The sequence below is a fragment of the Solanum lycopersicum genome, chromosome 9, assembly GCF_036512215.1.
Source record: "Solanum lycopersicum chromosome 9, SLM_r2.1".
NCBI lineage: Eukaryota > Viridiplantae > Streptophyta > Magnoliopsida > Solanales > Solanaceae > Solanum > Solanum lycopersicum.
Window position 1 is genome coordinate 63,692,878 of NC_090808.1, and position 121,896 is coordinate 63,814,773.

The 121,896-nt window shown below is 30.8% G+C and overlaps 13 protein-coding genes across 21 annotated transcripts; 7 read left to right on the forward strand and 6 right to left on the reverse strand.

Annotated features, from left to right (window-relative positions):
- Positions 1–7,178: 7,178 nt before the first annotated feature.
- Positions 7,179–8,690, forward strand: LOC101260969 (CASP-like protein 1E1). Its single transcript, XM_010328304.4, has 2 exons — positions 7,179–7,555; positions 8,202–8,690. Exons 1-2 carry the CDS (start codon positions 7,305–7,307, stop codon positions 8,542–8,544), a joined length of 594 nt encoding a protein of 197 aa, XP_010326606.2. The 5' UTR covers positions 7,179–7,304; the 3' UTR covers positions 8,545–8,690.
- Positions 8,691–9,975: 1,285 nt separating this feature from the next.
- Positions 9,976–12,675, reverse strand: LOC101258781 (zinc finger protein CONSTANS-LIKE 13). Its single transcript, XM_004247410.4, has 4 exons — positions 11,608–12,675; positions 11,203–11,415; positions 10,555–10,829; positions 9,976–10,453 (listed from the first exon to the last, which is right to left on the reverse strand). The coding sequence occupies exons 1-4, from the start codon at positions 12,127–12,129 to the stop codon at positions 10,342–10,344; spliced, it is 1,122 nt and encodes a 373-aa protein (XP_004247458.2). The 5' UTR covers positions 12,130–12,675; the 3' UTR covers positions 9,976–10,341.
- Positions 12,676–24,110: 11,435 nt separating this feature from the next.
- LOC101258486 (glutaredoxin-C13) lies at positions 24,111–24,860 on the reverse strand. The gene has a single exon (XM_004247409.4). The coding sequence runs from the start codon at positions 24,742–24,744 to the stop codon at positions 24,424–24,426; it is 321 nt and encodes a 106-aa protein (XP_004247457.2). The 5' UTR covers positions 24,745–24,860; the 3' UTR covers positions 24,111–24,423.
- Positions 24,861–41,552: 16,692 nt separating this feature from the next.
- Positions 41,553–42,236, reverse strand: LOC101258188 (glutaredoxin-C11). Its single transcript, XM_004247408.4, has one exon. The coding sequence runs from the start codon at positions 42,127–42,129 to the stop codon at positions 41,821–41,823; it is 309 nt and encodes a 102-aa protein (XP_004247456.1). The 5' UTR covers positions 42,130–42,236; the 3' UTR covers positions 41,553–41,820.
- Positions 42,237–46,791: 4,555 nt separating this feature from the next.
- Positions 46,792–47,618, reverse strand: LOC101257895 (monothiol glutaredoxin-S2-like). Its single transcript, XM_004247407.5, has one exon. It carries the CDS (start codon positions 47,384–47,386, stop codon positions 47,078–47,080), a length of 309 nt encoding a protein of 102 aa, XP_004247455.2. The 5' UTR covers positions 47,387–47,618; the 3' UTR covers positions 46,792–47,077.
- A 9,542-nt stretch (positions 47,619–57,160) lies between these two features.
- Positions 57,161–57,639, forward strand: LOC101257598 (monothiol glutaredoxin-S2-like). The gene has a single exon (XM_069288922.1). It carries the CDS (start codon positions 57,208–57,210, stop codon positions 57,514–57,516), a length of 309 nt encoding a protein of 102 aa, XP_069145023.1. The 5' UTR covers positions 57,161–57,207; the 3' UTR covers positions 57,517–57,639.
- A 524-nt stretch (positions 57,640–58,163) lies between these two features.
- Positions 58,164–59,686, forward strand: LOC101257008 (NAD(P)H-quinone oxidoreductase subunit T, chloroplastic). The gene is made up of 2 exons (XM_004247405.5): positions 58,164–58,932; positions 59,019–59,686. The coding sequence occupies exons 1-2, from the start codon at positions 58,541–58,543 to the stop codon at positions 59,437–59,439; spliced, it is 813 nt and encodes a 270-aa protein (XP_004247453.1). The 5' UTR covers positions 58,164–58,540; the 3' UTR covers positions 59,440–59,686.
- On the reverse strand, positions 59,436–61,851 carry LOC104649344 (uncharacterized). Its single transcript, XM_010328303.4, has 2 exons — positions 61,592–61,851; positions 59,436–59,835 (listed from the first exon to the last, which is right to left on the reverse strand). The coding sequence occupies exons 1-2, from the start codon at positions 61,645–61,647 to the stop codon at positions 59,643–59,645; spliced, it is 249 nt and encodes an 82-aa protein (XP_010326605.2). The 5' UTR covers positions 61,648–61,851; the 3' UTR covers positions 59,436–59,642.
- A 6,904-nt stretch (positions 61,852–68,755) lies between these two features.
- LOC101256708 (BTB/POZ domain-containing protein At1g03010) lies at positions 68,756–73,225 on the forward strand. 2 transcript variants are annotated; one of them, XM_004247404.4, is made up of 4 exons: positions 68,756–69,126; positions 70,680–70,746; positions 71,022–72,218; positions 72,519–73,225. In XM_004247404.4, exons 1-4 carry the CDS (start codon positions 69,035–69,037, stop codon positions 73,050–73,052), a joined length of 1,890 nt encoding a protein of 629 aa, XP_004247452.2. In that variant the 5' UTR covers positions 68,756–69,034; the 3' UTR covers positions 73,053–73,225. The 2 variants fall into 2 exon arrangements, with proteins under 2 accessions (XP_004247452.2, XP_010326604.2); XM_010328302.4 differs by lacking the exon at positions 68,756–69,126 and adding an exon at positions 70,214–70,562.
- A 512-nt stretch (positions 73,226–73,737) lies between these two features.
- On the reverse strand, positions 73,738–78,703 carry LOC101256414 (zinc finger CCCH domain-containing protein 32). The gene is given in 8 exon segments (XM_069288704.1): positions 73,738–74,011; positions 74,014–74,275; positions 76,037–76,354; positions 76,439–76,726; positions 76,807–76,926; positions 77,074–77,136; positions 78,242–78,390; positions 78,487–78,703. Coding segments are annotated over 8 exon segments (1,383 nt in total). The 5' UTR covers positions 78,581–78,703; the 3' UTR covers positions 73,738–73,922.
- A 6,939-nt stretch (positions 78,704–85,642) lies between these two features.
- Positions 85,643–92,482, forward strand: LOC101256123 (peptide chain release factor APG3, chloroplastic). Of its 2 annotated transcripts, XM_004247402.5 has the most exons (15): positions 85,643–85,909; positions 86,092–86,148; positions 86,842–86,922; positions 87,013–87,070; positions 87,223–87,326; positions 87,454–87,505; positions 88,309–88,358; positions 88,696–88,761; positions 88,859–89,023; positions 89,290–89,362; positions 89,456–89,588; positions 90,949–91,006; positions 91,591–91,638; positions 91,926–92,009; positions 92,105–92,482. In XM_004247402.5, the coding sequence occupies exons 1-15, from the start codon at positions 85,745–85,747 to the stop codon at positions 92,171–92,173; spliced, it is 1,263 nt and encodes a 420-aa protein (XP_004247450.2). In that variant the 5' UTR covers positions 85,643–85,744; the 3' UTR covers positions 92,174–92,482. The 2 variants fall into 2 exon arrangements, with proteins under 2 accessions (XP_004247450.2, XP_069144901.1); XM_069288800.1 differs by lacking the exon at positions 91,591–91,638.
- Positions 92,483–93,391: 909 nt separating this feature from the next.
- LOC101255830 (uncharacterized) lies at positions 93,392–99,874 on the forward strand. 2 transcript variants are annotated; one of them, XM_004247401.5, is made up of 15 exons: positions 93,430–93,805; positions 93,891–93,963; positions 94,058–94,079; positions 94,162–94,240; positions 94,338–94,370; positions 95,148–95,296; positions 95,447–95,603; positions 96,152–96,392; positions 96,485–96,726; positions 97,590–97,853; positions 97,926–98,036; positions 98,418–98,642; positions 98,709–98,912; positions 98,988–99,164; positions 99,255–99,874. In XM_004247401.5, the coding sequence occupies exons 1-15, from the start codon at positions 93,524–93,526 to the stop codon at positions 99,438–99,440; spliced, it is 2,445 nt and encodes an 814-aa protein (XP_004247449.2). In that variant the 5' UTR covers positions 93,430–93,523; the 3' UTR covers positions 99,441–99,874. The 2 variants fall into 2 exon arrangements, with proteins under 2 accessions (XP_069144902.1, XP_004247449.2); XM_069288801.1 differs by lacking the exon at positions 94,058–94,079 and having other exon boundaries at positions 93,392–93,805; positions 93,891–93,977.
- Positions 99,875–110,835: 10,961 nt separating this feature from the next.
- LOC101260375 (cysteine-tryptophan domain-containing zinc finger protein 3) lies at positions 110,836–121,669 on the forward strand. Of its 6 annotated transcripts, none has more exons than XM_069288803.1 (12): positions 110,836–110,889; positions 111,106–111,468; positions 112,990–113,062; positions 113,164–113,294; positions 113,416–113,808; positions 113,909–115,233; positions 115,453–115,919; positions 116,006–117,822; positions 117,944–118,098; positions 119,008–119,168; positions 120,080–120,240; positions 120,689–121,669. In XM_069288803.1, exons 2-12 carry the CDS (start codon positions 111,301–111,303, stop codon positions 120,881–120,883), a joined length of 5,046 nt encoding a protein of 1,681 aa, XP_069144904.1. In that variant the 5' UTR covers positions 110,836–110,889; positions 111,106–111,300; the 3' UTR covers positions 120,884–121,669. The 6 variants fall into 6 exon arrangements, with proteins under 6 accessions (XP_069144904.1, XP_069144903.1, XP_069144905.1 ...); XM_069288802.1 differs by having other exon boundaries at positions 110,845–110,889; positions 112,903–113,062; XM_069288804.1 differs by lacking the exon at positions 112,990–113,062 and having other exon boundaries at positions 110,845–110,889.
- The last annotated feature ends 227 nt before the right edge of the window (positions 121,670–121,896 follow it).

Genomic DNA, 121,896 nt, shown 5'->3' on the forward strand with positions numbered 1-121,896 from the left:
TGATCAGACAACCCACTAAGATAAGCGAGAACCTGATTGATCATCTCTGGGGTAGGTTGGGGTGGCAATTCCTCATTTTGCACTTGTTCATTCTCCCCTTCCTCACCCTATCTGACTACTTCCTTAGTCGGTGGAGGAGTCACCACCCTAGCATCAGATGAGCTAGGTGTTTGTCCTCTTCCTCTAGAGGACGTCCTCCCACGACCTCTACCACGGCCTCTTGCCGTTGCTCTTCCTCGAGCCACAGCCCCAGTGGCTGGCTCAGTTATATCCTGCCTTGCTGGTGTTGGTGTTGGCGTAGTCGTTGCTCTAGTTCTAACCATCTGCGAAAGAGAGTGAAGATGGTCAGATACCAATTTGTATCACCTAGATACCAATTGGATTCAAGTAGTAGCACGAAAGAAAGACAGAAAGAATGAAGTTTTCCTAAAGTCTTATAGCCTCTCAAAGAAAAGTAAAGGCGTCCCCCTACCGTTCCTTAAGACTCTACTAGACTCGTTCTTGTGTGATGAGACCAACGAACCTAATGCTCTGATACAAAGTTTGTCACGACCCAAATCCAAGCCGCGACTGGCACCCACACTTACCCTCCTATGTGAGCGAACCAACCAATTTAGACCTTAACATTTCAATGTAATATTAACATAAAGTAATGCGGAAGACTTAAACTCATTAATAAAAACCAATTCAATAACTATTATTTTCCAAAATCTGGAAGTCATCATCACAAGAACATCTACTTCAAATTACTAAATCTAAGAGTTTCTAAGAAGCTAAAAATACATAAAAGCTAGTCCATGCCGGAACTTCAAGGCATCAAGACATGAAGAGGAAGATCCAGTCCAAGCTAGAAGCATTAGCTCACCCTGATATCCGGAGTAATGAAGACTGGCTAGAGTTACTGTTGAGTCGAAGATGACGGCACGTTTGTTGCACTCCACAAATAAACAAGAAGAAAACATAAAAGTAGGGGTCAGTACAAAACACGGGTACTGAGTAGATATCATCGGCCAACTCAAAATAGAAATCAATGTATACTAAGTAATATCATAAAATCAACTATGATACTCAACATGTAGCAACAGCAAGTACTATATCATTAACCATTACCGTCAAGTTCACCCATGAGGACTCAAGCCTCAATACCATACTCATTTGGGAATTATGTTCATTAGATTGAGTATATTAACATCTTTCAAGATTCATTATCTTTATTTCTCTTGTGTCGGTACGTGACACTCCGCTCCCTCATATTCATTAATCCTCTTGTATCGGTACGTGATACTCCGATCCCCTACTATTATGTGTCGGAACGTGACACTCCGATCCCCTAAATCTAGTGTCGGTTCGTGACACCCGATCCCCTAAATCTACGTGTCGATTCGTGACACCCGATCCCCTAAATCTACGTGTCGGTTCGTGACACCCGATCCCTAAATCTACGTGTCGGTTCGTGACATCCGATCCCCTAAATCTACGTGTCGGTTCGTGACACCCAATCCCCTAAATCTACGTGTCGGTTCGTGACACCCGATCCCCTAAATCTACGTGTCGGTTCGTGACACCCGATCCCCTAAATCTACGTGTCGGTTCGTGACACCCGATCCCCTAATCTCCTTCTATCAATTCATCAAGCCTTCTTTCTTACCAAGGCATCATCAATCTCATTATTTTAGTTCATCACGCCTTCTTTTATACCAAGGCCTCATCATTAACAAAGAGATTAGGGTTTTGCAAGATTTGGGATTCAATAACTTCATCATGCTTATATAATCACAATTATATAATTACATTCATGCAAGCATACAATTAAGCACATAGCAGGGTTTACAATATTATCAATACATATCATTCGCTATTAAGAGTTTACTACGAATATCGTAAGAGAAACCATAACCTACCTCCACCGAAGACTAGTGATCAAGCAAGAATTTCCCAAAGCCTTGTGTTTTCCTCTTCTCGTTCGATTCTCCCCCTTTCTCTTTGTTCTTTCTATTTTCTTCTTCAAGCCCTCTTTCTTTTACCCTAATTAGTATATAATTAAGAATGAAAGATGACAATAATAATCCACTAATTAACTTAAGGTTACCTCTTTTAACCCCAAGTAGTTAGACTTATTAACCTTAACCCTCTAACTTTATAATTAAAGTAGGAATAGTCCAAAACGTCCTTTAAAACGTGTAAAGAAATCCGACCCAGACTGGGATTACGCAACCTGTGACGGCACGTCGTGCCTGCGACGGTCCGTCCTGCAGGTCGTCGCAAGGTTCAGAGACTCAATTTCCACCAAAGAGTCTGTGACGGTCCGTCACGCCTGTGACGGTCCGTCCTGCCATTCCGTTACGAAGTTCAGAGGGTCGATTTCAGTACCCAAATTTCAGAATTCTAAGTGTTTTGTAACGAGACCCCCTCGACGGTCCGTCGTGGGTTCCGTCGTCTCAGCCTGTTTTTCCAGAAATAAAATCTGCTGCTCAAAACGACTAAACAGGTCGTTACAAATCCAGATTTTGAAGATAAAAAAAACATTTCATAGTAGATAATAAAAAAATTGGAGTTTAAGAGAAGAAGGATTTGAAGGTTGAATAGGAATATGAACATGAAAATATGAAGAGAGATTTTATTTTTTTTACTTATGAGGATAAATATGGAAGAGAAAGATATGGGGAAAATTTACAGATTTTATTTTTTTAAAAATTAAAATAATTTGGGAAAAGTGAACTATGGTTATACATAGAAATATAAATAAATTATTTTTTAGGAGATAAAATAAAAATTTAATTAGAATACATATTTTTTTCAAAATAATGATATTTTTGACATTTTAACTAATATTTTTAAAATAATAAAATTTTTACTAATTAAATTATTGATTTTGACTAATTTACTAATTTTTCCTTGTTATTTGATTTTTGTAGGGTGCCAAATCAAACCCAAATCGTTTTGGCTTTACAAATAGTTTTTAAAAGGAATGACATTTGCCATAATATATAGCTTTTAGAATTATCTATGTAGCCATTGGGCTAACAGTTGATATTGGTGTTTGTAGCCCATTTAGCAACATGTAAATCTTACACTTTATTTAGACGATTGTTACGTATTGTTTTATAATGAATCATATTGTATTTGATTGTATCATATTATATTGTTTTAAAGAATGCAATATTTAGATAGATTTTATCATTTTCCATCGTTACATAATACAGCAAATCTATACTTTGAATGATAACCTACAAAAAATGTAGGGTACAAAATAGAGTTTACTGCAAAAAGTTAGGGTAAAGATGAAATATAATTATTAATAAAAAATTTAGACAAAATGAGAGGAAAAATCTTAAGATAACAACATGATCATACAAATCAGTCGATACATAAAATGAGTCTTTTCGTCGTTATCTAACAATAGATTTAAACCATACGATACAATAGAATTTAAGTAACAATTAAAATAAATATTATATTTAAACTAACAATACAATACAATACAATACGACAAGTAACAACCATCCAAACAAGTGAGAAATTTAGGAAAGAGAATGACTTGATTTGGAGTGACTGTATAATTATGAAGAGAATTAAGTTGATATATAATTAAGAGATCTATTTTAAGCTAATTTACAAAATGATATATTTTAATGTATCTAACTTAAAATACGATATAAGTTTTTTAATTGAAGATACATAATTATTTAAAAGTATAAATATAATTAATATATATGATATAAATATATGTCTAATAAGATAATTTTTCCTACTACGACAAAATGTAAGTTAAAATAAATTTCTTTTTCAAAGAAAAAAATCCTCATATTTCAGCATTTATTATTAGAAGATATTATGTGGGATTAATCGTTAGCAATGATTGAGATAGTGGCCAATGATTTATTTCTAGGAATGGTGACTGAAGTTCACATAATGTACAGACTTAAAAGCACCATACAAAAAAAAATCCTCAATTTCCAGAAAATAATTTTGTGGTTCAATATATGATAACAATGGAAATATTTAAATCATTCACACTCGATTGTTTATATCAAATCAGATAATCTTAATAAAATGAGTGTGACTCAATTATGATTAGTTGCGATAAAGTTTATGCAACACATGGAGTTATACTGTAATTATTTTTTACATCATTAGGTTATATTTTCGTATTGTAAAAATCACTTAAAAGTATAATCATGTTTTATTTGCATAAAATAGTAAAAAAATCATAGGAAATATACTGTGATTATAGAATATAACGTTGTCAAAAGTTATAGAAAGTATACAATGATTATATAATAGAAAAAAGACATAAAAACACCATTGAAGTTATTTTGAATTTTTAAAAAGACATCTTAACTTTGCGGACATCCTATTACCTCCTTAAACAATTTTAAAGTGTTGTAAATACCACATTTTTTAACCATCCTCACTTGCAAGAAAAGAAGTTCAATCACCCACCAATTATAATCTGCCACATATTAATTTTTATTTTTATTTTTCTTATTTTATCAACTTCATTTTCTTTTTCTTTTTCTTTTTCTCTTTCTTCTTCTTTCTTTTTCTTTCTTTCTTCTTTCGTTATTTTCTTTACCCTCCTCAATTCTCTTTCTTATTTTTTTTCATAACTAAATTCTCCACGTACTGTCATTTTCGTCAATTCACTTTTAATTAGTCAATGGAGATCTGAATTTGATATTATTAGTTTGAAATTTTTTTGAGATGTGTCAATTTAATGAGTTATTTTCTGTTAAAACATCTATTATAAATAGTTTTTTGTGATTCTATTTGTAAATAATAATTTTTCCCGAACTCTAATTCATATTATTAAAGTATCATTGAGGAAGATGATGAGGTAAATTTGTGTTAATGATATTTGATCTGCCATTAATTAAGTTTAACACATTTGAGGCATTTGTAACCCAATTTGAGGAAGATGATGAGGTAAATAATCAATAAAGAAAATGATTGAAACGCGGCACTTTTCAATTGATTTTTTACAGCAAAAGTGGACCTTCACGCGCGTCATGTGCGTGTTCACAAACATGGCGAGAAAATAAATCAAAATGGTCCTTTTACGAAGATATTCAATACTTTTGTGGGGTAATAGGTAGTCCGCAAAGTTAAGGTGTCTTTTTAAAAATTCGAAACAACTTCAGTGGTGCTTTTATGACTTTTCTCTATATAACATAACATACCTATACATAAGCTATACAATGAGTATACATTATGATACATTCAAGATGTCGACTATAATTTAACTATACATAAAATATACACTTAATATATACCGATTATACAATCTCAATCAACTCAAATTACCTCTAAACAGTCCAATTCTAGATATGAAATCCTTTCATGATGCTTCAAATCTTTTATATGTAGTTTGCTCAAAACAATTTACGTTTGTCGTACATAAATTTTTTTAAAAAATGAAGAAAAAAAGTGGAAGAAGAAACTGCCAAGACGATGACAACAAAGGTGGAAAATTGACAATTTTTTTTGGTAATCAACTTGTCCTAATTGTCATTTAATCTAATTATCCCTATTTCATTTTTAATTGCTCAAATTTCATATTTTTAGGAGGTTTATTTATAAATATTCTTTGAATATTTGCTTTAGTAAAATAATATTTGATCCATGAAGACAGAAACTTTCAATCCACAAAATCGTTCATTTATTAGCTCGGCTCATATTGATTCACCCGATTCAAATCTTCTAAAATCTAAACCAATATGTAGTTGAAACTAGCTAATAAAAACTCACTATTTTTTTAAAAAAATGGTTTTCTTGTTTTGTTTGATATGTATTTTTGGTAGGTACTTAAATCAACTACAAATAAATAAATTAATTAAAATTAAATAAAATTTAAACGAGTTTTAGTTATGATTCATTTTTGTAATCTATTTCAGTCCAAGTTACGTATAATTCTATCTACATATAATGCATCAATTGATTTTAGTGTAAATATGAAATAGTATAATAAGTCATCCATTAATGTGGTAGATAGCTTTGGTCTATGGAGAATTGAATACAATGAACTACCGGCAGAAGATAACGTACATTATTTTCCTTGTTTTATTTTGTCTTTAATATATATATATATATATATATAAACACTTCACTAGGTATACTATTATTATTTATGTTTTTAAGATATCACGTATATTATCACTAATCAAGAGTTTCCTACATCTTACACTTAAATACATGTAATTTTGCTACAAGATACACAAAAATAGGGAGACAGGCGAGTGAGATTCGTATGTATCCCAAATAAATGCGAATTACACTAGATACATGTATATGCATGTTTCTGTAGTGATTCACATACATCTAGGATACCACTTACCAGAGAGAGTGGCGAGCGAGACGAGAGGGGTGAGAGAGGCCGATGCGATTTTCCATGTACTACAAATAGATGTGAATCGAGTTAAATACAGTGTATCTAGAAAATTACATCTAAATTTGACCCCATGTATCCAAGATACGTGTATCCAGACGTATCTGGAAGTATCAAAATCTTGTAAGATATGTAATATTACAAACTAGAGTATATCTTAGTAATTAACTCCTAAATTAGTGAGATCTGTATAAGTTTCCGAAATAAAAATAATACTTTAGCTCCAAAATAAATTATTTCACGATTTTATTCCAAACATAGGATAAACTCATTGTAAAAATTAATTCAAAATTAGTTCATTATCCTTCGTACTAAATACACCTTTAATATACAATAACAACAACATATTTAAAAAAAAATTACTAAATAAAATATAAAAATAATAATATGTACGCATTCTTTATCACTACCTGACCAGGGATAGTAAATGAGCCTTTAGTATATGAAAAAAAAATTACAAAAAAAATGTAAAATTTGGAAATATCTTTTGTAGGAAAGGATGACCAATTTATAGTCTTAGTCAAACACCATATTAATCAATGTCCCATCTTTCATTACCCCCCAAAATATTTTATTTCAAGTTGAACAAGTTAATTATCTCTTTTATATATATTTCGTGTCCTTTCTTCTTTTCTCTTCCCAAATCACTAAACATCAATTAATCATGAATTAAATGCAACATACCCTCCAACCAACGCAATAGGGCAAGTAGACAACTACCACATTAATCCATCATATAATAATAATAATATAATTCATGTTTAAGTTGTACTCTCTATTTATAATAATTCCAAATTCACAAAAAACATTATATTCACACAACAATATATACATATATTTGTTATGTACTTTTAAGTCTTTATAATTTGTCTTTAATATAATTATCCAGTATTCGAAATTTACATTCAACGTAACCATTATGAAGACATTGGAGACAAGCAATGGGGCAAGTGGTTCTAATGAGGGAAAAAATAGATTTGATGAAGAATTGAATAATTGTAGAAAATATGATATGATTTTGAGAATTATGGGGCTAATTTTTACTTTAATAGCTGCAATTGTGGCTGGTTCTAATAAGGATACTGAATCAGTTGCAATATCTCTTGTAGATGGATTGCCTCCTTTGCACCTTACTCTAACTGCCAAATGGAGTTATATGTCTTCAACTGTGTAAGTTAATTCCAACATATACTATATATAAACTCGATCTTCTACTGTCTTATTTTTCACGTCACTAATTCAGTTAGAATTACAAATGGCTACGTACGTTACTTATAATTCAGTTATTATAGACGATTACATATAGTTATTTTTTAAATTAGTTTTAGATAACTAGCTTTACCTTATTATTCAGATTACTAGTTTCACTTCATTATATATAAATGTTTGTTATATAGTGGTTACAACTTACATGTAGTTAATTTTTAAAACTAGTTTTAGGCATCTAGCTTTGCCTTATTTTTCAAATTACTAATTTCACTTATTACATATGTTCGGTTACACGTGGTTATCTTTTAAAACTAGTTTTACACTACTATAACTTGTTATTTTAAAAATTAGTAATTTCATTTGCTATAGATACTTACATATAGTTATTTATTTCACGCGTTTTTTTAAGCATGTTCAGCTTTCAAGAATTCTTGAATTCCCCTTATAAAATTGTTATAATAAAAACATGAATAGTAAATAATTGTTACAAAACAATTAGTTTATGCAACTATATTCAATTAATTGAGTTAGAGAGGCAATTAACATAAACTTATTAACATCCTTGGTGTATATAAGTTAAATCTTTCGTTGTTTAACAAAATGATAGGTATTTTGTGGCTGTAAATGCGATAGCATGTGCTTATGCCGCGATATCTATGGCGTTTATATCTCTAACAGGAGGAAGAAATTGGAAAGGGTCTATCCTTGTTGTTGGTCTAGACTTGGCTATGGTGGCATTGCTTTTTTCAGCCAACGGGGCGTCGGCTTCAATTGGACTCATTGCTTTAAATGGAAACTCACACACTCAATGGCACAAAGTTTGTTATGCTTTTAAGAGATATTGTATTCAAGGGGGAGCCGCTCTTGTTTTATCTATGTTTGGTTCATTCTTCTTTATTTGTATCGTGTTGCTATTCACTTATAATCTTCATAGAACTACTTTAAATTAGTAAAGGGTCTATGTCGATATATAAAAAAGTTATGAAGAAATTAGATGAAATTTGTACTCATATTTATTATTTGTCAGCTATGTTTGTAGCCATTGCATTTCAATAAGCTACACTAATAATACACCTACTACTTATAATGGATTTAACTCCAATTGTATGTCTTTAAATCGTTTCTATCTTAATTGTCTTTTTAGAATTTTTACACATATTTTTAACAAGGACGATATGTAATATCAATATATTAATATCAAGTCTGCGTTTATAGTCACAAAGGGAAGAATAATAAATATAGACTTACTGTTGTTGAATAAGAATAGGCTGCGCTACCCCATCAACCTAAGCCTCAATATGAGAACTGGCACGTTTCAACTCTATATGAGGAGCTTATCTCTACTTCAATAAAAACTCGTCCCTCATTTCTTGCATTTTTAAACTTCTAATCTTTCGTAAGTGTTCTGGTGATTGTTTCACATGTGGCTTTATGTTGTACTAAGGTCAGACTTAGCCCTCCTCTGCTTCTTTTTTGCTAATATAACACGATTCAGAGATAACCTAGATAAGTTAACAATAATATAAAATATACAGAAGTCACTCAACCAAAAAAAATTGTTTTTTATATTAAAGCAAGGATTCAACCCAAGATCACATAACTGAAAAAACCAACACTAAGGGCGTGTTCAGAAGAAAATAAAATGTCTTTCATGAAAAATTGTTTTTTGGAAAATTAAATATGTATTTTAATTTTTTCTTTTGATCGATAAATGAATAAAAAAGATGTTATTCTAAAAGCATTTATCTATAATCTAGACAACAACGGAGGTGGAAGTTAATGTAAGGTGGGTGGGCCTGAGGGCAAAGATGGGGCATGTTAAAGAGTGAGAAATATATAATCAATGTGATACATCACTAATGTAATTAATTTATATTCTATACTTGTACTAGTAGATTATTTATCTAATATTTTAAAAACTTCCTAGAAGGATTTTTTTTAAAAAAAAATTCACCACAAAAAATTGAAATATTTTTCGAAACTCTTCCAAATAAGAACCTTTATTACTTTAAATAGGAGCAAACAAAAGCAAAGGAGAGAAAACCAAAAAGGTACTTAACAATGTGTATTTAAAAGTCAAAATTTATGGGGGAGCAAGGAAACTTGAAACCTATAACGATATGGTCCACATGACATGGTTGCTGATTTATAGAAAGTCACATGGCCATGTGGAAGCAATTCGAGTTCCGAAATATTACAAACGTAATTATTTTTTGAATAGTATAGAGTAAATGTTGATACTCTTTTTAACTTTCTTCATATTCAGAATTCTTTCAGTAAAAGTTCTAACTCAGAATTCGTATAATCGAAATTTTATCACATCTATAAATAAACTTGACAAGAACTAGGAAAAGAGAGAGAGAAAAAAGAAGCATAAGCTATTCGCACAGAACTACAAAAGTTCACTAATTTGATAAACATTTGAATGAATGTATATATAAGCTGAACTGCAAAAGCCTACATACACAACAAGCTACACAAAACACTATACTAAAAATCTCATTGTTTTTTTTTACCCCTTTTCTATGCTACATGTTTTTATCAACTTCTTTTAGCTTTACAGATTATTATAGTCTATAAATACATGCTGAAAAATAAGATAGACACCCTAATTGCCTCTATAGATCCTGCGGTCGAGCTGATAAAAGATTTGCAGTCCACACGACTAAACGTTTTCCAGTACAGTATACCGATGATCTTCAAGCAGAATGTCCTGGATTCGGAGAAAAAACAAACAACGTTTGACATTACTGATGCACGGAGGAGTTCCTGTAATCCGTCTTGGCAAAACGTCCCTTGATTCGTGTTCTAGTTTCTGCACGAGCCTTTCTTGACTCGTACCTGATATGCTTCTCATATCTGATGAAAACATAACAACAGAATAGAATACGAATTCAGCTCTAATACCAAGCAAAACGCGACTAAATAGACTGAATGAAAAGGCAAAGTGTTGTTGTTACCTCCTTGTTTTCTTCTTCTCCTTGTACCGTGAGACAGCAGTTTCTCTTTCTTGGCTGTTTAACTCGCGATGAACGACTTTAGGTACCATTTGAAATGTTTCAGTAGTGGGAGGATGATGAGATTGTTCTTCATTTCCTCCACCAGAAGCATCACAAACATCTGAATCTCTGTCGGGTAGTAAGCACTTCGTCTCAATGAAGCAGTCCGTTAAAGAAGAAGAAAAGCCTTGATCTACGAATTCAACAGTATCACCGTGCCAATGAAAGGCACTCCCCTGCACAGGCAAGGACCATGATCAAGTCAAGTTTCTCAACACTGCAAATGCTATGTGAAAGTTAACTCCTTTTGTGTGAGCTCGTTTACATTGCTGATCTCAAGCTCGGATAAAGGAGGAGGGGTTGCCTAGGGTCAATCAAAAACTACCTCTATATCCCATAAAGGTAGGGGTAAGGGGCCGTACATCTTATACCCTATACTCCACTTATGGGAATACGTTGGACAATTCTCACCTCTTGAGCTGATTTTTCGAATTAATTACATCCCAGGTTCATTCGTCGCTCTAACAACTTAAGTTTTTAGACAAACGTAACACAAATCAAACATTTAACAACTATAAGAGGAGCAACAGAGAATGAAATGATCTTTACCTCAGATGAAGGAACTACATGTTGATCTGACCTCTGCATAAATCCCGAACCTTTATATCTCAACGGACAATTTTGTACAGGTTCCATAGATTGAAATCCTGTAGTTGGTACATTTTCATCTTGATCATCACCAGAATTTGGTTCCAACTTTGATAATTCGCGAAGCTGACCAAGTATTTCTTCCTTGTGTTTTCCACAAGCAGCATTTCGGTTCTAATTACAAAAATATTATTCGGAAATAACAATTATCACATCTGAATGTCTGTTAATATAAACGGTATATATAGTTTTCCGTTTAAAAAGAAATTTCAGTCTCACACACAAAACATCAAAAACTCGATTTGTTTCAATTGTAAAATATATGGGGAGGTCGAAGTAAGATGAAAATGAATAAAAAGAAATAACCTTAGGAAGAGGAGGAACCCCAATAGCTTGATAATTATGTCGAGACTCATTATTATTAGCAATCAAATCATCAAGAGTAACAACAGACGGAGTATCCCAAATAACCCAATCAGAGAAACCATAAGCTCCATCATCCCCGCCACACAAAAGTTCCTTCTTCCCCAAATCTTCAAATCCAAGAATCGACAACAGCTCAGAAACAGAAGGACACCCGGTAAACCCCTCGAGTGGTCTTCTTTCATGTAGAGACAATAGTTTGTTATGAGATTCCCAATCACAATTCTGACACAAAACAGAGGTCTCTGTACAGCAGAGTATAGAAGCTGGAGAAGAATCACAAAGATTACAGAGCAACCAACGAGTGTGTTTAGTGAAAAGCTGATTCGTTGAATGAACTTCACGGTCACAGGTAAAACAGAGCTTAGCTGAATCTGCTCTGCAATACAAAAGTGCTGTGTTGTTTCCACAAAAATCACAAAGATGCTGGTGGTGATTTTCTTCATCTTTTTTTACTTCAGTCATGTTTTTTCTTTGAGAGATTTTTTTTTTGGGTCAGCAAAAGCTGCAAATGCAGAGTGTTTTGTTAGGCACAAGAATCTTATCACTTTTCAAAAGGGGGTCCAGAAAGAGTGGAGACATTAATATCTCTCTTATTTACTTTTTCATTGTTTCGATCTCCCCATACGTGTGAATGATCACGGGGATATTGGGGCTAAACGGTTCATTATTTGTATTTGATGTGGCGTAGACGAGGTAAAGACTTAATTTTGATGTTTTATGAAAAGTTACTGTCGAAATTAGAATGGAATCGAGTGTTGGTCTCTCAAAAGCTCACATGTTTAAAAGATTTATGTTGCATATATGAGGATGGTTAGGTGGATGTGTAGTTGTAGTAGGAGTGATATGATTAGAAACGAGAATATTTAAAATAAGTTTTTAGTGGCCTTCGAAGTGTACAACGTGAAGAGAAGATTTACTAGTAAAGGAGGTGTGACAGATTGGTTACAGAGGATATAATGATAGGTCGAAGAAATATTAGAAAGTGGTGATAAAATAGGATATGACCGCAATTTCATGTTACTGAGTACATGATCTTAAATAAGAGATGGATGACATGTATTAGGGTAGAAGGTTAACTGTGGAGTAATGTTGTCTCGCTTAGGTTAGTTAGTGTCATTATACGAATTATATTATTGTAATTCTTGTTTTTGATATTTTTCATTGTCTATTACTTGTTCATAGTATGTTGTTTATTATGTTTCGATTGTCACACTATTTTGATGTGATTTTTGCTCTCTTGTAGACTTAACTCTATTTTCTTTACTATTTCCTTCTTATTTGTATCTTAATTCACCGCATTTTAGGCGAGGAATAGTCACTCCACCCCTGTGAGGTAATCACAAAATCTACTCATATTCTATTCTCCTAAACCTCACTTATAGAATTTCACTAATACATTATTATTGAGAAATATGCATCAGATAATACAGAAAGTCGCACATCAATTAAAAAAATTAATAACATTAATAAATTAATATGATAATCGAAATATAATAAATAATAAATATCAAGAAACTATATAAATAAACCAGAGGAGAAACCTTTCATGCAAGTCACCGACTCTTCCATCCCTCAAAAACAACAGTTCAACTAAAAATTACAAATTAGTATTACCTAATTATAATATATATTATTTATCACAATTTATAACTAGTACATACACATAAATGAACATAATTTTACATTAAATAAAAACAGGTGTGAGGTAGGTATTTTCCTTGAATGTTTGTTATAAGTACTTTATTTTATTATTATTTTTTTTTTAAAAAAAGGTTTCTTCAAGTGCCTATCCTCGATACTTTCTCTTTTATACACTTTTACTAACGTTCACTACAAGATCTTTTCCCTTTAACAAGTTTGACTTTTCTCAAAGAAAGAAAAAGAAGGATTCCGATAAGTTGACTTAATTATTTACTACTTACGAGGTTTTAAAAAAATAAAATAAATTTGAGATTTAAATTTGGCGCTTATCCTTAAGTTAACTTTTATTATTATGTTCACCAGATTAAAAATCATCGTAAATGCAAAAATAAATTGTATAGTTATATATCAAACTGTTATAAATACATTGAATTAAGTGGATAGTCCATAAGGTTGGTACATGAATAACCATTCATATTCACTAGGTTACATGAACCTTTTTGGATAAGAATGTATCTATTTATTATGATACTTAATATGGTGACCTTTGGAGTGATTTCTCACTCTATAAATAGGGTTGTTCATTCACTATTGTAATAGATACATATGAGATTTGCATATACTTGAATAAGAAGAAAGTCTTATCTTCCATCTTACTCCTCTTGTCTTCATCTCTTTATATTTATATTGCCATGAGCTTGATTTTATAACACGTTATCAGCACGAGTCTCTAGCCAATTGAGATTGAGTTTTAGTTTTACTTTAGCTCATATTTTGGTTGATCTCGTTATGAAGATCAAAGTATTGTATGCATAAAATCAGGTATGTATTTTCTAAAATATTTTATGATTTAGAATAAAATAATATTCAGTCACTAACAATTATCAGGAACCGAAGACATATACTACTATTGGTTGAATATGACATGCTATACAAAATTTCTTAAATAGAAGAAGGTATAAAATTTTAATAGCATGAATTTGAATGTTATTTTGATTGTTTTGAAAGACTCAAAGGATGAGTCATGTTGTACTTCGATTTATTATACCGTTGGTTAAGGGTAAGACGATGAATTCAAGTTTCATCGCACCAAAAGGGTAAGACATCAGGTTAAAGTCCGGATGCACCATAATGAAAAATATTTGAGGATAAGACGATAGATTCAAGTTCTATCGCACCAAAAGGGTAAGACATCAATTTGAGTTTTGATGCACCGTGATTGGGTTCAAGTCCCATAGAATTATGGCGTAAAACGCCTTATATGGATAAGACATTGAGTTTGAGTCAATGCACCATAATGATGATATAATGATGACTAGGCTTTGATGAAAAGTCTTGAAATTCGTTCTATTGAATTTGCTTCATTCCTTGAAAAGAATGTGGTAGCAACATGTAATAACTCTGAAATCCGCCTGTTAACTTGCTCCATTCAATCATATGAATGTGGTAGCAGTGAATGTTAGTCTGAAAGATGACAAATGATTAATGATATGAATAAGGGCGTGGAGGGACATAATTATAATAGTCATCATTGTGGTAATGATAAAAGGAAGAACACTATAAGTTCTTCAAATAGTCCTTCAAAATGTGAAGGCAATTTAAATAAATATGTGAACTTAAAGTTCAAGGGATAATTCAGTTGCATAATGTTGCAAATCAGTTGCCAGAGGAATGCACTGACCCTATGATATAATTCAGCTGCGAATGCTTCAATGTGAAGTCCTTGAAGGACAGAGTCTATGATACGCCGAAAGCGTAATAGACCAATTGATTCCAAATATAAAATTCCTTAAAGAAGGAAGGAGCAAATGATCAATATGGTCATGATAATGAGGCAAGTGCTATAAAAGAGCACATTGACATAACACTTCATAAAATCTTGAAAAAGGTTCAGGTACCTGAAATAATAAAAAATGAAGAGATCTCGATAAGTTATGTCTTGTTGGAATCGATATCAAATAACTGTCGACGGTATCTTTGATATGAGGTAGCGTTCAATGATATAAATTGTGATGAGGATCTTGAATTCAAATCTGTCATATAGTGTGAACAGATAAATGGTTGGCCAAGTAAAATGCACAATTCAAGTATATTTTGTTTCACTTAGAAAAGTGACATTTTGGACTGGTAGTCCATAAATCAAGATATAATGTCAGTGGGGTACAAATAAATTATTATGCGATAGTATAACCGTAAGATATCAAATACGGTTTGTGCCTTGGTGCATAAAGGTTTATCGCAAAAATCCTGACATTAGTGGAGATGTTTTCTCCTTTGGTGGATGAAATGAGGTTTGTTTTGATCTGGCAACATATGAAAACTTGAATGCATGTAAATGAATAATTGTAATGTCTAGCTAGACAATGAAGGATATATGAAAATCCTTGAAACAATCCAGGTGTCTGAAGCATATAAAGGTTTGAAAGAAACTTATCCAATAAAGCTTCAAGAATCCTTATATGGATTGAAATAGTCAAGGAAGAAAAAGGGTACAAAAGAATGACCCTAATTGTCCTTGTATTTTTATGAAAAGGTCTTAGTAAGACAAAATTTTGTCTTGACCTACAGATTGTTAATTTGACAAATAAAATATTTGTCTAACGGTGCACATACACTGAAAAATTTTGATGCAATTTTATGTGGATATATCACATTCATTGAGTACCCCAATGATTATGAGATCACTTGAGATAAATGATGATTCAGTTTGATCTCAAAAGAAGGATAAGAGTTTCTTGGTGATGAAACTCTATCTTGGTGCAATCAGGGCACTAGTGCATCTTACTAACAATATTTGACTAGATATTTGTTTTGCAGTAAATTTACTGGCAAGATTCAGTTTCTCCCCGATAAAGGACATTGAAATGGTGTTGAACACATGATTGAATATCCTCAAAGGACCATAGTTATGGGCTTATTCTATTCCGAGGAATCCAAAACAAAATTGATTGGTTACGCAGATGCAGAATATTTATCTGATCCGCATAAAGTTCTATCTCAATCACGCTATGTGTTTGCATGTGGAGGCACAATAATATCCTGGGAATCAATGAAGCAAATGTTGCTCTGCAGAAATAAAAGTCCTTTATGAAGCAAGTCAAAAGCGCGTCTGGTTGAGATAAATTACACACCATATTCAAGAAATGTGTGGTTTTTCTTTAAAAAAAGAATATACCAACCACAATGTACAAAGATTGGAGACATCATCACAAGAAATCAAGTGATGTTTTAATCAGGGGGAGTACAATACGCGTTGCACTCTTTTTCCCTTGATCGAGGTTTTTTCCCACTGGGTTTTCCTGGCAAGGTTTTTAATGAGGCAACAAATGGTGCGTATCAAAAGATATGTGTACTCTTTTTCCTTCACTAGAATTTTTTCCCACAGGGTTTTTCCTAGTAAGGTTTTAACGAGGCACATTATCTATGGACATCCAAGGGAGAGTGTTATAAATACATTGAATTAAGTGGATAGTCCATAAGGTTGGTACATGAACAACCATTCATATTCACTAGGTTACATGAACCTTTTTGGATAAGAATGTATCTATTTATTATGATACTTAATATGGTGACCTTTGGAGTGATTTCTCACTCTATAAATAGGGTTGTTCATTCACTATTGTAATAGATACATATGAGATTTGCATATACTTGAATAAGAAGAAAGTCTTATCTTCCATCTTACTCCTCTTGTCTTCATCTCTTTATATTTATATTGCCATGAGCTTGATTTTATAACACAAACAAAATTTTAATATCTGAATTTTCCAACGGGGTGTCACTCAACATCGCTCGAGTAAGGGTGGATCCACCCCTCTCTCTCTATATATTAGATAGTTGGTGTCCGTGCAAATACAAATTCAATATATGTTAATTTTAATTACAGACCTAATATATGTTATTTACTTTTTATTTTAATTTATGTGATACAAATAAAGTTTCAAAAATCGATCGGTATTTTATATTTTTTTAAAAAAATAAAATATTTGAAGTTATTAATTTGTTGTGATTTATAATATGTTTTGCATAATTTTTGAATAAAATATGTACTCCTGTTCCAATTCACGTGTACAATTATGAATATGTTAAGTTATTAATTTGTGAATTCTAGAACTTGTAAGGTCATTTTCAAATAATATAGGTTTACCTCTTCTATTCAATTTAGTCAAGAAAAATTATTATATGATTTAAAAATATTTTCAATTACTAATTATTGTGATCTATAATGTCTTCTTCGTAATTTTTAATGGAATACATATTACTCCCTCCGTCGTATTTTACCTTTTTACTTTACACTTGAACTTTTTACCCTTATTCAATATTTCTTAAGTCAACTTTATAATAAATAATGAAACATTTTCAAGATCAATTGATTACTCTATCAAAGATATAATAGGCAAAATATGATAATTTATACATAAATTTTATAAAATGACAAGCATTCTGGTCCAACTATTTATAAAAAGGAATGACATATAAAATGAGACAGAAGGAGTATTACACATTTTCAAATTCATGTGACAATAATAAAATTTCAAGAGTCAATCAAATCTTTCTCAAAGATTTAATTTTTTAAAAGTTGAATCTTTAATATGTTTTGTAGCTACTGTCTCCATTCACAATCCAGTGTGTATTTGACTAATATAATTCTGCTATACCAAGAATATAAAAAATCTACATAAATTTTTAATTGAACTAAATAAAGTAATTATTAAGAATAGAGTTAAAAAAATAACTAATTATATTTTAATTATTTAAATTGATATTTAATTTTAAACATTTATTGTTAATATATCTGTTAAACAATTGTGAACGAAAAAAAGTAAAATATAAGTGAAGTAATTAAATTTCAAAAATTAATTGCCACAAAAGAAACCTAGGGGAAAAAAATTAAAGGAGAAATTGTGAGGAAAAAAGGAAACGGGAATAGTTGAATGGGGGGTCTATATGTTAAAAAAACAGTTGGATAGTAAAAAGAAATTTGGAAAAAATGTGGAATTGGCAAAAATAAAGGGCCCACATTTTTTTGGCTGAAATAAAGCAAAAAGGGAAATATTGGTGGACTTTAATATCCAATAAATAAGAAAGTGCAATTATAAGTACAATATTATTTTTATATTAGTTTAATTAAAAATAAGTTATTTTAGCTAAGAAAATATAAGTGTATATTTATCTTAGAAGACTGATATAATTAAAATATAATTAACTATACAATAAAAAATATAAATTTTTAACATTGTGCTACTAGTTTATGAGATTTAATTCAAATTTAACAATAACACTCTTTTATTATTTTTATTTCTTAAGTTTATGTTAAAATTCATATTTAATCTAGGATAATATTGATGCTCAAATTCTTAAATTCTAATTTTGCACTGCACCTCCCCACACCTTTAAGTTATAACCCCTCGTACCAATCCAAATAGTATCGAAATAAAATATATAATAAAATATTTTTATATAATAAAATATTTTTGAACTAATAAATTTTATCAATTTATCAAATATTAAAAATAAGTAAAAGAAGGAATGAGTTATTTTAAAAAAGATAACTCTCTAAAAAACATTTTTCTACCAAAACACACTTAATTTATTTGTTTTTTTTTTCCACAAACTCATTTATACGGAGATTTGCGAGCCTCTTTCCTTTGCACTATAAGTACAAAGATTTTTTTTTAAAGAATGGACAAATTATATATTTGATGGTTGGTTAGAATAATTATATTTATTAGCTTCGGAGAAAAAGAAAAATACGTACTTAAAAATTAATAGTTTAATTTATTTTTTAATTTCTCACATGGTGTTTGGTATTTTCATTGGAGTCCCCACTAAGTCTGAATTCAAGATGGGAAGTTTTATATTGAGAAATAATGCATTTTCTGACAAAGACGTTTTCACACTCGAAGAGACGTGACCTCAAGATCACTTCCAATTAATAATAAAATATATAATACTTATCACTTTATCATAATTTCTGTTAATGTTAATGGTTCAATTCGTTATACGTCGCCCAAAGTTAAAGTTTCATTTTCAACAAGTTCAAATGTGCAAAGAACAGGTTTGGCAAGTCAAGATGGTTGGTCTCAATAGGAAATTAATTAAATATCTCTAATGAATAAATGTGTGAAGTCATTACTTTTTGAAAGTGAAATATCACCACCTTTTATTCATAGAAAAATATAGTTGTAGAGTATTATTATTTGTGGGACTATGACTTCACCATTTGGCACTATGTACTAATTAGAGGACACTCTACACAAATTACCAATTCACAAATAGACAATACACATGCATAACGTTGGTGTTATGACTAAGACTTCACTTTTGTATACTTGGGGAACACTTCAACATAAAAAAGAGTAAAAGACAAACAACATATATCATCCCATGCGTCATTCATATTGACAAAATGAAAAGTTCTTTTTTAGCTACGATATGATCCAGTTAGTTTATCGAGGATATGATCTTAAATAGGAGGTCATGAAGGATATATATTAGGGTAAATTGTTAGTTAGGTAATTGATACTCTCTCCATTTATTTTTACTTGTCATAGTTTGACTTGACATATTCATTAAGAAAATAATTAATGATGCAAGTATTTTATCAAACTCTCAATTATTAAACGATGTCTTAGAAAATGATTCAAAAAAATAAGTATTTAACGTTAAAAGTAAAACATGAAAAAAATTTATCGTCTTTTCTTGATAAGTCAAAAATAACTGATAAAAATAAAAATCTATTTTAAGAAATAATTAATTTTTTTCACTTTTTCCTTCATATTAGTTAGTTGTCGTTGGATTATACTCTTAGAGTTGCTTGTTATTTTATTTCTATTACTATTGTTTGGATAAGAGGTGTGAATAGGAAATGTAAAAGAATAATTTTAGAATTAAACCATAAAAGGCACCTTCTCATTGTTTATAAATTAAGAGGTTTCGCCTTTAGATTATTTTATATATTGAAATACAAAAAATGTTTGAAAAATTTCTCTTCTTAATTGTACATTGTTTCCAACTAATTAAAATATAAATGTTTGTTTGATTTGCTCCGTTTGTTGAGTTTATTGAAATTCTGTACTTTATACTATCACCTATTACATAAATATTTTTTATTTTATCTTAAGAGAAAATAATCTAAAATATAGACACTAGTAGGGTGGGTGAGTTGGGGAGTTAGTGAGTTATAATTCCTTAATAACATACAAGCAATTTATGGAAATTACCAACTATTTAGTTCTTGCGTTTTTCGATTATTATATTATTTTAATATAGTGATTGTTTTCTTTTTTAATATGCTTTGTCCTACTTCCTTTAGCATTTTATCTTCACTTTTTTTTTCCTTTTTTTTTAAAAAAATAATTTTTTTTTTAAATTAAAGGTCTATTCGAAACAATATTTTTAAATTTATTTATATAGACATAACCAAGATTATCTACATATGTACTATCCTTTCACACTTCTAAAATTATATTAAATAATTTGTTGTTAAAAATTATGAAGAGACACAAACAAGTCTTTATTGATCGGATTAGAGGCTTAATAATTGGAGAAAAATAAAATGCGACACACAGCATTAAACTCCACGGTGGCTCACATATACTTGAGGGGAGTAAACAATAATCTCTTCGTCTAAATTTTACTTCTTTATATTTCAACATTTCCGTCAAATTTAAAAAAAAAATTAATTCACTTCCAAAAATTTAACTATACTTTTATACCTAAGACGACTTCAATTTTCAAATTCTTCTTTAAACTTAAATTAGTAATTTTTAAAAATATATAACAAATAATGAAGAGATATATATTTCTAGACAACTCTCTTAAATGACAATATAAAACTTCTAGACAACTCTCTTAAATGGAAATATTACAATATAAATAATGACAATAAGTGAGGTGCACATAGTTGAAAAATATTACAAAAAGCATTTAGTATTTTAATACTTTAATTGGGTGGATTTTTGGTAATTACATTATTGGATTCATTAAACGGGGAATACTATAATAAGTGGATTACTCGTGACCTAGAAATTTATCATCACAAGATAATTAAAATAGGCTAATGGTCTAAATTATTAAATTTCACTAATAAATATATGTATTTTAATTCCTTTAACAATTATTTGGCCGTGGATAGTTTTATCGTTTCTCATAATATTATTCGGGAAAATTGTTTAAACATAGAATTGTTACAATTCAAATTCCATAAAACTAATTTTCACACTAAACCACTCACAAAAATTAAAAAATAACTCCAATTTATATTAATATCCAATTAAAGAACTCCAATTTTTAAACTCCACTCCCTCCCCTCCAAATTTTTACGATTCTTACGTCCAAACACCTACATAATATCAATCTATAGTCATTATATCTTATTAATTCAAGAATTCGAGGGAAAATTACACTTCATGTGAGCCAACAAAATTGTTGCCATCAATTTTGGCCCAAGTATGTCATATACACACACACACACATTATAGACAAGTGAAAAAAATAGTTAGTTTCTTCTTCACAATTCCACAACCATGTAGTGGTACCACTAAATCAAACCACTATAACACATTAGTGCTTGAGTTAAACTCGTCATTATACATACACATATATATCACATATATTTGTGTATCACATGTATAACATGTATATCTTTGGTACTCTTGAAAATATGTGTGTAATATACAACGATATATTACTTTATTGATAAAATTGATCATAATTCATTGCTGGTTTTTTAGGAGTAAAATTGCACTTGATTGCACATGTGACTATACTGAATTTACTTCTTGATTATTTGTTGAAGAACCTAATTCCTAACATTAAATAACATAACTTTATGTGAAGTCGTTTAAATGGTTTTGGATTACTCTACCATCGCCTTACCTTACTTAAAAAATCACTATTTTTCTATTAAGAAAAATATCCGTGGATTATTCCTATAGATATATTGATTGTATCGATGAAAAAAGAAAAAATATTCGATAGCTATTTTCAGTATATTAGTGAGAATTTGTTTTTCATCGTATGTTTTTTTTTCTTTTCGGTAAACTGATTCAATGGTAATAGAATGGAAATATCATGTTTTATAATACAAATTTTTCATTGATTCACGGTGTATAGGGATGGCAATGTGGCGGGCAGATGTTGGCTGGGGGTGGGTTTAAGGCTATGCGGGCGAGTTTAGGGCTATGCGGATGGATTTAAGGTTGTGGGGGTGGGTGGATTCGGTAAGCGTTGAAGTGGGCTTTTTATAAAACTAATGAGGGGCGAGGCGGCCAGTATATATGATTTTATGTGTGTTTAAACTTAATTTTAATTTTTTACATGTTATAAGAGTGATAGAGTATTATTTCTTACGATAATTTCTTTAAAGTTATTAAAATATTCAAAATAGTAAATGAAAATGGTTTGATAAAAAATAATTCAATTCATGTTTCTCAATTGACCTCTAAATAATAAAATAAAAAAATTAAGCGGGGCAAGATAGGGTGAGATAAGGGATGAATTGAGAATGAAAAAATGTTATGTGAGATAGAGCGAAGCAGATTAAAAATTTTGTGAACTAAGCTCAATCCACTCCACACCGCTTCATTGTCATCCGTGATAAAAACTTTGATTTTTCCATCAACATCTTTAATTGGATGCTTAGATTCTTTTGCACATATGACAATTTCTTTTTATTTTTAATTTTTAAATTCCCCTTGTTTATTTTTGCTACGTTGGTGGAAAAAACAAATTACTTTGACGGTATAGTTATGAGAGCAACTTGTCAAAAAGTGGAGAATTTTATTTTCCTTTCCCAACTTTAAGCAAATGGAGCAAGAATGTAATATATCATGAAGAGTATAGTATTTTTTGACTCCTTTAATTTCTAATATGTGAAGAGTATCTATACTACATGGTAGTGCAAAATTTTGGAATAAGTTCTCAAAATTAATGCCAATTGAAATTTTGATTGGTGGACTATTTTTTTCTTTTTTAGGTTTTGAGTCTTTGAAAATTAAGCTTTAAATATAAATATGTATTGTGAATGGACAATAAAGGGAGGGAAATTTGAAGCTTAAGTTTTTTTAGATTAAATTTGGCCAAAGTTACTCGATTAGATGAACTTGTGACTTACACATCACAAATATTTTAGTACGAGAAAAATATTTTTATTTAAAATATTTTCTAGAAAAATAAGTGGGTATCTTATTAATTTTTTTTTTTTTTGTGTGTGTGTTTGATATGTATGCAAAACAAAATAAAATAGTACCACATTATATGTGTATAATCTAGATAATTACTATGAGAGGTGGGGGTTGGGTGGAGGATGGGGGTGAGTGGGTTTCGAGAGTAGTACTGGAGGTGAACATGAGGTATGTTGGAGGGCCGAGAAGACACAATCAATGTATAATATTCACTTGTAGAACTTTGTTTTCGTACTTCCATTACGAAAATGTTTTTCCTTTTTAAAACAAACTTATTTAATTTTCAAAAAAATATTTTCTAAAACTCTTGATGAAATTAACATTACAAAATCGAAAAAATATTTTTCTCCCCAAGAAACACCCCATATCCTCCTCCTTAGACAAGAGAATACATTAGTGGACTTCTTGGCCAAGTTTGTCCATGGCCATTCATTTTGGTGGACAATGAGATTTGACCTAAGAATATCTCTTACTCTACTTTAATACTATACTGAATAATGTAACCATCACATCTAAACATCAATATTTTGTTTCATGTTTCCACACTATATATATATTAAAGTGAATAATTCTCCACACATGTTGATTCTCCATACAAGGAAAAATAAAACAAACTAAAGTAATAATAGTAACTTCAATTAAATGAGAAACAAATGAGAATACATTCTTTAATTTGAACTAGGGCACACACATCTTCACAACATTTTCATAATACAACTTCTTCAACTCAAACAAATTATTTATTTGTTCCTAGTAGTACTACTAGTACTAATTAATATTAATATCAAACTTCACTTAAAATAGGGGTGAGGTGGGGGTGTTCTTCATAGGAAAAATCTACTGAAATGGACGCATCGGTAGATCAATCAGAACTAGAACCAGTACATGTGTCGCCTGCTATTCAAGTAGCTTCCGCGAGTGGAGGGTCTTAATTACTTTTTAAAATAGATATGTAAGGCTGGATAAGTTGATTAAGTGAGCCTTGGAGATGAAGTGACATGACTTCATTAGTAGAACCAAGCAATGACCCCCCAATAAAAACAGCAGGAAACAAGAATGAACTATTGACACCCATCCTTATTAGGGCCTTTTCCATTTCTTTTCCATCAGGCTCATGATCAATTTGACAAACATATGGAATTACACCAAGATCTTTAAATAATACACTCACTGCATAACTCAAACAACATGTACTCTTGCTAAAAATCACCACTCCATGATCTCTAGCCATTCTTTGTACCTTGTCCATATTTCTTTTTTTCTTTTTGACAAAAATTAGATGAAGCAACTAGCCAAAAAGAGAGATAGAGAAATAAAAGGGTTTTTATTTCACAAGCTCAAAGATAGATATATAGGCTAGGATGCTTGAAAATAGGGGTGGGCATGCTGAGTCTATTTATAGTTATAAATAAATGAATAAAGAAAAGAACCTTTCAAAAGATTTGTGAGCTTTATTTAGATGCTTTGAAAAAAAAAAAGATCCTACTACTACTATTTTGTTCCACATATAAAGGGCAAGTTGGAAGAACATATATTCTATGTGGTCATGCATGCATGTTTTTAATGGAGGAGGTATTGACCAAACCAATTATAAAACCAGTATAAACGTATTTTACAGTAATATTTTAAGGTATATTTTATTTTTTAAAAGCTAACGACGTTAGATTGATATACGTTATTCATAGTAACGTTTTACTCCTAAAACGTTACTCAAAATAACGTTTTAGGAGTGAAACATTACTTACAGTAACGTATATTAACGTAATGCTGTTAGTTTTTAAAAAATGAAATATACATTAAATAGTTATTGTGGAATACGTCTATACTAGTTTTGTAAAAAAAAAATTAAAATGTATTATTTTGATACATTATTTTATATAATGGCTTAATTTGATCAAAAATTCTTAATGGAGAGAATGGAATTTAAGTTATATACATTATCAATAAAAAAATTCTTATACAGTGTATGTTTATTTGTTATAGCAGATGATAACACCATTTTTTTGGACTATAGATTTAGTTTTCGATCCATTCATGAGCCCACTTTGGTTTGTAGAAGTGAAATTCTTTTCTCTTATATAGTGTGTTGATTAGGGACGTATAAAATCGAATCGAAAATCAAATCAAACGGCAAATTGAGTCAAATCGAAAAAAATTCGACTAGTAATTTGGTTTGACTTGGTTTGATGTTGGAAAAAACTCGACTATATTTGGGGTTTTTGGTTTCAACTTAAAAAAACCAACTCGAGACCAAACCAACTCGACATTATATATATAATTTTAAAATTTTATTTTATACGTAAAAATACCTATTTTGATATAATTTTGTATCTCTTATACTTTTTCATAATTTTTATCTTTAAATATAGGGAAAATGCACAAGTACCCCCCTCAACCTATGCCCGAAATCTCAGAGACACACTTATACTATTCTAAGGTCCTATTACCCCCTGAACTTATTTTATTAATAATTTTCTATCTCTTTTCGACCTACATGGCACTAATTTTAAAAAGAAAAGTCAACCAGCGCTGGACCCACAAGATAGTGCCACTTAGGCCGAAAAGGGGTAGAAAATTATTAATAAAATAAGTTAAGGGGTGTAATAGGACCTTGGTATAGTATAAGTGTGTCTCTGAGATTTCGGGCATATGTTGAGGGGGTACTTGTGCATTATCCCTTAAATATATTTATTTCATGTTTGAAAGTTAGAATTCTTAATGATCTAATAAAGATTATAGTTCATACATGTCGGTAATTATAGTAAAGTTTAAATAAAAATTAAATTAATATTAATGGAAAAATAAAATCAATTCAACACTAAGAATGACAATAATAGTAGTGAATATATGTTTTTTAGTTTTACATATATTTAGACAATTAAAATACATGATCTAATTTTACTTTCTTTTAATATTTAGTCATGTAATTAATACTTGCTAAACTTATTTTAGCATGATTTAGTTCTTTAAATTATGATCATTTTAATTATGACTTATTATTTTGCAATATTTTTTACGCGATTTTATTATTAATTTTTTGTTGCATATTTTAGTGTCATTAATCATATCATAATTTTTGTTATTTTCTTGAGAAATAACTTAGATAGTTGCATTTTGGTAGGACTAAAAAAATATTTGATGTACAAGTAAATTATATGTTTGTATAAATACTTTATCGAAAAACTTGAAAATCCGAAAAAACCCGAAGAAACTCGAAGTTGAAAAACCTAAGTTTTATTGGTTTGATTTGGTTTATAAATTCAAAAATCCCACGAAAATAGTTTGATTTAATATTTAAAAAACGCAAACCAACTCGGTCATGTACGCCCCTAGTGTTATTTTTATTCATAAAAGTCTTTCTTGATTTTTGTGCTCCTAATTTAGTATTTAGAAAAACTTATTGAATTTTAAGGGAATATCTCATTAAGGACAATAATGTGATATGTTTTAAGCTTTCAAAATTTTTCTATAATTTTCAAGATCAAATATTTTTCTCTAACATTTCCATTCTCTTTTTTTAGATTAAATTTATACGGTCAGTCAATTATATTATATGTAATATTATCTCAAATTTAATCTTGAATATTCCACCGTACCAAAATGATTCAAGATTTAATTGTCAATTGATTAGGAATTATTCCACTAATCTACAACTAAGTAATAAACAATATATTACTCACTACTTGAATTAGTATAAAAGACTACATAAACAATATCAGGTAAATAGATAGGAGGGTGGAGATGGCGATTATTACTAATTATTTCTCAAAAATAAAGAAATAACTCATGTTAATTCTCATATAACATAAAATAAACAAAACATTGCTAAAAAAAATTTGAAACTAAAAAGTTTGTGATTGACAAAATAAACTAATAAAAATAAGAAAATGTAACATGATGATAATGAAAAAATGATTAGTGTCTCGATCATATATGAATAAATATTAAGTAAGTAATCTTGGAGAGATCAAACTTTCTATGTAAGTGAACTTATTCAAAAAATCACCTAGAGGCAATAATGTAAAGGTCCCCTATGTGTCCTAAATCTATGTGGATTTGCTTTCTTTGAAGGCTCCAAAACTATTTGTCATGCATTTAAAATTAAAAAAGATTAGCTCGATCATGATTATTATTAAAGAAGATTAAAACACACACAACATAAATAATCATATACCTTTAGGAGTTTGATTGGAAAATTTTAATTTCTTTTTTCATTGGCGATTTACCATCTTTAGAGCTTTGATTTGAATATCACAATATTTTTTTAAATTTTCTTATGTATTGATAGGATTTGATTGTTTGGTGGCCTTATTTATAGGCCAATATTATTTGTTTATGGAAAAAAATATAAATATCCTACCAAAAAGAGAAATTTTTATAATCTATCCAAATTAGTAGTATCCAACAAAAAGTACCACTATATTATTTTCCTTTAATATCCATCTTCCATATTTAAAATCATAATATTTAATTTAAAATGTAATGCTTAATATTGAAACTACAATATTTAATAAAGAATACAGTATCCAACTCATATTATAAAAATTATAGAATTTTATTCAAAAGTAAAATATTAAATGAAGTAGATTATATAATTTAACACTACAGTATTCAATTTAAAAATACAATACTCAAATAAAAGTTATCATAGACATCTCCATGGATTAAATAAGATAATGAACATCAATTTTAACTTTGAAATATATGACATATATTATAGGTAGACTAACATATGTATCTCAAATAAACGGGTTATATACATACTAATAGACATTAAAATGTATACATATTATTCCGACTATGCAATAAGTCAGTATTATATTATTCTATCTGTCTATCTCTCTATCTATCTATATATATAAACTAATAATTTGTAATTACATCTCATCATGATATAGAATCAGCGTAAAATTGTATGTCCAAACGTTGATCTCATCTCATGATTTCATATCGTAATATAGTATCACAAGTCCAAATGTTGATCCCATCTCACGATTCCATATCGTAATATGCTATCAGATGGCCAATACCTACTAGTAGTAGTAATATAGAAAATTGGTTCTCTTAAAATGAGAGGAAACCTCTCAATTCCTAAAAAACAAATAGTAGTGAGAAAAAATTCATATTATATTTTAGTGTCTTACCGAAAAGGTTACAACCCTTTGGAAAAAGTCACACTCACAACACCTATCACAACAATAACATAACATTTTCATACTACAACTTCTTCAACTCAACAATTTATTCATTGTTCCTAGTAGTACTACTTGAACTAATTAATATCATTGTCAAACTTTTCTTGAAATATGGGTGAGGTGGGGGTGTCCTCTTAGAATCATGGGAACATGAAAATGGACATGTCGATGGATCAGCTAGAATCAGAACCAAAACATATGTCGTTTGCTATTCAAGTAGCTCTAGCGTGGGAGTCTTAATTATTTTTTAAGTTAGACATGTAAGGCTTGATAAGTTTAATAAGTGAGCCTTGAAGATGCAGTGACACGACTTCATTACTAGAACCAACCAATATGCATGCACGTTTTTGATGAAATTTAAGTTATATATGTTATCAATATAAAAAATACTAATATGTTTTATATTTATTTGTTGTGGCAGGTGATAACACCATTTTTTGGATTTAATAGTGTTGAGTTTTGTCCTAATTTTTTTTTTGATGTGCTCCTAAAATAATATTTAGAAAAACTTATTGAATTTTGAGGAAATATCTGATTAAGGACAATATCATAGATATGTTTAAGCTTTCAGTTTTATTTTTTTTTATTTTCATCAAATATTTTTCTATAACATTTCCAATAAGGATGGCATAAAAAGTGTTTCATTCTCGTTTTCAGAGATTAAATTTATACTGTCAGTCAAATACATTATATATAATAAAATCTCAAATTTAGTCTTAAATATTTCATAATGATTCAAGATTTAACTGTCAATCAACAAGGAATTATCCCACTAATCTACAATTAAGTAATATATTACTCACTACATGAATTAGTATAAAAGACCACACAAACAGTTGCAGGTAAAAAGATAGGAGGGTCACTAATTATTTCTCAGAAACAAAAAAAAAAAATGACTCATGTTATTTCTCAGATAACATAAAATAAACAAAACTTTGATAAACAAAATTTGAAACTAAAAAGTTTGTGATTTATAAATAAACTAATCTAAATAAGAAAATGTTACATGATAATAGAAAAATGAAAAGTTTCTCGATCATACATGAACAAATACTAAGTAAGTAATCTTGGAAAGATCAAGCTTTCTGTGTAAGTGAACCCATTCCGAAGAACAGACTGCACAGGTAACCTGCTGATGATGTCAATAAGTATGCCCTCTTCGGAGTAAACTTTCATGGCCTAAACAGGAAAAAAAAATTATGTTAAGACAATTAGCTTAGTTTTAAAATTTTCAAATATATTAATACCATTTTAATCATGATATAAAAAAGATGAAACTACTTTTTTCCCTATTAACAAACAAATGGAGTAATAAAATTTATACAGATTTCAATAAATGAACTCAATTGATGTATTGTGAAATCACCTGATCTAGCATATCCATTGGATTTGCTTTCTTTGAAGGCTCCAAAACTATTTGTCATGCATTTAAAATTGAAAATAAAAATTAACTCGAACAAGATTATTATTAAAGAAAATTAAAACACACACAACAGAAATAAACATATACCTGTAGGAGTTTGATTGAAAAATTTTAATTTCTTTTTTCGTTGGCGATTCACCATTTTTAGAGCTTTGATTTGAATGTTAATGTGTTAGATAATATTTGTATGTTTGGTGGTCTTATTTATAGGCCAACTCTATCTGTTTATGGAAAAAACATAAATATGCTACCAAAAAGTGAATTTTTTATAATCTATCCAAAATTGTACTGTCCAACAAAGACTAACACTATATTATTTTCCTTTAATATCCATCTTCCATATTTAAAATTATAATATTTAATCTAAAATGTAATGTTTATTTTGAAACTCCTAATATTCAATTAAAGAATACAATATCCGATTCAAAAATACAATAAACAATACTGACGCAAGCAAACTCTTAAGGAAAAAAATTAAAACCATTGTCATTTTTCATTTGATAATAATAATTTTTTATATGGTATGTGATAATAATAAAATATCTGATGAAATTTCAGATAGTAAAATTGTCATATTTAAAATCGGATCATAATGAATCTATCATGGTTGGGATATATACTATTAAATGAATCATGTGTTGAGAAATAATATTTATTAGAGAATAAATATTGCTCAATTTTAATAGATTATATATTCGTTTATGGTATATATTTACTTATATAATAAATGATTCAGTGTGTAGAGTTTTAGTTTATACACAGAGCATTAATTCATCAGTTCTTATAAGTATAAAGTTTTTTGTTCACGATCTAGAATGGAAATTGGACATGTCATCGGGTAGAATTGTAGCACAAGATGATATGTAACTTATCCTGATTATGAAAACGGTATATATAGTTCCAACTTCTTGTGCTAGTTCATTGTATATGTATTGAACGGGACCGAGTAGAGATAGTTATTTAAACTGACCGACAAAAGCATACTCTCTAAACTATTAAATGTACTTATATTCTTATTCCTGATATAACTTTTATGATTTGTTTATATTAATTATCGTTTTGATTTATTTAAAGGTGAGATTCTAAATGGGTCAATATGTCAGGTAAGTTGGATGAAAATAATAAATATTGGTGAAATAATAAGTTAGTTGATGGAATCCATGTCTCATTACAACGATTGATTGATATATCTTTTTGAGAAACTTATAAGTTTTCATCGTGTCAAACCTTGCAAGTGGATTTATGAATCCGACAAATGAAATAAGTTAAATAGTGCTCTAAAGGAAATTAATCATTAAGTTAAATTCATCAGTATTATAATTTATTGATTAGTATCTGAAATCTTAACATGGGAAATTACACAAGTGTTATATGCGAAATTACGAAAGATAAATAGAGGTGTACAATTACGGATTTTTAGGGGAAGGATATGTAATTTTTTATGGTAAGAATAATTTAAATTAATTATTTGTAATTATTTTCATAATAGAAAGTCTCGATATTTAATTTTTTGGTCCTTATAGTGCCCATAATTAACTAGAACTTAGAATTCTAATTTTAAAGGGAAAAGGCAAAAGGCGTTAGTTTTCTTATAAAAAGAAAACCAGTGTGAGTTTTTCGAGAGAAGAAAAACAATGTGAATTTTATTCTCCTCTTTGAACTGGGAAGAAATTTCTATAATTACGGATTCGTCTAACCCTAGAAAGAGGAATAGTTTTGTATTTGATACTCGCCCGATCAATGTAGAAGACCAAAGTTGTAGAAGACCATGTCATTGTCAATCTTGTAGATTCGCTTGAAGGTTTGCCTGTCTTGGAGAAGACCATAGTTATTGTCTATCTTGTAGATTCGTTTGAAGGTTTGTCTGTCTTTGAGAAGACTATAGTTGTTGTTTATCTTGTAGATTCGCTTGAAGGTTTGTCTGTCTTGGAGGTAATTCTTAAATTAAATTTCAGTATATTTATATGTTCTAGCATGATATATATTTTAACATAAACGATATTGATTATCTATTATTTATATAAACAATAAATATCTTAATTTACTTCCAAAATGCATATATATTTTCCAACATTCATATCTCATGATTGATAAGTCTATCCTCTTTCATGATATATCTTATACATAAAAGCTCATAAAATAAATTCAGTCATAAATTGAACAATAATGCAATAGTATCAAATCCTGATATTTCATATACATAGGCAAAATAATAAACATAACCATCTTAATTAAGAGTTGGTGTGTAATGATTCGGATGGATCATTTTTGAAAATTTTAAATATTTATTTAACTAGAGTAAATTAATTAAAAGTTAATTATTAAATAGTTAATTTTAGTTAAAGATTAATGGATCAGATTTTTTATTTATTTAATACCACTTGACAATATAAGAAAATAAATTATTAGGGTTGAGGATTTTTAGGTCATGACTTGAGAAAAGAAGAAGATAATGGAAATCACTGGTGGAAAGGGAGCCGTCGTAGAAATCAAAAGACGAGTTTCATGTGATACAAATTTGCTATATGTTTTCCTTTTAAATTATTATTATAATATGTAGGTAATTAAGGAATTTTGATCTTCAATCCCTGCCAATATTTTTTTTTAACAACTAATGGGCAAATATCATTTATGGGTCACTTGTTTGCAATTTTAGTGGATGAATTATGGAGTAAATATGACCAATGATAATTCAATCATTGGAAGATGGCATAGTGTAGTGTAAATGCACAAATAACGTTCTACTATTAGTTCAAGTTTAAGTATGGTTCTGTAAGTTTAAGTATCATTCCGCAAGTGGTTTCGATTTCATACTTTTTTTATATAATAACCATATAATGCATGTTTTTCTATATTGAAATAGGTAATTAAATATTAGGGGTATAATCTTATATGAATACCATTAGTTTTATGATATTGGAAAAGAATTGGGACATAACTTAAGCTTGAAACTTAGGAACTTGATTATAGATTTGGTGATCTTTTGAGTCTAGGCTTAACCTATAGTAATGTGGGAGTTGTTAGTTTCGAAACCTTATTATGAATATATACTTGAATAGATTGCATCGATTTGGAAGGTCAACAGAAAGGAAAGGCTCAAGTCCCAGAGTGATTATTCGTTTGGCTAAGGCAAGTGGATTTCTAAACTCTTGTTAAGTGTATGAAATGCGTGTATTTCCTTGTGGTATATGTTTAGGAGTAAGGATTGGTGATGGATTGACTTGGCCACAATTGATTAATTCTAATGATGAAAAAAATGGGATAACAAAAGGCTATGTGATTAATTGTTTATCTGTATTGTGTTGAGAAAGGGTTGAAGGCTTGTTGAATCATTGTTGATGTGACTTCATGTTTGTGTGGTTGTGAACTGTGCGATGTTATGAAAATGGTCATCTCCTAATTACTTGTGTGAACTTCTCATCTGCATTATTTTGAGACAATGGTTGTGACAAGTGTTATGTGCATTGAGAAAGAATGGGTACTTAAGAGGATGTACCATTTCGAGGGACGTATCTCGCGCCGTGATGAATACTATATTTCGAGGGACGTATCGCGCGCCGCGATGGTTACTATTATCGAGGGTCGTGTCGTGCACCGCGACAGATGCAAGGACAGATATGTCCCCCATGGGTCCCGGACAGCGGGAGTGTATCACTAGGTCAAACATGCATCATTATACTTAACATTGCATTCCATTGCATTGCACCTACTTATCATTAGTGAACTTGATATCGTGTTTTGCTGATGTTCTGATTGCCTTTCTGCGGAACTTGTGATTGATCAATATTGAGCTTGTTATTGCGGATATCTAATTTGTTAAAGTGTTGTTGTTGAGGATATGTAATTTGTCTAAGTGTTGTTGTTGAGCTACGTGTTATGTTAATTGTGAGCTATTAGGTTGGGTTGATTTTACTGCAGGTTGTAGTTATGGAGGTTCGATTGGGGGTGGTAGGAGTACCCGTATTTCATTCTCTTAGCTTGTGTTTAGAGGTTTACTTGCCGAGTACCATGTGGTTTGGTACTCACCCCTTGCTTTCACAAATTTTTGTAGGTTATGAGCCTGGATTTTTGTTGTACTTGTCATTTCTCTTCTTTTCCGAGGCTTCTTGGAGATTTGTGAGGTAGTTGTTTCCATCTCAGCAGACTTTCTTCTGCATAATTATGATCTTGTTCTATTCTAGAAACAAGTTCATTTGAGACTTGATTTTTTCTTTTGAATCAATTGCAATACTTTAGAGGCTTGTACACGTGACTATCAGGTTTTGATTTTTTTTTATTAAACTACTTATATTTTATTTCCGCACTTTATTGAAATGGTTGAGTTTTAGGTTGACTTGTCTTGGTGGGATAAGACGAGTGCAATCACTTCCATTTATGGGTCGTGACATAGTGTATCACGTGTACAAGAGTTTTACTGTTCCCTCTGTCTCAATTATGTGACATATCTCATTTTTCGAGAGTCATTTGATCAGAATTTTACATGTGAGATTTTCAAATAATTGTAAATTACTTAAAAAGTATTATTAGAATCAACACGTGTTATTAGTATCAGAATCTGCATCAGAAAAGATATAAAAAGTATCTAGTGAGTACAAAATCACTAATACTCAGTAAACATCATAGACTAATCGAGCTTAATTAGTAGTAATTATATCGCTTAAAGTGCTATTAGATACTTAGTTTATGTTTTATAGTATTCAAGTCACTATTAAAAACACATCAGATTTAATAATGTACAAACTTTATAGCTTAGCAGTAAAATTCGTCATTACGAATTTTTGTTAAGTATAAATAAATTAAAGACGGACCATAAACGAAGCTCATAGCTAATTCCAATTTTGTAGTAGTGAATGTTAATACAATTTCAATGTAAATGTTTATAAAGATAAATTCAAAAATTTCTTGATTTCTTTAAAAATAAATATTGTGTTTTATATATATATATATATATATATATATATATATATATATATATATATATATTAGCTCAATTGTTTCATGAAAAGGACTTTGTTTATTTGATATAATAATATAATAGCTGATAAAAAATATATTAAATAATTATAAAGTTAAAAGAAAACAAATTAATTAATTAAAATTTGGTATGAGTTTGGGGCTTTGGGAACTAAATTCATTATTTAGTTTATTTTGATCAATTCAAATATAATCTAATCCATCCCTTTATTTAACACCTTTGATCTACATTACGTTCTATATAATAGTAAATATTGTATTTTGACAATACAAAATAATTAAATTACTTATAAACTCAATTACTATAAGTTTATACACCAAAATGAGTTGGTAACCTAGTAAATAGTTTACTTCAAGTCAGTAACCCCACACTCAAAAGTGTAAGAAAAATAATAATAAAAAAATTGCATTATGAGGGAATTTTGTACATATTTAATTTTTTAAAAAAAAAAAAAAAATACAACATGGACAAACTATGCGTGAAATATCAATTAATTAATTAATGAGATATAAAAGTGGTCTGGTCAAATTTATATGCATAGATCCTATACCCTAATATCTATGATGATTTTATTCTGAAATAGAAAAGGTGTTTTGATTATATTCTTCTATCTTATTGCCCCCACACGACCAATTTTTACTAAAGTTTTTTCAAATATAAATGTTGAATTCTTTTGACGCTAAAAAAATAAATACAAAATAAATTAATAATAGAAAAGGTATGAACAGTCTGAAGATAATTTATGAATACATTTAGGGACATATTTTATCTATTTATCTTATTTATACATTTAAGAATATTTCAGAACTCACTATTTATATATTTCGTTTGTCAATAAACAAAGTAATTTATTGTGATTTTAAAAGAAAAAGTTATACAAATCAAATGTATTGACAAAATCATATACAAATAACTATCAGAAATCGAATTATATAAATTTTGAATTCGTATAATTAGAAAAAAATAAATAATAAAATTTTAGAACACGTAACAACAAATTATAAATATTTGAAATGGTATCTAAATTAAACAATATACTATAAATGTTTGCCATTTTGCGTAATTTTTCTATTTATAAAATATTTCCTTCTTGTAGATCACCATATTGTTGCCTAGGGTAGCTTCTCAAGGCCCACACCATTTCATTTCCTCTTGTAATTGGTCCAGTTAAAGAACTACATGGGCTTCCATCCATTGTCTAAATAAATAATTTTTGGGGTCAAATTTTGATATAACAATTATTTATTATGATAATATTTCATTATAACAATCTAATTTTTCTAAAATGGATTCTTCATTATATATTTTACTCATTTATATTAATATCCTATTTATAACATTAGCGAATTCATTATAGCAACACACTCATTGTAAAACTACCTCTCTATAACAATTATAATCAAATATCATGTAATAATATATTATGTATAAAAATAAATATTCAAATATTCATGGTAATTATCAATATTGCCATGCATAGTAAATTTCAAATATGAGAATTTAAAAGAAAAAATATATATCTAAATGTTGCTTGTCACTTATAGTCTTAAATTCACACTTTCACAGTAGTGATTTAATTTTTTATATTCATATCTTTTTAATTAAATAGGTTAACGAATACATTCCTTCTTCTTCATATATATATATATATATATATATATATATATATATATATATATATATATATATATATATATATATATATCACCTCATTATAACAAGGAAAACATTATTAGAATTTATTATTCCATAAAGGTATATTTTTATTTAATTATTGTGTGTGCCTATAGTTTAATATAATTTTTATTAAATATGGGCAACACCTACTTTGTATATCAAAAAAATAGTCTTCTCGACTTTTGTATACTCAGTTGTATTAACATAATTTTATCGTTCCTCTTTTCATTCCCTAATTCTATCATAAAATCACTCATATACATTCTTTGAATTTCAAAATTTACTCTCTCCCTCCTTATCGTGATTTCACTATTGTGGGTACCCGTCCAAATTTTCGAAGGATTGAACATAAGATTTCGCCTGTACCGTCAACAAGAATGTATTCGTATAATTGAAGGAGAAAACAAGAAGTAGTTCTCTAGATCTCAGCAAATCTAAAGAACCATATGTATTCGTATAAATCCTCAATCTATATAACAATTTGTATATTTATTAGTTATAATTTATACACATACAAAAATTTGAATTAATTCCATAAATACGTAACTATATTGAGGTGTATTTATACATTTGTATATTTAAGTCAATATTCATATACATATACATCTATGATTATATACAAATACAAATAGTTCTATATTTTATACAAATATTTTTATATTTATACATATGCATATGCATATACTAGTATATAGTAATTAATTTGTATAAATATTGGTGTTAGTATTGTGTATAACTCATTTTGGACAAAACATGCTATTAAAAACAATAAGCGTGAATTATGAGATTCTGTAAATTTTTTGTTATCGTATCTAACGTTTATGTATTCATTTATTAAAAATAAATATAGATTTAATAAATAAAAACAAAAACATATAAATTTAAAACTCCATTGTAAACTAAATTATAATCATAAAGGCGTAATTAGATAAACTATAAATACAGCGTTATTTACTTAAATCTATTTGCTATAACGAATGACTAATGATGTGTAAATACACGTAACTGATTTAATAAAGATGATGCAGAATTCTTATGCACTTACATAATGAATGTATTGGAATTATTTTTGTAATAAAAAATCATTCATTCAACTTTACTATGAAATAGTATAATTATGGTAGCTAATATTTTTTTTAATAAAATAGTCAGATTACCTAACTGCCACAAAAATCACTAGGCCAAAAAAAAATAAAAATTAAGTGGATATGGATTGACGACGAACATAATATTTCTCTTTGATACTTAGGCAAAATCAAAAAACTTTTTATAATATTTTTTTTATACTTTTTATATGAATATTAAATTTAGTTAAGTTATAACTTTCTTGTTATGAAGAATAACATTCCAACTTTTTTTCGATGAATTAAAAGTTGAGAGACATATAGGTAAACCCTTTTTCAAAGGATTTATCATAATCTGATTAATAAAAGTTTAATATTCTTAATTATTTGAGGTTAATTTAGTAAATTAGACAAAAAAAAGTGCCTATAAAATTTTAATATTGTTAGGATAAAAATATTATTATATAAACTATCGTACAAGTCAAATGGCCTTAAACTCACAATGATGAAAATCAAGCGTGAATATGGGATAGAAGGAATAATTCAATACAACCATGGAAAAACTATTTTTAGTCTATTCTCACGGACTTAGACTCAAATTAAGTATTGTGAGACTTGAAAACTTACTCATAATTTTTTTACGATCTTATAATTTAAGTCAGCTTTTTTTCATGAGTTTCTAAGAACTTTTATGTTGCTTGTAAGATTACTTATTTTTGCTTGATGCCATTAAAAATAAATAGAAGATTTTGAGGACATTACATGCAAATCCATGAAATTCTTAAAAATTTCAAAAAAATTACCTTATATTTCTAAAATATTTCACCAAGGATTATTGTTATTTCAATGTAAGCACCACATAAATAACTTTATATCACACGCACGGATGACTCGACAGTTTTTTTTAAAAAAAAGGCATGTGTCTTAGGCCCTTAAATTTAAGGGATCTCATTTTGAAAAATAATAGGTTATAAGTTATTATTTTTTAACAAATATTGAATACTATTTGTAGAAAAAGTAAAATTTTCATGAAAAATGAAGGAAAAACTAGAAAAAATTGACATATTTGGAGTACTATATTTCATGAAAAATAATTTAAAATAAGAATAGTTATATTATCAACTGAAAACTAGAAGAAATCAATTATATTAAAGTGATTAACAATTCAAATATAAAACCCCATTTAATTTTTATTTTAAATCACTAATATACTTAAGTCGCTCCTGATCACACGACACTTAAATGGCATAATAACATGACGGATCATCACACTATGCTATGAAACTTGGACAAGGTATGCAACAATAAGAGAAAGGGCAATTTTCACATATAGCAAACAAAAATTCATATTTGTATGCTATAACAAAGTTTGCATAATTGCGCTCCATAGCAAACATAAAACTGTATAATTCGCTATACATATACAATCGTATAATTCGCTGGCCTATTTCGCTGCAATTGTATAATTCGCTATCCTATTTCACTGCAATTGTATAATGCAAATTGTATAATTCACTGCCTATTTCGCTGCAATATTTTTATAAAATTTGCTTTGCATACAATTGAAAAATTAAAATGTATGTATATTGCATAATTATAAGTATATAGCAAGATATGTTTTTCTCTAGCTTTATACAAAAACAGAAACACAATATATACACTTCTGTTGTATAAAGCTAGAGAAAATTGTATTTCACTGCAATTGTATAATTCGTTGACCTTTTTCTCTGCAATATTTGTATAAAATTTGCATTTGTCTACAATTGAATTGAAGTAAAATATTTGTAAATTGTCTAATTAAGTGTATAACACGAAGATATATGTTATTGCATGTGTATATACAATTTTCTCTCGCTTTATACAAAACAGAAACAAAAATTATACACTTCTGTGTATAAAGCAAGAGAGGCGAGAATGGGAGAGTGGCGAACGAGACTTTTGGGAGAGAGACGCCTGGCAAATTTTGGCTAACGTTTGCTATGAAGCACAATTAAATTAAACCCTAGCTACTCTATTTATTTTAGATTATTAGTTTGCTATTATATACAATTTTCCCTAAGAGAAAAGTTGTTGCATTCCGTTTGGAATTAGAATAGTGCATAATCAAAGCCCAAAGGCCGCAAAATAGACCCATGGTATCTTTTTATATATCAACAAACAGTAAATGCAAGTCACACATTCAATCAATGATTCTTAAATTCGAGTTTAAATTCGATTGTGAAAAAATTGAAAATTATTTTATTTGAGAATACTCATAATTACATTGTTTTAATAAACATAAAAAATGAGTATTTTAAAATTTTAAAATAAATTGTGAGTGATAATTTTTTTAATAAAAATATATATCTCATACTAACAAGACTTTTCTCTTGACCAAAATACATATATAAAGTTTACCAAATGGTTTTTTGTTGGTACATAAATATAAAAACTAATGATTTATCAAATGCAATATTCCATTGTACTGACTAGGTTGAAAATTTGAAAACTAAACTATTTCCATTTGCAAACAAGTAGGACAACAAACGTGTGTACTTAGTCATCCAAATATTGGATTAACCCTGAGCACTTTGAAATTTTCATACATATAATATTCTGCTTTATCATAAGCTAGCATTTAATAATTATTTAGAGAAATAAATAGATCTTATATTTATGCTTTTTCATAAGGTAGCATTTAATAACTTTTTAGAGAAATACATAATTATTAATGGGTTTATTGATATGGAATAAAGAAAAATAAATTTATCGGATGAATTCATCAAATTGATTGAGTGTGTTAGTGAAATTCGAAGGTGCAAGAGTCAAAAGTTTTCAAAAATATTATTGTTATTAAATAACTAGTTATTCATAAGTATTTATAGTTTATAGTTTGTATGCAAAAGTTCAGTATCTTAGTATATAATTTGGGAAAGATATTTGAAATTAATAAAATAATAGCCACTTATTGTAATATGATCACTTGATTCTTATTTTCAAAAATCTTATTTGTAACTAATAAGCTATAAGTAGTTTAATTCAATATTCTAAATTACCAAACAAAGTTCTACTAGTATTGTTTATCTAAAACTTAAAATTTGAATAAAAACTTTACTACATAACTAATAATGACTTTACTACATAACTAATAATATCATCACTTTTTTAGGAAATAATGAACTTTTCTAAATTTTGATTGTAATACATATCGTAGTATTTTTTTTTTATAGTGGTTATAAGAAGACTCGTTGCCGAAAATTAACAATTATTTATCATTTGTGAAATTAAAATAAATACTTGATTATATGGAAATAAGATTTAATACATTCATATTTCATGACTACACAAGAAACTTATAAATTTTTATATTAAAAAAACTTGAAAATGATATTTAACTCCCTAAAATATATATTTCTTTCTAATAATCATAAATAAAGGTTTCATTTTAAAAAAAAAGATTTTTAATTAGATTGAGTTGCTCAAATAGGTGAGCAAATTAAGTTAAATTTATCTCTCACTAATTAACATAACCTAATCCTTTGGTTCTTATTTTTTCTTATTCTAGTTTTTCCTTCTTTTTTTTTTATGATTATTTTATATATTATTTTAAATTCTACTTTTTAAAATCAATCATTTTTATTCTTTATGAAATATACTGTTGCTAATACTTAATAGAATATATTATTATATTTTGACATAAGATAACTAATTATATTATGACATACCAATATTGATGAAAATGAATAGAGAGAAAACTATAGTTTCAATTATCAACAATTTTCATTATAATAGTAATAATAATAAAAACATGGTTTTCTTTAGAGTCCAACAAGACAAGAAAGAAAATTAGTTTTCTTCGTTTCCTATCCGGTATCTGGTACTCACATTGAAGCCCGACTAAATTTAGATTCGCACCGAAAAGTCTAAAGCACTCTCTAACCTTTGGTTAAGGATGAATGAGTACTACTTACCACTCCAGCTCAACCCCGCGAAAGAAAACTAGTTTAATTAGCTACAACCATATAGCTTTGGCATTAATAAGCATTTGTTTAAGAGAACCATTAACATGAAGAGAAATAACATCTTTTGTTGATCCAATAAAGTTTCCACCAATAAAAATAGCAGGAACACATGGATTACAACCTAAACTTCTCAATGCCAATGCCATTTCATTGCCTCTTGAATCTTGATCAAGTTCATGTATTGCTGGACTTGCTCCTAGTTCATAAAATAGTGCTTTGATACTATGACACATACAACATGAACTCTTTGTGAATATTACTGCTGCCCTCTTTGATGACAAATCTCTAATCTTATCCATATTGAGTTTATATATATATATATATATATATATATATATATATATATAAGATGAGCTCAACGAGAACAGAAAAAAATCTCGTGTGGAACAAAAGGGAGTAGTATGATGATGTTAGTGTTGTAAGGTTTAGTTATGTTTGAGGTTATTTATAAGGGATTCTTGATACTTACTTCCCTTCGTTCTTTTTTAGTTGTCATGTTTCGCTTTTCGAAAGTTAATTTGACTGATTTTTAAAGTTGAGTTATACTATATTAATTCAATATATTAAATTAAAAATTTAGATATCCAAAAATTAAGCACGAAAGTACTATAATTTTTTTGTAAATGTTACTTAAAGTTTTCACTGTTTGACTCTAAAAAAACGTGACAACTAAAAGGATACGAATGGGAGCATATGGATTGCATTGTGTATATAGTAGTTATTAGAAAAGACAAAAGGCCAAAAATACTAAAGTGTGCTAAAAATGAAAAAGAGGAAATTCCTTAAAAGATATTTATTCTTAAATTTAGAGGAATCAAATAAGTATAAAGAACTTAATTATTAAAAAAAATTATTTTATTTTATTTTAATAAAAAGTGTTAGCACTTAGATTATGTTCTTGATTTTTTGCCCACTTGTGATTACCGACCATAACGATAATACCTGACCCCTTCAATGTCCGTACAAACTAATTAAAACAATGTTTATAAGATTTTATTCCTTCAATTATTTACTTGGATAAATTAATTGAGAAACTTTTGGTAATAAACTATCACTAGTGGGACGATTGGTACGCGGGAAGGGATAAATAAAAATATCTCATGAAATTAGTTATACGCTTTCTATATGGAATAGTGATCGTACCATTTTATTACAAATGATAGAATACAATAATTTTGGAATTAGCTAATACTTCAAACTGGTGCACATATAATCAACTATTAAAAATGTATGCTCTTTTTAATAACTTGAGACTTTTGATGAAATAGTTTCACACTTCAATATGATAACAAAGCAGACAAAGGTTTCGGGATAAACTCTCATTGTCACTCATATGAAAAAAAGAATTTTAATGTACTTAATTGATGAAAAAGAATCAAACTCGTAAGAATCTTAATGCTATACTTAGAGCGGATCTAGAAATCCCCAGGTAGTGGTAGTTGGCTTGGTGAAATCCGATAATCGATTGGCTTTAGAAAGGCGAAAGGCGGCTTGCCCAACCTAGACATTGTAACTGAAAGTAGAAAAATAATGTCGAATAAAATATGCTCTATAATTATTTAATGCATGCATACGAGAATATATAAAAAACTTATTTGTGAAGATTTTTGAGCAGTGTCAGCTGATAACTACTTAACAAGTTCATTCATTAGATTCAAATTAAAATAAAATTAAAAAGTTGTAATATTCCTCTAAACTATAAAATTTTACACGTTTGATTATGAAATTCTATGGAATCAAAGTAGCTAATAATTGAAAATATATATTCCTTACGTCTTCCAAGTTGAGATTTTTCATGTTACAAAGCTACAATAAATTATTTGAAGGATCTTATAAATATGTATATATATAGCTGATGTGTAAAAGATGAGAGCTTATCCAATTTGTTTTCATAAATATTCTTTTATTTATTCACTTTTGGACCCATGCAAGTTGTTTGTGTCACGATGTCACACGTTGTTCGATCTAAAAGTTCATTTCTATCGTAATGAATGATTATGGGCGGGGCTTTATTCAATGAAAAGGTCTATGTAATAATCCCGGTTCGATCGAAAAATCATATTATATAGATATTAACAATCTTTTGTAGATCACAAATTTAAATTGCAGATATAACATTGATATATATTCAATTTCCGTGAAAGTAAAGTTAATTGAAGCTATACTATATTATCATCAGACGCTATTTATGTGATTACACTAAATATATTATTGTGTTATAATACAGAGACAAAAACTTATTATCAACATCTAGTGTATACGCCAGACCACATATATTGACATGGTTATGTAATGAATTATTAATTAAGAAAGAATGTGTAATTATTGAAGAGTCTCGCGTCGAATGAAAAAAATCAGTGGTCAGTCCCTATAGTATGGTTTAAGCAATTCTCCCTGAGCTAGTTTTTGAGGTTGAGATAGACTCTATGTCGTATACTTTCAGTGTATATATTTGAATATATAAATATGTAATCATTAATTTAGTGTAAATATCGGGTATACAAATACTTTTGTGACATTATTAGTTACCTTAGATGTGAAGGAAAGATTGGGAATCAAAGTAAGAAGGCCAAAAAGAAGAAAACATGAAGAATCTAAGCTAGTAGCTAGGTGGATATATATGCATCTTTGCTTCCCCTTTTATTTGTGGAAAAAGAGATGCTACTTTTTTGCATGCCTAAAAAGATCCTTTAGAGAAAAAACTCTTCAAAAGATTATTAAGCCAACAATATTATTGCATGCAGCATGCAGGAAAATTGACCTAGTATTATGTAATGTAAGATGTATATAGAGTAATTATTGATCTTTATTTAAGTTAATTAAGTTCTCTATGACTAATTTGGTATTAAGTAAATTAGGTACGAATTTATGTTTTTAAATGAGCTAGTTGTTAATTTTTGGAAGGCTCTCTATAGTTTGAAATGATTATATTTTATCGCATTATTTCATAATTTCTAATTAAATTTCAAGTCAGATACATGTGAATCACATTATATACATGTATATTGTGTTATTTACATGTATATGTGACACCTAATACGCAAGCGAGATAGAGGGAGGCGAGTGAGATTTGTCTATGTCTCTCAGTTACATGTGAATAACATTGAATACTCAGTATATACATGTATCGGTGTGATTCGCATGTATCTGGATACTATCTAGATATGTGAGTGAGATGTGCCAGATGGGATGGAGAGAGGCGAGTGGGCTTTGTCTATGTATCTCATATACATGTGAATCCACTTACATCTAATTTTGAGCTTATATATCTCGATATACATGTATCTGCATGTATCTAGCCGCACTAAAATCTGATAAAATACGTAAATATTGCAAGTTTTTGTAAGTTACCAATAAACATTCGAGGCCCATGTTGGAGAAATGTCGAGAGCCTGAAACCTGATCCAGTCACAGCCCAATATGCAATAGAGAGGTAACTTTCTCTGTTAGGACACTTCTCTTAATTTTGTTCAATTTTTCTTATGAAAGTTTTAATTTATATTTTATAGATAGCTCAAAGGTAATATATATTTCTTAATTTGTGTTCACTTCATATATATTTAACAGTGTTCACCCTTTCTTTTTTATAAATATAAATAAACTTCGACGCATTTGTTTACCAAACTCGACAATTCATTGTTGGATCTAGGGGTGTTAAACAACAGTTGGGTTGAATTTGAACGGATCAAAATGATTAGATTGAATATTTGGTCTCAAATGGATTGAATCACAGGAACGCTCTATTTCAGCACCTTTTTCATCAATAGACAATGTATATTGTTGTATAGATATACAAAAATATATGAGACAGAGATACATTGATATACAATATATTGGAACTTGACACTTGTTTTTAAGAAGAAGGTGGTGAAATTTTGGAAGGTTTTTCTAGTTAAATGGCGTGTTAAGTGGTGATGTATTCGAAAAGTCCATTAATGTAATTGAAATTCATAAATTTTAAGGAATAGTTATAATATGAAAAAAGAATAAAAAAATAATGTAATTAGCTCTTAACACTATAAGATTTATACAAATTATCGTAAATTTAAAAAGTAGATACCATATGGTCAATACATGTGGGATATATCATGTTCTTTATTATATTAATGCATGCATCAACTCTAAAAATATTGAATCCAATTAATATGTGATTGGTGACATAAAGTGTGTTTTGCATAGAGAATCCAATTTAAACATGAAGCATTCCCTTTTTTCCAATTGAAATTGTCACCAGAGAAAGAGGATGCATCAATACCCCAATAGTAGATGTGTATTCCTGACATACAGGAGTTGACTTTTACCTCTTCTTAATTTATTTATTCTTCACCTAAATATATCAGGTCGGAATCAGGTCTGATCGCTCTTCTCCTTTTCATCTTATGAATAATCTTTTAATCTATATCCTTATAATACTATATTGTTCGGAAATTTATGAAAGTAAGTCCTATCGTAAGCTAATAGTGTCTTTTTTATTAATGTTTTTGTCTTCTGTGTATCATTTAGATAGCGTGGCATGTCAAATTATATAAAGATATTGAAATAAGTTAAAGTGATTATGTTGAAAGAAATTTAAAAACCTAAAACCTTAAATTTAATCTTGATGTGACATAGCTAAGATCAATTAAATCCTATCTAATTTATGGACATATCAAATGCAAATAAAGTTAGAAAGGCTACCATCACCAATCACCATCATGATGAAATTTAAGAATCTAAGTTCAGAATCAAGCTACGTCTCAAGAGAGTAAACCACTTATTTTTTTTCAGAAAAAAGATATTCAAATCACCCAATTAGGAATAATGAGCTTCAAGAAGATTAGTTTGTCATTCCATGAATTCATATTTTAATGAAATTTCTACATGAATTTTGTTGATATTAAAGTTCTTAGTTTGAATTCTGTCCAACGTAGAAGGGATTCATCTGAATTCAAAAATATATATAAACAGAAACTAAATAAGAGTGACTAGAAAAGTCTCGTAACATTATATTATACATATAATTTATTATTACAATGTTTGAAGAAACCTTAAGGACTCTTGTTTGACAAAACAGAGTTTTCATTGAGCATGTTACATAAAAGATGCTCAATTCCACAAACATTGAGAAAACCAAACTTACTAGGTGTTAATATGCACTTTCTACAAGGTGGAGTGTAGTTTGACCACCATATTGAACATGATTCTAAATTAGTCATGCCAGTAAATTTCGTATACCAAAAGTAAGAAAAAAAAGTAAATATATATACACTATAGCCAAAGAGCTTTAGCCTTCATAAGCAGAGGAACAAGATTTCCCTCTAGATGAAGACTCATAATCTCATTGGCACCGCCAATTAATTCTTGTCCAATGAACACTGCTGGCACGCTAGGCCTTAGGCCTAGCATCATCAGTGCTCGCTCCATTTGTAACCCATTGGGAAGCTCATCCAATTCATATACAGTTAAATTAGCACCAAAACTTGATATAAGTGTCTTTATTGTGTGACACATACAACACTTGCTTTTGCTAAACATAACCACTGGCTTTTCAGCTACCATTTTCTTCACTGACTCCATTTTTAATTAGTGAAAAAAAAAGATTAATGTAATATAAGAGGAAAATGATAAGTTGTTGAAGTGATGATGAATTTGAAACCCCCCTTTGAAGCTATTTATATACTAAACTAAAATAGTGACATGGTGAAGATTCAATATGCTTCCTTTATACCCCCACCACCAACACACACCAATAAATTAAAAAGAAAGAATAATTTTAGATAAGGAGTTGAAACTGTTAGGTTCTTGATACTCCCTGTCTTTAAAAAAAAATTAAAAAAAAATCCACCATAAAGTATGGAGGTTAATTTGTGAACTTTGTTACATGTTCTTTTCCAATTAAGAATAAGTTATATGGTAAAGAGAGTTAAATGTTCTATCTACTCTAGGCTAGAGCTTACGCTACGACAAATAAAGAATTTTATTGCAATTATTTGGCGATAATAATATAATCTGAATCTATTATAGTCAATTTTATATAGATGTAGCTAAAGGATATAGTCATTCGGAATGCAATGTCATAAGTGTTAGCCGCTTGCTGCTAGCAATAAATATTATTGATGAAATGAGATATCTATAAACGCGCTAAATGTCTCTTTTGTTATTGTGATAATACATCGAGTAGGAGAGCTATAAGATATGGAAGGGTGTTTAATTGAATATCTTTTAACTCGGAAATGTTGAATTAGGTTTTAGGCTTAACTAAACCTCCAAAAGCTAGCTCAAATAGAAGAGGATTGTCCAAGCCCTTATAAAGAGTCTACACATCTCATTAGCCATCGATGTGAAACTTTTGTCATTCTTTAATACCCCACCTCACACCCAGTGCTTAGCATCTAGTGCGTGGGCAATTTTGATTTTTGAGGGCCCCAACATCGGGTGAGACAGACCTTGATTTGATACCATGTTGAATTAGGTCTTAGGTCTAATTCACATCCCAAAAGCTAGCTCAAATAGAGAAGTAGGAGTTCACCCATCTTATTAACCACCGGTATGAGACTTTATCATTCTTTAATAGAAAACACACTATACAAGTAGGGGAAATAGTTTTTTTTTTTTTCTTTGTATGTATAAGTTATTTAATCTCCATAACATAAAAACACAACGTTTTAATTTATATTTTTGGAATTTCGTTATTAAGATCTTTGGCTTGCTACTAATAAGTAAATAGTCAAAATTGTCATTTTCACATTTATGTTCATTACAAAAAAAATAAAATCACCAGTTAAATAACCTCTCCATAAACTTTTAAATTCTTGGTCTAAAAAAATGGGTTTTGCAATCAATAAACTTTTGCTTTTTTTGTAAAAAGAAAAAAATGTATTATAAGGATATTAATGGAATTGATGGTGTTGTGACAAACCCATGTTGGTATACTTAGCAATGAGGAAAAAGATATTTCATTTTATCCACTAATGATATTCTTGGAAATGATTTAAAAAGGTGATTTATTCTTTTTAAGGAAAATAATGTTTATTATTCGTTTAATAAGGTGATTTATCTTTTTTTTTGTTTTATTTTATTTGATCTCTGTTTAAAAATAGATATTTTATAATATTTATTTAATTTCATAATATTTATTTAATTTAACAAATCAATAAAATAAGATTAATTTTTTTTATAGATATATCAGATTAACAGAATACGATTACATGATAAGTAATATGAAAATGATGGAGCATTTTGCCCAACACATCTTGCACTAAATGATGGTCTATGAGATATTCTCCACTAATTCACAATCATAGGAGAATTAAGATATTAATAATTTACAATGAATAGTATTATATTGTTCCTAATTATCATCATGTGATTCTATTGATCGTTTTATAAGATGCTTAATTACTTTAGGCATTTTATTAGGTCGGTTATTTCATTGACAGAAAAAGATGTCCATTCTTTTCATATTAATTACTCAATTAATTATTATATTTAATTATTGATAGTTGCAAGATCAAGATTCTTTAATTAACACATTTTCAAAGATTATGACTTTATGAGATAGAGACTTGAGATTTATTTTTTGGAGCTCATTGTTTTGCATTTTAGCATATGAAAAAAGGTAATTAAAATTGTAAGATGTTACGTTTGATAATTAAGGATATATTTAATTTTGGAGGAAAGTTAGTTTTAAAATACTCCTTATTGATTTGTATAATTATTATAAATTATAAAATATTGTTATGTTTGATAAATTATTAAAAGTATTTGTAAGAGCGATATTTAATGGTGTGTTCGGCAGTGAATTTCTAACTTATTTTCTTGTGTCGGGTGTAAATGTAAAAACTATAATATATTTTTATTGTATAACACGCATGGATATACACAAATATACATGATATGTAGGTGATACACTAATATACACACAAAAAAAATATGCATGAAAATATACGCAATGGGAAATATGACATGTAACCGAAAAAGATCCATATTAGTCATATTTTTCATCAATACAAAATGTATATATATCATATACACTACTATATGTCATATATTTTTTAATTTAACATATATATATATATATATATATATATATATATATATATATATATATATATATATGTCAGCTATACATTAATATACAAAAATAGGTTTATCAGAAACGACTTCTTGTTTGTTACAAGAAACTGGGAAAAGTTTGAAACGTAAACAATAAAATGGTACGATTATGGTGTAAACACTCCATTTAAATCCAAACCTTATAATTCGATTTCGACCTGGAAATTTTATGAGGCATGAAGGATATTTTTTTATTGTATACTAATTTTGTATAACAATCGATTTGAAGATAGTAAGGCACGAGATAGCCCTTGTTAGAGTTTTTCTAATACAAAATCAATGACATGGAGTTTGACTGTTTCTAATAATGATCATGACTTTTTCAATGCTTAATTATGATATTTAATAAAAATTGTAGATACTAATTGAAAGTGAATAATGCCACAAATCACGATCATATACATCTAGAAATGGAAAAAAGGATAAATATATCTTAAAACTATTGTAATGATAATATACAAATATTTTTTGTTATATTTTTGGGATATTGGTGTCCCTGTCGTTCAAAGACTAGAGCATATATATCTTTTATACTAACAGATATACACGTATCATAATTTTATCCATCGATTCGACATTTATTAATTATTGGATCGATGAATAAGATTGTATCATGTGTCCCTATTTAATCTTCCGTTAGAGAAAAAAGGACATGTATACTCTATTTTTTGAATGACAGTAGCACAATGTCTAAAAGTATGACAAGAATATTTATATATCATTTAAAATAATTCGGGATATATTTATCATTTTCCCCCTCTATAGATAAGCAAATCAATGGGCGCTTTTTTATGAGTGAAGACCACAAATATAAAGAAAATTCACTATTTTGGAAAATAAAACTAGAGCATATATACCTTTTATACTAACAAACATACACGTATCATAATTTTATCCATCGATTCGACATTATTAATTATTGGATCGATGAAAAAGATTTTACCATGTGTCCCTATTTAATCTTCCGTTAGAGAAAAAGGACATATATACTCTATTTTTTTAATAACAGTAACACAATGTCTGAAAATATGACAAAAATATTTATATACCATTTAAAATAATTCGAAATATATTTATCATTTTTCCGATAAGCAAATCAATGGGCGCGTTTTTATGAGTGAAGACCACAAACATAAAGAAACTTCACTATTTTGGAAAATGTGCGGCTTGAAAATGAAGTTTATTCTCTTAACACACACAAATCAAATAACTTATGGAAAAATATTAAGTAATTTGTTTAATTGTTCCAAATGTACCCAAAAAAATAAGGGGTGATGAATTTAAAAGTTCGATATTGTAAGGTTAATATATGTAATTTGGAGCAGATTATTCATTAGATGTATGAACCTTAAAAATATCCTGAAAATTTACAACAATAATAACAACAAATATTAAAATATTCATTGTAATTTGATAAATGAAATTCGGCACATATAATGTACATGCAAATCTTATATATCTCTGCCTTGAAAATAGAAGGTTGATTTCGATAGATTCTCAATTCAAAATATTTTTCATACCTTTGTAAATAAATATTTTAAAAAAGAATAATATCTACTCAACTCTTATCTTTATCTTAAAAGATTAAAAATCATGTCCGATAAATCTTAATTGAAAATACTCTAAAAAGATAATTTAGAGAAAACCTAGATTTTGATTGATGTCATAAAGTGTGTTGAGGATATTTAAACATGAAATTATTCCTCTTTTTCAATTGAAATTATCATCAAAGAATTTATTTTGTTTCATTTTTTAAAAAAAGGGTTGCATCAATACTTGAAGATACGATAACTGACATACAGCTCTACATGCATCTACCTAAAAATAAGTTGACTTTTAGTATGTATTCAATTCCTCTATAAGATGCCAATTCCTGACATATTATGAGCTCTCTAGAAGAATTTAAGAAAAGTTGACTTTTATCATTTACTATAATTTTTATATCGACGAAAATCGTAGTGAAGCGATAAATGTATATTTATTTTTAATAAAATATTTTAGATTTGAGTGCTCCTAAATATAAAGTCATTTTTGTTAGAGAGCGTTTTATCCTTAATATGAAACTTTCGAACTCGATCGATTCAAATTTAGTCAGGCTTCAAAAGTACGAAACACCGTGTAGAAAATTTAAAAACAGTATCACTATTAGGGGTGTACAAAGAAAGTAATAAATCACGTCAACTCTATAATTCTTTATATCTAAGACTCGAATCTAAAATCTCTAATTAAGAGTGAAGCATTTTGATCGATGAAGGTTGAGTTCACCCCATCTAATTGTACAAGGCTAACACTTGTTATTGATGTATGTAAAGTAGTATTGATTGACATGAAAGTGCATGAATAAAAGGTTACAAATTAAAGATGAAACATTCCTAAGTTCCATCTTCTTTTATTCATTGGTGGTCACATAAAATTTGAAAGTTATCATCAAAGACAAAAAGATATGATGCATCAATACCCCATGAGATGCCAATTGTTGACACAGCTCTTTTAAGGCTAACAAAAATAAAAGATTTGATCATTCTCTACTTTTTTATTTTTTGTTTTTATTTTCTTCCTTAATTATCAACACACCAACCATCATTTCACCTCTTAATTATCGTTATCATCGATCACCATAATTAATTGTTGTCACTACTAGTATCGATATTTATATTCATCATTGTCAACTAGCATTTTAACAATAATTATAGCATCAACCCTTGCTACGTGCTATTCCATGCTAATTATTGCTATCACTATTATATATCACTATTTTTTATCGTAATTATTATTCGTAACTAAATGTAACCATCAACCACCACCTTTAATATTTATTCTCAGTCATCATTGCCACTAGTTATGTACTTACAACCACCATTATCGACCAAGGCAGTCTAGTTGACATTCACAATCATCTTGGTATTATCAACTATCATATAATTTTTATTTAAAAAATAGAATTATTGTATTAGTATTAGATAAATTAATATTATAACTTAATGTATTTAAATGTTTAGAAAATAGATAACTTAATGATTTTGTATCAATATCTTAATATAATATTTTAATTTTTAAATATGCATTTAGATTTACAACGTCTAAAATTATGCATAAATCTCACATAGAAAATTATAAAAATGTATAGGTTTTTCGAGAACCCACTTGAATTCATGTTATGATGATCAACTACAAAATCCATTCATCTTGTGAGGAGAGAAAACTTACAAATGGTGTCAATAGTTGTGAAATGAACATATTAATTAGGAGAAATAAGTTTAAGAATTAGGATATACTGAACAAGGTTGGAATAGCATTCATGGTGGACAAGTTTGAGTGATGCGGATTGTGGTGATCTGAACATGTTAAAAGAAGATGTGCAGATGCCCCAGTGAGGAAGTGTAATATGTTGGATATAAGAGGTACAATAAGGTGTAGAGGTAAATCAAGAAAGTATTCGGGAGATTTGATTAGTATGGACATGACGCAGCTTCATCTATCGAGGACACGATCTCAGACATGTAATTATAAATGTCACAAAATATAAAATAAGGTGAGTAGGTAGTTGAGTTTGTCTTGCTTTTCGACTGAATTAAACCTTGATGGTAATATGCAACACTGTATCGCGTATTGTCTTGCTTTTAATATTTCTTATCATTTGGTATTTTTTTGTGCTTCGGTTACTCCACTATTTTAATGTACTGTTGCTATTCCTCTTTTGAATGTTTTGTACTGCTATCCTTATTGGTCGTCATGTTTTCTTTACTATCACTTTTCTTTTTCATAATTACTTTTATTTGGTGCACTTTGATTGAGGTACTCCGAAAACAATCTATCTTCTTTCATAAAAGGTAAAGATATATTTTCTGTATATATATTAGTTGTTGAATTTTCTAGGCCAAGTTTACTGAAATTTATGCCATTTTGATGCCCGTCAATCATCATCATTTATCACTATATATCACTAGTCATTTATCTTCCAATGAGACTAGCAAAGAAATAGAGGGATAGATAAAAAGACCTATATATGGAGTTAGTTGACCTTGAAAAGACTTGCGATATAGTCCCAAGAGAAATCCTATGGAGATGCTTGTGGATTGAAGATGCCTGGAGGCTAGAGATATATATGTAGCTTAATTGCATTAGAGCGGTGAAGGATATGTATAATAAATCTAAGATCAGATAAGAATATTGGGAGAAGACTCGAAATACTTTCCTATCGAGATGGGATTGCACTATGGACCAATATTTAACTTGTTTCTATTTTCCTTAATGATGAATTAATTGGCGTGACATATTTAAAGTGAGGTATCATATAGTATATGTTATTGTAGATGACATAGTACGGATAGATGAGACTCGTAATAAAGTCAAAACTAGGTTGGAGATATGAAGATAACTCTAGTCTAAGACTAAGCAAGACCAAAAGAAAATATTTGAGTGTGAATTCAGTGATGCAATGCATGAGGTAGACGTGGAGGTGAGCATGATCCACGTGTTATCCCCAAGAGAGAAAATTTAAAGTGTCTTGATTTCTTTATCCAAGAAAATGGAGAGATCCATGACGTGTCACGTATCATATTGATATGACGTGGATTATGAAATGGAGGCTAGCCTTTGAAGTCTTGCGTGGTAAATAGCACCAAAACTTAAAGGTAAATTTTATACAATGTGGTGGTTAGACCAAGTTTATTGTATAGGTCAGTGTGTTAGCCAATCAAAAAAAAATTCATTTCAAAAAGTTGTGAAAATGAATATTTCCTCCGTCCACTTTTATTTGTCATGTTGGACTTTTTCCAAAGTCAATTTAACTAACTTTAAAAGTTAAATTAGATTACATTAATTCAATATTTAAAGAAAAATTTAGATATTCAAAAACTATATGAAAAGTACTACAAAATTACAATTTTTTGCATATCAATATGATGAAAAAGATATCTTAAAATATTAGTTAAAGTTTTTTTTAGTTTGACTCTATAAATAGAAACCATAACAACTAAAAGTGGACGGAGAGAGTATGTTACTATGTATATTTGGACACACTATGAAAAAGTAAGTTTAGGAATGAGAATGTCCGAGATAGGGTAGGAGTAACCTCCATGGTGGACTGGACAGGTTGAGTAATACAAAAGCGAGGTTGAGATGATTTGAGAATGTGAAAAAAAGATATGTAGATATCCAAGTGACTAGGTGTGACAGATTGAATATAGTGGGTACGAAAAGTGGTAGAGGTAGGTCAAAAAAGTATAAGAAAAAGGTAATTAAATGGGACATGATACAACTTCAGCTCACAACATAACTTAAACAAGAGGGTATGAAGGTCGTAAATTTTATTTTATATATTTATATATATTAATTTCAATTTTAATTTTCTAGGCCAAACTTGATGAAGTTTATGCCTCCAACAATTTTACTTTTAAGATATACATTAGCAGCTATTCTATATAAAAATTTTCAACTGCACCTAAAGCTGCAAGACTAGAATCTTAATCATCCTCCACATAAACAAGTACAATCTTTTTCTTTTTGGTTGACTTATCCATGATGGGAATTTTAATTAAACTTTATTCATATGCTAAAAGCAAAAAAAAATAAAAATTCAAAGTCTCAATCTCATAATAAGTCATAACCTCTTGATTAGGAAAAGAATCTTCAATCTTTGCAACTATTAATTACTCTTTTTAAAATATTTTTAATTAAGTGGAGTTTTGGTCACCACCACTTAATTATTAGTAATATGAAGTTTTTTATAATCAAAAGTATGGACAACTTTTTCTAGACAAAATAACCGACCTAATGAAATGCCTAAGTTAGCATCTTAAAATGATCAAAAGAATCACATGATGATAAGAACAAATATAATACTGTTAATTAGGGATCGATTTGTCAATAAACATAGGCGTAATCAGAATTATCATTAAGAAAGTTTAAAATCCGAAGTAATAAATATACGAATTATAATTAATTAGTTTACTCGTGTCATAAGTTATAATAAAATTAATTAGTTATATTAGAACTAGTTATTTTGATGTTAGTATTTATTGATTGTTTGATTTGTTATATTTAAAAATATGCAACATAATTTTTAAGAAAAATTATTTCATAACGAAAAATCACTCCCTCAATTTAACTTTTTAAAAAAGGTTTAAAGACCTAATCATGAGTAGTTTTATCATTTTAATTATTTTATTTTGAATTAATTAATCCTTTTTTATTATTCTACCTTTTGGTAGGAAAAAATAACTTATTTTGGTAATAATAATTAGTACTAATTTTGACAAAACTTTCATTGAATTAGTAATAAAAATGAGGTAAAAGACAAACTATATTTTTAATTTTTTATCTCAAGATAGATTCATTGTATTATTTTTTGTGAATTATTGTAATTCTCCTATGATTCTGAAATAGACTTAGTGGAGAATATGTCATAGGCCAACATTTGGTGCAACGTGTTACTATATAATTAATTTTTTGACCCTATTAATTAATTTCCTTTCTTCAAACGAATAACGACCATTATTTGCTTTAAAGGGGTAAACCAATTTTTTTTAATCATTTCCAAAAAACAAAAAAAAAATGAGATGGAATATAAGAATATCATTAGTAGATAAAATTAAACACCTTTTTCCTTGCAACATCGTCAATTCCATTAATATCCTTATCAATACGAGGAAGATATTTAGCGGTAATTAATTAAGATAATTATTTAATTATTATTAAATATGTATTTTTAGTGATAATTTAGTATTTTTTTTATAGCATTTAGTAACATTGGATTTAATAGCACTTAACTAATGTCGATAAAAACTTTAACACTCTTTACTAATATATTTATTTACTTTCGTTAAAAGTTATTTTTGAATTAGTGTATATACATGTTTTTAACCAAAAAAGAGATAATTTATTGATTGTAAAACCCATGTGTTTAATTAGAAGAAGAATTTATATTGGAACTTAATTGGAAAAAAAATATGTAGATATGTAACAAAGTTCACTTACTAGCCTCCATACTTTATGGTGGATTTTTTTTTTATATATATATTTTTGGTACACTTTTAAGACAGTATCAAGAACTTCTAATGCTATCTAACAGTATCAACTCCTTATCTAAAAAATTATTCCTTCCTTTAATTTATTTGGGTGGGGGGGGGGGGGGGGGGGGGGGTTTAGAGGAAGCATATTGAATCTTCACAAGTCACTATTAGTATATAAATAGCTTCAATAAGAGTTTCAAATTCATCATCAATTCAACAAGTTATCAATTCTCTTATATTACATTAATCTTTTTTTTTCATTAATTAAAAATGGAGTCATTGAAAAAAATGGTAGCTGAAAAGCCAGTGGTTATGTTTAGCAAAAGCAAGTGTTGTATGTGTCACACTATAAAGACACTTATATCAAGTTTTGGTGCTAATTTAACTGTATATGAATTGGATGAACTTCCCAATGGGCTACAAGTGGAGCGAGCTCTGCTGATGCTAGGCCGAAGGCCTAGCGTGCCAGCAGTGTTTATTGGACAAGAATTAATTGGCGGTGCCAATGAGATTATGAGTCTTCATCTAGAGGGAAATCTTGTTCCTCTACTCATGAAAGCTAAAGCTCTTTGGCTATAGTGTGTATATATATATATACACTTTTTTTTTTGCTTTACATATCTAGTATGCGAAATTTACTGGCATGATTAGTTCAGACTCACGCTAGTAAAACTACAATATATCATGTAGAAAGTGCATATTAACACCTTGTAAGTTTGGTTTTTCTTAATGTTTGTGGAATTGAGCATCTTTTATTTAGTATGCTCAATGAAAACTCTGTTTTCTCAAACAAGTGTCTTTTAATGTATCTTTAAGCATTGTAATAATAAATTATATACAATGCCATACTTCAACATGACTTGTCATTCTGTTTTAATTATTTTTGTTAGATGCTTGAGTATGAAGTTGTGTTTCCTCGAGATGTGAATCCAGGATTTAAAGTTTGTAAATTCGGAATCTATTCAAAAAAGTAAAATATGTGATATTTGTATAATGATCCTGCCTTGTGAATTGAAAGCAAGATAGATTTAAAAAGGGTTAAAAGAACAACTTGGCTCTCTTTTATTTGCCACAAAAAAGAAAATAAATTACATTGACCTCCACTTCAACAATTCAAAAAACAAGTTACGAGTTAGCTCATCCTATAAAATTAGTTTAAATATATGTCAGCTAACTTGAATATCATGATAATTATATAAAAAGGAAAATATAGAGACAAGGGGTGTGTTGCGTTCCGAACACTAACTCACAAACTCATTCTTTTTGCCACCCAACTCCCAAGGAGTATGATTGTATTTATAGGTGGCAATGAGCGGGTAAGACTGAATTTGTTCGGGTTAAAAATGAGCTGAGTTAATAAATAGACAGGTCATTGATCCGCCCAAAAGTTACTTGGACTGAAATGGACTAAAACGTGGATCATAACTCAACCTGTCCAACTTACTTTTATAATTTTTTTAGTACCTTAAAGAATGTATATAAATTGTCTTGAAGTTAAAGAGTACAAACGTCAAAAATCAAAATTATTGATATTTCACAAATGTAGACAAAAAAGCAAACAAAATGTTTAGTTATTTCCTCAACCACACAGAAAGACAAGGTGATGAGAAAGCCCCTCCCTCTAAGACTACTCAAATCAGACACAAAACAAATTTCCAATTCCATGGCGTCAGCAACAGCTCCACCAGCTCCATTCACCTTTCTTACAAGGAACCAAACCAATAATGAGCACAGAACAGATACCAGATGGTTGACAACAAAACAAAGAAGACGCCGTGTTGGCTTACAAGTTTATGCAAAAGAAGAAGGGGCTACTGGGCGACAACGTGCTCCTCCTGGTGTTGACACAAGAATTCACTGGGAAAACGAAGATGAAGGATGGGTAGGAGAGAGTAAGTCACGGTCCACACAAGAACGAATCAAAACAGACGAAAAGAATCTCTTTGATGAAAAATTCTCAGACCTCCTCAACAGTTCAGCTAATTCTCACTACCAGTTAGTCTTCATTATCTACTTTGCTATCTTCATCTTATCTCTTAATGTGTGGCTCACAGTTCATAATTCTAATGTTTCAAATTCAGGTTCTTGGGAGTATCTGCAACAGCTGATCTAGAGGAAATTAAAGCTGCATATAGGAGGCTATCAAAGGAGTATCATCCAGACACAACTAATCTTCCTATAAGAGCAGCATCAGAGAAATTTATGAAACTAAGAGAAATTTATGATGTCCTGAGTGATGAGGAACAACGGCGATTCTATGATTGGACACTAGCTCAGGAGACAGCAAGTCGAGAAGCAGAGAAAATGAAAATGAGGCTGCAAGATCCACGCATGCTGGAAGTAGAAAACTGGGAATCTGTTCCAGACATGGTGGATCGACTTGGTGGAAGGAACATGGAGCTGAGTAATCAGGCAAAAACTGCCCTCACATTTGATATCTTGATTATCATCTTTTCGTTTTGCTGCATTATATATGCAGTAGTCTTCAAGGAACAATATTAACAGGAACAACTATGTGCATTATACAACAACAATATTCTATACTGTCAATACGCAGTTCATACACTGCAATGACAATGGATTGGGAAACAGAACGACTAGAGCTTTAGTCATAAGTATAACTATAGTTTATTTCTATTGAGATTACAAATTTACACTATTGTCTTTTCATGAGATTATTGACAGCAAATGAAGAAACAATTCTCTCATACATCAATAAAATCTTTCATGATGGGGCTATGTTTCTCAATGTTAGCCTGCCTACGCCAATTACTCACTGCATGCTTAACGGTGTCACTGGCTTTCTGTATTTCCTCAGCAGAAAATTTGTGTTCCACAATGCCTAGTGGACCAGGTTGTAGTACCTTAACTACAGTTTCCATATCCAGCTCCAGTTGCCTGTTAAAACAAACACCAAAATAATGCTGAAAGACATGGAAATTCATATTCACAATTTGATCTTTGTGTCTCATTCTGGTCTAAAAGAGAATATTAGGAAAATCCAATTGAAGAGTGCTTTGAAGCGCACGTTCCTATCAATCTGCATTTAGATACCTACTCTTCAATCAATAAATAATAACAAAGAACAAGAAAACACCAACGGTCATGCTAATTGCTAAATAGAAACAAGAGTTTCTCGTTTCTTGATAACACAACTCCGTAATTCTCAAGAGTTTGATAACAACTCCGTAATTCTCAAGAGTTTGATAAGTTCTAAAATTTCACTTACTCTTCAAATATCAAATGAATTAACTAATGTAATCCTACAACAGAAGTTGGCACCTTCTCTCAACCAAAAAGGAAAAGAATACTTCTATGTTATAATAGTATTAAACTGCCATACACATTGTTTTCTGTAAGATATAGAACTCCCAACACTTGGACCTTTTTCCTCATAAATGTGGTTCTGGTCCAAGCTTGTGCCACACTGACTAATTCCACTGGGTACCAGCTACTTCTCACCAGTGCAGGTACCAGATAACTCTGCCCAAGCTCATGAATACAAGTTATGCTTTGGAATGAAAGACAATTCCAAATCCTCTTGGTCTACGAACAAGAAAGCTATAAGTAATGCAAATATGAATCTTCTCATGGAGAGTTTGATCCTAGACACCTAATGCGTTTGTCTCTCTTGGGGATTGAGCTTGAGACTTCATGGTCCTCAACCCACTTCATTGACCACTAGGTCACGTGCTTGGGTAGTAACAATTTGAACATTTACAAGGCTATGTATTGGAGAATTAGCTCTAAGATGTTCTATCTTCATTGATTAGTTGCTTAAACATTATAATATACGGAATAATGTGTTAGGGAGGCCATGGAAAGGGATCAAAGTCAATATATAAGGATCAAGCTCATAGCAAGCGTAATATCAATCAATCAAATATGCCTCCATTGCACACGAGTTGGAATCGGCATATGAATCCTCTTAATGCATTTGGCTACAGTCGGGCTCATTTTAATTCTCAAGTCTCTATGTTTTTTATTCTTTTCATTCCTGCATCGAAGTCCTACAAATTGTGCACATGAATTGGGCTGAATATACTTGAGAGAATCTCTGAACAATGCCACCAATACAGCTAAAAATGCAGTACAACGATCAAATACAATTACCGGATCAGCAAATAAAGTACAATATGACCAAAATATCACGGAGGGAAAATACTTGCATATAGCTTCAAAATGTGATTATTCTTTTTTTCCAATCTCACCAGAAGACGAACATACCGTTCATATAGAAATAAAGCCAAACTTACAAAATAGAAACTTCGATTGGTTCCAAACTTCGAAGAGAAAATCAAAGACATTCCTTGTAAACAGTGGTCACCGAACTAACAATCGAGAAACAGTCAAGCAAATCTAATTATAGACTCATCAAGAAAAATGATAAAATTACAAAGCCTATATATCGATCTAGTATTAAAATTAGTTTGATTCTACCATCTCTATTCATGTTAATTTCCTGCAAATGCTAAAATATTTCAATATTCAAAGATCCATAGATTTGAAACCGCCCAGAATCAACTATACTTCACTAAACTCATAGATTTCAAAGCATAAATAAATCAATAATGACCAAAATAATTAACATTCCATATCATCTAGGTACAAATTAGCTACCGCCGCCGAATAAGCAATGAGATGTAGAATTTACCTGAAGAGCCTGGAGAAGGGTAACACATTGCGGAGTGTCGACAGTGATACAGTCATCTTCCTTCTGCCTATTCCTATCAATTTCCCCTAAAACTGTGCTAAACTTCAAACAAATTTACTATCTGATTAGGGTTTCAGCTACAGGGAAAAGAGGCCGAGGAGACGGAGGGGGAGTTGTGGGTAATCACTCGGTTTCGGGTCGGAAAGGATCCGACTCTCCTGATTCGTCAACGCCTTATTTTCTTTCTTGTTTATTTTTTCAAAAGAAAAACTAATAAGAATTTTTCATACATTTTAGGGCTAACTACGTTATATCTCGAAAGTTTCATCAATTACAAAAAATTTATATTTTATGTGAGATACATTGCAAATGATAAATGACTTAACGAGAGAATGTATATGATGTATCGAGCGGGGGAAGATGTTTCCGAGATATATTTAGGGGGGAGGATTTTTTTGAGAGATTATATGGGATGTAATCAAAAAATTTAGAGATATAATAGTTGATATCTTAGTTTAGTATTTATGTAATTTTTTTGCTTTTTATTTATTCTCTAGTGTCGCATAATTATTATTTTTAAAAAATAATTTTAATTGCCTTATTTATGAAATATCATGATTAATTTTTTGGTAGGAAAATATTATGATTAATTAGTATTTCTATGTAGTTTCGATTTCAACTAGGGAGGTTCATAATTCGATTTAAATTAGTTTTTGGTTGAACTAAATTTAATATAATTCATATTTTTGGTTTGATAGTAATCGATTTCATTTGATTTTTAAAAAATCTATACGATATTTTCCTACTACAAGAAAGGATTTTCTTTTCATTTTTTGTCTGTTTGTCAACTTATGAGTAATTCTTTACTGCCCTTTTACTATGACTTATGAAAGAAAATTTTGTTTACATGATATTAATCCACATTTTATTTGAGTGATAATCGTATGCAAATATATGAGAGCTTATACTTTATTTGGTTTTATGAAAAAGATATATTTATTTGTAGAAAAAAAGTCTCGCTAAAAAATATTGCATAACAAATTGAGAAAATTACGCGAATTAGCAAATATATACTAGTTAATTAGCTAACATAGCTATAGTTTGAATTAATTATCACTTGCAGTCCCTTTTTAGCTATAATTATGTGCATCTCTCTCCTTTATCTCGCCTCTTTCCTCTCATATACATACACAAATACAACTCATATATATACATATACAATTATATGACAAATACAAAATAATTTGTCTCTCCATTCTCTGCCTCTCTCGCTCGTCTCTCTCCTCGCTCTCTCAGTCTCGCTTGTTAAATAAATACATACAAATACATATGTATACCGGTTACATATATACAATTCATCTCCCACCATTCTTTTTCTCACTCACTCGAGTCTCTCTTCCTTCTAACATGTAGTTATGAATTGTAATTAAAATATTTATTTTTAAAATATATCTATGACAATGTGATTTTTTTTTATTTTTTTTAATAAAAAAAATTTCATGGGACATGTATACTTGAGTTTCAAAATGATGTGGTGATGACATAATTTTTCAGCTTCAAAATTTGACTTTATCGCGATTTGTATTTTTAGGCAACTAACAAATAGCTTTATGACTATATAAATATTGTTAGTTTGTTATGATGTTTTAAATAATTAATTTAGCGATTTTTTCATCATAAAAAAAAAAAAGAAACTTTAGTGTAATTAGCCCATAAAATACCCCTTAAATGATAGTGCATAATTAATTTCATCACCAAAACATTTCATTTAATTTACAAGAAAAGATAATTAGAACTCAATGCTCTAGAAGAGGGCAGTAATGTCAAATAGGGATAATGAACTTGAACATTTCATTTAATTTACAAGAAAAGATAATTAGAACTCAATGCTCTAGAAGAGGGCAGTAATGTCAAATAGGGATAATGAACTTGATTAGAACAAATAAGATGTATTTTGGTGAAGGGCCCAAAGGACCATGACACAACATTAATTTTTTTTCATACTTCGTATCAGATATCAGTATTGAAATCTGAATAATTTCATATTCGCATTAAAGGATCTATTTTTTAGAGTGGCGCTCCGAAAAGATGATAGGATCAAGATATTTCAACCATCTCATGTTGATAATTACTTGATTTTTTTTTCTCACTCGATGTCTGATATTTGCATTAGAGCCTGACTAATTTATGTTCTATTGCAGGACTCATTCTTTAGGGTATCACTCTCAACAACAACAAAAAAAAGTTATATCTAAAGTTCAAACCAGAAACCTCTAATTAAGACTGAAGCTATCTCAATCATCCTTCCAGAACCGATTATTGACTATTATTATTTGGTTAATGTAATTGGTTAGATCTCCATTTATTTTATTTTTTTTGTTTCTTATTTGAATATGTCTTGTGTGGGGTTGTATGTTTTGTGTATGCCATGATTATAGCCACCAACATTTCATCCTAGAAGCTTGTTGTTCCAATTATACAAAAATAAAAATAAAAATTGTGGACCTAATAATTAAACATTATTTGATAACAATATCCCTTTTGGCTGCTCTTGCATGCTCTTCATTCTTCATCCTTCAACAACCCCTCACAAATTAAACAAAGAACAAACTAGTTTGGTTCAATCATTTTTTTTTTCATTTACAAATAGCTACTACATTTGTGAAATATTAATATTCCCTCCAATCGATATTATCTACCTTTTTATTATTTTTGTATATTTTTAAGAAAGATATAACTCGTACTTCCTCATATTTGTTTCATTTATCTTATTTGCGCTTTATATGCTATTTAAGAGAACATTAGCTAAAATGATCATTTGACTGAATTGCTCGTATTTATTTTACTAAAATTAATATCTCTACATTAATTGAAGTAAGATTTATTATACAAATGGGGAAAAAAAAAAATTAATTCCATCTTTATTTTTTAAAATATAATGATGACAACTAATAAATATGGACGGAAGGGAGTATTTCTTTACGCATACTTTCAAAAATCAAGCGATAAACAATTAATAAGAAATAAAAGAAATATTATTTTATTTCTATTGAACTTCTCATTTGATTAATACTCCACAAAATTATAGTTAAAAAAAAAAGATTGGAAGAGATTATTATTCATGTGTATATGGACATTGTTATAATGTAGTGCATACACTTTAATCTCATAATATTACAAAATAAATTAATATGTTTATGTAATGATTCATAAAAGCTGCTACAATATTATTATAATTATTATTTTATTTATTTCCAATGTAACTTGAGGAATAATATAATCTTGATTTGCTTCCTTGTTTGAAGAAAGCCTACAATGTGGTCCTAAACAACCTTAAAATTCATTTTTATTATTATAGTAAAAAAAATTAAAAAAGGATATATACTTTACAATTCCCTAAAACCAAGATTAATAATTTAATTTGCTAATCTGATCATATGATCCCAACCTGTTAATTACAGCCTTTAACAGCACTAACAAATACTCCATTTCTAATCAAGTAGTTATACACTCGTTACATCTTTCTATAAGAACTAAATTTTTATAAAAATATTTTATTACAACGATAGTTTTCGTGGAACAGATTATTTTTCATGTTATATCATATTATATATATTTTTTAAATAGTATTTCAATATAACAATTATATTAAAAAAAAAAAAAATTGTTATAGAAAAAATTGGTATACATAATTAACAGTAATAACAAATATTTTTAATTTTTTAAACTTTGTTACGATAGATAATTACCAAATTCTCTATATTATCGATCTATAATTAAGAATATACGGTTATATATATCTATCTTTTAAGTCATGATCTTATTATACACATGTATTTTTTATTGTTAAGTATAGAATTTTACTGTTTATTTCATGCGATTATAAGGTGGATATTTCAAAATAAAGTTTAAACTTAACATATATTTCATCGGTTCCATTTTATATGTCATTTTTTTATTTTGTACATGTATTAAGAAATAACGTAATTTACCCTTCTATCCTTATTTAATTAATTTTTAAACTCAAGTTTTGAATGAATATGAATTAATTTATTTTGATTAATTAATTTAATCAATAAACATGAATCATTTATTTAGCTTTTTCTAAGTTGGTCAAATGTAGGCTAATAACTCACGAGGGTAAAAAAAAAATACATTAATTTTATGAAATGACAAATATTTTAATACCAACTATTTATAAAAAGCGATGACATATAAAGTTAGACGGAAAAGTATTACTTTATTTGATTTTGAAAGTATGACTAATCCCTATATAAATTTATAATTTAAACTGGTGTTTTTTTGCCTCATACATATGAGATGGGATAAATTAATTCAAAAATAATATTTTCAGAATAATAATCTCGAGATAACTTTTTTTCGAGATAATTTTGGTTTCGATGGGGTCATAATATATCATTGCTCCCATAGCATTTTAATTTTGGAGCAAACACACAAATGGGCCATGCCATGATTGATCCCAACAATGCATTTCCACTAAATATTACCCTTTAATCTCAAATAGAATATAATGATGAATTGTGGAACGTACAAATTAAAATATCTAATTTCCTGTATGAACCTGGACCAGGCTATTTAATATAATAATAATTAAACTAAAATTTACAAATTATAAAATTCACATGAAAAATGTTTAATTCAACAAAAATGATTATTTTTTTTAAAAAAAAAAATCCCTAATGCAATTATTAACTAAGGAGAATAATTTTTTGCTTCACTATTTTTAAGGCGTGCACGGATCCAATGGCCCAGTAACCAGCTAGGAATAAAAAAAACTTTTTTTTGTCCAATTGTTTATTTATTCATATCCCAAAAAGGATGATTATTACAAGTGTTTAAAATTCATTATAATATTTATGTTGTAAACTAGCAAATTCCATTAGGAAGATGATATAACATTAGGAGAATTAGTACCGGAGCGGCGGCTCAAGTATATTAGTGGCCTAAAGTAAAATTAAATGGGATTTTAAATTTAAATTGTTAATAATTTTTTTAATTGATTTGTTTTAATTTTCAATTGATGATAAAACCATTTTTATTTTAAATTATTTTTCATGAGATATAGTACTCCAAATATGTCAAATTTCTTCTAATAATTCCTTCATTTTCATGGAAAGATTACTTTTTTTACAAATAATATTCAATATTTGTTAAAAGATAATAATATGTAACTTATTATTATAGTCAAATATAAACAGATCCCTAAACTTGTTGATTTTTTCCCCTCAAGTACCTCAACTATACTATTTTCCTATTGAACCATCCATAATTTGTTCTATTTAAACGCCGTTGATTGATGTGGAACCAGATTTTGTGAAGGTATTGATAGAGAGCATACATATGTTGTTCCAAAAGTCATTAATTCAATTGATTATGAAAATGTTCAAGAATAATTGTGTTTTACATCAAGTCATTTGAACACATTACAAAATAAATGAGACTAACGCACAATTTGTCTTCATTCCTTCAATCAAAGTCAGCCAACAGTGTTTAAAAGGAATAAATTATGGGTGGTTCAATGATTCAATAGGAAAATGGCATAGTTGAGGTACCTGAGGGGAAAACCCCAACAAGTTTAGGGATTTGTTTATGAGTTCGACCAATTATTATTAAAAATGAGGTCCCTTAAATGTGAGGCCTAAGATACTATGTCTTTTTTTTTTAACACTGTCGAGTCACCCCTAAGAATTACGCCTCAAAAGCTAGTTATAAGGTTATATAAGCCTTATATCAGCTTTTTGATGTGGAGACTCGAATCTCATACTACTTTCGATGATCATGTGTGTATAGGAAATCGTTTTTAGTCTCGTGCCAACAATGCAATATCGATGTTATCATTTAAAGCATGACGACTCAACGAGCATGTATGATAATGGGCACTCTGATATTTTTAATACAATTCAGGAAAAATTATACCCCAAAAGCTAGCTATTGATATAGAAGAAGTCGAGACTATATAAATCTCATATCAGTTCTTATTAAATTGATAGGAAACTCAAATCTCTCATATGTTGTAACAAAATTCTAATAAAGGAATTTAAATAAACTACAATACATGCTTTCAAGGGTGTGACCTAGTGATCAATGAAGTGTCAGGTTCAAAATTCAACACAAACAAAAAACATTAGTTGACTCATTCCATCTGTCTTAACTTCGACGGATAGAGTATGAAAACTGATCCCGATCCGTAATTATAAAAAAAAAACTTCACCTACATAACTACCCCAGCTTACTGTGGTTGTGCACATAAAAAAGGACAAATTAATCCAACTAATAATGTTTGCTTTTTTAATCTACTTTAATGACTTTAGACTTGATTAATTAAATTTGATGTTTAAAAAGACTAATTGGTTTTCACTAGGCATGATTACAAACCCTAAAAGCATTGCAAAAAATTGAGAATCCCGCCATCTCCAAGAAAACAAAAAAACATTACTAGTGAAAAATATAATAATTAATTCCCACCTTTCACCGAAAAGTAGCAACAAATCCTTGACTTTTTACAACAAAAAAAATATCTTTTAAAAAAATTAAATCACTATTTTCAACTCTTTTATGTTTTTAAGAGTGTAAATGTTGTGCACTAATTTTTTATATTTTTAAAAAATTGATCCACAACTATTATAATAAATATTTTTTGAATTTTTTCAGATCAAGACATATATAATAATAATTGAGAAATAAAGTATTATCTACGATTGAAAGCGAATTCAAGATTGAATTTTGATGGTTTCAATCTTTGATTTTTACGATTAAATTTATTCTGGGCCTTTTAGTTATATACGTTATAAATTTAAAACATCTTCTTTTTTTACACACATATATCTATTTTTCGTGTAAAAAATATGGGGTTGAATTTAATTTGTAGATTATATTGCTCCATTCACCATTGCCTAATGTTAGAGTTAGAGATAGAATTTTAATTAATTACACGCTCAATAAAAATCAATAGCTTTGGTTAAAATAATGTATTTGTGTAATTGTGTTAAAGAAAACTATTGATTGATATATAAATATAAACAATTTATTCAGAATATAGTGAATAAAATATGCCTTTTCTAGTATTCATAACGCAATAAACTCATAATTCTGAATCCGCTCTTTACTACTCTAAAAGGTTAAACTCATAGTACAAAAACTTTTATATATTTATATAACTTAAACTCAATGTTTTTTTTTCTTCTTTTTAACTCTTCCCTCTTGCATGGTTTCATGTGACTTTTTTCTTTTTAACACTACCTTTCTACTCTCTTTTCACAGTGACACAACATGCCAGCAAATAAAGTTTTTAGCTTAATTTAGGATTATAATTAGCTTTAATAGGTCCTTTAAATCAATTACAAGTTGCTATTAAAAGCATAGTGATTTTGTTTAGAGAGTAATTAATGGTTTTGTGAAGTTTAATTTTGGTAAATTAAGAAGATGGGAGTTGTCACTGTTGCTGAACTCAAGCCAAGCATATCTGGGAAGAGATCTTTTCGTCCAAGTTCTAGTGCAAGACATATTAATGAATGGTAATTTATATGTATATATATACAAAATTCTATCTTTTATACTCGGATTATATACACTGACAGTGTAAAGAATAAATATTACGATGTTCAATGTAGTTTAATCTAGTGTGTGACATGTTGATTGTTAGTTTTTGGGTATATATCAGTTAATTCTTCATAGAACACTACAAGAAGACTGTGAATTACGTGGGATTTTCCAGGGAATTAGTATGAAAACTTGAGGAAAAATAAGTTTACTGCAAATTCTCATACTAATCAGCAGGAAAATTTCCATGTAATTCACAGTTTTTCTTGTAGTGGAATACCTAACACATTGACACAAGTAGGAAATAGGGGACGTAAAGGGATCCATCTGAATTTTGTTTTTACGTGTTTTATTTTTTTAATGTTTTGAATTTCTTTAGTAAAAATCCTGGTTAGGCGAATTATTGGTGATGATAGCATGAATTGTTGTGAGGAAGAAGTTAAGTAGTACAAGAGAATTACAACCACCAAAATATCTAAAATAATTAAATGTATTTATGACAAGACCATGTTCATGAGCTAACTATATGAAAATGGAAAATAATTTTAATTAGTTTATTTGAAATTGATTGTGATGGAACTTACCTTAAAATCTAAGATTGAAGAGTTTCTATCATATCATTAAGTTGAATATCATATGATCTGGATAATGACTATAGATGAACAATTTCTAAGGCTGCAAATTGCAATCATTGAAAATGACAAAATTATTGTGTTCAATTTTCTTGTTTCAAGATGTGGTGTGAACGGTGTACAACAAGTGGGGTCTGAGGAGGGTAGTGAGTACGTAGGTACACAGACTGTTTTCAATTGACCCTCGGGTCGTTGGTGTGAACAGTGTACAACACCATACTCAATGTGATCTCACAAGTGGGGTCTGACGAGAGTGAGTAAGAAGGTAGAGAGACTGTTTCCAATAGACCCTCGGGTCGTTGGTGTGAACAGTGTAGTACAACATAATCAGTGGGATCTGGAGAGAGGGGTGAGTGCACAAAGAGACTGTTTCTGATAGATGCTCGCTCGGCTCATTGGTATGAAATGGTTGTGTGTATACAATAATAATGATTTTCCTAGTTTCCAACATGTGTATGTAATGAGGGGCCTCTAGCTATAGTACAGATGAGTCCTGCAATTAGCTGTTGGATTACTCTACACCACAAGATAAATCACAAGCAGCAACAAATTCGAAATACACCAGAAGATGTTAAGTCACTTGCTAAATTGGATCAGAAAACAGAACACACAGAGTACTGTAAACTTTGTTTTTAACATTTGTATCCATTCAAGATTGTGTTTTATGCTACTTTTGGTTCTAAACTATGATCATACGTACAAGCGCAAGATCAGGCTGACATATGTTTGATTTTAGATAGCTTCAAGACTCGATATATCCAGCATTGTATTCTTGAAATGTAAGTTGCGCGTATGTGAAACCTTAGGCTAAAAATATAAACAGAGAAGTTGTTTTATAGCTTATCTTGACACTTCCCTAGTTTTTAGCTTTTGATCAATGATCATATATACTGCAGGCCGATATCTGATGTTTCTAGTGATCTTACTATAGAAGTCGGATCAGCCAGTTTTGCTCTTCACAAGGTACAAAAGTTGAAGTATTCGTTCTTTCTTCTTCTCGTGTAATTTGAAAATGAAAAACAGAAGTTATGCAAAGAAATGGCTAGTCTAAAGTAGATTTAAAATGATTTCTGAAGTACTAGCTGTTATGAGTAGTTAACGATATCAATGCAGTCGTGACCATACAGAATCAATGTAATTCATGGTGTCAAAATAGTGAGGAAAATGAAAAGTAAATAGGCAGATGCAGTACCTCAGAGACATTTCTAATGTGATTGGTAATTTGACATTGCTTGCAGTTTCCTCTTGTATCTCGAAGTGGAAGAATTAGAAAGCTGTTGCTGGACGCGAAGGATACAAAGATATCAAGACTCAATCTTACCGGTCTCCCAGGTGGATCTGATGCATTTGAACTTGCTGCAAAGTTTTGCTATGGAGTGAACGTAGAGATAACCATATTAAACGTGGCATTACTAAGATGTGCAGCCAAGTTCATGGAAATGACAGAAGACATCTCCGAGAAAAACCTGGAAACTCGTACAGAGGTATTCCTTAAGGATAGTGTATTCCCAAACATATCCAACTCGATATCTGTTCTTCATCGCTGTGAAACATTACTACCGGTATCTGAAGAAGTCAATCTTGTTAGTCGTTTAATTAACGCAATTGCAAGCAATGCCTGTAAAGAACAGCTAACATCTGGTTTGTCAAAGCTGGAGTATAACTTCCCACCCAAACCTGTTCAATGCCTTGATTCGGAGACGCCATCAGACTGGTGGGGAAAATCACTCGCGGTGCTAAATCTTGATTTCTTTCAGAGAGTTCTGTCTGCAGTAAAAACAAAAGGTCTTAAACAAGACATTATAAGCAGAATTTTGATAAACTATGCTCAAAATTCTCTTCAGGGGATCTTCATTAAGGATCCTCAGTTGGTTAAAGGAAGTTTCTTGGATTTAGATTTGCAAAAAAGACAAAGGATCATCGTCGAAACAATAGCTAGCTTACTACCAACACAATCCAGGAAAAGCACAGTGCCAATGGCTTTTCTTTCAAGTTTGTTAAAATCTGCAATAGCAGCATCAGCTTCTACTTCATGTAGATCTGATCTAGAGAGGCGCATCGGTCTGCAGCTAGATCAGGCAATTCTTGAAGATATTCTCATACCTGCAAATCCACATGGAAACAATCACAGCCCTCTCTATGACATAGATTCTATCTTGAGGATCTTTTCCTTTTTCTTGAACTTGGATGAGGATGACGACGAGGACAATCAACTAAGAGATGAGAGTGAAATGGTTTACGACTTTGATAGTCCTGGATCTCCCAAACATAGCTCAATCGTTAAGGTGTCGAAATTATTGGACAACTATCTGGCAGAAGTTGCACTAGATTCGAACCTAACACCATCAAAGTATATAGCACTTGCAGAGTTACTTCCAGACCACGCACGTCTAGTTTACGATGGATTATATCGAGCTGTAGATATTTTCCTCAAGGTAAGCTACTTAATCTCATCAACATGTTCCCGCTCACCTGTTCATTATTGTTCTCAAACAAGGAATTTAGCGTAACTGGTAAAGTTGTTGCCATGGGATCAGAACGTCATAGTTTTAAGGCGTGGAAACAGCCTCTCGCAGAAATGTAGGGTAAGGCTGCGTACAGTGGTCCGACCCTTCCCCAGACCCCGCGCATAGTGGAAGCTTATTGCATCGAGCTGTCCGTTTTATACAAGGAATTTAACAAATGTATTTGCATTATAGACTGTTTTAACATCATGAATAAAATTCTCATGGCAGGTTCATCCAAACATTAAGGACTCTGAACGCTATAGACTCTGTAAATCTATTGACTGTCAGAAACTATCACAAGAAGCTTGCAGTCACGCAGCTCAAAATGAACGGTTACCTGTGCAAATGGCAGTCCAAGTGCTATACTTTGAACAAATCAGACTGAGAAACGCGATGAATGGAGGTCATAATCAGTTCTTTGGGATGAATAATCAGTTCCCTCAGCGTTCAGGCAGTGGAGCAGGAAGTGGATGTATCTCTCCAAGAGATAACTACGCATCAGTCAGGAGAGAAAACAGAGAACTGAAGCTCGAGGTTGCAAGAATGAGAATGAGGCTGACAGATTTAGAGAAAGATCATGTATCCATGAAACAAGAGCTAGTAAAGTCACATCCTGCTAACAAGTTATTCAAGTCATTCACCAAGAAACTAAGCAAGCTCAATGCACTATTCAGAATAAGAGATTTAAAGCCAATAGGGGGAAAAGCTAACTCAGAAAGTCGATTACTTTTTCAGAAGAGAAGGCGTCGTTCAGTGTCTTGATGTTGTACTCTAGTGTGAATAAGAAGAGAGTATATAGTTGAGTTTGATGGATGTTGATGTGTTGAGTGAAGTTCTTTCTTGCATTGTCTTTTGATTGTAACCTTGAAAGAAGATACTCACTCAAAACTTCTACTTTTTAAAGGTATATATAAACAAGTGTGAGTTTTTTTTTAGCTTCTTGCAGTTTGCACTCATTGTGTATAAACTTATAGAGGAATGCCAAAAATGGAATCTCATGTCCTTCTTGGAGTCAAAAGCAACTTTCGATTCAAATTAGAGAAATGCTAAGCTTTATCCGCTTCAATTCATTAAAGAGTGGGAACTCAAAACCAAGATTTGAAGTTTATGAGTTCCTACAAGAACCTCGAGTTATTGTGTTTACATGAACCTATATGTTATATTGTAGATCCACCTCTGGTTATCACTCAGGTGGCTTCAATTGGACTTCTTCAATCCTATTTTAGGGAGAAGTTTAGTGTGCACAAGAGCTTCATAAGCCATAGCTATGTGTAAGCCTTTTATTTCTTTGGATTAGAGTAGGGGTCACGAGAGAGCAGAACATAACGAGTGTTGTCATAGTCAACAAGGGTGAAACTCAAAAAGAAGAATAACGACTTCAAAATCCGGGGGGGGGGGGGGGGGGGGGGGGGGGTTCCTAGCAAACATAAACATTGCAGTCTCGTAATGATAAGAAATTTCAAAGAGAAATGTCTTATTACTTCACAACACAGATTTTCGTCTTCTCAACCAATGTAATCTTCATGTCAAGCAGTGGGATAACAAAAAGACATCTTCAACTCCGGAGTTTTGAGTAACATTATAGTATAACAGACAAAGTAGCAGGGGAGAATAATACATAGTGCTCCGAGTTTACTTCGAATTCAATGGTGAACTTCCCTTACTTGACAACTGCATATTGGAGATCGAAAGTCCAGACGAAGGAAGTATTAGGTTAACTGTACCAATTGTACTTTCATTGAAGAAGGTGCTCTAGATAAAGAGACGTCCACTTTTGACCCTGTAACAAATCCAGCCTGTAACTCTGGCAGCAACATGGGAGCCAACGTGAAGGAAGATCGCAGCATATAGGGAGCAACTTGTAAGTCAGGAAGAGAAGAAGCTGATGAACTATATTGTACTGTTCCCATAGGATGATCAAATTTACACGCGCTGCCAAACTTGCAGAACCCTTTCAGTAGATAAAAGGAGCAAGGCTGCACCCCCTGCTTTAATAATGTATATCAGTGGAACGCTCAAACACGAAGACTTACAAGAAGCAATACTTTCAAACAGCGTCATTTTCCAGACAAGCACGAAACTATATAAACCATTACAGTACTTTTTACATGGGTAAAGACACAGTAGCATTCAACTGACTCCCTCTTCTTGAAATACGCAAAAGGTTGACATCATGAAAACTCAACTGTTGCAGTTGAGCATGAGCAATTCGATATGTGTGTGATTATAATGATGGCAGTTGAGAACACAAGCTGCTAAATCTCTCCCAGTTCAATAAATAGTTCCAAAAATGACTAGGAAAAGCATGATATGAAGAACGGAATAAATAGATCGTTACCTACCGTACTTAGCTATTATTACCTACTGTGCACAAATAAAATTGCTCAAATTAACAAAAGCATTCACGCCGTGTAGGTCTTAATAGCAGCATATTTATAGAAGCAACCATCACAGGAGGTAACGACATACATGCATCTGTCCATTGGCAACAAAATGCTTAGATTCATCATTTTCTTTAAGACCAAATAGAAGCAGTTCAGTTCATTAAATTTAACTCAATAAAAGAAAAACCATCATTGACTAGCTTAGAATTCCCTTCATGGATGTAAGTTTGTAACTATTAGGTCAATTTTTTCTTTGTTTAAATCCGGGGAGGCTAGGAAAGAACTGAACACACAGAACGTGTGCTGCCCAACTGCTAAAAAGTTAACACAACAAACCTACGTTTCCTTGTTTGATGCATAGCATATATTACACATCCATTCATTTTCTTTGTGTTGAATAGAGACATTTTTGTATGACATCATACAATAAAACAAGAACAGGTCATGAATAAACATGACAATCTCATGGCAAACCCTGGTTAACTCATATTGTAATGGGGTGATACAAACACTTCACTTAAGTTAAAGGAAGTCTCTAGAGAACTGCATGGGACTTTTAAACAGTTATAAGGAACTAGACTAGGATATCCTCCTCTTCAAAGACGCCATTACCTCAGAAATTTAAAAGGAGAGAATGTTATAGCAATTCAACAAATATACAAAAATCCGAACTCTAATTCATGCTATTGAGTTTTAACAATGAAGATATAATCTTGAACAACCAATGATTATAATGAAGGCAGGAGACAGATAATGCAACTTTGTGTGATGTATGGGTTAGGTGCACATCACAAGTTCAAACTATGTAGCAGAAAAAAACCTGGCATTTAAGTTGAGATGTCTATAGAGGTAGAAACCATTATCCACCAAGTTTCAAAACATACTCCATTGAACCCTTAAAAGTTTTCTCGGTTATCAGAAAAGGAAAAGGAGACAGCTAATGCAGCATCGTAAAACACAAATTTATAACAAGTCAGCACCAAATTTAAGCAAGACAGAAATCATAAAACAATCATCTTCCAGTACATGTCTGCCCTCTTTCTTGTATCATCGACTTCTGGTCAAATCCATGAGTAATGAACCTCAAAGTTCAGCATATGTTACGAACTAATGACACATTAAGCATGCAATTGACAAAAATCCTCAAAAGGAAAATCACAATATAAAGATCAATACTATGAAGCGTCGGAACTGAATGTAGACAAAATATTCCAGACAGAAAAATCTAGTGGCAACTCAAGAGCACAATGATGCCAGGACATGAAAACTTAGCAATAACAGTGTACAAGTTTGAACCCAGATTAGATAATAAATTGTCATGTCAAATCAAACAAAATGGAGAAAGAAGAAACATTATCATACCGGACGCAAAGGAAGGCCTATGGGACTGATAGCACAGTTTGTCTTTGATGCAATCCAGTCAGGTGGATGGTGAAACTTACAAGATGATCCAAATTTACAGTCCCCAGTTTTCACGTAGTATTGACATATGGATTGACCAGGTCTCTCTGGAAAACTCTTTCCCTTCTGTGTTTTGCTTGAAGGGCTAGCAGCAGGGGGTAATGGCGAGTAAGGCCCTGCAAAGGCATGTGGAGAAGATGCTAGCTGTGACATCCCATAGACAGATGTCAGCCCAGCAGAGGGATGAACACCAGGAGATAGTGCAGGACTTACTGGTCCCTGCAAAAGTAAATTAATCACCGCATAGAAAAAGAGATTACTCATCATTGTAGAAGGTTGATAGAGAGAAAATTTTTATATTACTGAGTAAGGACTCCAGTTCTGAATGGTAACCACTCCTGGATGAAGCAACACTGGACCATAAGCACTAGGTACATATGAACCAGGTAAAATAGGAGGCCTTGCTACTCTAAGACCAGTTAATGCACTGTTACATTCCTCAGGAGGAGCAGGAAGAGACTGCACCGTCGGATAAAATGGACGTGCAGGTGCTGGCACAGACATACCAGCAGGTTGAGGGTGATGGAATTTACATGTTATACCAAATTTGCAATGCCCCGTTTTCAAATAATAGGTGCATTCAATTTCCCCCTGTTATAGTTGTTGAAAATTAGATGGCTGACTCGGAAAGTTAACACAAGAACACACACATAAAACCGTGAGACAATTACCATGCGTAATGGATATCCATAAGTATTTAGTGGTATATTGCTCAAGCTTCCACCAAAGTTCCTAGGGTGGTGAAACTTGCAGGATACACCAAATTTACAGGTACCTGTTCTTAAAAAGTACTGCACATGAACATTGTGAAGTCAGCGACGAAATCAAAACTATTAAAAAGAATACCCCACATTCAGGAAAAAAAAAACTTCAACACTTTGAAGTTTGAGTGTTGGAAGAACTAACAAGATCAAACTTCAACACTGAAAACTGAGTACCTGGCAGATCGGCTCTCCCATTCTTTCTGGGAACTCAACTCCTCCCAACTGCATCTTACCACCCTGAAAATAAAATCACTCAACCATATTAGGAATGTAGGCATTCATATTTTTCCATCTCAAGCAAAATATAGCATACTCAGAAGATTGAAAAAGTAAATGCAGGGACAGAACTTGAGCTATGCCTGCAGGTTAGGTAGAACCTGTAACTTTGGCTCAAATCTGTATTGCATTTAAAACTCCACTTAATATGTATAAATAGTTTATCATGAACCACGAAAGATACGTGTTTTAGAATCCAGAACCCATAAACTCAAAATTTAGCTCCGCCTCTGAGTAAATGAAAGTAGTCCAGTTCTACACCATCCATGGGAATATACTCCACATAAACTAACTAAACCTTCTGATCCGCCTCATGTGTGAGAAAAGATCAACTCTCAACTACTATTTCCAAGTAAGAAATTCAACAAATGTAGAAACCTACATTCACCTTGATAACATAGACACCAAATACATATTCAAGAAAGGAGCTTAACATGAACCACCAAACCCCTAATAGTGTGCTTTCTACCGCGTGAATCCAAATTAGTCAGGCTAGTATAAGAAGAAATTAGCTTAACATGAACAACCAAACCCCTAATAGGAGACTTCTCTACCACCTGAATCCAAATTAGTCAGGCTAGTGTAAGAAGGAATTAGCTTAACATGTACCACCAAACCCCTAATAGGGGACTTCTCTACCACGTGAATCCAAATTAGTCACCCCAATGTAAAAAAGAAATTAGCTTAACATGAACCACCAAACCCCTGGCAGTGAAAATTTCTACTACGTGAATCCAAATTAGTCAGTTCAATGTAAAAAAGGAATTAGCTTAACATGAACCACCAAACCCTCGGTAGTGCACTTTTCATAGCGTGAATCCAAATTAGTAAGACCAGTATAAAAACAAATTAGCTCAACATGAACCACCAAAACCGTCATAGTGTACTTTCTACCACATGAATCTAAATTAGTCGAACCACTAAAAAATAAAATTATCTTTACCATTAACCAGCAAACCCCCTCACACTATCCTTTTTCCACCACATGAATCCAAATTAGCCAAGCCAATATAAAAAAGCAATTACCATAACATAAAACCCAACTAAAACAAGATAAACAACTTACAGAACGCCGATCACGATCGCTCGGATGGTTAAACCGGCAATTAGGTCCATAACCACATGACCCATTTCGCAAATAATACGAACAATCAGGAACACCAGGCCTTTCTGGGTATACCTCCCTTCCAAATAACCCCAACTTCTGCATTGATCCTACATTACCCAAAAAAAAAAAAAATCATCAAAAACCCTAAAAAAAAAATCAAAACAACCCAAAATTCAAAAATTGTTAAAAATAAAAAATAACACCATCGAGACCCGTTTCTTGCTCCACTGAAACCCATTCCGACTGATGATCAGATTGTGACCCATTACTCCCTGAAGACGGCCCATACAGCTCCATCTGTATTTTTTTTTAGGTCTTCTTCTTCACAATATTCACAGGATCAAAACCAACAAAAAAAAAAACAGTATCTGAGAAAAAAAACTGATTATGTATATGTATAGAAGAAGACATTAATGGTGTTTTAGTGACTTACAGTATGCAATAAGATGGGAGAAAAAGTGTACGACACACCAAGGAGAAATTGCCAACTGTGGAAAAACGAAATAGAGAGAAACAGTCTTTTGGTGTCACTAAGGTTTCGTTTTTTTTTTGTTTTTTTTTCTCACTCTGTTCGTACAGTGTGCATGCTTCGGATATTATTAATTTAAGTATACTTTATCATCATATTTTATTTATCGATATCTCGATTAATAGCTTAGTTGATTGAGTCTTAGCTTGACTGAACTTTCATCCGCCTTGTTAATGAGGATTATATTAATTTGGTGCGAAATACAATCTTAAATATATTTTTAAGATGAATATTAAATATTTGAAATTCAAAAAATTAAGAAATAATTTATTTTTATTATTAACTATATATATATATAGATAGATAGTTATAACTTATTTTTTAAAATGTTGAATTTATTACTTAATGGAAGATATAATAATGATATGTTAAGTAAATATTATGTGACAAGTAAAAATGGACAGAAATAGTAACAAATTGTGTTTTATATCCGTTAACTTAAGTTAAACTATTGTTAACAATAATAGGATTTTGATTCGACGATTATGATTTTTGATTTATTGTGTTAAAATTAAAAGTATTGATAAAAAATTGTGAGCGAAGATTGTTCCTTGTAACGATGCTTTAATAATTACTCATCAACAAAATATGCAATAAAACAAATATAGTTCGATTCTAAACATTAATTAACATATCCTAAATGCATATATAATAATAATAATAATAATTATAATAATAATAATTCTTCGTCCGATTTTATGTGGCATCATTTTTTTTTGTCAGTCCCAAAAAGAATATTATATTTTCTTATATGATAAGTATTTAAAGATACAATTTATTTTTTATTCTTCTTGGTCCCATTTAATTAAATTATACTACTCTAAAACATTTATGAGGAAAGAGAAAAGTAAATTTATTTTTTCGAAGGACAATTTAATAAATATTTTGAATTTTTTTTTATTTTTTAAGCTCCGTACTCGATTAAATAATGTCACATAAAATGAGACGAAGGAGTTAGAGTCTGTTTGGCTCAGCTTAAAAGCTGGTCAAACTGACTTAAAAGTTAGTTTTTGACTTATTTAGTTGTTTGACAATACTCAAAATAACTTATTTTAAGTTTAAAAAAAACTTATTTTAAGCCAAAAGTTAAAAGATGGGGTAGGGGTGCTTTTCTTTTTTAGCTTATAAGTTGTTTTAAGTTGACCACATTTTTATTTTTTTGCTCTTAATATTTTTATACAATCTCCAAATTACCCATATAACCCTCACATTTCTTTCTTCCATTTTTCCCTTTTCATGTTTGACATAACAACTTCAGCACTTTTATCCAAACACATAACTGCTTATTTTAAAAATAAGTTCAGCACTTTTAAAAGTGTTTTTTTTAAAGCTACTTTTATTAAGTCCATCCAAACAGGCCCTTAATAAATAACAATGATAAAATATTTTATTCTAAAACAATTTGAACTGAATAGCAACCGACACTTGTTTCCCTTGGGATTCGAAATTACTGTCATGTCCTTCATATTCTTGTCGTTTTACTATTCTTGTTTATTTAAATTTTGAAAATGATACACGTGTTAAACAATTTTATTTTACCTAATTAAGCAACAAAAATTAAATAATACTACTACTTAATGAAGCTAGTAAATTAATGTCCTGCAAGGCTACAACTAGTTGTCTAATATAGGTTAATTAATAATTAATCATACTTTAGCCTGTAGAAGTTTCTTTTTTTGATCTAATATAAAGGAGTTGACATGTCACAAATTGCTACAACAATAATATTATCATTAAAATGTGAAGAAAAAAAATTATAAAATGGAGTGATAAGGCGTAAAATTTAAGAAACTTGATAATTTATGTATTTCTTTTACTATTATCTTGTTTTTAAAAAGAAATTAAATTTCTAAAAAAAAACAGGACTCTCAAAATGTAGTGCTTGTCTATTTTTTTTGTCTTTAAAGCATAATCATAGTAGAGAGTTTAGTTTCATTATAGACATGCAGTTAAACGAAATTGTAATAAAAAATTAATGTTATAAATAATCACCAAATATAAATTTTGTGTGTTTTAAAAGTGTATGTAATTAAGTGACAAGAGGTTAAAAAAAACATTTTATTCAACAATTCAACTAACCAACGGATTATTATTTTGATTCAATTAGAAAATCATCAAATTATTCATATTTTTTTAAATAAGTGACAATACTCCGACTCATATATGCTTAATTGCCAAAATCTCACAAAAAAAAAAAGAGCAATTATTCTCTTGCATAAATTTCAACCTTTTGATTAAAGAACAAAATTCGTGGGACAAAAAGTCTAACTTTTAATTTGATAAGTACAATTAATTCAAATTTTCATAATATAATAATTAATTCGAACAAAAATGTTCCTTATTTAAAAAAATATTCATATTTAAATTTAAAATTTCTGATTTTAAAAAAAAATAATCATCTGATGTACTATATCCTCTTATAATAATGAATGTTCTATTTCATTTATATTAAATAAATAGAATTTTACGAATCACTCTCTTATATCATAGCAAAACTTATGGAGCAATATAATTCATATGCGATCAAAAATCTATATAACAAGCATCTTGTAATCACATCTTACTATAAAAGTGAAGTTTTGTTTAAACTACCTTACTGTATTTTTTACATTTATTAACTAAAAAAGCGATATATAAATTTTTGATTATCAAAATTAGGTGACATTTATTTTTTAATTAATATGACTTTTTCATTCAAACATCATAAAATTTTATTTTTTTTTTTTTGTTCTTTTTGCTTTTCAAACATTAACAGAAGTTATTTTTTGTATAATGATGTTTACTTATTATTTTTAAAAAAAAGTACAAAATCATTTGGTGAAGTCTTTTTTGTAAACAAATCTATATGAAACACATCATCCATGCTAACTTGCTGGTCAAGAAAAGTCGAACTTTAATTTCTAGTGGCATAATCGATATAATGAAGTAACATTAGGGGTGTTTTCATATATTATCTGCAGAGAAAAAGGAGAGTACTACTGCTAGAACCAATTATAGACGAAAACGTGTCACTCGTTTGTAGGTATTTTCCAGTATCCAATTAACACACGCCTCCTAAGTTGCCTCGATAGATTTTAAATTTGAAATCTGCCTCTAGACCATCGAAGTGTATTATTATTGGATCGGAATTTTTTTTTATCGTAATAGATTTGAATTGTTTTGAACAGGACAAATATTGACGTCTCAACAATAATAACATTATAAATGAAGAGTCTGTTTGGCTCAGCTTAAAAGCTGGTCAAATTGACTTAAAAGCTGGTTTTTGACTTATTTAGCTGTTTGGTAATATTTAAAATAATTTATTTTAAGTCAAAAAAACTTATTTTAAGCCAAAAGTTAAAAGATGGTGTATGAGTGCTTTTTTTTTAGCTTATAAATTGACCACATTTTTATCTTTTTGCCGTTAATATTTTTATACAATCTCTAAAATACCCACATAACCCTAACATCTCTTTCTTCCATTTTTCCCTTTTCACGTTTGACGTAGCAACTTCAGTACTTTTATCCAAACGCATAACTGTTTATTTTAAAAATAAGTTTCAGCACTTTCAAAAGTACTTTTTTAAAACTGTTTTTATTAAGCCCATCCAAACGGGCCCGAAATCTCACTGAGGGGTCATTTGGTAGGCTGCATTAGAAGAAATAAACCGTAGATTATATAAGGTATTATTTAGTACCATGTTTGGGAGGAATTTGAGTCTATGTATAACTAATTCATGGATTAATTATACTTTCAACATGGTATTATATGATATTAGGATGTATTATTAATACCTTCCATTTGGAGGTATTAGTAATGCATAGGATATAATATCATGGGATAAGCTATGTAACGACAAAATATGCCTCAAATCATTTTAATTATTTTGTGTATTTTCTTGATTTTATGATTTAAATTTCTGCTAGTAAATTTATTTAAATAAATTAGCTTACAAATTATTTAAAGAGAGTTATTTGTTCCTAATAAATCCAATACAAATTTGAAATGTGAGTTGTATATTTGTATATGAAGTTTATGATCTAAATCGAATGTATGTGTACATATATTTGTATAGATTTGGTTGGTTTTCTAATTATTTGCTTTTAAACAATTTAAAGAATTTACATACATATTAAAACTAAAACTTGCAATTTTATGTGTACATATAGATGGTTTATTCAATTTTACCATGGTTGATCATTTTTTTGATTTTAAAAGTAGATTGTTTATCCTTTTTTTAATTGAAGTGAGTGATCAATTTATTAAGATGACAATTATTTATCCTCAAATAGTCAAGTGAAAAAATAATAAACAAGACAACTAAATTGTTCATCCCATAACTAGTTAGAAGGTTATAAAAAAATAATATTGTCCGACAATTATCTACCTTGATCCAATTACATAATAATTCAAGAATATAATTGAAAAGAAGCTTTTTATAGAGCTATAATCCAAACACAAGATGATGTGAGAAAAAATAAACCAAACAATTGACAAAAATAAAACCTATATTACTAATTCCTACATTATTAATCTATGCATTATGAATCTCTATACCAAACGGTCTCTGAGTGAGCTCTAATAAAAATAGCGTGTATATAGGCTTTATTACTATTTCATGAAGATAGAGTCTCTTTTTGAAAGATGTCAGGCTCAAGGACATTATAATATCCACGTCTCATGAAAAATGTTTATATTTATTTTTGTATTTTTTTCAACATTTTTCAGATGTGACAAAAATATACTAAGAAAGTTACTTAAACTATTCATTTCTATAAAATAATAAAATGATGACACTGATTATCGTCCATTACAAAATCTTGACTTTCATCAAAGTTGAAATATTGTTTAACTTATTTAACATTCAAACAAAAATATCAATATTCACTTGGTATTGTATTTAAAATTATAAAACATCAGATAAATAAATTAATTCAAAATAAATATAAAAACAAAAGGCTACTCCCATTTAATCAAAAGTATTACAGTAAATTTATTTTTTACTTTTTTTGAAAAAATAAATTTGGTGGTCAACATCAAACTCCTTTATAAGTAAAACACTTTTTTCCCTTAAAATTTACTTTTCTCATAAATGTTTACTATTTAGAGAAGACTTTCCTGTTTGGACAAATATTTTAGTAGAAGTTGAATCAGATAACATTTGAATTTGATATTGAAAATTAGTGCGCCATTTGACCATAATAAACAAATATTTTTTTATTTTATTTGAAATTTTGAATTTGTGGCTGGTTTTTTTTTTTCGAAGAATAATTAGAATTGAATTTACCTTTCTCTAGATATGTGTTTTATATTTCTAATTTTTAAAAAGAGGTAAAATCATTTTATTTTGGAAAAAAATATTGAAATACACGTTTTTTTATGTTTTTATTTATTTTTAATATTTTCGTCTATTTTAGAAAACCTCTAAAAAAAATTTATTTATTTAATGTATTCGAACTATATATTAATGTATATTTATAATTCAAGCTAGTATTTATTGTATTTGAGCTACATATTATATATTTGGTTTATTTATAATGTATTCGAGCTAGTTTTTAATGATTTCGAGCTACATATTATGTATTTGAACTGGTTTTAGTGTATCCGAACTACATATTATTTATCCAATTTATGTTATAATGATCTGAAATATTCTTTAATGTATTCGAGCTACATATTATGTATTTGAACTAGTTTTAATGTATATGAGCTATATATTATTTATCCAATTTATGTTATAATGATCTGAAATAGTCTTTAATGTATCCGAGCTACATATTATTTATCCAATTTATGTTATAATGATTTGAAATACTCTTTAATGTATCCGAGCTACATATTATTTATCCAATTTATGTTATAATGATATGAAATACTCTTTAATGTATCCGAGCTACATATCAATGTATTCAGTTTGTGTTACTTTTTAAAGAATTAATGAATTACAAACTAAAGAGTAATAGATTGTAATTTCATATTAAAACTACGTGATTCCTAAAAATTATCCTTCCATTTAGTAACTAGTTATTGTTGTAAAACATACTATTAAACATTTTAAATTTTTTGAAAAAGAATATCTTAAATAGATAATCACATGATATCATAAACTAGATCACATATATGAGTTACTACATACTTAGTACTACTCATCTCAATGTCTTCATCCTTTTGATTATTATTGTCAGGGGGCGGGACACGTTTGGCAGAAAATTATATTATTTACACATAATTAAATTAATTCTTTTTATGTATATATAGTATATGTTGACTCTCCATTGACTTATTCATATGTCTACTTAAAAATTTTGAATCCCCTTGATCAAAATGTTGACTAACATGTCCTATTCTGTCATGCAAGCACATCTCGCTGTCGACAAATGAGGTAAGGAGTTTAATCTGAATTATTGTCACCTTATCTTCCATGACATGATTGGTAAATGGCGAGAAATTGGTAATCATGATTCGTGAGTCTAACTAGGATCGTCAGAAGTTGAATAAGATGATACTTGCTAGTAAGTCATCTATTTATTAGCTAAAAAGAGTGAAAGAACTTGATAAGAGAAGTATGATGAATCACGAGATATATGTAACTAGTAGGAAGAGCTAATTGAAAAGGCTGATCGGAGAGAATTGTTCTATATTATTTTTTAATCTCTTACGTATAAAAATAAAATAGTTATTATATTATAAAAAGACATACAAATTAAAAATATATTTGTTATTATAGTATATTATGTCTAGATAATTTGACGTGCCACATCCACACAAATCGAGCCCATCCATGTTTGGGCCGTGGGCTACTGGGCTTTCTACTATTAAGTCTATACGGGTCCAACCCATTTCCAATTCCGGGTCGCTTCAATTCCCGGTTCTTCTCTCTCGTAAATACACAACCTGTTATCCATTCAAGTTTACAGAGCTGCAAAGTACCACGTCGGAGTAAAAAAGCACCATGAATACTCTAGCTAACTCCGGCTTCACCACTGCCGGAATCTCCACCGCTTGTTCCATTCAGTTTCCAGTACGACGTCGTTGCTCTGGACTTCCCGGTGGAGGATTAGCTTTTATTCGAGCTCCGCCGAACCGTAGTTCTTCTAGAAGAATCATCTGCATGGCGGTACGTATAATTTTTTGAAATATCTACTTCTTTTTAGCTTAGAAGAGTTAGAATGAGTAAACACAAGGAATATTTCCTAAATTTTCGCTAATCAGTGTAAATTTAGGAATTCATTTTTTAGTGAGTTTTCAAGCTTTTTTCTGATAGTAGTCATTTCTAATGTTGGTTGTGGTATATTGCAGGAACCTTATCTAATTAAAAAACTTGATTCAGCTGAGAAAACTTGGAAAGAATTATCGGTATGCCTCTTTCTGAATTTTAATGCTTTTTGAATTTCGGATAGTTCGTTGTCTTCATTTTGAATTTCCAGTTCTATTTACTCTCCTTTCTGGATTTGGAAAATGTAAATGTAAGTGAAAATTACTTCTACTTTAAAGGAAGAGGATCGTGATAGGTTGATGGGATGAATCTAATATTTGTTTAGAAAAAAAAAAATCATACATGGACATAACTAATAGTCTTTGAAATCAAATATTCGGTCTGAATTGAGCGAAAAGGCTATAGAGGATTTATGTTAGTCTGGTATTGAGAAACAGTTTTGATATATCTACTTGTATATTGATGGAGAGGCTTGAATAGAGAGGTTATGGGAAGGGTAGGAAGGATGGAGAGACTGTTTCCAATTGACCCTCGGCTCGAAACAAAAGAGAAGAATTTGAAGCATGGTAGCACAAAAATATGACAACAAAATAACAAGATACATGGCAAATGAAGCAACAAATTATATGATTTGGATACATATATTAATTTATTCAAGCAGTTATAACAGGAAGATAAGGTGAATTAGGTTTCCACAACATGTAATTCGAGACAGGTTCATGTTGGCTGGTTCAAAGTCCAAGCGCATATGAAGTGTTGGAAAATTTGTAAATTTTTTCTTTATAATGTGGAATGTCGACGAATTACATTTAAAACTACTGAAACATTTCCAGGTTAAGCTTGCTGATCCAGATGTGGTCTCAAATCCAAGTGAATATCAGAAGTTGGCGCAGTCAATGTCAGAGCTAGATGAAGTACCTCACTAAATTGTCATTTTATCTCCTTTTTTATTGTTGACAAGATTCACTATATTTTATTCACTTTTGTTGCCTTTTTTGAGCTAGGTCGTATTAACATACAGGAATTACAAGGATTGTGAGAAGCAATTGGAAGAAGCAAAAGGTTATAATCCACTTTTGTGGTAGTCCTAACATTTTCCTGAAAAGATTTTTTATGGCCACATGCTAGTTCTCCCTCCATGATCTCATTATAATGTTTCTGTTTGTAGTAGTTTATTCATACATATATGTGACAACCTCTTCTATTTTTGGCAGCTTTAGCTAAAGAAGCTGGCACTGACGAGGACATGGCTGAGATGGTTGCTTCTGAAATTCAATCCTTGACAGAGCAAATCAAAGAGCTAGAGGAGAAGTTTAAGGTTATTACAGTGCTTCAATTAAAGTATTTTTATTTTACTTCTCTTATTTTGGTTTCTAGATAGTTCTCATATTTAATGTTTTCTATGCATCTTTGTGGTATTATGTTGATATTCCTCATGATGGCAGTTAATGCTCCTTCCAAGTGACCCTCTTGATGCCAGGAATATAATGCTTGAAGGTATATTATAATCTCACTTTGCCTTATTCTCTTGATTTGTTTGTACAATTTTCTGCTCTGCATCTTAGTTTCAGATTCATTAACTCCAACCGATAATTAAGTTATCCAGATAATAATAAAGTAGAATATTCATCAGAAAAAAATACACGAGGCTTTTCTTGAGATTTTTTTCGAAGTGAAACAAAAGATGAGGTTATAGTCTCTGTTACTCTATCTCACTAAAATTAATTGACCTTGACTGGTTCTCAATGAGGTTAAGAGGAAGTATTTCAAATCTGAGAAAGTGGCAAAGTTAATGAAAAGATTCACATCAAAGTTGAGTTGCTATAAGTTAATACTATTATATTTTCTTAAATTGTTGGAAGAGAAAACTTCTCCAATATAGGAGATTGCTCATATTTTTGTTACGGGATAAAATGGGAAGTAAGTCAATTGAAACATGACTGGGCACCACATGCTTCATTGAGTATCCCTTTTAATGGCACATTTAGTTTTTTTTTTTTTTAGGAAGATGACATAATGGCCACATTTAGTTTTACATTTATATTTATTGCTATTTTGATGAAATCGAGAACAACATACCAATTGTTTTGCAAGTCCTCTAGAAGTTGTCCAGCTTATAAATCTTTGGGTGTGGCATGATTACCACTAGCACATCAGTAGCTACAAAGGAACTTAAGGGTTAGCCAGCATGTGATGCGTGTCTGCTTGATTTTGATTTCTGTCACTCCTAATTATTAAGATATCTTTTTCACAAAAGCTTTAATTCTGGGTATAGGTGTCTTGACTTTTTTGTCTTGCAGTCAGGGCAGGTGCTGGTGGGGATGAGGCTGGAATTTGGGCTGGTGATCTTGTAGGTACATGTTCCCTTAGTCCTTCTGGATTCTTCTATATAGATTTGATACTTTTTCAGATACTGGAAAAAGAAAAGTTTAATCTCTGCTCATTCTACTCTTGGTACTTTTAACAGTGGCATGAGTTAGACAGTACTATGTTGCCTTATAACATATGACCTTTATGGGTCCAAAGTGCAATACCTTACATTCCACCAACCAATATAGAGTCCTTAAAGTGTTATTTCATCTGCTGAGCTATAACTGAAGTGGTTATTGCTTCCAATATCGTGAAATGAAGTACTCAGATCTCATTGCTTGGTACACTTATTTCTTCTTTGCTTTGACATCATTTAGGTGCGTATGTATGAGAAATATAGTGAACGGAACTCTTGGAAGTTTGCTCCAATCTCTTGCTCTGAGGTAAATATGAGCTAAATTCTAATTGACATCTACTTCTTCATTTTCAAAAAAGAAATAATTTCTTCCTCTAACCTATTAAACATCATTTTTGTTCAAGGCTGAAAAAGGAGGATTTAAAACATATGTAATGGAGATCAAAGGCAACCGAGTCTATAGTAAATTGAAATATGAATCTGGTGTTCATCGAGTTCAACGTGTACCACTAACAGAAACTCAAGGCCGTGTTCACACTTCTACTGCAACAGTTGCTATCATGCCAGAGGTCAGTTATCCACATGTTCACTCAAAATTATCTCCTATTTAGTCTAGCTTAATATGACCATCTTTTTTAGTGAGAAGTATTGAAAACAGCCTTGAAATTGGCTCAAATTATTAGTTTCGTCCCTGAACACTTCCAATTTTACCTAGATTTTCCATCATTTTCTTTTAAGTGTTTTTCCCCAAATATGCCTAGGTCTTTTCAGTTCCCTGTTGTTCTGCAGCTGTTATTTCTTTTGGTTTCATTCTTGATATATTATATTGTTTCAGGCTGATGAAGTTGATGTGGAAATTGACCCGAAGGATATAGAACTAACAACAGCACGTTCTGGTGGTGCTGGAGGTATATGATGATTCAACTTTCTTGTTCTTCCCTATGCATGAACTTCTTGTGCTTATGGACATGCATATATTAATGCATGATTATGCTATGCAGGGCAGAATGTTAACAAGGTGGAGACTGCAGTTGATCTTTACCATAAACCAACAGGAATTAGAATCTTTTGTACTGAAGAAAGGAGTCAGCTTAAAAACAAGAATCGTGCTTTTCAACTGTTGAGAGCAAAATTGTAAGGGACTTGATTCATATATAAATTTTTTGCTTAATGGAGTTGCTGAACTTTTATCGTATAGAAATAAAAGATTAAAAACAGAATTGCTCAACTTAGATATGAATGAAATTAGTCCTATAGATTAGGTGAGAAGCCCTTGCTTGTAAGTTGACCTCTTCTGAGAGCAACTAGATAGGTTTGCTTGAGAAAATGATATATTTACTGATGCGAACCTGAAGTACTGCTTTCTAGATCCTATAAAGAAAGTTTCTGGTGTTTGAACTGTTTACTATGTCTGGTCACCGAAACGGATCCAGAAATTAAATTTAAGGGGTTCAGCTTTTAAGATTTTCCAGATTGAACTCATTGTACAATTAAAATCATGGGTTCAAGCCCTAATATTTGTTGAGGTTTTAGTAGGTTATCCATGCTCCATGTTGAAAGTTATGGGTTCAGGTGAACCTGTTGCCAAAAGGTTACATCTGCCCGTGTCTGGATCTTTACTTCAATTCTGCAGAATAGTTTTATTTGCATGTCAAAAATTTCACTGTTTAGAACACCTTCATTTGCTTGTTTAAGAGTGGATGTCAGATATGCTTTTCATGAAGCATGTGGTATGTGTTCTTCATCTAGATAACCTTGCCATATATAATATGTGAACTAAAGAAACCTACGTGATTAAGGAAGAATTTATTAGTATTTGGCTATGTTCTATGACAAATATAAGTCCATATACTAACTTTCACGTTTCCAATGCATCAAACAATAAAGGTCTATTGTTACCTGATTCAAAAAAAATAAAGTAAAAGGTCTATTATTGTTAGCCTTATATCCTTTAGGCATGGTGATGGTTTGACACTCATGTGCACTTATGGAAGTCCACAAGTCTACGTGATTTGGGGTTGTCAAGATTTTGGTCACTGGCTGATAGAGCCCGTGATCGATCGATCAAGACAATCACTGGAAGGAAACTTGTCCAAGAGCTGATGACCCCTCTGTGTCATCCCTTTTCTTGTTGATCTTCTCCATTTGACAATTTTTATGATGGTCATATGCATATATGAATCTCTACATAATTTTACCTTGCAATGAAATATGTCTGTAGTTTCAGACTACACTATCTGCTAGTGAACTAGAACCAAATTCTTATGGGTCATAAAATTCACCGGAATAGCTGTCTAGGCTGAAGAGCCATGGACAGTCTACATAGTTCCATGTATGTATCATCTTTTTACATTGGTACATTCATGTTTTCATTACTATGTATGCATTTTCTTTATACTAACACAAGGTGATATTTATGTAAATTTTTACCATGTCCATAACTTCTGGAATTACTATTATCTGTGCACGGATATGACTTGTGGCGTTCTTCCAGGTATGAGATTAAGGTGAGGGAGCAGCAAGAGTCAATAAGAAATCAGAGAAAATTACAGGTAAGATGACTAAACCTTCATATCGTTGATCTAGCCTACTCAAAATGCAGTAGGAAGGGGACACTCAGATCAACATGCTTGGCACCATATTTTTTATGTTTTCTTTTAAATGTCCTAATCTAAAATGATATCCATATGGAACATATAGGTTCAAGTAGCTTACATATATCTACCTGCTAATCATATAAATTCTAATATATATCATCACTACTGCAAACCTTTCATATTGATATAGTGTCTGTGACAGTCACAGATACGTACATGTTGAGGAAATGGGTTAACACAGCCTTTTACAATTTGAATGGAAGAAAATGACCCTGCAAAGATCTCTTACGTGTAAAATAAAGAATTATAGGTAGATTTGGCATAAAACTGAATTGTAATGAGCCACAAAACCAATTGACCTGTATATGTTATAATTGTTTCCTGGATTTATATAACATGACCAAGTTAATACAAAACATTTTTTATATGGTCAATTTTAAGCCTTGTGATCTCTTAAATTTTCGTATTAGATTAAAAAGCACGAGGACAAGATATCTTGTTAATTTTCCTTATTAGACTCTTTATATATACAATGACAGGTAGGTACTGGTGCTCGGTCAGAAAAAATTCGGACATACAACTACAAGGTAATTAAGCCATAATGCCTTGAACTGAAAAGTGTACGTGTTATTCCCCAAATGAAACTTTTGGCATCCAATTAATGATTATGATGGTATAATATCCTACCACAATCTCAAACTGCAGTTTTTGTTCATAGAAACAAGTACTTTCACCGAATATGGAAAACTTTGAACGTTGTGTTTATCCTGATTTAAAAAATGATGGTACTAGTGAAGTATACTCATGGTTCTGCATTCTTTTGAAAGATGGGGATCTTTTCATCCTTCTGATCTGTTTTCTCTGATGTTTACAGGACAATAGGGTCACTGATCATCGTCTAAAAATGAACTTTCCGCTTATGACGTTTCTTGAGGGTGACATCGAGACGGCCGTTCAGGTATGTTACTTTGCTATAAGTAGCTATTTGGAAACCCTCAATGGGATGGTAATAATTCTCATTAAGACTGTCAAGCTAATTTCGTCTTTGCGCAGTCTTGTGCTACTTTGGAGCAACAAGAGCTGCTGCAAGAACTTGCTGAATCTGCTAGCGCACCTGCTTGATAATTTTCAGTCCTCTGTTTTCGCAAGAAGTTCTATTTCTTCCTTCGTGGAACACTTTTCGCGCAAATCCCGATGGGTCCTCGGATCAGCATTGTTTAAATGGACCGTAAGGATATCATTCTTGTTAGAATTATTGTCAATATGGTGTTAGTACAAAAGAATGAGGAGATCTACTGCTGAACAGGGGCTCTCTCAGATCCATTTTTTTGGAACTCATAACACTTCAACAAGAAGTTCATCATTAAAAATCAATGTATTTCTTGTGTATATTTCCTTCATCAATCTGAAAATCATTATATTGCTTGTGCATATTTCCCTCACTTTTGTTTCTTGGTTTCTTCTTCATGCTTGCTTGGTTTTATCATCATACTTGCTAAAAGAATGCACTTTGAAATAAAACATACCCAAGTTGAATTGGCTTATAGTTGACAATCATTTGAAAGCAAATGAATTTACCTTATATATACCATTGATATTCGGTAATGAGACAAATGATGAAAAAAAATGATATGAATGCTCCCGTAATTTTATTATCATGACAAAGCTAATGATACTGGATTAATTTAAATTTAATATATAATCAATCCTTAAAACTTAATTAGGAATATTTCATTACACGCTTGAACTAAACTTTATTTTAATTATTTAAATTACTTCAACTTTTAATAAAGTATTTCAGTTAGATTACGTACACAACTTTTAAATCACTCATTTTGTTTTAATTTATGTGCTATCTTTTAGATTTTGATATTCGAATATATTAATTGATCCTAGTGAGACAAAATCAGGAAAAAAATCAATTGGAATAAAAGAAATCAGTAAAAAAGTACCTCGCTGATCTCATAAATTAATCACCGAATTGGATCAACAAATGGGTGAATTTAAAGATCGCGCATCAATGGATCATCAACTTCGTTCAAGAAAAACCAAACTTGTAGTTATTTTTATTGACAACAATGCGATTAAAGATCTTTGATTGTTTTAAAAAATATTAAAGATTGCATGAGCAAATTCTGATTAAATTTTAAATTGTTTGACTTTTGAAAAATGAAAAATGATACATAAAATAAAATAATTTTAATCAAATTTCATAGACTCTCAAAAATTAAAATCTCAATCAAATTACAGCTGTTTAACTCATGAAAAATAAAAAATATCACATAAAATAAATAAAATTCTAATTATATTTAAATTTTTTAACTCTCGAAAAATAAATAAAAGTTCGTTAATAAAACGTATGTTACGAGATGAGCACTACTGGCACCGTTTAGCCGCAGATTTCTTCAGTAGCTGCAACGTGTCGAACTGGCTAGTCAATCATCATCACCAGTGAATCCAACAATCCTCCAAATGGCATGGAGGTTCGCACCATTTCTTCATATAAACCCCAAATTTTCCACCATTTTTGCTTCTGCAAATTCATCTTCTATGCTCAATAAACTCTTGATTTCTTCATCATCTTCCTCATTTCGGTACTTGTGTAAATCAACTAAGCCCTTTTTTCGTGTTCTTCCCATGGCGGAACAACAACAACAATCATCATCACTCAGTACTTCTTCCCATACCCATAAACACACCAATCGTCTCGCTTCTGAACATAGTCCTTACCTTCTTCAGCACGCTCATAATCCGGTACTCATTCGATTATTTTAAACAAAAATAGTTCAAATTGAAAATTTTATGCACTGATTTTTACTTTTTATTTCGTTATGGGAAGGTTGATTGGTATCCATGGGGTGAGGAAGCGTTTGCTGAAGCTCGTAAAAGAGATGTCCCAATCTTCTTATCAAGTCGGTGATTTTTTGTGTTTCGTTACATTTAATATTGAGCTTGTTTCAGTAATATTGACATATTTTATCTTCCATGTTGTTTTTTGGTTTGAAGTTGGTTACAGTACATGTCATTGGTGAGTTTTTTTGATTTTTTTTTACTTGGAGAGGTCCTAGAAATTAGTATAATGGAAGACTAATGCTTTATTCATTGTTAAGGTGTCATGTTATGGAAGTTGAATCTTTTGAAGACGAAGAGGTAGCCAAATTGCTAAATGATTGGTTCGTTAGCATCAAGGTGAATCTGGAAGTTTTGTTCATGTTAATTATATCTTGAGCTACATATATTTGGATAATAATAGATTTTTTTGTTACCTTTACTTGTATATGGACAGGTTGATAGAGAGGAGCGTCCAGATGTTGATAAGGTAGAATTATTTACTGAATTATGCTTGAATTGCATTTATAATTGGTTCTTTTTTGAACTTGTTTCTTGGATTAAATCAAAATCATTCCAGTTGAACTTGCATTGATATGATATCTTCATGTAGGGATATCTTTCTAAACTATTTTGTATTCCCAGCATTTTTCAGCTCTTTTCTTTTTTCTATTTCTTTGGATTCAGTTAGTTAGTTGTTCTTTTAAGTTTTGGTTAATCTTCTCTTTTGTTTAAGCTGTTGAAAGCTAGATCCTTATGAGGTTTATTATGCATAGCTAATAATAACAGTCACTGTTTAAATGAGCAAACAAATAATATCCCTTTAGTTGCCAGAGAAGGGTTACTGTGGATCTTAATCTTTTTCATGTACCACACAAGTAGCTAAGACCTCCCAGGTACTAAGAGTGCTCTCACTACCACTAGTAGACGTCAGCTTGTTGGGTCTTTCCTGTACCAAGAACGAGGAAGATACAAATAAATGGAAACAATAACTATATATGGCTCTTGGCCCGATATAATTACATGTGTATTTATTGATGCTCTAGGTTATTTTCGGTAATCCTCATTTTAGTAACATGCTCTTTGGAAATGACTTGCTGCAATCACTTTCTTGGTTATCTGATGAGCAAACCGTGAATGCTTGAGTCTTTGCAACGTGATTAGATTGGCAATTTATTGACTAAGCTTGATTTCAGTGATTATTTGATTTTCAATTTGCCAATAGTGATGCTATCAGCGTTGAGTAGCTTAATTTTGGTTCTCTCAGGTGTACATGACATATGTGCAAGCCTTATATGGTGGTGGTGGTTGGCCACTAAGTGCCTTCCTTTCACCTGATTTGAAGCCTTTGATGGGTGGGACTTACTTTCCACCAGAGGACAAATTTGGAAGGCCGGGATTTAAAACTATACTTAGGTGTGTTCATTCTGTACTTTCAGATTAAGTGGTTCAACTCAACTATTAAGTATGAATGGCATTTTTCTTAAACTCAATTGCTGTCGAGCAGCATCAATGTTCAATTTAAACTTCTGAGAATATTCCTGTGTACTTCATCATCATGCTTAGGAAAGTGAAGGAAGCGTGGAATAGCAAGAGAGATACGCTTATCCAGAGTGGGGCATTTGCAATAGAACAATTATCAGAAGCCTTGGCGGCAACTTCAACATCAAATAAGCTCTCAGATGAGGTTCCGCAAACCGCTCTGCGTAAATGTGCTGATCATGTAAGATTTCTGAAAATCTGTTGTTGAGTTTTCTTTGCATGTGGTGGCAAACTGGTTATTTGGAGTTAAGAGCATGTTTGGATTGGTTTATTTTAAGTGCTTCAAGTCTAAAAAGCGTTTAAGCACTTTTGGAGTGTTTGGATGAATTAAAATGGTGCTTATAAGCACTTGATTTTAAGCTAAAATGATTAAAATAAGCCAAAAGCTAAAAGTCAATCCAGGCAGGCTCTTAGTTACGAGAAGAACCACAGTATGCTTGAGAGACCTTTTACTTTCTCCTATATCTTCTCTATTACTGCTATCCTTTTCATTAAAACACTTCAGAATTCTTCAGATTACTCACGATAAATAATGCCCCTTTTCTCTGGGTAGTCAATCCTCAGTGTGGCAAGTCTTTCTCTGACTTGATCATATGACATCTTTGCATGTTCTTGAAATTTGACCATCAGAATGCTAGTTTTAAGGATTTAATTTCTCAGTTCTCAATATATGTGGTGTTGTTAATGATGATGGTCTTAACTTCCATATGTCATCAACATGTGCTACAGCTGGCGGAAAGTTATGATTCAAAATATGGTGGTTTTGGTTCTGCACCCAAATTTCCCAGGCCAGTTGAGATGCAGCTGATGCTTTACGACTCAAAGAGGTCTGGAGAGACTGGAAACTCAGGTGAAGCCAAGAATGCTCTAAAAATGGTCTTATTCACTTTAGAGTGCATGGCAAGGGGTGGTATCCATGATCATGTTGGTGGTGGTTTTCACAGATACAGTGTAGATGAATGCTGGCATGGTGAGCTAATTCTTTATCTATCTGTTCTGATATTAATTTTAAATCCAATTTTGTTGTTCAATTTATGAGTGTTCCTTTCCTGCTTCTTGCAGTTCCACATTTCGAGAAAATGCTATATGATCAAGGTCAACTTGTTAATGTCTATCTGGATGCCTTTTGTATTACAAAGGATGTGTATTATTCAAGTTTGTCTCGTGATATACTTGACTACCTGAGAAGGGATATGATTGGTCCAAGTGGTGAAATATTTTCGGCTGAAGATGCTGATAGTTATGAATCTGAAGGTGCCTCACGGAAAAAGGAGGGTGCTTTCTATGTCTGGACTAGTACTGAGGTACTTATAACTTCCAACTGTTTTATCTTCTATTTTTTGAGTAGTATCTTTCTTGTTTTGTTGTTTAAATTTCGGGTATTCACACATGGATAAATCATTGGTGGCTGATCATCTTCTTGACTATACATATGGAATAGTTGACCTCCAGCTTATATTGTGTCTTAATATCTAGCTCCATATGTTGCAAATCTTTGTAGTTTGGAGAAAGCTCTGATATGGTTCTGGAAAAGGACTATGTGGTATAGCAATTTAGTAGTCAGCTTGACTCATGAAACTGGAACATTAAATTGTGAACTTAGAATCTGATTGTTCAATGAATTTGATTATTCTATAGAAATTCATACGCATTGAATATTGATCTATAGTTAGATTATCCGTGGAAGTGTCTGAAATAAAATGGCATGGAAGGTCAACAACCCAGCCTACTTGTAAGTTGGACACTGGGCACATCCAATTTTGATGCAAGGTCAGCTATATCTAAATTTGCAGTGATGCTATATCTAAATTTGCAGTGATCCTTTTCTTTAATCAGATCACAAATTATGTAATCTTACCAAGTAGCTCTTCTCGCCAAATAGGTTGCATAAATCCTGTTTATTCTCAACTGCTGTCATGGAAAGTGTCAATTACTTCAAAAAGAGTCCAGTTGTCAGACATGCTAAACAGTTTGATCGATGCTTAGCCCAATCTACATATAGGAAAGACAGTTTTTAACAGAAATATAGTCTTGTAGGACATGGTTCCTTGCAGTTTAAAAAGTAAAAATAAGGAACCGGTACCCACCAAGAGAAATATGTGTGCCTCAATTTTCTGCCAATGTTGAGCTTGGGTGTTTACTTTATCTTGGTTCCATCTTACTGAAGGTCGACAACATAGTAGGCGAGCATGCAACACTCATCAAAAATCACTACTATATAAAACCCTCAGGTAATTGTGATCTTTCAAGAAAGAGTGATCCACATAATGAATTCAAGGACAAGAACGTGCTAATAGAAAGAAGTACTACTTCTGCACTGGCATCAAAACATGCTTTGCCTGTTGAGGAGTATCTTGATATCCTAGGGAATGCTCGCCTAAAACTTTTTGATGTGAGGTCGAAACGTCCCCGACCGCATCTGGATGATAAGGTATATTATTTTTAAGCAATTGTAAATTTTATTTTCATTATGTTTAGTATGATGAGTGATCTATTCTTATAGGTTATTGTATCATGGAATGGACTAGTGATTTCATCTCTGGCCAGGGCGTCAAAAATCCTGAAGGGAGAACCAGAGGGAACAAGATTTTACTTTCCAGTAACTGGCACCAATGTAAGATTTCAGAGCCACCTTTAAGTTTAAGAGACACGTTCAGTCTGATAAATACGCGACACATGACACACTTGTTTAGTCTCAGCAGATGTGGAAAATTGTGGGCTGGTGGTGGTAAATTTTTTGTTAAAGGCTCTTAATTTCGGTATGTTTAACGAAAATACGAATCCTCTTTGTCCTCCAATCGTGTGCATCTTAAACCAAAATCTGTGTCACTGTATTTGTCTCTGTCCATTAGTTAAGCTTTTTTTTTGGTAATAAAGTCTCATTATTGCAAAGTATATTGTTAGACATTTAGTCAACTGGACGTTCTAGATTAAGTACTGTTAGCTGCAATTACTTTTCTGTTGTTTTCTTAATTATTTTTCTTGTTATGTTCAGCCCAAGGAGTACATGGATGTCGCTGAGAAAGCAACATATTTTATTAGGAAACACCTTTATAATGAACAGACGCGCAGGCTCCAGCATAGCTTCAGGAATGGTCCCTCCAAAGCGCCTGGATTTCTAGATGATTATGCATTTCTAATAGCAGGTCTACTGGATCTTTATGAATTCGGCGGTTCAGTCTTCTGGTTGGGTTGGGCACTAGAACTTCAGGAGATACAGGTAAGGAAATCCAGGATCTTCTGGTGAATGTGCAAGTCCTGATTACTGTTGAACTATTCTTTGCAGGACGAGTTATTTCTCGACAAAACCGGAGGAGGTTACTTTAACACAACTGGTGAAGATCCTTCTGTTCTTCTACGTGTGAAAGAAGATCATGATGGGGCTGAGCCTTCAGGGAATTCCGTTTCTGTGATTAATCTAGTGAGATTGGCCTCTATGGTTGCTGGTGAAAAATCAAAACTTTACAGAGAGACCGGAGAACATGTCCTGGTACATATGCATCTTACATTGACTATGTAATCCTTGTATTGTGTCCAGTAGTTTTTTAACCTTTGCATATAATAGGCGGTTTTTGAGAAGAGGTTGAAAGAAGCAGCTGTTGCTGTGCCACTGATGTGCTGTGCAGCAGATATGCTGGCTATTCCGTCCAGAAAGCAAGTAGTTATAGTCGGAGTGAAGTCTTCTGAGGAGTTTGAAAGCATGGTTACCGCTGCTCATGCAGCATATGATCCTAACAAGACGGTAAGTACTTTACTTGTAGTAGCTATGAACCGTTCACATCACATCGTACAACTATGGATTTCATTTCTGACTAGTACTGACTCTGAATAGGTGATCCATATCGATCCCAAGGATGCAGAAGATGTGGCATTTTGGGAAGAAACTAATAGAAATATTGCTCTGATGGCGAAAAACAATGCTGCTGCGGACAAAGTGGTAGCCCTTGTTTGCCAAAACTTCACATGTAGCCCTCCAGTCAGTGACCCGAAAGCTCTTGAATCGTTGCTCTCGCAGTAGATAAACTTCTAAAAGCAGTTCAAGAGTGTACATAAAGTGACGAAAAACTGGAGAGGCGGAGATCAGTCTTGAATCGTTGCTCTCGCAGTACTAAAAGTAGTTCAAGAGTGTGTACATAAAGTGGTGAAAAGCTGGAGAGACGGAGATCCGTCGTTGGTTATGCGTAGCAATAAGGCTCTGTATGGTGGTTCTGAGTTCTTGTGGATCAACTGATCATTATACTGTAGTTCATTAGTTCAAAGTAATGTAGATGAGAGCTAGAAATTAAGTTCACTTTTTGAGTTTAATGAATGCTTACACTTGTATAGTTAGGTCAATCCTGGTATTGGAGAATATTTATAAGTTTATTTTTAACATTAATAGTTGGAATAAATGCAGAAGGTTGTGTAAATTTAGTAGTTTCCTTTCATGGAAGGAGGTTGATTAGCGGGTAAGTTATTCATGTATTATATTAAATTTTGTATAAATTATATCATGTTTGTAATTTAGGAATTTAAATAATTAATTAACTAATAACATCAGTAGTTTGGAGTTGATTTATCTTTATTTTATACTCGATAAAAGATGGAGCAACTAATTTATGAATAAACAATTGATGTGTAATTAATTTTTATTTGATATTAAATAATTAATAGATGTTTTCAAACTATTCGAATATTCGTTTGTTTTTATTTGCTTGTTTATATTTTTTTTAGTTGTTTTTATTTACTTGTTAATTTTGATAAATTAAGAAAAGATAATTTTTTTTCTATTTTATTTTCATTTAAATTTCTTAAAAAATTTTAAATTTTAATTTATTCTTTTTGAAATTATAATTGATAAGGATAAAATTGTTCATTTCACTGTATTAGTTATTATTATTTTAAATTATTATTTTAATATGTGCGTTATTTTCTAACGTTGATAACTACATGGGAAAGAGTATTATTGATTTACTTTTATAATATTGCAGTTTATGTACAGCACAATAATTTGTTATAATTTTGTCTTCTTACTATTTTTGGGTCCTTCAATGTTTTTTACTGTTTGGCATATTAGACAGAATTTATCAAACACATAACTCGTGTGTTTTAGATTCTCTTTCATACTATTTAGCTACTTTTTGCTTCTTCCTCACTTTAAAACATTATCCAATGGGTTCTATTGTTTTTTTTTTCATTCATTTTTACTCGTTTACAATATAACAATAATAATATATTTAATATAGCACAATGAAATTTAATAAATGCTACTTTATTATTTTAATTTACGTGATAATATTTAATTTGATATTATTTTTTTTTTAAAAAAAGATTTTTTAGATGTGTTGTCTAATACACTTTTTGAGACAAATTTTAAGTATAGTAATATGTTATTCTTTTTGTAAATGACTAAAAATAAAAGTATATCACGTAGGATAAAAAGCCTATTAATTTTCTAACATTTAGGTGACTTATAATATATATTTATTGTTTTAAAAAGGTATAGCTATGGACATGGAAAGTACTTCAATTGCTACTTTCACTTTTAAAATATATTTGAAATATTGTGTTATTTTAAATTTAAGAAAGAATTAATTGTTATTATTTTATTTTATTATTATATCCTAAACTGTTCAGAATATGAATAGTCAGATTTAAATTTCATAATTCCAATAACAAAATAAATATTTATTACATAATTTTTTTAGGTACAAACTATTTAAGTACATATCAGACAGGTAAAACAAACTTTTTAAAAAAAAAGTACAATCGAACTACTTAGAAGTTGCCAATCGAACATAAGTAAAAAACATTTGCGTAACAAAAAAAAAAACAAAAAAACAACAACTTACTCATCAAATCTTAATTAGAGATTCGAAATCGTTTTTACAAGAAGCACTATATACACTTTTAAAGTGGTACTTTGAAAATGATTTTGGATGTAGAGGCGGAGATTAAGAGTTACGAGTTTTAAATTTTAAAACAGAAGATTGATGGTAGAGTTTGAACTCACATCACTAATGTGAAAGGGTATTTTTACCACTCTTTCTTATAGAGAGAGACAGAGAGAGACAAAGAGTCCGGAGTCTAAAGGGTATAAAATATAAATAAAAATTCTAAAATGGTATATAAAATTTTATATTAATCAAAACGGCAAAATCGCTGGAACAACAACAATTTGCTCCACCGGAAAAAGCAAAATCGCTGCTACTGCAGCGATTTTGCAAAATGTGATTTTTTTTTAAAAAAAATTCAAATCGCTATCTAGGCAGCGATTTTCAATTTTTTATAAAAAAAATTATTTTTAGCGATTTTCATTTTTTTATTTTTTTTTCTTGCTGTCATTTTATAAAATAAAAAAAGAAAAAATTTAAAGAAAATTGCTGCCCTGACAGCGATTTTCAGTTTTCTAAATAAAAAAATTTATACCATTTTGATTAATATAAAATTTTATATATCGTTTTGAAACTTTTGTTAATATTTTCTAGCCTCTAGGCTCCGAACTCTATATATATTTATTATTAATTTAATTTTCTAGAGTCTACGGAAAAAAGCTAGTGGGTCCTTCAAAACTCATAACCCCCACGTAGCTCCACCTTTGTTTGCATAGTGAATATTTTCTTTTATTTTTCATTCGGTATATGAAATTCGCATTGCATAATTCATTCTAAAGTGTTGCTTCCAATGAAAAAAAATTCATATTCAATATTCAAATTTGAAACGTCTAATTAAGAATAAAACAATCCTACTATATAGCCCCGTCAAATTTCAGCATATACTTCCAATTACTATAAGATGAAATAGAGAGAAGCACAAGACTAGTGTCTATTCCAGATGTGTCCATCGTGTTAACATTATGGTCCCAAACATATATTTAAGTATTTTTAATTATTATCGAACGAATATTACAATTTTAAATATATCATAATATTTTTTAATTGCTCTTTCTTTTACTAGTCGATCAAGAATGTAACTTGATTTTGCATTTCGTATGTGTGTTTGATAGTTTAAATTCACTATTAATATTTACTAGTCAAACTAATAAGTGATAGAAATTCACACAACTAACATATGTGACGAATTTAATAATAAAATTTAAACATTAAATATAAAAACAAATAATCTACATTTCCTCTCTTCGTTACCAAAAAGGGAAACATAACACTTGTAAATTGTAGTGTAAATTTGTAATGTATGTGTTAAAAGGTATATTGTTAGTTTAGTTCTTATTTATTTAATTTAGCATTATATTCTTAGTTTAGTTCGTATTTATTTGATTTAACACTACTGACTTTCAATTATACTATCTGAGTGAATCTTTATTTTCTTAAAAAAATATTTAAATTGAAAAAAGCAAGAATAATTATATAAAGAAATTTTAAAAAATATTTTATATATATATATATATATATATATATATATATATATATATATATATATATATATATATATATATATATATATTAAACACATTAACTTTAGTATTGTCTTTGATAATTAGTTGTAGTTGACCATCAAGTCTCATTCTCAAACTTCCAAAAAGTTACTATTTCGTGTCCCAAAATACTAATAAGTCGATCAAAAAATAAAATGTTCTTCAAAAAATGTAATACATATCATATATAAAAAATAATAAAAAGTTTAAATAATAATTATATTAAATCTGACACCATAATATTCTGAAAATAAAAATAATCTCGTGAATAATTTCTGAATAAGTACTTACTAGGTACTAGCCATCGCTTTTGACTAGTACTAACATAATTCTTTGTAATATATTAGAAAACTATAATTAACCATCTTTTATTTTAAGAAAATATATGGATAAATACCAAATGAAATATATAACTTTTTTACAAAATGTAAATTTGTTTTAATTTTGACGAATTTGAACTATACTCTTATTTTCCTAGTGGATGGATAATCCTGAATCATATTCTATTATTGTCCTACTTTTAATAATGATAGTTATGATTATTCAAGTAATAGAATAATAAATGCATAACTGCAACTATTTCGAGGATTAAAAATTATTGGCAATAATTGTAACATGAACTATTAAGATGAATCTTGCAAAAAAAATTTAATTTTTGGTATGTTTAATTTTTCATTGTTTCTTTCTCAATCAAACTATTTAATTTTATTAATTAGACTTTCTATTAATTTTAACTCTGGTTCTTGACCTAAGATAGTTAATTATTCTGAATCTATATTTATTGTTATCCTTTGCTAATTCACATCTCTCTCTCGAGCAAGTCTTGAATATGGGTGAATTCTAATGCGTGCATTCGTTAAAAAGCGAACAAATCGAAGATAACAACAATACATGTATATTGATTTTGGATTACTTTGTATTTAACCTACTTCGTTATCCAGTCATGATTCCTACAACCCTAGTTACGATGCGTAGTTTCTCATGATCGTAAGAACACTAAAAAGAATTGATGTCGAACTCATTTTTTTTTTCAAGTAAAAAGTAATTTTTTGTATTGCCATTGTTAATAGAGCATACAGATGAAGAAGGAGGACTAGGCCTGGCCTTCTTCAGTATAAATTGCATTTGTAAGCCTTTTAGGCTAATAAGCAAAAAATTGGGCTGACACAACAATAAAATTATTTTTTCATGGCGGATCAAAGATGATAGCACCATAATTTTTCCTCCTGATTCTAAAAGATGGTATTTGTCATCTGTCAATGTTAAGTAGACCTATAATTTGTCTAGGTAAAGAGCTATAGTTAGTATAGATACAATTTTTTCCACTCTTGTAGCTCAAGGACGCTAGCTTGTTAGCAACCTTGTTAGCTACCCTCATACAGTGAGTAGTATGAATATGGTGAGTGTCCAGTAAAAACTTGATTTTGCTAATATTGTGTCTTCAATTTTCCAAGGGCTTTGCCAGGTGCCCTGAATACAGTTCTGAAGTAAGAGGGAATCGGTTTCCCCAATGATCCTAAGGTAACCATTTTGAATGCACCAGTTAAGACCGAACAAGAGTGCATTGGCTTCTGCACAGTTGCTATCGCCTTTCCCTAAAGGTATACAAAACGCCATAATTACCTTGCCTCCTTGTCTCTCACTAACCCTCCTCCTCCGCAATTTCCTTCTATACATGAACCATCGATATTAAGTTTGACAAAAAGATGTAGTGATTTTTCCCATTTAACAGGAGTAGAGATGGTCTCCACCTAAAAGGTGAATAAAGTTATGTCAATCATCCGGGAAGGAAATTTTAGGGAACTGAAGTTTGGAGTGTTGAATGATATTAAGGTTGATCAAAGTGGTAGATTTATGCAATGAGAGTTTTTCATCTTCATACTTTACTCCATATTGGATCTTTACAGTTCCCACATAATAATAGGAGGCATAATCTTAGTGGTGTATGAAGCTATAGAATTCTTGCATTTGTAATTCTAGAAAGAGTTTAAAAGGCTTCTCAGAGATGTTGTCCTAGGATTGATGCCTAGAGCTTTTGCATAGAAGCTCCAAATCTGTTCAGCAAAGTATCCAGAAAAGAAAATATGCTCAGCCGATTTTCCTATTGGTCTTCTATTGGCGCCTGCACAACAACAACAAATGGAAACAATGTTAATTTCAAGTCTTGATATTTTGTCTTCAGTTGGAAGTTTGTTATTGATGGCTCTCCAAGTCAAGAAATTTAATTTAAAAAGGACTTTGGAAAGCCATATTTTTGAGTCAAATTGAGAAATAGGATTTTTCTCCCTGATAAGTTCCCAGGCAGTAGAAATGGTGAATTTTCCAGTATCATTGCACGTCCAGAAAGGTTTATCATCTATATTCGAGGTAATAGATATGTGTTGGTTGACAATGGCTTCCTTAACATTGTCGGCAATTGATGCTCAAGGTTATTCCAGTTACATTACCCATGTCTTAGCACCTCAATACATTTAATGTTCTGGTAAACATTGATGTCCTCCAAAACCATGTATAGAGGGACAATACTTAACCAATTGTCAAACCAAAAACTGATCTCTCCTTTGCCAATTTTCCACCAAATATTGTCTTCAATTTTCAGTCTTAATTCACTCATAGCTTTCCAATGGCGAGAGACACCGGGTCTCCAAGTTGTGTTGATGGGACGAGTTGTACCACAATATTTAGCTCTTAACAATCGAGATCATAAACAGTTAGTAGTTTTAAATTTCCACCAGTGCTTTATAGTAAAAGCTTTGCAGATTTCATCCATTTTCTTGAAACTCGTACCTTCTTTTCGACAGGGGAAACATAGATTTTTTCACGCCACCCAATGGTGTTTTTCCCCTACTTCGTTACCTGACCAAAAGAATTTTGCCAAGTACGATTCCAATTGTGAAATTGTGCCTTTCGGGGGTTGAACATTGGCTAAGGTGTGAACATTTAGAGCCATAAGGACATGTCTTATTAAGGTGGCTCTTCCACCAGTAGATAAGAACTTGAGATGTCACCCTTTGATTTTATTAGTAACCTTGGTAACCATATCAGAGTAATATGAGATCAACTTCTTTCCAGAGTATAATGGACAACCAAGATATTTAATAGGCAGTTCCACATGTTTCATACCCAAGATTCTCCGAATTCTTCTGATGGATCTATGAGCAGTGTTAATAGACATGGAAAATGAGCTTTTGTCTTTGTTGATGAGTTGGTCAGAAATTTGCTCATATTTGGAAAGCGTATTTAGGACGAGTTTACTACAGAAAATGATTGTATCATCGGCAAATGATAGGTGGTTGATGTTGGGGTTTCGGTTGCATTTAAAGAAGCTTTGATATCTTGGGTTATCGTGCAGGGCATTTAACATCATGGCTATGAGTTCAATAGTGAGTACAAAAAGAGAGGGGGATAGGGGGTCTCCTTGTCTTAGGCCTCTTCCTGACTTAAAGAAACCTATCATTTTCCCATTAATCACCATGGAGTACCAATTGTTGGAGATAAATCTGAAGATGAGATCAATCCATTTTTCAGAAAATCCCATTTGTCTCATCATGAAACATAGGAATGACCAAGATACCTTGTCGTATGTTTTAGCCATATCCAGGTTGATTGCCACATTTTTCCCTTTCTTAGGTTTGGCGATGTCAGAGATGATCTCTTGGGCAAACAATACACTTTCAACAATTGACCTCCCTTTAACGAAGCCACTTTGATTGTGACTAATGATTTTAGGGAGGATCCTGCTCAATTTGTTGTTGATGACCTTGACAATGATCTTACGAGAGACATTACAAAGGGTTATAGGCCTGAAGTATTTGAATTTTTGAGGAGCTTCAACTTTAGGTAGAAGCACAATGCAAGTGTGGGTGAAGAACTTGGGAAGATTAGCCCCCTTGAAAAAAATATACGACAGCTTTATGGAGATCTTCGGTAATAATACTCCAGGCAGTTTGGTAAAATTTTCCATTTAGTCCATCGGGGCCTGCAGCACTGTCCGAGTCAATTGAGAAAACACTATCTTTGATCTCTTATAGGGTTGGAATAGCATCGAGGTCAGCATTGTCATTGTTATTAATAGATCTTCTTACCACTTCCATAACAGTTTGATCCTCAATAACATTTTCAGCAGTGAAAAAATTCTTATAATATTTAACAACTGCCTCGCCTACATCTTTGGCGAATCCTACTTTAAACTATTTATAGTAATAAAATTGAATGTTAACTAAAATGAAAAACTCTATCAACACTCTTCCACGGCCCGTGAGAGGATTTACGATTAGTGAATTGGATCGACTTCATGAGTCAATTGACAGCTTGTAGAAATTTGCGTTGATTCCATCTCTTTCATGGGCAGGACTATGGTCCATGTATAGTTTCACGCCCCGTACACCCCATTGTAAATCAAAGACTGAGACTTTTTCTCTTTCTTAATACGGAGGTCTACGATTTAGACCTTGTAATTTTTCACGGTTAGTACAAGCCTTTGTAGACTACATCAGACTTCATTTTTCTAGCTTCTAGTTTACCAAATACCTTTATACCTATTTCCTTCAAAACTTACTCAAACACATCATATCGATTTAAATATATTTAAAAACTTGCAATGATCTTTTATTTTGAGAGTCAATAGTATCATAAATTCACGACACATCAATGATACAGATTGCATTAATGAAATCTTTCTTATTTCATAATCTTAATTATTTTAGAAAAAAATTTAATCAACTAAATATTCAAAAAAATACTATTTTTTTGGTGCCTTTGAATAGCTCACAATTGACCACCAAAGCCCACTTATTGACTCTCCAAAAATTACTGTTTGACTTTTAAAATACTAAAATCCAGTCAAGAAAATGCTCCTCAGAGAAGATAATTTCAAAACCAACCATTATTTTATACTATTTTGACTAGTACTAAACATAATTTTTGTAATAATTATTCGAACTAAAAAATATTTCAAAATTGATTCATGAAATTTAAATAAGATCAATAATGTTTCAGAAAAAATTAAACTATATTAATAATTTAAAATATCTATCATAATAGAATAGGAAAATGATTCGAAATATATTTGAACTTTGATTTAAATTGTCGTAATAATTTAAAATTTAAGCAGGACCTATTATCCACATGCACTATTTATCATGTATTTTAAAGGTATATATATGTGTGAGCGTTCACATGGACACGTTAATATTTATAATGCAATATTTATGATGTTCATGTGAACACATATATACCTTTAAAATACACTATTAAATAGTATTCTTTCCAAAGTTCGATATCATTACTCAATCAAAGTTTAAATATATTTCAGACTATTTTCCCTTATTAATTTATTTTAAGAAGTGTATGAATAAATATCAAATAAAATATATCCTTTTTTTTTTACTAAAAAATTGTTTTTAATTTTCGATTGGGAATATCTTTTTTAGGGCCGTCTCCATTATAAAGAACTTGAGCTATACTTTATCTTAAACCAAGTACCATCACTCATATTGGGTAAAATAATTAAAGGAGTTTAAAGCTTTATTAGATATTATATTATTAAAATACAGTTACTATTTTTTGTTTTAAGAAGAGTGTGATTAAATACCAAATGGAATATGATTTTTTACTACAATAGTTTTATAATTTTTGTCCCGAATCATCTTTCATAATTAAAGTATACTTTATCTTCACGGTGGATAAGTCAAAATAAAAAAGATATTATTATTTCCTTATATTAGGTAAAATAATTAAGGAGTTTAAAGCTTTATTAGATATTATATTATCAAAATATAATTACTATTTTTTGTTTTAAGAAGTGTATGATTAAATTCCAAATGGAATATAATTTTTTACCAAAATAATTTTATAATTTTTGTCTTGAATCATCGTTTAGTTGAACTATATTTTATCTTTACAGTGGATAAGTCAAAATAAAAAAGATCTTATCATTCCCTTATATTAGGTGAAATAGTTAAGGAGTTTAAAGTTAGATTCTTAAAATCAAATACTATCACTCATATTAGGTAAAATAATTAAGGAATTTAAAGCTAGATTGTTATATATATATATATATATATATATGTTAAATGATATTTTATCTTTATCATGGATCAGTCTAAATCAAATACCACCACTCATATTAGGTAAAATATTAAGGAATATAAAGCTAAATTCTTATAGGTTATGTGATAATTTTAATTCCAAAGGAATCGTACCATACAATAAGAATAAGGAGATAAAAGCTATTTTACTATAAATATAAAATTATTTGTTTAGTAAAAATTTTCTCGGGGAGTATTTTATTCTAATAAATTAGTGTCTACTTTTTTGTTGGTCAAACATATGTAATTATTGAAATGTAACAAATAGTGTCTATATTGTTCCCAATTCAAATTTAGAAAAAAATTAATTAAAAGTAGTAACCTTTATTAGGTAATCTATTTTAAACTTAATGATATAATTTAAATTATGTAGTCAATATTATTTGAAATATAAATTTGTGAATAAATATTAAGTTGGTACGCTATACAAAATTTTAGTAATTACTAATTAGTACTCCATATCTGAAAGCGAAAAAAAAAAGATTGTTCCAAGATTGTCACGGAACTTAGCATAGTCTGTCTCATAATAAGGATTCAATCCAATTTCAAGCGTCCTCGAATTGAATCTTCACTTCTTTTTTTATATCACCGAGATAGATCCCTAAAATGCTTAGAGCTGGTTTGGATTAACTTTTTTAAAAAATAGCTTTTAAGTTAAAATAAAAAGTCAAACTAAAATGACTTTTAAGTCAAAAAAATAAAAAGTAAAAATGAGATCTACTTTTGATTTCTAACTTATTTTAAGTCAAGTTTGACTTGTTTTAAGTAATTTTTTACCTTATCAAACACTTTGTAACTTATTTTAAATCATTTCTGATTTATTTTTAGTTATTCTTTATATTAGTCAAACACTTCTAGAAATCAAAAAATTGACTTAAAAGTAGGTTTGACCGACTTTTAAGTCAATCCAAACGGGTTCTTAGTATTTTGAGGTGGGAAAATCAATCCTCCCTATTCGTTTTAAGTCTTTTTTTCACCTTATTTCGTTCACGGCTAATAATGTATATTTAGTACTAAACAATACTATTTAGGTTAAGCTAAAATTTCGCTTAATGTTATATTGTTATGAATATTATAAAAGCAACATCTCCTGGATAATACATGCATTTTACTCGCTCGTTAAATTTATATAGGATTTGTAAATCAATGATTCATTTTGCAACAATAGTAAAATGTCATTTTATAATAAATGTTAGTTAAAACGGTGTCTTCTAGGTAATATAATTATTTTATTTGCTTCTTAAATTTATTCAGAAATTGATAATCCTAAAATCAATTTGCAACAGATCCTACCTCGAATACGAATATTAAAACACTATCTTATATAAATTTTAATTTAAACATTATCTTTTAAGCAATACTATTATCTTACTCACTTATTATTTATTTAGGATTTCTATATTTTAAGATTTGATTTGCAACAAATTACACATCGACAACGAATAATATAACTATATTATTATCATTAATGTTATTAACGCAAATATCTTTTAGACAATACAATCATTTACTCACTCGTAAAATTTATTCAAAATTTCTAAAACCTAAATTCAATATGCAACAAATTATTTACACATCAAATACAAACAACAAAACACTATCTCATTATAATCAAATATTATCCACGCGAAAAATACACTCGTTTTACTCGCTTATTAAATTCATTCCCAAAAAAAAATTAAAACCTAAATTTCATTTACTAACATATAAAACTCTTATCTTAATTTATTTAAGAAAAAAACTTATTATTTAATATAAAATATTATACCATAATTTTAGTAAAAAATTTATGATTTTTTTTTTTAAAAAAAAATCAATTTGCATAAAATTTTGGTTAGTCTAGCTGTTAGGTTATGGGTGTGCCTTCTATCTGTCAAAGTAATATAAAAACTATAAATTAATTAACTCTTACAAAGAGAAAAAAAGCCAAAAGGAAAAAAAATAACACAAAATAAACGCGGCTGGTAATACACCAAAACCAGAGTCTCTTTTTCTCTTTCTTCATTTTTATTTTCTCTCTCTTTGCTCATAGTTTTGAGCTTTAGTAGGGGCGATCCAAGCTTTAAGAATAATCTGAATTATAATTATTTTTTTTGAATCTGTATCAGTTTTTTTTTTATTGATTTAATCATTTTTGTTGTTGGATTTTGATTAATTTAATTTAATTTTTGTTGATAAAGGTCAGCTGATGTTGGTGAATTTTGTGCTGTTTTTCTGCGATCTCGATTGGTGAAGTTGAGAAAATTTGGAACATTGGTGAATGGGTGGGGAATTTGTGTGAAGTTTTGTAGAGGTTTTTGGGGGTGTGAAAAGTGAAAAATCTTTGGATTTTTAGTTTTTTTTTTTTTTTTGGTTGGATTGGAGTATTTATTTGAATGATTTCTGGTTGGAGTAGAGATGGAAGGAAGGGGATAGGTTTAGGGTTTGATGGTGGAGTAGAAATGATGGAGGAAACTGAGCTTGAAGAAGGAGAGGCTTACAGTTATGATAATTATAAGAAGAATGATTCAACCATTGACCCTGATGTTTCTCTATCTTACCTTGTGAGTTTTCTTATTTATTTATTTTCTGTTTAGTTGTGTTGATTATCACTGTTATGGATTTACAATTGAGATTGAACCTTTTTTTTTTTAGTTCAATTGCAATTGGTTCATTTTGTGTATTTTTTGATTTTTCTAGTTTGCTAGCATGTAGCTTATGTTGTTTGATCAATCTATGTACTGTTTGTTGTGTATGTCTCCGTTTGCTTGATAGAATTGACTGTATAAAACCAAATCTTAATAAGAGGTCTTATCATGTCGAGAGAAACTTGATAACGGAAGTGAAAGAAGGAATGTTATTAAACTAGTGTTGGTCAATAAGATGCCTTATCATGTCTAAGAAAAACTTGATAACGAAATGGAAAAAAATGAATGTAATTAAACCTCCTGAATAAGTGATCAAAATATTTCTAAGAGAAATCATGGTAAGTAATTAGGTTATTTTGAGAAATAGAATTACCTTAATTACTTCAAGTCGTCAACGGCACAACCGAGTAGTTAAATTTTGGGACCTTGTGATATATAACTCGTGGCAGGCAGGCAAAACATAGTTGAAAAGAATCGACTTGGTGTTAATAATAAATATTTCCGCTTCTCCATATGGGTTCTATTTAATATGATGCTCTTTTCCTTTTGTTCTTGTTCCATCTAAAATGACAACTTTCTATATTTTGAAAATGTTAAACTTTAAACTTCCTATCTTAACTTTAAATGCCATGGCATGTATTTAAGAGCACAAGTTTGTAGTGTACTTTAGGTATGTGTTCTTAAACTCCGTGTCCAGTCCAACACTACCATATAAGATGAATTTGAGGGAGTAATGATTAGATATTAGTATATTACAACTATATCTAATGTAGTAATTTGGGACTAATGAAATTTCTCGCCATAAAGCAAGGGCTTTGGTGGCTAATGTATCAATCAACTATGACTCAACCCAAACTAGTTGGGATCGGGGGTTTGTCTCTGTACAAGGCCCATCTATTGCTATACTATTTTTTTAAAAATCTCTTAAGGCAAAGGCTGAATCTGGAATTTTTTTAAAAGAATCTCAGCTTATCCCTACATCGATATGTATCTAGCTAGACTAAAAGCTACCGAAGAATGTGGAAGGATTAAGTTTGTAATTCTATTGCGTGTGGAGAGAAGTGATTAATTTTTCATCTTCATCAAAAAAAAAAAAAAAGAGAAACTGATTAATTCTTTCCAACATTGATATAAAATTGTTAGAACTTCTCTCTGATCGGAAATTCTTCTTGCGGGTACGCCTTCGGTGTGATTTATCATAATTTTAAGCAAGACTGCATTGAGTCTCTGTCCAAGTATACTGTGATGTTAGAGAACCCTGCGTTTTCTCATTCTATTTTTTGCTTATAACTTCTCTATCTAGAGTTGGTTTAGGGGCTAGTTAGTGAGTTGGTGTAAGTATTCTGGCAGGTGTTGTGTATCAGTGATAACTGCATTACGACCTCTGATAGCAATTCTCTTCCAGTTTCTCATATATCTATCTCTTACTCTGTCAAGGACGAGAAACTTTACAATGTTTTGGGACATTTTCAAAGCGATTTTGAAGGTGAAGTTTCAGCTGAGAATCTGGGTATGTAATACTGGAAATAGGGTATTCCCAGAAGCACAAGTTTAACAGTGACAAGGCTTATGCCATGAGCTGATGATTGTTGACTTTGCATATATTGACAGGGTCGAGATTTGGCGGGTATGGTTCATTTTTACCTACTTATCAGATTTCTCCTTCTTGGTCTCATCCGAGGACTCCACAAGAGGCCAACAAAAATAGCAGACAAGTATCACCAAACAATCTGCTCCCTGAGGTACGCAAACTTTGAATGACTCATGATTTCTTTTATGATAGTTTACTGCAGCAAAGAAGTAATATGATTTTACATTGATATTCTACTTTTACCTAGCAATATGCATCTTCCAATTATACAGGGTGGTCGACAAACCACATTAGGATCTTCAAGCACTTCTCTGTCAGGAAGGTTTGCAGCATCTTCTGCCCGTTCAGCAGCAGTATCTGTACTTAAGGCTCCACAATTCAAGGGGGGAACAAATTCTGCCCAACCAACTACTCGAGCTGAAGATTTCAATTTTAAAGGTCAAAAAGTGAAGAAACAAAGAAATGCCTCGGACCCAAAATCGCTTAAGCTGCGTATCAAAGTTGGCCCTCAAAATTTGTCGACCCAAAAGAATGCGGAAATCTACAGTGGGCTTGGGCTGGATGTCTCTCCATCATCATCGCTGGATGGTAGCCCCATCGATAGTGAAGGGGTATCCCGTGACCTTCAGGTTTCCCCAGATGAGTCCCCTACTAGTATACTTCAGGTGAATCTTCCCTCAAGCTTTAATTTTGCTTTATTTTTCTTCTTTTTGGTTTAATCTAACCTTGGCATCTGCAATTTTCTTAATCAACCCATTGGAACAGATTATGACCTCACATCCAATGAGCGATACCTTATTGTTATCCCCCCTCTCAGACGAGTTGATTAGCTTGACCGAAAATGAAAAGCATTGGGGAAAATGTGGATATGAAGGGAACAAAAAGGCAATCCTTGAATCTTTGCCATTAGCGAATGGTACTCATTATGCAAATGGAGAAGCTTCAGAGGCGAGGAAATTGGTAACTTCTGACAAAAAATCCTTGGCAAAGGGCAAAGGCTGTGCTAATGAAAATGATAGTGCCTTATTATCAAAGAAGGATATTGATAGTCTGGCCTGTGAAGAACTTGTTTCAAAGGCCTTGAAACTCCCTCTTTTATCTAATCCATACCCTAATGCTGCTGATCCTCCAAAAGATACAGAGAAGACAGTTGACAGTTCAAAAACAGCCACTAAGGGTAAGAGAAAAGAAGCATCCTCTGAGCGGACATCCAAGAAATTTTTGCTGCCTGTCACTGCAATAGACAAAAATTCTGTTGAAGGGTCTGGTGGAAAGGTTTCCTCATCTAGGAGAACTATGGAAATTAAAGGGACAGATTGTAATGATCATAGCTCAGGATACTTGAAGAAAGAAGGCCAAAACCAAGAGGAAAAAGCTGATGCTTCATCCAACAACGGACAGTCTAAAGATATGAATGTGCGAAACGTAGATGCAGTTAGTCCCCTCAAGCAGTCATCTCGTCAGAAAAGCTCCTCCAACAATGAGGATGGAATGAAACTGGCTCCTGAAAAGGAACTTTTTGCATCTAGAGACACAATGAAACCCAAAGGAAATCAATGTCATCATGCCCAAAGTACTGAGGTAATAAAGGAAGGTTCTGTTCCTGATTCATTTATAGCATCTAAGGGTAAGAAAACCTCTTCTAGCAACATGCACCTATCTAAAAGTGAACCAGAGGACATGAAAAAGAACCTAGCCAGGGATAAATACAAAGAATTCTTCGGTGACGTAGAACACGAACTAGAAGATGCTGAAACTGGTTTGGAGCAAATTCATTCAAAGGAGATGCTCAAGGGTTCTGATGTAATCAGTAAGAAGAGACTTGAACGTGATAGCTCAATGAAGGAAAAAGTTAATGGTAGGAAAACTGAGAAGCCGTTTGCTTCCGATGAGTATCCTGGGTTGGCTTCAGATGGGGCTCCTCATACTGTCATTGAATCCAATCCTGCTGCACCTCCAGGAGTTGGGGCTCCGGTAGTTAAAGAAGATTGGGTATGTTGTGACAAGTGTCAGACTTGGCGTATATTGCCACTTGGCACTGATCCAGACAGTCTCCCCAAGAAGTGGGTTTGTAAATTGCAGACCTGGCTGTAAGTTTTCTCCAACTTTTCCTTCATCCTTTGATCATGATTATCTGTCTTGTTATAAGTAATTTTCTCTATTCAGGAGAAGTCATATTTGTAAGGTGAAGACGTATAAGGATGTTAGGTTGAAGGATCATCATATTTATACTTAATCATTACAACAGAAAATAATTTCTGATATTTAAGATGTTTTCTGAATGCTAATTAATTATCTTCATCTTCTAGGCCTGGATTGAATCGCTGTGGTGTCAGTGAAGAGGAAACAACAATGGTTCTAAGAGCTCTTTACCAGGCGCCGATGAGTGGTATTACCGCCCCTGCTGCTGACAAACAATATAGTGAGCATGAATATCCTGGTGGGGCACTCTCAGGACCAACTTCTATTGACACTTCGCATGCCAGCCTAGAACCCCAAAAAGCAGGTATACAGACTGTTGATGCTGGTGGGAAGAAAATTTATGGATTAAAAGGTGTGTCTAGTGCCATCAAACAGGAAGGTTTACTGTCATCAAATGGTGTCAAAAGAAACCATCAGGGAACTCCAAATAGCAGAAGCTCAAATGGTACTACTAACTCTCCAAGTGATGAAAATGGCCATCAACTGGTGGGCCTACCAAGTAGCTCAATCGTAGAGAAGCAGAGACCTAAACAAAAAGAGAAGAGAAGATCACTTGAGAATCATCCTAATGGGGGTATATCTTAAGCTGTCGTATTTTGAACTTGATGAAATCCTTGAATTTCTGGAACTTCTCTTTACTCTATGTGACATGTCTTACAGGTATAAAAAGTTCAAAGATGAGGAACACAAGTGAGACAGATTTGGATGGTTCTACAGCTAAAAAGTTCCGGAGAGATGATGTACATAATGATTACAATCTTATTGAGGCAAAACCGGGACAGAGCTCAAGCACTGGTTTATCTGGATCGGAGAAGATTAGAGATAAATATAAATACAAGCAGCCAAAGGTTGATTCACTGAAAAATTTGGCTGTAGCAAAAAATCCAGAAAGCCGTTCTTTGGATGGTTCAATCCAAAAATGTGACATTAAAGACTCCCTTAAGAGGAAACGGAGTGATTGCCAGAATCCCGAGACACAGCCTCCCCCAGATATTATAGAAGAGACTTGTGATAACGACCGTAAGAAAGAAAAGAAAGCAAAGGTCTCCAAGTCCGTGGGAAAAGACTCCAGCAGAAGCGGAGCTAGTGAAGAGACTGATGTAAAAGGCAGAAATAATAAGGGAGACCGCGTAGGACAAGATCTTTATAGCACTGTGTCTCAGCGTAGTGCAGATGCTGAAGATTCTCCAAAAAGGGATTTGTCTGCTTTGCAGCCTTCTGTTGCAACCACTTCAAGCTCTTCTAAAGTGTCTGGTTCACATAAGAACAGAACTAGTCTTCAGGAACCGAAGAGTTCACCAGTAGAATCAGTATCTTCATCTCCTTTGAGGATTTCAAAAAAGGATTTATGCTCAGCAACTAAAAGGAACCCCAAGAGAAAAGACGAACACAAAAGTGCTAATTCCATTCCCAGTTCTACACCAAGGTGGTCTTCTTATGGTGAAAACGATAGGTGCAGCAATCGTTCTGGGATGATGAAGAAAGAAGAATCTTCCAATGGCAAGCATCATGGAATGGAGTCCGCTGAACTTGATTACCTGGAGAAAGATGTCCATGATGTATCAGGTGGTACAATAAAAGAAAAGATAAAAGGTTCTGATTTTGCTACTCATCGGCACACTGATGTAATTGCTGATCCATTAGGTCAAGCTAATCAATATGCTTTCAGGACAGAGAACTCGGACCAAAGCCTAAATAATGAACGTAGAAACAACAGTCAGTTTCATAATAATGGGTCTATCTCCAAGGATGAGAAGGTTTTGTTTTCTCAGCATAAAGAAAAGAATCGTACCATTAGATCTGATTCTGGCAAATGTAAGACTAAGGATCGTGATTCAAATGAATCTTCCGATCAAAGAATAGATGAGGGGAAATTGACATCCGGAAGAAACAAGGCTGAGGATAAATCTGGTGCCAGTTCTGACAGATTACAACAAGGTTATAAGAGAGATTCTTTTGGAGAATTGTTGAATGAGAATGTAAAAGGTGTTATTCAATCGAAATTTGTTGATGGTGCTGAAGTTAAATTGGATGTTATATCCGGCCTGGATAAAAGGCGGGCTGCTCTAACTGATCGAGATGATGGGAGATCGTCTAGGAAGCTTGCATCTGAAAAAACTCAGCAAATTGAAGTACTTGAGAAAGGGAAGTCACACTTAACATCTCCTTCAATAAGAGGTCAGAATGAGACAGTTCAATCTTCACAACCAGTTCCTGCATTCAAGAGGGAGGGTGTGGCTAACTTGTTGGCAGTAGATGCATTTGAAGGAGAGATGTTGAACGCTTCAAGACAGGGTAAAAAATCTGAAAGCCACCCTGGAAACAAACCTAATAGTTTGCGACAATCTACTCCACCTGCAAATAAGGCCCGAGCTCCAGGCGCTCGCAGCCCTATTCGGAAGGATTCTGCAAGTCAGGCCGCTGCGAATGCCATTAAAGAAGCCACAAACCTAAAACATCTTGCAGATCGCCTCAAGGTTTACATAATTTTCCTTCTTATCCAAAGATAAGAGGGGCTAATGATATGCTTTATCATTTGCTCTCTTTTGTGTATTTATTTTCTCATTTGTGTTGGCATAACTTGACTTCTTGTTTCAGAACTCTGTGCCAAGTGAAAGCACGAGTCTCTATTTTCAAGCAACCCTAAAGTTTCTCCATGGAGCATCCTTGTTAGAATCATGCAACGACAGTGCCAAACACAGTGAAATGAATCAGTCGAGGCAAATTTATAGCAGCACTGCGAAACTGTGCGAGTGAGTTGTCTAGTTGCTGCATCTTTTCATTCAAAGTGACCCTAATTGCCCAAATTTGCTAGTAGAATTTACTTCCGTACTATGATGAAGTGCAGGGCTAAGATATTCAAGCTGTACTCTTCAATGATAGTTATGAAAATATGCTCTGGCTAAATGATTCAGTTAAGGGGAGGATAAAGTTGTTCATTTTGAGAAAACAAAAACCCTCTTGCTAGAATGAAATCTGAATTTTGACTCGCTATTCTTTTACAGTTATCAAGAACATTAGGGAACCCTACTCAATATTTTCTGTTATGCGGTAGAAGCATTTAATAAGTATTTGGCCATCTTGTAATGTCTGGAGAATTTTGTGGCTATCCAGTTTGTATTGTACCAACAGATCTATAAGTTGTAAAAACAACCTTATTATATGTGCATGAACTTGATAGGATGCTGTCCATGTTGGTAAACAGACCATCAGTTTTAACAGCAGCATATATAACTGTATAATTTGGTGCTATTAATGGTCTAATCTGAAATGATGCCATTTAGTGTTATATTAGCTCATAAAAAATAAAAACCATTGGAAACAGGTTCCTCACCATGCCATGCATTTTTGAAATCTTTGTTGACCTAAACTATTTTGACATATTGTTCTGTGATTACTTGGAGCTTTTACTTTTCAACTCTCCAAGAGAGGTATGCAAGTTAGAATTACATAATACTACTTTGTGATATGTAAGAAAAACTTATTTCGGTGATGCCTTTTCACACATCTTAGTTATATTCTATTCTTGTAATGTGTAATATTTAGTGTGTCTTGTTCTGGAGGAATTAGTAGTTATAATGCCAAGGAGATCCTGAAGTACTATAGAAATTCTAAAAACTGAGTAATGCTGATTCCAGGATTTATTCTTGTTTTATTTATAGGTTTGTCGCCCATGAATATGAGAGATTGAAAGACATGGCTGCTGTTTCACTGTCCTATAAATGCATGGAGGTTGCGTACCTGCGAGTAATTTATTCCTCTAATTTCAATGCAAACAGATATAGAAATGAACTACAAACAGCCCTGCAAATTTTTCCTCCAGGTAATTTGCTAAAGATTCAGCTGAAAAATATACATCTTACATCACGATACCAATTTTAATTTAGACATCTCCAATTGTAATGGCGCACCCCTCTAAGACTTCTAGTTTGACCTTGATGTTACTGAAGTGGAGTGGTTTTCCTGTATATTGATATTGGTTGACAGGATGGTCTCAACATTTTATATGTACTATGCCAAACCATTGCCGTATATTCATAGGCTTATGCATTGCTGTACCTCTGATTTGTCGAAGATGAAAGATGAGATAATCAGGGATAGATAAGTCTGGAATTATTTCCAGGAGATTGAAAAATATTGTATTTTTGCTTATAAATAATTGATTATAAAGTTTGGTATCTTTAGCCAAAAAGCAACATTATAGGCTGCTAAATTGTTCCTAAATCGTCATGACAATTCACATAAATAACATTTATCTCTGATGATCAATGCTTCAAAGGGATTTTCTTCAAGGATGATCTGTTATTAGGTATTAGTTGTATATGTTTTCACAGTTGTACAAAAATTGATTCCTTGAATATTTTTTATTATAAAAAGTAATCAAGTTTTGGGACATTGATAGAAGATGAAAGAGTTGACTGGAAATTTATACTCTGTTTTTTATGAAAATGATAGCTAGGAGGACCATAGTATATTATGAATTGAGCACCAAAAGTAGTTTAATTAGTGATTAACTCTTTCTTATCAGGAATAAAGGTTCAACAAGTGCAAATAATTGTTTGATTCTTTTTCTTAAACAAAACAGCTGTATCTGATTAGTAATATTGATGAAGTATCTTTGACTATCTTATTGTTGGACTGGACTTCTTTTTTCTTTTTTTTTTGACAACGGTAACATGACTGGACTTCTTTTTAAGGGTTACACTTACTGGATTTATTATCATCATACACCAGGTGAATCCCCTTCCTCTTCTGCCTCAGATGTTGACAATTTGAACAATCCAACTATTGTAGACAAGGTTACCATGGCGAAAGGTGTTGCTTCTCCCCAGGTTACCGGAACTCATGCTGTCTCAGCGAGAAACCGTGCTAGCTTCACGCGGCTATTTAACTTTGTAAGTAGTCATATAATTCAGCTCCATTAATGAGTTGGTCTAATTGAGTGAATGAGATAAAAATTATTTGTTGTCGAATTCTGTTATCCATCTGGTCTAATTGAGTGAATGATAGCACCAGACCAACTAATTTTACGTTAACTCTGTTACTCACCTGGACAATTGCCTGAGGCTGGGAATATTACCATATTCTATCAGCAATTTTCCCAACAGAATTGGAGTTTTATTTGCACCAATTCTTTCTGAGGGATAAGTTCTAATTTTGCTATTCCCTTAATCGTCACCCACCAGGTTATTTGGGTAAAGGGCGTAATTACGAAAATGCTTATCTGTAAATAAGTCCAATCCTTTTCCATGTATCCTTTTACTTGAGAACTCATGCTCTGAATCTAATTTTTGATCTGGCCATATACCTTTTTGTAGTATCTTAGTTTTGATTAATTTGCAGGCACAGGAAGTTTATTTAGCTATGGACGCCTCCAGGAAATCACGTGTTGCTTTTGCAGCTGCTTATCCTGGACACAGTGATACACAGTGTAAAGTGCCTGCATTATCCGTAAAGAAGGCCCTTGATTTCAGCTTCCATGATGTCGACGACTTCTTACGTTTAGTCCGGATTGCCATGGAAGCTATTAGCCGTTGACATGTAAATTATGGCTAAAACCGTGTGAATCCATGAGACAAGACTCTTGAACCTGTTCCTCCTTTTGTTGTCAATTGAGGAGATGTCAGAAAGAGATCCTCTTGGTCGAGATATGATATATAACCTATCAAGTTATGAGTTCTACTCATAATGCCCTTGTAAATATGTACATAGCTGAAAACTATAGTTGGTAAGATATTTTCAATACAGCCATGGTTCCAATCTTACAGAAATAGGGGGCTTCACTGTTTGGTAGTCGGAAAAGCTTGTTTGACACAAGTTTTGAAGAAACGGGGAGGATTATAGTATCAGATAACTTTGTGGGGAAACAGATGAGATACATACTCATCTTTTGTTGCATTGTATATTCATCGCGCAGTTATGGAATGTATTTTTTACTCTCACAGACTGCAGATCTGCTGAGTTGTGCTGGATAAGAAGAGGTGAAAGCTAGAGTCAGAAGAGATGGCGGAAAATCATTCCTCATTGCATCAAGGGGACTATGTGGAGAGAGAGAGAGAGAGAAATAGTAGATGTTTTGAAGATAGGTCCAATTCCATCCATCGATTTCAATGGAATTGTATTGTATCTTTCTCTTTTTGGTGTAAACAAGCAGAGATAAGAGGAACTAGAGCTTGTAGATACTTTAGGCTCTCTGTAATTAGTTATCTTCCTTATTCTCTTCTTTTGAAGGTCTCCAACATATCCTTAATGTTGAGGAATACAACATTACTAGTTTCAAAAAAAAAATAATAATAATAAGGAAGTTGGTGGTTCTTTCATTAATTTATAACATTGCAATGCTTGTTGTTATTGATACAGCTGAATTGCCTCCCCCAGATGAAAGGTAAAATTGCCTTCTGTATCGCGTTTCCCCTTATCTAAACTAGTTCATTTAGAGTTGTTGTGAGTTGATATGTGATCTTTATTATTCTTCCTTGATTTGTACTACAGATACATTTGCTCTCGAGATGGTTTATTGTTAGTTTTTGACTTATATAGAAAGAAAAATT

What these genes read in the sequence shown, in the direction of transcription:
- LOC101260375 (XM_069288802.1), top strand. Translation starts at nt 111,301, where the DNA reads ATGATTTCTGGTTGGAGTAGAGATGGAAGGAAGGGGATAGGTTTAGGG. An exon ending in CCCCTACTAGTATACTTCAG is followed by an intron (nt 113,809 to 113,908) that starts GTGAATCTTCCC and finishes CCATTGGAACAG; the next exon opens with ATTATGACCTCACATCCAAT. An exon ending in AGCACTGCGAAACTGTGCGA is followed by an intron (nt 118,099 to 119,007) that starts GTGAGTTGTCTA and finishes TTTTATTTATAG; the next exon opens with GTTTGTCGCCCATGAATATG.
- LOC101258188 (XM_004247408.4), bottom strand. Translation starts at nt 42,129, where the DNA reads ATGGATAAGATTAGAGATTTGTCATCAAAGAGGGCAGCAGTAATATTC.
- LOC101255830 (XM_004247401.5), top strand. Translation starts at nt 93,524, where the DNA reads ATGGCATGGAGGTTCGCACCATTTCTTCATATAAACCCCAAATTTTCC. An exon ending in GGATTTAAAACTATACTTAG is followed by an intron (nt 95,297 to 95,446) that starts GTGTGTTCATTC and finishes CATCATGCTTAG; the next exon opens with GAAAGTGAAGGAAGCGTGGA. An exon ending in TTCCAGTAACTGGCACCAAT is followed by an intron (nt 98,037 to 98,417) that starts GTAAGATTTCAG and finishes TGTTATGTTCAG; the next exon opens with CCCAAGGAGTACATGGATGT.
- LOC101260969 (XM_010328304.4), top strand. Translation starts at nt 7,305, where the DNA reads ATGAAGACATTGGAGACAAGCAATGGGGCAAGTGGTTCTAATGAGGGA. An exon ending in AGTTATATGTCTTCAACTGT is followed by an intron (nt 7,556 to 8,201) that starts GTAAGTTAATTC and finishes ACAAAATGATAG; the next exon opens with GTATTTTGTGGCTGTAAATG.
- LOC101257008 (XM_004247405.5), top strand. Translation starts at nt 58,541, where the DNA reads ATGAGAAAGCCCCTCCCTCTAAGACTACTCAAATCAGACACAAAACAA. An exon ending in TCAGCTAATTCTCACTACCA is followed by an intron (nt 58,933 to 59,018) that starts GTTAGTCTTCAT and finishes TTTCAAATTCAG; the next exon opens with GTTCTTGGGAGTATCTGCAA.
- LOC101257895 (XM_004247407.5), bottom strand. Translation starts at nt 47,386, where the DNA reads ATGGAGTCAGTGAAGAAAATGGTAGCTGAAAAGCCAGTGGTTATGTTT.
- LOC101256123 (XM_004247402.5), top strand. Translation starts at nt 85,745, where the DNA reads ATGAATACTCTAGCTAACTCCGGCTTCACCACTGCCGGAATCTCCACC. An exon ending in GAAGAATCATCTGCATGGCG is followed by an intron (nt 85,910 to 86,091) that starts GTACGTATAATT and finishes GGTATATTGCAG; the next exon opens with GAACCTTATCTAATTAAAAA. An exon ending in TTCGGACATACAACTACAAG is followed by an intron (nt 91,639 to 91,925) that starts GTAATTAAGCCA and finishes TGATGTTTACAG; the next exon opens with GACAATAGGGTCACTGATCA.
- LOC101258486 (XM_004247409.4), bottom strand. Translation starts at nt 24,744, where the DNA reads ATGGACAAGGTACAAAGAATGGCTAGAGATCATGGAGTGGTGATTTTT.
- LOC101258781 (XM_004247410.4), bottom strand. Translation starts at nt 12,129, where the DNA reads ATGACTGAAGTAAAAAAAGATGAAGAAAATCACCACCAGCATCTTTGT. An exon ending in GGGTTCCTCCTCTTCCTAAG is followed by an intron (nt 11,416 to 11,607) that starts GTTATTTCTTTT and finishes TTTTGTAATTAG; the next exon opens with AACCGAAATGCTGCTTGTGG. An exon ending in GAGAAGAAGAAAACAAGGAG is followed by an intron (nt 10,454 to 10,554) that starts GTAACAACAACA and finishes TGTTTTCATCAG; the next exon opens with ATATGAGAAGCATATCAGGT.
- LOC104649344 (XM_010328303.4), bottom strand. Translation starts at nt 61,647, where the DNA reads ATGACTGTATCACTGTCGACACTCCGCAATGTGTTACCCTTCTCCAGG. An exon ending in CCCTTCTCCAGGCTCTTCAG is followed by an intron (nt 59,836 to 61,591) that starts GTAAATTCTACA and finishes TTGTTTTAACAG; the next exon opens with GCAACTGGAGCTGGATATGG.
- LOC101256708 (XM_004247404.4), top strand. Translation starts at nt 69,035, where the DNA reads ATGGGAGTTGTCACTGTTGCTGAACTCAAGCCAAGCATATCTGGGAAG. An exon ending in GCAAGACATATTAATGAATG is followed by an intron (nt 69,127 to 70,679) that starts GTAATTTATATG and finishes TATATACTGCAG; the next exon opens with GCCGATATCTGATGTTTCTA. An exon ending in CCAGTTTTGCTCTTCACAAG is followed by an intron (nt 70,747 to 71,021) that starts GTACAAAAGTTG and finishes CATTGCTTGCAG; the next exon opens with TTTCCTCTTGTATCTCGAAG.
- LOC101257598 (XM_069288922.1), top strand. Translation starts at nt 57,208, where the DNA reads ATGGAGTCATTGAAAAAAATGGTAGCTGAAAAGCCAGTGGTTATGTTT.